This window comes from Dasypus novemcinctus, chromosome 20, assembly GCF_030445035.2.
Source record: "Dasypus novemcinctus isolate mDasNov1 chromosome 20, mDasNov1.1.hap2, whole genome shotgun sequence".
Lineage (NCBI taxonomy): Eukaryota > Metazoa > Chordata > Mammalia > Cingulata > Dasypodidae > Dasypus > Dasypus novemcinctus.
Window position 1 is genome coordinate 24,293,622 of NC_080692.1, and position 140,564 is coordinate 24,434,185.

The 140,564-nt window shown below is 49.8% G+C and overlaps 4 protein-coding genes and 1 long non-coding RNA gene across 12 annotated transcripts; 3 read left to right on the top strand and 2 right to left on the bottom strand.

Annotated features, from left to right (window-relative positions):
* Nucleotides 1-42,927: 42,927 nt before the first annotated feature.
* Nucleotides 42,928-58,654, top strand: PLEKHG6 (pleckstrin homology and RhoGEF domain containing G6). Of its 3 annotated transcripts, XM_071210135.1 has the most exons (17): nt 42,928-43,029; nt 44,428-44,633; nt 45,762-45,917; nt 46,691-46,855; nt 47,220-47,315; nt 47,563-47,613; nt 47,993-48,142; nt 49,034-49,144; nt 49,283-49,432; nt 49,656-49,793; nt 50,068-50,187; nt 50,514-50,646; nt 50,771-50,886; nt 53,371-53,427; nt 56,711-56,856; nt 57,594-58,292; nt 58,423-58,654. In XM_071210135.1, the coding sequence occupies exons 2-17, from the start codon at nt 44,496-44,498 to the stop codon at nt 58,430-58,432; spliced, it is 2,436 nt and encodes an 811-aa protein (XP_071066236.1). In that variant the 5' UTR covers nt 42,928-43,029; nt 44,428-44,495; the 3' UTR covers nt 58,433-58,654. The 3 variants fall into 3 exon arrangements, with proteins under 3 accessions (XP_071066236.1, XP_023447732.2, XP_071066237.1); XM_023591964.3 differs by lacking the exon at nt 53,371-53,427; XM_071210136.1 differs by lacking the exon at nt 50,068-50,187.
* Nucleotides 58,655-58,850: 196 nt separating this feature from the next.
* TNFRSF1A (TNF receptor superfamily member 1A) lies at nt 58,851-71,954 on the bottom strand. Of its 2 annotated transcripts, XM_004448570.5 has the most exons (10): nt 71,640-71,954; nt 63,300-63,453; nt 62,928-63,056; nt 62,484-62,633; nt 62,173-62,251; nt 60,808-60,884; nt 60,591-60,704; nt 60,265-60,293; nt 59,798-60,068; nt 58,851-59,709 (listed from the first exon to the last, which is right to left on the bottom strand). In XM_004448570.5, the coding sequence occupies exons 1-10, from the start codon at nt 71,676-71,678 to the stop codon at nt 59,402-59,404; spliced, it is 1,350 nt and encodes a 449-aa protein (XP_004448627.1). In that variant the 5' UTR covers nt 71,679-71,954; the 3' UTR covers nt 58,851-59,401. The 2 variants fall into 2 exon arrangements, with proteins under 2 accessions (XP_004448627.1, XP_058138608.1); XM_058282625.2 differs by lacking the exon at nt 71,640-71,954 and having other exon boundaries at nt 62,928-63,087; nt 63,300-63,423.
* A 7,506-nt stretch (nt 71,955-79,460) lies between these two features.
* Nucleotides 79,461-111,548, bottom strand: SCNN1A (sodium channel epithelial 1 subunit alpha). Of its 5 annotated transcripts, XM_071210137.1 has the most exons (14): nt 110,054-110,133; nt 109,620-109,643; nt 108,602-108,962; nt 93,301-93,568; nt 91,816-92,006; nt 85,498-85,601; nt 85,054-85,217; nt 84,556-84,654; nt 84,285-84,402; nt 81,840-81,918; nt 81,679-81,736; nt 81,442-81,497; nt 81,207-81,282; nt 79,461-80,820 (listed from the first exon to the last, which is right to left on the bottom strand). In XM_071210137.1, the coding sequence occupies exons 3-14, from the start codon at nt 108,955-108,957 to the stop codon at nt 80,440-80,442; spliced, it is 1,950 nt and encodes a 649-aa protein (XP_071066238.1). In that variant the 5' UTR covers nt 108,958-108,962; nt 109,620-109,643; nt 110,054-110,133; the 3' UTR covers nt 79,461-80,439. The 5 variants fall into 5 exon arrangements, with proteins under 5 accessions (XP_071066238.1, XP_058138610.1, XP_071066239.1 ...); XM_058282627.2 differs by lacking the exons at nt 109,620-109,643; nt 110,054-110,133 and adding an exon at nt 111,079-111,548; XM_071210138.1 differs by lacking the exons at nt 109,620-109,643; nt 110,054-110,133 and adding an exon at nt 110,206-110,230.
* LOC111766753 (uncharacterized) lies at nt 93,535-97,868 on the top strand. Its single transcript, XR_009182066.2, has 3 exons — nt 93,535-94,007; nt 94,117-94,192; nt 97,726-97,868. It is a non-coding gene; the product is annotated as an uncharacterized lncRNA (long non-coding RNA).
* Nucleotides 111,549-117,719: 6,171 nt separating the features above from the next.
* LTBR (lymphotoxin beta receptor) lies at nt 117,720-123,896 on the top strand. Its single transcript, XM_004448566.5, has 10 exons — nt 117,720-117,992; nt 118,137-118,233; nt 118,506-118,631; nt 118,711-118,863; nt 119,252-119,345; nt 119,502-119,599; nt 121,500-121,607; nt 121,869-121,894; nt 122,486-122,711; nt 122,998-123,896. The coding sequence occupies exons 1-10, from the start codon at nt 117,897-117,899 to the stop codon at nt 123,237-123,239; spliced, it is 1,266 nt and encodes a 421-aa protein (XP_004448623.2). The 5' UTR covers nt 117,720-117,896; the 3' UTR covers nt 123,240-123,896.
* Nucleotides 123,897-140,564: the final 16,668 nt, after the last annotated feature.

Sequence of the window (140,564 nt, forward strand, 5' to 3'; positions counted from 1 at the left end):
TGTGCCAACCAGCAAGAGAAAGTTCCTCTTTCACCCAATTCAATAAAGACAGATAACACTGGGATCACGATTTGCAGTCACGAAAGCTCATCTTTGCAGACAAACTTATTTGGACCACACAGCAGCCTTGTGAGGTGGCAGCATACATTAGTCCATTTAACAGATGAGGAAACGGAGGATCAAAGAAGTGAAGTGGCAAGACCAAGGGTACAAAGTTCAGAACAAGGGCGGTGGAGTTCTAGCCAACCCCTAGCCCCCACAATCATCCAAAGACAAAGAAAGGCCATCAACAGAAGGGCAAATGCAAATTAAAAAGAAGTAGCTCGGTTCTCCCATTGAAAACAAGGGAGCACCGTCCATTTCTTTCATTATTTACTTTAAGAAAACGTTGTAAGTTCTTTCTCTGTCCTTTTGAAACGTATGTAAAATTAAATCATTAAGGAAAAAAAAAAGCCTCTTGCAAATTTCACAACTGAGGAGTGTTCCCCAAAGATATTAGCCATTTCTTTGAAATGAAGATGGTGCCCGTAGCTCCCAGTTTCCTTTTGGAGGGCTCCTAGCTCCAAATTGTAAACTTACCTCCTACCCTAAAAAATAGGAGAAATATCTCGAGAAACTGTGTATAATGAGCTGTATCCAGGAGGCTACATAAAAAGGGTAAGCTTTCTGCCTGTCTTTGCCGTCTCTTTTTTTCCCCCAGCTGGTACCAGGGATTGAACCTTGGACCTCGTACGGGCAGAGCAGGTGCCCAACCACAGAGCTACACCTGCTCCCCTTTGCCATCTCGTTAGCGGATTGCCTTGATGCATCCCATTCTGGTTTAATGCTTCTTCGCTAATAAAGTTGCTTTTCTACCCTAGTGGAGAGGTTTTCTGGGCTCAGGGAAGATTTTGTTGTGAATCCTATTTCCATCCCAAGCTGGGAGATGACAGTTCTACCTTCACTCCGGGGCTGGCTCAATGGCTTCTGTGAGAGGAGGAAGAGGAGTGAGCCTGCTGCCCCCGGGGAGGGAGGAAGCCAGGCTCAGTGCTGCTCTCCTGTTAAGACACAGGAGAGTCCACAGAGCGCCGAGGAGGAAGGCGGGCGAGTTGGTGAAGGTTGCCAGAATGGCTGGTCTGAGCCCTCAGAGCTCAAGGGTCCAGCACCAGGGGAAGACTTCAGAGCCAGGGCTGCCCTGCTGGCACCTGTGAGCAACGAACCCACCGCGGGCGGAGCGGGGCGAGCACGCTGGTGCCCAGTGAGGAAAGACTCCCTTAACCAGGGGTCCGTGGGACGATTTCAGGGGGTCCATGAGCTCGAAGTGTGAAAATTCAAAAAGCCATTATTCTTGTGGGAACAAGTTGGTGCAGGGGTGATATATTTATTCAATAAAGCACAGTACAGTGTGGAATTAGTATGATTTTTATTTTGGTGTAGCGACTGGAAAAGGAGATCGTGGGAGAAAAAGGCTAAGATCCCCTGCTGTACACTAGGCTGCGGCCAGGAGAGGCTAAGAAGGGACAAGTCTCCTTCAGAAGCAGCTCCCACGCATGGACTGTGCTCCCACTGCAAGAAATTCCTGACATCTTCAAAGCAATTGTAGTACTAGAAAAACCCAGTAGAGCTGAAATATGAAGGCATTGAACTCTTTAGAAAAAGTCAACGTACCTCAGAGCAGCAGATTTAACATTAACTTGATTTAGCTCCACCAAAAATGTGTAACTAAGCATTTCCCCACTTGTTACCTGTACTCCCACCCTGCGTTATCTGTATCCTCACATCGTTACCACCCTCATCCTTATCACCCCAAGTTGCCCAACCCCAGATACCACGCACATTTGAAGATTAACTACAAAAGCAAAAAAAACACTAATTTTCCTGGCCCCTTCTTAGAAATGTCACCCTAATGATTAACTTTCTTCCTTTCAACCGGTAGAAAAGCTGTAAGAAAAACTTAAAAGGGAGGCTGATTTGAGACTGTGTCTGCAGTACATCCTCTTTTCCTTCCTAGCCTAGTTGGGTGTGTCTATTCGGCCACACCAAGCCAATGAACCCAGCTGAGGTCTCCCCTGGCCCCTCTTCACAACTGGAAGAAAGAGAGTTCCAGACTAGGGGTTTGCAAAAATGACTACACATGGAAATCACACGAGCAGTTTCGTAAAAGGACAGGTTCCTAGGACCACCTCCACGCAACCGACTCAGTCTTCAGAGATGGATCTCAACTTCAGCCATACATCCGAATCACCTGTGTTGTAGGTTGACTTGTGGACCCCAGTGTGGACACGTTACAGGTCTTGGTCTGCTTTGTGTTTGGGTGTGGACCCACTGCAAAACAGGATCCCTAAGATGTTACTTCAGTTAAGGTGTGGCCCACCGGAATCAGGGTGGCCTTTACTCCAGATTCCTGGGTGGGTAGAATGAAGTTCACACAAGAGGAAGCCCCAGGAAAGCAGCTGGAAGTCAGCAGAACCCAGAAGACAAAGGAGAAGACACTGCCACGTGCGTGGCCATGTGACAGAGAAGCCAAGGATCGCCAGCAGCCAGCCCCAGAGCCCTGCAGCAGTCGCCTTGGCAATGCCTGAATTTTGGACTTCTCCTAGCCTCAAAATCCCGAGCCAATAAATTGCTATTGTTAAACCAACCACTGTGCTGTATTTGTTTTAGCAACCAGGAAACTAAGACAACCTGGGAAGCTTGTGAAGACCTTGATGCCAGAGCTAGTAAATCAGAATCCCCGGGGAATGGGCCCCAGGCATCAGCATTTCCTTCAAGTCTACCAGGTATCAATGTGCAACCAAAGTTGAGAAACACTATTCCGGAATGGGCTGGGATCTCTGAGTTGAACCAGCTCCCCAAGCGATTTTCAAGCAGCCAGTCTGCTCCACTCTTTTGACAGGAATTTGGGCAACCCTGATTATAAAGTCAACTCTCCCCAAAGCAGGCAGTGTGGTCTCCAAAGCCTGCAGGGGAGAAGGGTGGAAGCCAGAGGCCAGGTCCTGGGGTGATGGAGACAGACAGCGGATGACAAGAGTGACACTCAGCATTTCTCTTCTGGTCCTGTGGCACCTGGGGAGAAGGGTGCTGAACTGCACCTGGTGGACCTCTGGTGGGAGGGGCAGAGCTAACAGGGCACAGGACTTCCGTGAGGGAGGCAGTTCCTCCTCCCGGGGGCTAAATTTAACACTGTGCTCCCAGACACCCTAAAGGGGCAAGGCTCCACCAAGACAGGAAGGTAGTCTGAGCCGTGGGGAAGCACCCAGCCTCCAGAGTCGGGAGATCTGAGCTTAAATCCACCGTACACTTCCTAGCTGTGTGGCCTTGGGCAAGTTACTTAATCTCTCTGAGCTGGTTTCTTCAGCTGCCAAGTGGGAATAATATCATATACGGTATCTACTAAATGCTGAGTATGTGCCAGGCGCTACTTTAGGCACCTTGCGAGTGGGAGGCCTAAACCCAAGAGCTCCGGGGACCTTTGCACAAGTCACCTCCCGTGCCTGGCTGTGCCAGGTGTCTCAGGGCTTTAACCCCCCCTAAGGTTCTGAGCCAGGCCCTCTTCAGGGAACATACTCAACGGGCAGAAAGGCTCGGGGAGTCCCTGCTGCTTCTGACATCCTGTGGAGTGGCGGCCGCGCTCTCCCGGGGCGGCCCAGCCGTGGAGGACGCCGGTGATGGCCAGCGCGGGGCGAAACCCGCTCTGGAGGAAGGGAGTGCGGGGCAATTCCCAGACCTGGGAAAAGGGAGGCAGGGGGGTGGGGGCGTCCAGCCCGGCAGGAAACGCCACCCCGGGCCCTCCCCGCTGTCGGGCAGCGCCTCGGGTTCCCAGCGGGCAAGCACGCGCCGCCCCTGGACGGCGCTCAAAGGACGCCTGTTTCCTAGAAGAAAGGGAGCGGGGGCCGGGCCGGAGCGGCGCCCTGGAGTCCCCGGGGGGCGCCGGGGTGGGGGGCGGGGAGCAGTCGGCACCAGGCCTCAGGAAAGACGCCAAGTGCAGGCGGTGGGCCGAGCGCCACCAGGCGGAGGCCGCAGGCCGCGGGGCCTGGGGTCCCCGAGAGCGCGGGGCGGCGGGCGGCGGCGGGCGGCGGCCCCTCCTCCGGCGTAGCGCGCCGGGCGCGGGCGGGCGGCGGGAGCGGAGCGCCGAGGCGCGCGGGAAGCCCGCGGGGGGCTGACTCACGCTCGCACCCCCGCCGGGAGTCACCCGCAGCCAGCGCGGCGCCCCCGCGCGGCCCCACCCGGACGCGCAGCCAGGGCCCTGCCGGCCCCCGCCCCCTGGCCCGCTGCCCCCTGGCCCCCGCCCCCCCGGTCCCTGCCCCCGTGACCCCCTTCTCCCGCCTCCGCCACCCTTCCGCAGACCCCTCTCCTGCTGTCTTCCAGCGTCCGAGCTCTGACGAAATACTGATAATTAGGGATTCCAAATAAAGAATAAATGGCGTTCACTGTAGTGGCTCTTCTTTCCTTTTTCCTGTAGATAGGAACATTTCCAGAATAAAAAGTTGGCGGGGGCAGCTCGCCCTCTCCTCACAGTACGCGTCTGCTTTCTAAAGATGAGCTTCGGAGTCTCCGGTGAGTCCAAGCCAAGGCCAAGTCCGCTTTGGAGCCGGAAGCTGGGCCAGCCTCCCTATCTGCCTCGCCAGAGGAGAAAAGACACCACCCCGGAGCTTCGCTCCGGCCAGCGCCCGCCACCCCGGCCCCCTCCGCCCTCGTGGGAGCGGCGCCCTGAGGGCAGGCTGGCCTGTCTCCCCCGCTCTGTGCCCTCTGCTGGCACAGAGCAGTCACAGCAGGTCCTCGGGGAAAATGTACCAAGTGGAAGGAGGATCAGGGACTTTGGGGTGCAGGGGAGGGGCAGGCGAAAAGAATACAGAGGCCCCCCCACAGCCTCCTCTGGCTACACTCACACCTGGAAATCTCACGGGACTCCCTCCTGCGCTCTGACTCCCAGGCGCAGGCTCCGCCTCACCCCCCACCCTCAGCCTCTTCAGGGTGAGCTTGGCCTTGACACAGCAGAGGAATTCACTGGAGAGGAACCGGGGACCGGGCTACTGATAGTGGCCAGCGTCTCTCTGGGACCACGTGGCAGACACCTTGGGAAGCATTTTATACCAATTATTGTATTTAATACACCCGGGGGAGCTAGGACCCATACCCAGAGAAGGAAATGGAGAGTTAAGTGATGGTGCCATGGTCATTTGCAACAGCACTTCATTATTTAAGCAACACATTCACTTAATTCCACAGCAATTCCGAGTCAGGGTTTCGTCCCCAGCTTTACGGAAGAGCTAACAGTCTCAGGAAAAATCAGTGATTTGTTCGAGGTTGCACAGCAGCTCCACCCCTCCCCTTCAGACCTGAGCCCAGCATTCTTCCGTTCCCCTCCACTGCCACCCCACGCCCCTAGCCACAAAATTGACTCACTCTTAAGTCACCGCACATCCAGGTTTCAGTCCCTCTGAGTAATGCTCTCTTCTGATAGCTTTTTTTTTAAGATTTATTTTTTTTATTCATCTCTCTCCCGTCCGTCCTTCCCACCCTCCTCCTCCAGTTGTCTGCTCTCTGTGTCCATTCACTGTGTGTTTTTCTGTGACCACTTCTATCCTTATCAAGGGCACTGGGAATCTGTGCTGCTTCTTGTTGTGTCAGCTCTCCATGTGGGCGGCACCATTCCTGGGCAGGCTGCACTTTCTTTCATGCTGGGCGGCTCTCCTTACGGGCCCACTCCTTGCACGTGGGGCTCCCCTACGCGGGGGACACCCCTGCGAGGCAGGGCACTCCTGCGCGCATCAGCACTGCGCATGGGCCAGCTCCACACGGGTCAAGGAGGCCCGGGGTTTGAACTGCGGACCTCCCGTGTGGTAGGCGGACGCCCTAGCCACTGGGCCAAGTCCACTTCCCCTGATAGCTTTTGGCATCGAGATCAAACCTGAACAAATGCCCCTGCTAGGATGGGAGTCCCTCGGCGACAGGGGTTTCTTTTACTCTATTCTGTGCACTACTGTGCACTAATACCTAGAACAGTGGGTTTCCGCGTGTCGTGGGGCTCTGTAGTTTGTGTTGGATGAGGGAAGCCTCTACACCAGGCAAGGCCGGACAGCCCCTGCCAGGTCTCACAGACTGGGAGCAAGGGAAACGAGACGGCCACCCGGACCTCGGGCGGAAAGAAAGGCGAGCTCCTGGGCCCCCTCCTCCTCTCATGAATCTCGGCGTTTTCCCCTTCCACGTGGGTGACCGTCCATCACCGTGGCCGCTCTGCCCCTTCCTCTCTGGTGACCAGTTCCTCACCTCAGTCTTTCACCCTCAGGCCACCACCCCCAGGATATTGTCATCCACCTGAAACTGTTCTGCCCCCTGTACCCCCGCAGGCCGGGGTCCCCCCCCCCTACTGCTGGAAGACCACCCCTGAGCCCACTTCGCGCTGTCACGGAGACCTCCAGCCTGGCGCCTCTCTCCTGGCTTCTCTTCTCTCTTCTCCCAGCAGAGAATCAGCGGATCCGCTTAGAGCCCCTCGGTGGCAGAAGTCCCCAGCTCCCTCCCCTTCCTTGTCTCCCTCCCATCCTGTCCTCCTAGCCACGCCTCAGCCCTGGGTGAACCCCTTCTCCTGGCGGCGCTGAAAGCCACGCATTGCTGGAGAAGATAAACCCACCCGGGCAGGCTGGAGGAAGCAAACCCAGCCAGGCGCGCCCACCCGCCCCCGGGGGGCCCAGTGGCAGCCAACACTGCCAGCGTCCCCTCCCCACCATGGCGCCTTCACACGGTCTCCTTGCTCTTCTGAACGGCTCCCAATCCGGCCCCTGCCCCACATTTCACGGGTCGACTTTCTTCTCACCTCACTGGGAATGCGGAGCCATGAGACAAGCTCTACGTCCTATGACCAATTTTACCTAAATACCACCCACATCAGAGCCTGTCCCCTTTCCTCTCCTGCTCCCACAGAGCCCCAGTGCCCCCTGGGCCCCGCCCCCGCACTCTCTCTCGGATCTTCTCTCCTCTCCGGCCTGGTCATTCCCTTCCGCATAAAACACGGCCTTATAACCAGTTACACCTAAAAAAACAAACCCAACAACCAGTGCCCGACACATGCCCCGTGCGTGTTTGTTGAGGAGTGACTGAGTCTCGCTCGCTTTCTTCTCAGTGTAGCAACAGCACAGACAGGAGTCGGGCATTCCGGGCACTGGCTCCCAGCACCACCACTAAGCCACAGTGTGACCTAAGGTAAAGTACTAGAACCTCTTTGAACGTCAGGTTCTTTTTTTTTTTTCAAAGATTTATTTTTTATTTATTTCTCTCCCCTTCCCTACCCCCCCCCCCCCCAGTTGTCTGCTCTCTGTGTCCATTCGCTGTGTGTCCTTCTGTATCTGCTTATATTCTTGTCAGCGGCACCGGGAATCCGTGTCTCTTTGTTGCGTCATCTTGCTGCATCAGCTCTCCATGTGTGTTGCACCACTCCTGGGCAGGATGCACTTTTTTGGCGCGGAGCAGCTCTCCTTACAGGGCACATTCCTTGTGTGTGGAGCTCCCCTACACAGGGCCACCCCTGCGTGGCACGGCACTCCTTGCGCGCATCAGCACTGCGCGTGGGCCAGCTTGTCACATGGGTCGGGAGGCCCTGGGTTTGAATCCTGGACCTCCCAGGTGGTAGGCGGACGCCCTATCCGTTGAGCCAAATCTGCTTCCCATTCACTTCAGGTTCTTTATCTATAAAGCAGGGCTATCCTGCATGGCAGTTTGAGGACTATATTAAATAACATAGGTAAAGTGCTTGCCATTTGGTAGAATGTCAACAAAATTAGTACCGAGCATCATTGCATTCTACACCTTCAAGACGATACAGGGTGCTTGGGCAATAGGTCTTGAATTTGTGGGAGGGAGGGGATACAAATCCCTCTGAGGGTTTGATTAAAACTATAAAACCTCCCTCTCAATAGAAAAATGGACATAATCAAAGGCATGCAGATTTTACTAATTTTAGATGTTTACAGATATACTAATTCTAGATGTTTGCAACCATCAGAAGCCCGAACAGAGTGACCAGGTTAAGAACCCTAAATATAAAGGAGAAAACCAAAATTGACATGGTTAAAGAGCTTAGGGGTAGGTAGCGTTCAAATAAGCCCTGAGGAGATTAAGACCCACCTGGTCCAAGGCTAGAGTCCCTGGCTCCACAGTGTCCTCTAGTGGTGGACTGTGGCCATCGCAAGGGCTCCCAGGGTCCCCTCCATCTCCAACACTTCTAAGTGGCCTCTGTCCACCTATTTGTCCTTCAGCTACCTTCCTTGCAGCCCATCTCTTAGGAATTTAAAATCTCTTCGAGCAACGAAAAGTTTCTTAGGTGGATGGGTAGTGACAGGGGGAAAGGGGATAAACAATTTTACTCCCCCACCTTCTATAAGTTTGAAATGTTGCAGTGATTATGGTTGTCACATAAATCCCGTTCCATTCTTATAATTACCACAATCTTAAAGGTTATACACGGATTCCAGGACTGCTTTAATTTACAGGGGTACTTTACCTTGGCTAATCTTATTTTCCTGTCCTTCCCATGTTTTTGCTTAATGTGTTCATAGCGTTGTGCTTTGTCATATCCCCGAATGGCAAAGAGCTATTAATTGCTCAAAAGTGTTTTCACATGTGTCTCACTCGGCAGCATGCCCACAATCATGCCTTGGACCATGTACTTTTCTCTTTTTCTTGTTTCTTAATAAACTCTTTACTCCCTTGCTTACCCTAAGAAAAAATAAAGTTTTCATTGTCTCATAACAGGAGCAATGAATTTAGTGCTATAGATCTGACAACTCAGAACAAGGTCATCGTAAACAGTGAACCAGACTTCTCTTGAAACAGAAATCTCTCACTGTGTGTGCTGGGAAGAGAGGGAAATGCAAGAGTGAATATTTTGCAAGAGCTCCCCCCCCCCAAAAAAAAAAAAACAAAGAAACTGCAGATAGGAACTACCACAATGTTGGTCTGGGAACGGGGTGTTACTGACTTTCCGCTCTTTGTCCCCAGTGTACTCTCTGCTGTGAAATGTGGCCAAATCATGGCTCAAAATTGTCAAATCACTTGTATCTGTCACAGTCAGAGCCTATTGATTTTTTCCCAAAAGAAACACAAAATAACATTTCCCCCAAATACATTTAATTCCGTACTAAAGATGGAAAAAGGCACTAAGAATACGACACATCATTCACTTCTCAGAGCAAATATAGATACAAGTAACACTGCGGCAGGAAAGCCAATAAACTAGCTGTGAAGTTAATGACATAAATATTTAGATAGAAAGTCGTTGTGTCACAAAGCAACAGCAAACAACTTGGAAGAGCACTCACCATCATTGCGCAAGCATATGATTCTCTCTGTAGTCAGCTGAAATTACTGACGTATGAACTGTGGAATCGTTTTTTTGTTTTTGTTTATTTAAAGATTTATGTATTCATTCATTCATTCATTTAACTCTCCCCCTTCACTCCATTGTCTGCTCTCTGTGTCCATTCACTGTGTGTACTTCTGTGTCTGCTTATATTCTCATTGGGTGGCTCCAGGAACTGATCCTGGTACCTTCCAGAGTGGGAGAGAGGTGATCATTCTCTTGCATCACCTCAGCTCCCCGATCTGCTGTGTCTCTTATTATCTCTCCTCTGTTTCTCTTTTGTTGTTTTGTCTTGCTGTGCCAGCTCTCTCTGTGAGCCAGCACTCCATGTGGGCCAGCACTCCGTGTGGGGCAGCACTCTGCACAGGGCAGCACTCCGCATGGGCCAGCTCGCCACACAGGCCAGCTTGCCTTCACCAGGAGGCCCTGGTATTGAACCCTGAGCCTCCTTTATGGCAGACGGGAACTCAATTGCTTGAGCCACATCCACTTCCCTGGAATTGTTTTTAAAATGGGGAAAAATGTAAGTGATGGCAAAGCACTTGAATTTTCGTTTTGTTTATTGCTAATCCTCCCGACTACAGGGGGAAATATTTTGTTTTCTTAGTTATTATTTTGTGAGCAAAAAGGGCCCTCTGGAGTCCTCATGGATGGAATATTAGCTTTGGGAGTAATAAGGGAGGGAGCTGAAATTCTAATAAAATAGGTTGTACCTCTCTGTGCTTCAGTCTCTCCCACTGATGACTAGCGGTGACAATGATAAGCGTAGCAACAATGTGTATTTCATAGAGTTTTGAAAGATTAAATGAAGAAATACGTGTTAAGTGCTTAGGACAATGTCTAGCATATAGAAAGTACTCGATATATGTTAGCTATTAGGATTATTATCATCACACAAATGCCAGTTTTTAACACTGCTTAATTCAGAGAACCTCTGACAGTCAACAATACGCCCTGAACCCAACTCAGTGTTGAAGGAAAGAGAAAACATTTCCATTATGATTCCAGTGGCAGTCACAGAGGGAAGATTCTTTACAATGTGTACATGTAGCAGCATGCAGCGAGTGCAAAAAACTGTTTCCTCCCACCTCCCCCTCCCTCAGGGTACTGTTGCTCTAGTTTGCTAGGCTGCTGAAAGCAATAGACCAGAAACGCGTTGGTTTTTACAATGGGAATTTATTAGCTTACAAGCTTACAATTCTGAGCCGTGAAATATCCAAATCAAGGCATCGTCGAGGCAATATCGTCCTCCTGAAGACTGGTTGCTGGTGATCCTGGTCTCTGCTGGTCTCTCCCTTCTCTTCTGGGTTTTGTTGCTTCCAGCTTCTTGCTTCTGAGGCTTTCTCTCTCTTCGTCTGAATTTCATTCTCTTATAAAGGATTCCAGTAAGAGGATTAAGACCCACCCTAAATGAGGTGGTTTCCATCTTAACTTAAGATCCTATTCACCAAAGATCCTATTTACCATGGGTCTACACCCCCCAGGAATGGACTAAACTTTAAGAACATAACTTTTTCTGGGATACATACAGCTTCAAACAATCACAGGTATGCACACAAGTTTTGTTTTGTCTTATTTTTTTAATTGAGATATAACTCACATAACATGAAAGTCAGTATTTTAAAGTGTACACTTCAGTGGTTTTCAGTATAGTCAGTGTGTTGTGCAACGATCACTACTAATGGATTCCAGAACATTTCCATCACCCCAAAAGAACCCACCCACCATATCTACTAACAGTTAATTTCAGTTCTCCACAGCCCACCCCATTCCTGGCAACCACTATGGTTTTGCCTGTTTTGGACATGTCATATAAATGGAGTCACACCATGTGTAGCCTTTTATGTCTGTCTTCTCTCACTGAGCAAAATGTTTCAAGTTTCATCCATGTTGTAGCATGCCTTTTCCCTACCCCCAAGATGGCTCCCTTGTCTGTCTGCTCATTGCCTCTGCTCATTATCTCTGCTCATCTTCTTTAGCAGACACTGGGAACCAAACCCAGGACCTCTCATGTGGGAGGTGGGTACCCAACCGCTTGAGCCACATCCACTCCCTATCATGCCTTTTTATGACTGAATAATGTTCTATTGTTCAAAAAGGACACATCGTGTTTTTCCATTCCTCAAGTGATGGACATCTGTGTTGTTTCCACTTTTTGGCTACTATAAATAATGCTGTTATGAACATTAGTGTACAAGTTTTTGTGTGCACATATGTTTTTAATGCTCTTGGGTATATACCTAGGAGAGGAATTGCTGGATCATAAGGTAGCTTTATGTTTACCTTTTTGAGGAACTAACAAATAGTTTGTTTTCCACAATAGCTGAATCATTTTACATTCTCACCAGCAAAGCACAAGTGTTCCAGTTTCTCCACATCCTTACCTATGCTTGTTATTTTCTGTTCGTTTCTTTGTTAATTATAGACATCCTAGTGGGTGTGAGTGGTTTCTCACTGTGGTTTTGATTTTATTTCCCTAATGACTAATGATGTTGTGCATCTTTTTGTGTTATTGTCCATTTGTATATCTTCTTTGGAGAAATGTCTATTCAAGTCCTTTATCCATTTTTTATTGAGTTATAAGTGTTCCTTTTATATTCTGAATACTAGACTCCTATTAGATATATAATTTCCATATCTTTTATCCCAATATGTTAGTTGTCTTTGCACTTCTTAATAGTGCTCTTGGACCTAATATAGTTTTTAATTCTGATGAAGTCCATTTATCTATTTTCTCTCCTATTGTTTATGCTTTTGTTGTCATAGCTAAGAGCCTGTTGCCTAATCCAAGATCACACAGATTTTCTGATGTAATAATTCTAAGAGTAGTTTTAGCTCTCACATTGAGGTCTTTGATTTCTTTTTTTTTTTTCCCCAAGGCAGTGCCAAGGATTAAACCCAGGACCTAGTAATGGGAAGCAGGTGCTCAATCACTGAGATACAGTCACTCCCCTTTTGAGTTAATTCTTATATAGTGTGAGATAGGAGTTCATCTTCACTATATTGTAGGTGTATATCTAGTTGTCCCTGCACTATTAGATGCTATTAGTATACTCATATACTAATAAGAAGCTATTCTGTCCCCTATTGAATGGTCTTGGCATCATTGTTGAAAATCAATTGGCCATAAATGAATGGGTTTCTGGGACTCTCAATTCTATTTCATTAGTCTGTGTGTCTATCCTTACACAAGAATCATAATGTCTTGATTACTGTAGCACTGTGGTAAGCTTTGAAATCATGAAATGTGAGTCATCCAACTTTGTTCTTTTATTGCAAGTTTATTTTGGCTATTCAGAGTCCTTTGCAATTCCATGAGTTTTTTTTTTTTAATAAAGTTTATTTATTTATTTTCCCTCCTCCCCCTCACGCCCTGCTGTTTTTGCTGTCTGTATTGTCCTCTCATTTTCTCTCCTCTAGGATTAACTGTGATTTGATCCTGGAGACCTCTGATGGGGAGAGAGGTTCCCTGTCAATTGCGCCACCGCAGTTCCAGGTTTCTGCTGCGCTTCACCTTGACTCTCCCCTTGTCTCTCTTTTGATGCATCATTATCTTGCTGTATGACTCACTTGTGCAGGCACTCATGCGAGCACTGGATCGCCACGGGGGCACTCAGCGGGCACTGGCTTGCTGCGTGGGCACGCTTTCTCTTCTTCTTTTTCACCTGGAGGTCCCAGAGAGTGAACCCAGGTCCTCCCACATGGTAGGCAGAAGCTCTATCACTTGAGCCACATCTGTTTCCCTCCACATAGCTTTATGAACAGTTTGTCCATTTCTGAAAAAAACAAAAACAAGAGTAGTTGGAATTTCGATAGGGATGACATTGAAGCTATAAATTGATTTGAATAGCATTGGCATCTTAACAATATTAAGTCTTCCAATCCATGAATACAGGACGTCTTCCCATTTATTTAGATCTTTAATTTCTTCAACTATGTTTTATAGTGTTCATTTACAAGTCTTGCACTTTTTTGGTTAAATTTATTGCTAAGTTTATTTATTCCTATTCTCTTTGATGCTATTATAAATGGAGTTGTTTTCTTAACTTCATTTTCAGATTGGTCATTGCTAGTGTATAGAAAACAACTAAGAGAGCAGGTGTAGCTCAGTGGTTGACTGTCTGCTTCCCATGTACAAGGTCCCGGGTTCAATCCCCAGGACTGCCTTTTTAAAAAAATGAAACACAACTGATTTTTGTAAATTATATCTTATATCTTACAACTTTGCTGAGCTGGTTTATTAGTTCTAATTCTTTTTTGTAGGTTCTTTAGGGTTCTCTCTATATAAGATCATATCACCTGCAAATAGAGAGTTTTATTTCTTCCTTTCCATCACATGAGTTGTTGAAATGCAAAGTGATACATCACCGTCTTGATAATGTTGATAAAGAACACTTCTCTGAATTTAAGGTCCCTGTGAAACCTCTTGAGGATGATATCTAATGCTATTTGGGCTGTATAGATCTAGAACACAGGAGATTTAAGAAGTGGAAGACACAAATGTTATCTGTCTTCACATACATGGTACTTGAAGCTGTAATTGCACACGTGTGATTACTCAGAAGCATCGTGCAGAGAAAAGAGGTGGAGGAAAGACAGTCCCTGCAAAACTCCAAAATAAGGCAGAAGAGCCTCTGTTCCTTTGAAGTAGAGGAATCAAAATATGATGCTAGGAGAAAAACCAATTGGTAGGAGAGCTTAAAAAATATTTTCTAATGCTCAGTAAGAGAGGATTAGAAAACAACTAGGATCAAACTTTATTCAGGTTCCTAGATTTCTTCAGTAGTTCCTGTCCCCAACTTGGATAGAATTAGGTTCTCAGTGAATTGTTGGAAAATAGAATGTGTACTTATAAGTAATGTGAATCATATGCCTAAAATTCACAAAATTATTTATATAACAGATTTAGTTCTGCTATAATCATTTTGACTATTGATTTATTTTATAAATTTATACGATATAACCCATATTGATCAGTTTTAGAATGTGTATTTAAATTTAATCTGTTTACTAGAATTAAACTTTGGTCCTTTACAGGTAGTAAAATATTTTACCTTTTGTTGGGAGAAAAAAAAAACCTGCACACTCTACTTGAACATTCTACATCAGAACATGAAGAAATGTTTTCCAAAGCTGAATGAAGCCAAATGCTGGCTAAGGAAACCATTTGCAATAACCGTCTGGGTTAAAGCAGTTCATTTTCAAGGTTTAGGGCATGGTGTCTTTGCAGACTTCGGTCCTAGTGGCTCAGAAACACCATTTTCACTGAGAATGCCCTCTCCACAATTCTGAGTTCAGCTTTCATCTGCTTATCCATCACTGTCTGGCTGAGCCACCAAGCCCTTGATACCACTCCCAGAGTCCTGTAACTATGAGTTAAGTTTTCCTTATTCAGTAGAAATAGGGAAGAAGAAAAAAAAAAGGGATCTGGAACCTGAGCTCTAGCTCAAACTATCCTATATCAAGCTGAATATTAATGCCTTAGTGAAGATTGCAAATAATATCCTTCTCCCTGATTTTTAAAAAGCCATTGCTTTTTAAATGTTTTATTGCATTATTTTTAAATTTGTGGCTTTTTTTTTTAATTTACCAAAAATTTGGTGTTTTCTGTGCATACCTGACACTCATTAAAATGATTCATGGGACTTCCAGGAAGATGGTAGATTAGAAAAACACAGGACTCTCTTCTCTCCCAGAAAAATAGCTAGAGGACAGGCAGAAACAGCCTAGAAAAAAATGTTCTAGGGTTTAGGACAACAGGGGAAGGCTGGACACTGCCCAGAAGAGGGAGGGGCACAAGAAAAGAATCGCAACAGCTAAACCGTGAGTTAAAAGTGGCAGCTACAACTGCCGCATCCTCCCGCACCCTATAGACACTTTTGAATTCTCAGTTTTCAGGCCAGCAGCTATAGACACAGGGGGTCCCAGGTATCCACCTTCCCAGAAAAGGGGAGAAAGAGGGGCACAGCCTAAGGCTGAGTTTTTGACCCATAAATGTGGGCCAGGTGAGGCTGTGCCATTGTTTGACTTGGGAGCAGGCAAGGGACTAAAGAGACCCCACCCTCTCAATCTCCCTCTCTACTGACCAGGACTGGCTGTTGAGGATGCAGAGGGGAGTGGAATTAGTTCCTACCCAGGAAGAGGGAAGGGGCTGCCAGCAAAGGTTGGAGAACTGCCTCTGAGAAAGTTTGAACTACGAGGCTCTTAGCCTCCAGGCAGGAACCTCTATCCCACTGATCCAGTCCAGGTTGCAGCTAACACACTCCGATGAGGCTTTGAACTGAAAAGGCTGCCAAAGAGCTCTAACTGCTGGCAGAACATAGAAATGCAAGTGAGTATATTAAAAGTAAGTAAGTGGGAAGCGGACTTGGCCCAGTGGTTAGGGCGTCTGCCTACCACATGGGAGGTCCGCGGTTCAAATGCCAGGCCTCCTTGACCCATGTGGAACTGGCCCATGTGCAGTGCTGATGCGCGCAAGGAGTGTCCTGCCACGCAGGGGTGTCCCCCGCGTAGGGGAGCCCCACACGCAAGGAGTGCACCCCATAAGGAGAGCTGCCCAGTGCGAAAGAAAGTGCAGCCTGCCCAAGAATGGTGCCACACACACAGAGAGCTGACACAAGATGACGCAACAAAAAGAAACACAGATTCCTGTGCCGCTGACAACAACAGAAGTGGACAAAGAAGAAGACACAGCAAATAGACACAGAGAACAGACAACCAGTGGTGGGGGGGAGAGGGGAGATAAATAAATAAATAAATAAATAAATAAATAAATAAATAAATCTTTTTTTTTAAAAAGTAAGTGAGGCTTTTTCTGGCCTTTACAGCCTCCCTCCCCAAGGCCCTTGGAAGTGGGTCTGCAACCCATTACTGGGTCCAGGGCCCAGATTTGAGTAACTAACAGGGAAATTCCTAAAGACCCAGTATATTAGTCACCAAAGAGGTGCAGATGTAAAGTACCAGAAATTGGTTGGCTTTTATAAAGGGTATTTAATTGGGGTGAAAACTTACAGTTACAAGGCCCAAAAGAGTTCAACTCAAGGTTGCTTTCTCACCAAAGTCAGTTGCCACATGTTGAAGCAAGATGGAGGGCAAGCTCTGCGAGTGTTCAGCCTTCTTCTCTTTCAGCTATAAGCTGGCATAGGGCTGCCTTCTTTCTGGTCTCAGCTGCAGACTATCAGGCAAATGACTCATCTCTCTTCCTAGGGTCACAGGATCGAAGTTCTCTCCTCTGCCATGTCTATGGAGCTCTCTCTCTCTTCCTGTGCAGTTTCTTGAGTGAGAGCCCATTTATATCAGCCCACCAAGGGGACAAGGACTCAAACTCAACCCTGAGCCATGCCCTACTGACATGATCAAATCAAAACCCTAATCTTAACGGGCAATTTAATCAAAGACCTCTCAGATGAATCTAATACATTCAAAGGGGATCACACCCAGAGGAACAGATCAGTTTACAAACATAATCTCTCTTTTGGGGATTCATAAATAATCTCAAACCACCCAAAACTGGTTGAACCAAGAATCAAAGAAAGCAGTAACATATAACCTCCTGCCAATAAATCCCTACAAAAAAAGAGAGAAATTGAGCATCTGAGTAAACTTAACATCTTAATCACATGCCCAGACATCAGCAAAAATTTACAAATCATCCTAAGAAAATAGAATAAATGGTCCAAGCACAGGAATCTATCAAAACCCCCAGAGACACAGGATTTGAGACAACTAAACAATGAGATTCACACAAATTTCCAAAATCAAATTAATGAGTTGAAAGACAACTTGGCTAAAGAGATAAAGGACATCAAGAAGATGTGTGAGTGAGCACAAAGAATAATTTGAAAACTTGAGTATAAAAGTAGCAGAGCCCATGGGAATGAAAGACAAATAGGTGAAATAAAAAATACATTAGAGGCATACAACCGCAGTCTCAAAATAATGGAAGAAAGAATTAGTGATGCAGAAGACAGAACAGCTGAAATAGAAGATATAATAGAAAACACCAGAGAGAAAAGAATGGAAAAAAAATTGAGCAGGGGCTCGGGGAGTTTAAAGGTAACATGAAATGCAACAATGTATGTGTTATGGGAGTTCCAGAAGGAGAAGAGAAGGGAAAAGTGGCAGAAAGAGTATTTTCTGAAATAATAGCTGAAAATTTTCCAACTCTCGTGAAAGAAATGTACTTACATGTCCAAGAAGCTCAGCATACCCCAATCAGAATAAATGCAGATAAACCTACTCCAAGATACATACTACTCAGAATGACAAGTGCCAAAGATAAAGAGAAAATTCTGAGAGCAGCAAGGGAGAACCATACCATCACATACAAGGGACACCCAGTAAGACTTAGTGTAGATTTCTCATCAGAAACTATGGAGATGAGAAGACAGTGGTATGATAAAATTAGGACACTGAAAGAGAAAAACTTCCAATTGAGAATGTCTTATCCAGCAAAATTGTCCTCCAAATATGAAGGTGAGTTTAAAATATTCACAAACAGATGACAAAATGTCTGTAGAAAGAATCCACCTTTGCAGGAAATATCAAAGGAAACTTTAGAGTCTGAAAGGAAAAGAAGTGGAGAGAGGCTTGGAGGAGAGTACAGAATAAAGAATAGCAGAAAGGATAACCAAAGAGTAAAAAGACAGATGAAAATAAGATAAGATATTTAAAAGCCAAAGAATAAAATGGTGGAAGTAAATAATGCTTTTATAGTACTATCATTGAATGTGAGTGGAATAATTCCCCAATCAAAAGATACAGATGGACAGAATGAATAAAAAAGAAAAAAATGAGGCATTCATATGCTGCCTACAAGAGACTCTCCTTAAACTCAGGGATACAAACCAGCAAAAAGTGAAAGGTTGGAAAAAGATACTCCATGCAAACAGTAACCAAAAAAGAGCAGTGGTAGCTATACTAATATTGGACAAGACAGACTTTAAATGCAAAAAAGTTACAAGAGATACAGAAGGCTGTTTTATATTAATAAAAGGGACAATCACCAGGAAGATATAACAGTCATAAATAGCTGTGCAATTAACCAGGGTGCCCCAAAATACATGAGACAAACACTGGCAAAACCAAAAAGAGAAATAGACATCTCTACAATAATCTTGTAGACTTCAACACACCATTCACACCATTAGATAGAACAACTAGACAGAAGGTCAACAAGGAAACAGAAAACTTAAACAATATGGTAAACGAACTAGACCTAACAGACATATACAGAATGTTGCACCCAAACTCAGTGGGTTATACACTCTTCTCAAGTGCGCATGGATCCTTCTCAAGGATAGACCACATGTTAGATCACAAGGCAGATCTCAATAAATATAAAAAGTTTGAAATTATACAAAGCACCTTCTCAGATCCTAATGGAATGAAACTGGAAATCAATAATAAACAGGAAAGAGGTAAATTTGCAAATGTGTGGCGGCTGAACAACACAATCCTAAATAATCAGTGGGTCAAAGAAGAAATTTAAGTGAAATTAGTAAATATTTTGAGACGAATGAAAATGAGAACACAACTTATCAAAACTTATGGGTTACAGTGAAGGCAGTCCTGAGAAGAAAATTTATAGCCCTAAACACCACATATTAAACAAGAAAAAAGAACTAAAATCAAAGAGCTAACTGAACAACAGGAGAAACTAGAAAAAGAGCAGCAAACCATACTCAAAGCAAGCAGGGGGAAAGAAATAATAAAAATTAGAGCAGTTAATGAAATTGAGAACAAAAACCAATAGAGAAAATCAACAGAACCAAAAACTGGTTCTTTGAGAAGAGCAATAAAATAGACAAATCCTTAGCTAGACTAACAAAGAAAAAAGAGAGAGAAAGAACCCACAAACAAAATCAGAAATGAAAGGGAGGATGCTATAACTGACACCATAGAAATAAAATGGATCATAAGGAGAGCAGATATGGCCCAAACAAGTGAGCACACGCTTCCCACATGGGGGACGTTCCCAGTGCCTCCTAGAGAAAACAAAAATAAACAACAAGCAAAACAAGCGAAGAAACCAACTCAGGGGGCCCAATGTCCCTCAGTGGTTGAGTGCCAGCTTCCCACATATGAAGTCCCGGATTCAATCCCTAGCCCCCAGTATCTAAAAAAGGGGGGGAGGGATCATAAGAAGATACTATGAGAAACTGTATGCCAACAAACTAGACAACCTAGATGAAATGGACAAAGTCCTAGAAATGCACAAACAACATGCACTTATGCTACAAGAAATACAGAAATTCAACAAACCAATCACATTTAAAGAGATTGAATAAGTCATCAAAAATCTCCCAACAGGGAAGCAGACTTGGCCCAATGGATAGGGTGTCCACCTACCACATGGGAGGCCCAAAATTTAAACCCCGGACCTCCTTGACCCGCGTGGAGCTGGCCCACGCGCAATGCTGATGCACGCAAGGAGTGCCGTGCCACGCAGGGGTGTCCCCCCCGCGTAGGGAAGCCCCACGTGCAAGGAGTGCACCCCGTAAGGAGAGCCGCCCAGTGCCAAAGAAAGTGCAGCCTGCCCAGGAATGGCGCCGCCCACATGGAGAGCTGACACAGCAAGATGATACAACAAATAAAAGAAACACGGATTCCCGGTGCCGCTGATAAGGATAGAAGCAGTCACAGAAGAACACACAGCGAATGGACACAGAGAGCAGACAACTGGGGGGGGGGGGGGATAAATAAATAAATAAATATATCTTTTTTAAAAATCTCCCAACAAAGAAAAGTCCAGCATCAGAGGCCTTCACAGGTGAAGTCCATCAATTTCAAGAAGAATTAACACCAATCCTGCTTAAACTCTTCCAGAAAATTGAAGAAGAGGGAAAACTACCCAGCATGTTTTATGAAGCCAACATCACCATAATACTGAAGCCAGAAAAAAAAACACTAAAAGAATATTACAGACCAATTGTCTAATGAACATAGATGCAAACATTTTAAAAAGATACTTGCAAATAGAATCCAACAGCCTATCAAAAGACTTACACATCACAACCAAATGGGATTTATTCCTGGTATGCAAGAGTGTTTTAACATAAGAAAATCGATTAGTATAATACACCACATTAACAAACTGAAGAGAAAAAAACAAATGACCCTTTCAATCAATGCAGAAAAGGCATTCAACAAAATCCAGTATCCTTTCTTGATAAAAACACTTCGAAATATAGGAGTAGAAGGAATATTCCTCAATACAATAATGGGCATATATGAAAATCCCACAGCCAACATCATACTCAATGGGAAAAGGTTGAAAGCTTTCCCTCTAAGACTGGGAACGGACAAGGATGCCCACTGTCACCATTGTTATTCAACATTGTGCTAGAAGTTCTAGCTAGAACAATTTGACAAGAAAACACATACATACCTACACACATATATACATAAATAATAAATAAATGGCATCCAAATAAGAAAAGAGGAAGTAAAACTGTTACTATTTGTGACTGACATGATCCTATATTTAGAAAATTGTGAAATTTCTATGACAAAGCTACTTGAGCTAATAAACAAGTACATCAAAGTGGTAGAATAAAAGATTAACATGCAAAAGTCAGTAATGTTTCTGTACACTAGTATTGAACAATTTGAGGAGGAAATTAGGGGGAAAATATCATTTGCTATAGCAACAAAAAGACTCAAATACCTAGGAACCAATTTAACCAAAGCAGTACAGAACCTATATTAAGACAACTACTAAACAATGCTAAAAGAAATTGGTGAAGACCTAAACACATGGAAAAGACATTCTGTATTCATGGACTGGAAGAAAAAAGAACTAAAATCAAAGATCTAACTGAACAACAGGATAGATCTTTGATGTCAATCCTACCCAAACTGATTTATGGATTCAATGCAATACCAATCAAAATTCTAACAGCCTACTTTACAGAAATAGAAAAGGCAGTTACCAAATTCATTTGGAAGGGAAAGTGCACCTGAATAGCCAAAAGTATTCTAAAAAAAAAAATAATGTGGGGGGAATTTCACTGCCTGACCTTGAAATATATTACAAAGCTACAGTGGTCAAAACAGCATGGTATTGGCATAAAGATAGACATGTCATGTCAATAGAACTGAAATTCCAAAAATAAGCCCTCACCTCTATGGCCAACTGGTTTTCAACAAACCTACCAAAGCCATGTTAATGGGACAAAACAGACTCTTCAACAAATGGTGCCAGAAAAACTGTATATCCACAACCAAAAGAATGAAAGAGGTCCCCTATCTCACTTCCAATACAAGAATCAACTCAAAATGGATTAAAGACCTAAATACAAAAGCTAGGACAATAAAACCACTAGAAGAAAACGTAGAGGCAGTAGATATGGCTCAAGAAGTTGAGCACCAGCTTCCCACATACGAGGTCCCAAGTTCCATCTCTGGCCCTGATACCTAAAAAAAAAAAAAAGTAAGGAAACATCTTAAAGACTTTGTGGTAGTTGGTGGTTTCTTGGGCCTTATACCCAAAGCATGAGCAACAAAAGAAGAAAAAAAAATAGATAAATGGGATCTCTTAAAAATTAAACACTTTTGTACCTCACAGGACTTTGTCAAAAGGGTGAAAAGGCAACCAACTCAATGGAGAAAATATTTGGAAATCACATATCTGATAAGTGTTTAATATCCATGATATATAAAGAGATGCTACAATTCAACAATAAAAAGACAAATGACCCAATTAAAAACTGGGCCTTAGACTTGAGTAGACATTTGTGCAAAGAGCAAATACAAATGGCAAAAAAATAAAATAAAACACATGAAAAAAATGTTCAGCATTACTAGCAACTAGGGAAATGTAAATCAAAGCTACAATGAGATATCATTTCATATCTACCAGAAAGGCCACTATTAAAAAGTCAGAGAACTACAAGTGTTAAGAGGATATAGAGAGCAAAGAACACTTTTTCACTGTTGGTGGGAATGCAGAATGGTGCAGCCACTGTGGAGGGCTGTCTGGCAGTTCCTAAAGAAGTTGAATATAGATTTTCCATGTGACCGGGCAACACCACTGCTGGGTGAACTGAGAGCAGTGGCAAACAGACATCTGCACACCAATGTTCATAGCGGCATTATTCACGATTGCCAAAATTTGGAATTAACCCAGGTGTCCATAAACTGATGAATGGATAAACAAACTATGGTGTATTTCACATGATGGAATATTATGCAGCTATAAAAAGAAATGAAGTCATACAGCATATGACCACATGGATGAACCTGGAGGGTATTATGTTGAGTGAGACAAGCCAAATACAAAAGGACAAATACTATATGATTGTGCTACTATGAAGTAAATGTATTGTGTAATCTCATGGAGCTAATAACTTGAATATGGGTCACCAGAAAATAGAATGAGGTTAGAAAATGGAAAGCTGAGGGTTAACTTGTACAGAATTGATAAAAAGTTGTAAAAATTTTAAAAATTAAAAAAAAATGTTTAAAAAAACGTTGAGTGCTAATCTTTGGAAATGAATAGAAAAGGTGAAAGCCCAGCATAATGTTTGTAACTAGCAGTGCTATTATGTGGTTATGGCAGTGGTTGAAAGGGAAAGTCTCAGGTCTTGTATATTACTAAAAGGAAAGCTAAAAAATGTTACTGGGACTGTACAGCACAGTGAAACTGCATCTGAATTATGAATATGGGTAAAATTGCATATATAAGACCATTTTGCTTTGTGACTGAATAAACGTATGTTAATACTACAAGATGTTAATATCAGACAAAAAAATTATGCTAAGTGAAAGAAACCAGACACAAAGTATTAAGATGTAAATATAAATCAATTTATAAAGATGAAATTAGATTAGCGGTTATTTAGGGCTGGGGAAGGACTGCTAAGGGGTATGGAGTTTTCCTCTTCGGAGTAATGAAATTGTTTCAAAAATTTTAATGGTGATGAATGCACAGCATTGTGACTTCACTAAAAGCCATTGATTATATACTTTGGATACATGGTATGGTATGTGAATATATCTCAGTAAAACTCCTTAATAAAGAAATGAATAATTGTGCAACAATAACCAGAAATAGCAGCTACGTACAGCAGGGGAAACAGAGAGAGATTGAGAGGTGAAGAATTTTCTTGCTTGTTTGTCTGTTTTTTGTTTATTATTATTATTGAAATAATGAAAATACTCTAATAACGATTGAAGTGATGAATGCACAACTATGTGCTTATACCAAATACCATTGATTGTACACTTTGGATGAACTGTATGCTTCATTAATAAGTGTTAACAAAATTTATTTGTTTTTTAAAAAATGATCCATGGATGACAATGTTGGATAAACGCTGATTTAGTAGGAGGAGCGCGGGACTGTGAGCCAGGTTCCGGGCCTTGTCGTTTTGGTCCTTGGCTATGTGCATTGACTCCTGCAAGCCTGTGTTTCCCCACTTTAGAAGAGGAAGCAATTTCCTAGCTGGCTCCCTCACAGGGCCTGTGTGAAAAGCACAGAGGAAAAAACGCAATCCAAGAGCTTTGCAGCCCGAAGACTGTACAAATGTACAAGACGATATTGTAAAAATCCACCCGCCCCTCTGGCTTTCCTTTCTTTCCGTGCTTTGTGTGTGTGGTCCTGCCAGGTGCAAAACCACCTGTCTCCCCGTAGCTCTGCGTTTGTAATTCGGGCCATCTGCCCCCACCCCCACCCTGGCGAACAAGTCCTGCTTGTTCAAAGAAAGTGGCCAGGTTCTCAAGCTGGCTTTAACCCTTCTGCTCCCCGAGATCCTCTCTCTCTCCCCCCTTCTCCCGGGGCTCCTCCCGTAGTGATTTGGAGAGCGTAGGACTCCCGATCAGCTCGGAAGAGCAGTTGTCTCTCGCCTCCCCACCGCCCCAGCCTGTCCCTTAACCCCACCCATCCCGTCCCCAGCCTCCCCAGGACCCCTTGCTGAGGACACCCGAGCCTGAAATTCCCCTAGACAAGGGCACTTTCCCTCCCCAGTTGTCCCTGCTGTGGGTTGGGAAGTTCTACTGGATTCTGAGCCAGAAAAGGGAGAGGACGGCCGCACCCTGCAGGCCCCACCCTCCAGAGAGGGATTTACGCTTCCTTGTTAGTGGGAACCACGGCAACCACAGAGGAAAGTGAGTCAGCGGGGAGTCAACAGGGCTCTTTCCTGACAGGGATGGCCAGGGGCCACCCCGGGAGGGCAGTGCCCTGGACTTCTTGGTCTGGCCTCGGAGAACTTCCTAGATCCCGGAGCTCCCGGACTGTGACACCAGGTTCTGCCACTGGGCCCCGTTCCCGGCGCTGCTTCCTAAAGCTCCCGGCTGAACCCCCAGCCACTGCTCGGACTCACCCGCTCTCTCGGCTCCTGACGGTCCGTGTACTCACGGAAAGTCTCCTCCTTCTTCTTTTTATTCGGATAACATCGACTTCTCCCTCAGAACTCAGCTGAAATGTCAGGACCTGCCCTGACCCCTGGAAGTGTCAGAAGCCCCATAAAAGATGAAATCTTATTTCTTTCTCATAATAGTAAAGGCTGGGTAAGGAACACAGGGTGCTGGGCTCTTCCGCTCGGCCCTCCCTACCCTGCGGCCTCAGCCTTGAGGGCCAGGTGGTGGCATCTGCAGTCCTGAGAGCAGGTGGGAGAGAAAAGGGGAGAGGTGGGGCCACGGGCCAAGGGGCCCTGGCATAGAGAGTTTCAGGCAATTTTCCCACCAACTCAAATTCCCTTATCACCTCCTTCCTAAAATATTCTTGCCTGCAGGCAGGATCTGCAGGCTCTCCTGTCCCACCTTCCTTCTGACCTGAGTCTCTCTTCTGCCACTGTTTAAAAAGTAAGAAAGACCTCGTCCCAGTGGTGCAGGGAGAGAGGGGCGGTGGGGACCACACCCTCCCCACCAGGGCAGGCGAGGAGGACCTTGGGCATTGTCCATACAGATTTTTTTTCATGAGATTTATTTATTTACTTTATTTATCCACCTGCTCCCCCATGGTTCTTTCGTCTGTCTGCTCACCTTCTCCAGGAGGCACTGGGAAGTAAACCCAGGACCTTCCACGTGGGAGGCCAGTGCCCAACAGCGGGAGCTGCATCCTCTCCCCCAGGGCTGCAGTGTCCACTGGCTTGTGACATCTGCTAGTTTCGGCGGGGGGCGGTGTCTAGCTCATTGTGGTGGGGTCGGCATCTGCTCGCCTTCTTTTAGGAGACACTGGACCCAAACTCAGGACCTCCCATGTGGTAGGCGGGCACCCAACTGGTTGAGCCACATCCACTTTCCAAGATTTTTTTTTTGTAGTAAAATATATAGACCATAAAATTGTCATTTTAAGTATATAATTCGGTGGCATTAATTACATTCACAATGTTGTACAACCATCACCACTATCTGTTTCCAAAATGTTTCACCTCTCCTGCAGTGTCCATAGAGAACTTTAAAACAATAATAAATCACAATTCTAAACAAGGTCAGCGATAACATGTTCCTCCCTGAAAAACTCTTTTGTTGGTCTAAGTCCTAAATCTAAACAATTTCTGTACTTACTGAAGAGTTTTAATAATATAGAAGTTTCAACTTAGCATATTTATATTACTTATTCTTTAATAAATGAACATTGTAGTCTACATAGAAATTACTTTGGAGAACTCTGGGTATATAGGGGGTCCCTGACACCTGCAGACTCAGCTACACACTTCCCTTTCCAGGAATTTATAATGTTTTGTAATGGTTTATAATGGTTCGTAATGGTCCGTAATGGTTTATAATGGTTTGTAATGGTTTATAATGGTCTGTAATGGTTTGTAATGGTTTGTAATGGTTTATAATGGTTTATAATGGTTTGTAATGGTTCCAAATCATATGAGCTCCCTTTGGGCTCAGTCCTCCCCTCTCCTGGTGGAGATATCCCTGCATCCTGCATTTAAACAGTAAATTCAAAAGAAACAATGGTAAATAGCACAGTGATTGTAAAGATGAAGAAATAGGGAAAACGGACTTTGGCCCAGTGGTTAGGGCGTCCGTCTACCACATGGGAGGTCCGCGGTTCAAGCCCCGGGCCTCCTTGACCCGTGTGGAGCTGGCCCATGCGCAGTGCTGATGCGCGCAAGGAGTGCCGCGCCACGCAGGGTGTCCCCCGCGTAGGGGAGCCCCACGCGCAAGGAGTGCACCCATAAGGAGAGCCGCCCAGCGCGAAGGAGGGAGCAGCCTGCCCAGGAATGGCGCCGCCCACACTTCCCGTGCCGCTGACGACAACAGAAGCGGACAAAGAAACAAGACGCAGCAAATAGACACAGAAAACAGACAACAGGGGGAGGGGAGGGGAATTAAATAAATAAAAATAAATCTTTAAAAAAAAAAAAAAGAAATAATGAGTTTTACTTCTGTCTTTTGGAGCTTTGTTTAATAGATTATTTTTTAGAGCAGTGGTAAGTTTACAGAAAAAATGTTGAAACAGTGAAATAGGGCACATTACAAATTGTAATATTTCTGTTTGGCAAAGGCAAGTTTTAGCCCCTGCATGAAATGTAATCATTAATAATTTCATCTCAAGATTATTGCCGAAAATGATTGTATCTAATATAAGAGGGGGTGTTAAAAAACATAGTCCATACCAAGCGTCAAATACTTTAATTTAAAAAAAATTTTTCCCTTTACTTTTTTTTCTCTCTCTCCCCTCCCTCCCCCACCCCAGTTGTCTGCTCTCAGTGTTCATTCGCTGTGTGTTCTTCTGTGAAAACACAGTGGCACCGGGAATCTGTGTTTCTTTTCATTGCGTCATCTTGTTGTGTCAGCTCTCCGTGTGTGCAGCGCCATTCCTGGGCAGACCGCACTTTCTTTCGTGCTGGGTGGCTCTCCTTATGGGGCGCACTCCTTGCGCGTGGGGCTCCCCTATGCGGGGGACACCCCTGCGTGGCAGGGCACTCCTTGCGTGCATCAGCACTGCGCATGGGTCAGCTCCACACGGGTCAAGGAGGCCCAGGATTTGCACCACGGACCTCCCATGTGGTAGGCGGACACCCTATCCACTGGGCCAAGGCCGCTTCCCAGGTGTCAAATACTCTAGGGACACCACAACCTCTCACCCTTCCTGAATTTTTTTAAGATGTAATGCTTGGACTACAAAAGTTCTGTGACCCCAAACAAAAAGGCACTTCAAAACATCAGTTTCAGTGAAGCTTATTTTTATTAACTGAGGTGAAATTCACTATTAAGTTAACTAATTTTTAATTTATTTTAGAGTAGTTGTAGGTTCACAGAAAAATCATACAGAAATTAGAGTTCCCATATTAGGCACACAAACACACACATACACAGAGTTTTCCCTATTATTAAAATTTTGCATTTAAATGCAAAATTGTGGTGCATTGGTTACAACTCATGAACCAAAGTTATAATATTATTAATATAAAGTCCATAGTTTATGTTAAGGTTCACTCTTCGTGCTGTACAATTTTAAGGGTTTTTGTTATTGTTGTTGTTTTGCAGTAACAAATATGCAACATAAAATTTCTGCTTTCAGGTTTTCAATTATGTGGTGTTAATTACATTCGCAATGTTGTGCTACAATCATCACCATCCACTACCAAAATTTTTCTATCACCCCAAACAGAAACTGTGTACCAATTAAGCCGTAACCATTTTAAAGTGAGGACTTCCGTGTCATTCAGTATATTCACAATGTTGTGCAAACATCACCTCTAGCTAGTACCAAAACATTTTCATCACTTCCAAAGGAGGCCCCATATCCATTAAGTTGTCACCCCCACCCTACCAACCCCCTGCTCGTGAGAAACACTCCTCTGCTTTCTATCTCTATAGCTTTACCTATTTTGGATATTTCAAATACATGGAATTATCCAATATATAACCTTTTGTGTCTGACTTATTTCACTTAACAGTGTTTTCAAGATTTGTCCATGTTGTAAACTGAAACAGAACTTCATTCCTTTTTATGGCTGAATAATATTCCATCCTATAGATTAACCACATTTTATTTATCCTTTCACCAGTTGATGGACATTTGGGTTGTTTCCAACTTTGGGCTATTATGAATACTGCCGCTATGAACATTGGTGTACAAGTCTCTGTTTGTGTCCCTGTTTTCAGTTCTTTTGGATATATTTTAGGAGTAGAGTTGCTGGGTGACATGATAATTCTGTTTTTACTTATTGAGGAACCACTAAACCCTTTTCCAGAGCAGCTATATCATTTTTACATTCCCACCAACAATGTAGGAGGGTTCCAATTTCTCCACATTTTTCCAACTCTTGCTATTTTCCAGGTTTTGGGTGTGTGTGTTTAATAGCCATCTAGTGAAGCCTCTTTTAATCAAATCACCCCAGAACTCATGGTAGGTCTTCATGTTTCTCTGTCATATACATAGTTTTGTTAAGAGCAAAATGTGAAATTAAAAACAGGACATTTTGACCCATGTTGGGATGTCCTGGATTCGGATATATGGTGGGACAGAAGGAATGATGACAGAATTAATTTCCATACCCCCAAAACTGTCCAAAAGAGCCTGACTCCTGAGGGAGAGTCCCTTGAGCACAAAGGAAAGAGGGTAATGAAAGGAAATGTGGAAGGTGATGGCACCTTCTAGCGTGCAGAGCTCCATGCCTTATCGACCTATCTAAAAAACAGAATACTCATGATTCTTCAAAAGCATCCGGGCAAGGCTGATCTGCTTTGATGCCCTGGGACAGCTCTCAGTGGTAACGAAGAGCTTGGCGAGGCCCCAGCCGTCCTGTCTGACTCTGTTCTCCTTTGCATAGATTGCATGATTTCAAGGGGGAGGAAGTGACAAGTTCACATTCACTTTCAGCAGTAAGGTTACATCTTCAAATAAAGGGAACAGCTCAGACCACTATTGGACTTTATATTTTCATAAACTTTTTGGGGGGCTTGCAGAAGAGACAGCTTCATTAACATTTGTCCCCAAATTATTGGATAATGGAATTTTTTTTGCATTAACATTTGTCCCCAAATTATTGAATAGTGGAATATTTTGGTTTTTTTTTTTTTTTTTTTGCATTTTTAAGAAGTTTGGATGCATGTCTCCTATTTGCTGACATTTATCAATCACTTCTCTGCTCACTATTAATATCTGCCATGTTTGGAGTAGATAGTTTAACAACACTGCAATGTGATTCTACTGTAAATAATGCATTTAACAGCAATCACTAGTAGATGTTTTGCAAACTTTGCACTTGCTAATGACCCAATAGTTTCTCTTCTTGTTAATTTTCTCTGATTCCTAATTTATTCTAGCTATAAATATTTTTCATCTATTAATGCATTTTATTTATATCATAAATACAAGCAGTGCTTACAATGTACCAGGCACTGTTTTTAGAACCTTAAAAATATTAACTCATTTGGTTCTCACCAACTAGGAGGTAGATGCTATTATTACAAAGATTTTGAAACACAGAGAGATTAAATAATTGGTCCAAGGTCACACAGCTCATAAGTGGCAGAACCAGAATTCAAATCAAGCTATCTATTAATAACTCCATTTATAAGCTACACCACAGCACTATGTTGCCCCTCTGTGAACTTTTTTTTTATTTTCCCCCCTTCCCCTCCTCCCAGCCTGCTGTTTTTGCTATCTGTTGATGCATCATCATCTTGCTGCATGACTCACTTGCACGGGCCCTAGTTCACCACGCACGGGCTCGCACAGGCACTGGCTTGCCCACAGGCACGCTTTTTCTTCTTCTTTTTCACCACATCTACTTTCCTCTGTAAATATTTTTGAGGGAGGAATGGAAGAAGTTCTGTCCATCTCACTAGGCAGAACAATCCCAATATAATTTTTCTTTTTAAGATTTAAGATGTATTTGAAATATAGTTCTGTTGTTTTGAAATGACATGTAGAAAGTATGAAAGAGAAAAAGAACAAATGGGTCAAAACTAGATAAAGCGTATACAGGAAATCATTATATTATTCTTGCAACATTTTTATAATTTAAATTTTTAAATAAAATTTAAAATTTAAGTTAATAGTATTATTTTTAAATGTTAATATGGATAGTATGCTAAAATTACATTTAAGTCTATGAAAATTTTAGACACCCAAAATTCTCAAGGATGTATGTGGTTCTCCAAATTTTTTGTAGCAGAAACAAGTACAAGTCTGAAGATGACCATCTTATAGAACATTCCAGAAAATTGCCATGAGGCATTTGCTTCCATCCCACTGGCCAGAACTTGCCCCAAGGTCATTTGTACCTCTCTCACAGGTTAGTTCCAAGAAAACAGACTCTAAGATGAAGATATGAATGTAGGGAAGCGGACTTGGCCCAGTGGTTAGGGCGTCCGTCTACCACATGGGAAGTCCACGCTTCAAACCCCGGGCCTCCTTGATCCATGTGGAGCTGGCCCACACACAGTGCTGATGTGCACAAGGAGTGCCATGCCATGCAGAGGTGTCCCCTGCGTAGGGGAGCCCCATGCAGAAGTAGTGCCCTCCGTAAAGAGAGCCGCCCGGCGCGAAGGAAAGTGCAGTCTGCCCAGGAATGGCACCGCACACATGGAGAGCTGACACAAAAGATGATGCAACAAAAAGAAACACAGATTCCCATGCCACTGACAACAGAAGTGGACAAAGAAGAACACGCAGCAAATGGACACAGAGAGCAGACAATGGGGGGTTGGGGAGGAAGGGGAGAGAAATAAATAAATAAATAAATAAATAAATAAATAAATAAATAAATAAATAAATAAATAAATAAAATCTTTAAAAAAAAAGATATGAATGTAAGAAGTTTATCAGAAAGTGCTTTGGGATTCAACCCTTTGTGAAGGAGAAAAGGAAGCAGGACTAGGCAGAGGGAGAAGTAAGGCTACCATGCCATCACAATGAAGATGTTTGCTGATCTTCCAGGCATCACTGGAGCTGGGATTGCACTGCAAAGTTGCCCAAATTGGACTTTTATATTTCCACATCAGTCAGCCATTGGATACAGGCTGCCCCCAAGAAGGGGGCAGAACTTTGGGTGAGAAAAGTCTTCAGCTAAGGCAATGGCTGAGAAGGGAAGCTCAGTTGCTAATATTCACTACATCCCCATTGACAGGAAAGGAAGCTAAGGCACATCAAGGTAAAAAGCTGGCCCAAGATCACTGAGCTAATAAATGCTTGTATCCGTTATCTATTGCCACACTAAGGCCACATATTGGAAAGGATGCAGATAAATTGGAACTTGAGTGCATTGTTGGTGGGAATGTAAAAGGGTACAGCCACTGTGGAAAGCAACATGGCAGTTCCTTAAAAAGTTAAATATAGAATTACCATTTGACCCCGCAATCCCACTTCTAGGTATATATTCAAAGAGAGTGAAAAGATGGTTCCAAACCGACACTTGTACACCAATGTTTATAGTAGCATTATTCACCATAGCCAAAAGCTAGAAACAACCCATCTATCCATCAGCCAATGAAAGGATAAATCAAAATGTGAGACATGCACACGATAGAATCTTATTTGACCATAAGAATAAGCAAGTTATGAGGCATGCTGCAACATGGAAAACACGCCTTCCTCAGGAAAATAAGGAAGACACCTGGGACAAAAATCGTGTTACTGTTTTTGGCTTCAGCTTGCAGGAAGCCAAGGTGCAACTTTCTTTTGACCCCAGCCACCTCTGCCATGCCGCCCAAGTTCAACCCCAGTGAGAACAAAGAGGCCTTGTGCACTTTCATTCCCTCACCTGGACCCTTCCCATCACCAGGAGAACAAGCCCAGCATATCCTTCTGGAGTGAGAGGCCACGTGGGGTCCAGCTAAGCTGTCCCAGCTGAGTTCATCCCAGACCAGCCAGGGCACAGCTGGCCCATGCCACAGCACATAAAGTCAGCACACCCCAGCCCAGCCATCAAGCTGACTTAGAGACTCATCAGAAACAGTGTTTCGTGTTATTAGCCATGGTGGTTTTGTGGATATTAGTTGTGTGGCATTATTTTTTTTAATCCACATAATAATATTCTGATATCTGAATCCTTTGCTGGTCTGAACCTGCATTTGCATGTTCTGCTGACTATCTTGGTGCCTTGTTTATGCTTGTGTTTTGTGATTTTTGATTATGCACTCTTATTTTTTTATTTACGTATTTCAATTTTTTTTTACAATGTTTTCCTTTTCCTTCTTCCCCCTCCCTTCTGCCCGAGTGACCTCCCATCAGCTTTTTAGCTCTGCAAATTTTCTATTTCTAGTCATCTCTTAAAAATGACATAATACAAAGTAGTTTTTGGCCAATGATCCTTTATTGAAGCATTTTCTTTTGTAGTTATTACCTTGCTGGGCATTGCACTGTGATGCCATGCGGGTGGCGGCCACCAGCATGGCAGGCTGGGCAGTGCCCAGGATTGCTTTAACAGCTCCAGAGAGTGTTCCGGCTAAAGATCGGTGCCACATCTTTTGGGCAATGTCAGTGTGGGAGGATCCTTCCCAATGATATAGACACAGGGGGCATGAAAAAGTGGGGAGCCTATCACAGAGATGGACCCAGGAGGCAGACTCCAGAAACCTCACTCTTAACCATTTTTCCACGGCTGTGGAATCTTTTATGAGCATCTCTTTCAAGTTCCATCAACTCATGTGTGCAGAACCTCAGTGGGCACCGTAGAGGGATGAGGTCCTACTTTTAAGGAGTTCACAGCCGAGTCAAGGAGACCAGATGCCCTCCACGGGCAAGCCAAGCGGCCAGGTGGCCAATGCAATAGGAATCAGGGGTAGGAGAAGGTGCCATGGACCTGAGTGGCCTGGGAGGGTCTGATGGGACTGGCTGGGTCTTGAAGAAGTTCCAGAACTGAGTCAGATGTTGAGTAAAGGGAGGACAAATGATTTGCTTCCTCCTCCTCTCCCAGGTACTGAAGGGATGGTGGGGGAATGGAAAGGGAGGGGACTGGGGGACCCATGAGGAACGTAGTTTTCTAAATGCCCCTCTTAGGGTTTCCTTTCACCTGCCCCTGATGTGCATGCCGTGCCCAGCAAGCCCAGGACAAGAACAGTCCCTTGTTAGATGAGCTTACTGTCGCCCTTTGGAGGATGGTGGGTTCCCAGACAAAATCTTTGGCTTTACTGAGCCAAAGGGTAGACAAGGGTAGATGGTTGTGGAAAGGCAAGGGATGGAACTTGGGAGGGAAAAGATGAGGGAGAGGGTTGGAAGCAGACAGAAGAGAGATAGGACGCAATGTGAACAATGCTGCAAGGAGAGTCTTTCTGGCAAGCGGGAGAGGCAAGTGAAGACGCCTTTTAGGAAAGGCTGCTGAGGGGTTAGGGCGGGAGACTCCAGAGGGCCAGCAGCCTTTAGCAAAGAGCAAGGTGACTTCTCAAGGCTTTGGGAGTTTGATTTCTGCTTCTTTGAATGCTGAGATGGCCTTGGTGGATGGGAACAAAGCAGTCGGCCTTATTTGGTGTTCTTGCCACACAGTAGGCTTGCACACAGCAATCCATCTATCTTCCTATAAGACAGTGGTTAAAGGAGCAGGCTTCGGAGTCAGCTCAATCTGAGTTCAAATCCTAGCTTTTCTTCATGCTAACTTTGTCATCTTGAATGGCTTGTGTAACTTCTCTGAGCCTGTATCCTCATCCGCTGTAAGAGGATTAAATAATATCCCCCTTATAGGATTTAGGTGAGGATTAAATAAAAGCATTAGATAAAGCACTTGATCAAGCGCTTAGTTACACCTTGCACATAGTAATTTTTTTTTTTAGAAAGTTAGCTGTTATTATTATAACAATTCCCAAATTATCCTCATTCTACACATGAGGAAATGGAGACAGCCAGTGAGAAACTCGCCTTGGGCCTCACAGCTATAAACTGGTGGGCGTGGAGCGGGAATCCCAGGCCTGCCCCAAAGTTATGTGAGGCACTTCCCTGTGTACAAAAACACTGGCACAGAACAAAGAGAGGAGGCCGGCCTTCTAGGGCTGCACCTGTGGACCTTGCACACCACATCCGAGATCTAGAAACAACAAACCAAGGCATGCGTGAGTAGTCAAGGGCACATAAGACCATGACTGAAGGTCGCTTAGGCACGCTGATGGGAATCATGCACAGTTAGGGCGGAGACCAGCACAAATGGGAGAAGGTCGAAGCAAGACATTGGTCCTACATGGTCTCAGGGGCCTCCTGTTGAAGGCTGGAGCTGGGAGCAAATGCCTGCTTCAAAGCCTTTCTAGATAAAGGGATTGAATCCCAGCTCTTCCACATACTGGCTTAGTCAAGTTACTTTATCTCTGAGACTCAGTCTGGTCACCTGCCAGGTTGGGCTGTTGGAAGAGGAAAATTGAATGGCCCATGCTGGGCACCCAGCTCAGTGCCTGGCACAGAAGAGGGTCCCTCAGACCTGGACCTGCCCATATGAACCCAAAGCAACAGCTTGAGTCTCCAAAGGAAGGTGAAAGGAGCCGGGTCTTCTGAATCTGCTAAAATGACCTGAATCAGGCGGCGGACTTGGCCCAGTGGTTAGGGCGTCCGTCTACCACATGGGAGGTCTGCGGTTCAAACCCCGGGCCTCCTTGACCCATGTGGAGCTGGCCTACGCGCAGAGCTGACGTGCGCAAGGAGTGCCGTGCCACGCAGGGGTGTCCCCTGCGTAGGAGAGACCCACAGGCAAGGAGTGTGCCCCATAAGGAGAGCTGCCCAGCGCGAAAGAAAGTGCAGCCTGCCCAGGAATGGTACCGCACACACGGAGAGCTGACACAGCAAGATGACGTAACAAAAAGAAACACAGATTCCTGTGCCGCTGACAACAACAGAAGCGGACAAAGAAGACACAGCAAATAGACACAGAGAACAGACAACCAGGGTAGGGAGGGGGAAAGGGAGATAGATAGATAGATAGATAGATAGATAGATAGATAGATAGATAGATAGATAGATAGATAGATAGATAGATAGATAGATAGACATCTAGATAGATAGATAAATGGCCTGAATCATAGTTCAGTTATTCAAAGAGGGATTCCTAATACAGAGAAGGGTATTCCCCAGAGCATGAGGCAATTGCTTCAAGCTCGGGTTGGGGGTAGTATTTGGGTCAGAGATGAGAAAGACCTTCCTGAAAGCCAACACCATCAAACCAAACTAGAATTAATAATTAGGACTGTTGTGCTAAGGTTTACTCCAAGAGGAAAACGGACAATATCTGCCCCTCTCTCTGCGCTGGGCAAGGTGTGTCATAATGAGATGGGCTGAAACGGTCACCTAGCCTGGCCAAGTGAGCCTCGAAATACATGTGCCACGCACGAGGGCGGGCTGGGACCCTGCACTAAGCGGCAAGGGCCACAGATCCAGTACAAGTTGGCCATGATGGGGGAAGGAGAGGGGGCTGTTCTAGCTTTGAAAGCACTTGCAAGGACTGACCCAGACCCTTAAGCTGCCTAATTGCATTAATCACATGCACATTTGAGTGGTCTCCAGGCTGAGCAGGTAGAACCCAGGGTCACTATAGACCTGAGGGAGGAAACCAAATGACTGCTTGGAGGAAGGGGCCTTGAAGGAAGCGAGCAAATTTTCACTGATCAGAGCCACTTGAAAAAAAGGTGTAGACTCTGGGAGAAGCATTGCTGGAGGTTTGGGGGCAGAGGTGGGAGACTATCTGCCAAGAGCATTAGCCCAGTGTTACTGCCTGGGAAGGACCACATGAGCCTCATTCAACTCAGAAAGGCCAGGGTTTAGGGGCCTGTCCTCTCATGGCTCCAAACACCAAGTCAAATCTAGTTGCACTTCCAGAAGAGGCCACTAAGGAAGATCATAGTGCCCAGGAGCAATGGGGCAAAGGTCGAAAGACAGGAAACCAGAAGTCTCTAGAGATCATTCACTTTTGATGTATTCTTGTAATTCTTGAAGGCCTGATCTGCCTGGGAGTAGAGATGGGTGGGGAACATTCCAGCAGGTAGGGGGCAGTTATAATCACTGTAGCCTCACACCACCACCCTGCTGGGGTCCTGAGACAGCAAGGCGCTATTGGTCTGGGGAAGATTCCACAGCCCACCCATACAGCTATGGCCAGTTGATCTAAGAGGGTGCCAAGTCCACTCAATGGTGAAAGAATAGTCTCTTCAACAAATGATGCTGGGAAAACTGGATGTCCATATGCAAACGAGTGAATGCAGATTCCTACTTATGCAAAAATTAACTCAAAATGAATCAAAGACTTCATCAAAATTAAAAACTTTTTACAAAGTCAATAAAAAATAAAAAAATTTAAAAAAAAAAAAAAAAAAAAAACTTTTGTGCATAAAAGGACATAATTGTGAAAGTGAAAAAAGACCACCTACACAACGGGAAAAAATATTTGGAGACCACATACCTGATAAAGTTTAATATCCAGAATATATAAAGAACTGCTACAACTCAACAACAAAAATATAAACAGCCCAATTTTAAAATGGGCAAAAATTTGATTAAACTTTTCTCCAAAGATATACAAATGGCCAAGAAACACATGCAAAGATGCTCAATATCATTAGTCATTAGGGAAATGCAAATCAAAATCACAATGAGATGCCACTTCATACCCCCTAGGATGGCTATTTGAAAGAAAGAAAGAGAAAGAAAAGAAAGAGGAAGGAAGGAAGGAAGGAGGGAGGGAGGGAGGGATGGAAAATAACAAGTATTGGTGAGGATGTGGAGAAACTGGAACCCTCATGCCTTGCTGGTGGGTATGGAAAATGGTGCAGCCACTGTGGAAAACTGTTTGGCATTCCTCAAAACCTAAATATAGAATTACCATATTACCCAGCATTTCTACTCCTAGATATATACCCAAAAAAAAAACTGAAAACAGGAACTCAAACAGATCCTCATATACCAATGTTCATTTATTTCACTCACAATAGCCAAAAGGTGCAAGCAGCCCAAGTGTGTCCATCAATGGATGGATGATTAAACAAAATGCAGTGTATCCATACAAGGGAATATTATCCAGCCGTAAAAAGGGAGTAAAGTTCTGTTACATACTACAACATGCATGAAACTTGAAGACATCACGTTGAGTGAAATAAGTCAGACACAAATTATGTATTTCACTTATTGAAATGCATAAAATAAGCAACTAAACGGAAACAGAAAAGAGATTACAGGTTACAGGAGCTGGGGAGTATGAGAATGAGTAGTTATTGATTAACAGGTATGAGTTTCTGCTTGGGTTAATGAAAAAGCAATGAATGGTGGTGATTGTTGTACAACATTGTACATAAAATTATGCCACTCCATGGGAGTTGCTGAAGGCAGGGAGAGGGAAAAGGAGGTGTGATACGGGGGCATTTTCAGGACTTGGAGTTGTCCTGAATGTATTATAGGGAGAGATGCAGGACATTATATATCCTGTCATAACCCACTGAATGGACTGGGGGAGAGTGTAAACTACAATCCATGCTGTGTAGCAGTGCGCCAAAATGTATTTTGTACCACACTAATGAAAGAAGTTGATGTGGGAAGAGTGGGGAGTATGGGGAGTGGGGTTATGGGAACCTATATTTTTTAATGTAATACATAGTGTGATTTATGTATCTTTTAAAAAGAAATAAAAAATATATTTTAGAAAACATCAAAAATAAAAATAAGATCTATATACTTTTTAAAAAAATTATGCCATTGAACATTTGAAAATGACTAAAATGGGAAAAATTGCATTGTATCCATTAAAACACCTACCCCAAGGTCTGCCCCAAGAAGGTCAATCTGCCTTTGCAGATCCCCACTCCCCTTCTGCTCATTTATTTATCCCCATCAGCTTTCACCAGAGGCAAGGGCCCCACGATTTCACAGTGCCCCAGTCTTGGCTCCATGCGAGAAAAATTGTCTGGTAAACTAACCTCTTCCCACTGCACAGAGAGAGAACTCCCGCCCCCAAAGGAGACCTTGCAAAGCCATCTTAGCGGGCTTTATGCTGTGCCCACAGCGTCCCAGAGTCCTTCCAAACACCTGACTTTAGGAAGCCTCTACCCAGCCATCAGAATGGCCTGCCCAGCAAAACTCACATGGCCTATTTTCCTGAGGGGTCAGGAACCTTCAGAAGGAGCGCAGAGGAAATGCTGAAGCTGCAGTAATGAATCAGGAATGCCACGCTGAAGTTACGCAAGAATTCCAGGTATCTGTAAAACAAAGGTGGGTCCCTCACACGAGGTAGATGGAGCACGGTGTAGGCGAGTCTACCTCGGAATCGGTTCTGCCTGGGTCCTCCCTGAAGTCGATTCCATTCAATCCCACGGGCACTGGATGCCAATCCTGTGCCAAGCAGGAGGCGGAGGGCTGGCCCCTGCCCTCGGGGAGTCCCGTGCCTGGTGAGGGACAGGGGGGTGTGTGCACGCAGCACCAGTTTAGGCAGAAGAAGAGTGGAAGAGCGGTGCCCTTGAGAAAGCACATTGGCCAGGGCAGTTGAAAGCAGGGAGGGGAGCCGTCACCGTGCTTGGAGGAGTATGAGGATGTTTCGTGAAGGGGCAGCACTGGGGGAGGTCTTCGGAGGAGACGTAAGAGCAAACGAGAGGACAGGACGAGAAGGTTATGCCAGCCGAGGGGACCGCTTGGGCAAAGGCATGGGATCAGGAGAGTCGAAGCAGAATCAGGGCGCAGGGAGCCATCCAGGCGCGGAGGAGAGGAGTAGCCAATGAAAGGTGGCACGAATCACTGGGGTCACACTGTGGGGGACCTGGGAGGCCCAGAAGAGTTTGTCCGCCTGAGCCAGCACCTGAGGATCAGGCAGATTCTCCGAGGCTTTGGGAAAGCCTGTCCTTCCCCACTTTCTTCCTGGATGAGCTCCTCCGTTCCGCATCTCCGTGCCTTTGCTCTCGTGGGTCCTCTTCTAGGAACGCCCTTCCCCCTCCCTGCCTGGCAAGCTCCTACTCAGCCTTAAGTCCCAGCACAAAGCTCACCCCCTCCATGAAGCCTTCCCTGGCTCCCCTGAGTCAATGCTAGTCCCTCTCAAGTGCTCCATGGCTATGGTTTGCTTCCTTTTTTTTTTTTTAGGAGGTACCAGGGATTGAACCCAGGACCTCGTACATGGGCAGCAGGCGCTCAACCACTGAGCCACACCTGCTCCCTCATTCTTTTTATTTTTTTAAGATTTATTTTTTGGAAAATGGACTTTGGCCCAGTGGTTAGGGCGTCCGTCTACCATATGGGAGGTCCGCGGTTCAAACCCCGGGCCTCCTTGACCCGTGTGGAGCTGGCCATGTGCAGCGCTGATGCGCGCAAGGAGTGCCGTGCCACGCGAGGGTGTCCCCCGCGTGGGGGAGCCCCACGCGCAAGGAGTGCGCCCGTGAGGAAAGCCGCCCAGCGTGAAAAGAAAGAGCAGCCTGCCCAGGAATGGCGCCGCCCACACTTCCCGTGCCGCTGACGACAACAGAAGCGGACAAAGAAACAAGACGCAGCAAATAGACACCAAGAACAGACAACCAGGGGAGGGGGGGGGGAAATTAAGTAAATAAATAAATCTTAAAAAAAAAAAAAGATTTATTTTTTATTTATTTCTCTCCCCTTCCCTACCCTACCCACCCGCCGAGTTGTCTGCTCTCTGTGTCCATTCGCTGTGTGTTCTTCTGTGTCTGCTTGCATTCTTGTCAGCAGCACCGGGAACCTATGACTCTTTTTGTTGCATCATCTTGCTCTATCAGCTCTCCGTGTGTGCAACGTCACTCCTGGGCGGGCTGCACTTTTTTCATGCTGGGCGGCTCTCCTCACAGGGCGCAGTCCTTGCACATGGGGCTCCCCTACGTGGGGGACACCCCTGCATGGCACGGCACTCCTTGCGCGCATCAGCACTGCACGTGGGCCAGCTCCACACGGGTCAGGAGGCCCGGGGTTTGAACCCTGGCCCTCCCATGTGGTAGGCAGACGCTCTATCCATTGAGCCAAATCCACTTCCCACCCCTCATTCCTTTTCAATGTACTTATTTGTCAGGGGCCTGTCCACCAGTCTGTCTCCCCACCAGACTGTAAGCTCCTTGAGGACAGGGACTGTCTCTGACTCATCTCCATGTTCCTAGCACCTTGCAGAGATGAACACTGCCGATCAGTGTGGAAGGAAGGAGGAGGCGAGAGTGGAGAGGGGAAAGGAGGGCACCAGTTCTGGCCTCAGGAGCAGGGGACCGCACCCAGGAGCCTGGCCTCTTGGCGTTCACCTGCCTCGCGTGCCCTGGCGCCTCCCAGCCCAATCCCTCGGTTTCCCCCTCCTCTCCCCCACCCTGAGGCAAGGAGGACACAGGCTCCCATTAGCTGCTTCGACTGCTGGTGCCTGCTGGTGCCTCACTGACCCAGATGGCCCCACCCCTGCCCTGAGACGCACGGGCTGGACGGAGCTCAGGTTGGCTCGGTGGCTCCCACCACTCACCCTTCCTGCCCGGCGGGGGTGGAGAGAAGCGACCTGGAGCCCCTGATGGCAGCCCCGGAAAGTTACCCTCACACTGCCATTGGGTAGAGGCTTTTCATCCTCAGACCTTCAATCCTGGACAGACGGACGCCCTCTCAACAGCTGTGGAGACAAGCCAATGAGGGATATCTGCACAGGGAGAGAAACTGAGGCATGGAGAGGGCATATGAGGAAATCCCAGGGCATGGCCAGAAACAAGTACCCAGGTACCCCACTCTGCTCCAAAGGCCAGGAGCCCCCAGCCCCACTCGGTAGAGGGCAACCGTCCCCCAGCTCTTTAGCTCATTCTGTTCCCTGAGCCGCATTCCCTTCCCAGCCCATGAGGGAGTCTTCTCTCCACAGCACAGAAGGCAGCAGGGAAATTCAAGGTCGAGAGCACAAATAGGGACAGCAAGTCCAGAATAGAGCCAGGATGGCCTGCCTCCCAGCCCACACACCTGTAGCCGACCACACCTCCAGCTTCCAGGCTCCAGCTTTCCCTGGGAACCTCTCCTTCCAGGGAGGCTGAAGCCAAGCCCTGGGGCTGTGGTGGGTGGAGATTGGACCTCAGCCTGGAGGGCAATGGAAGGGTTAACTCTCGCTTCGTCCCCTGGGCGCAGGTAGCCAGCTCAGCCCAGAGCACCTTAAGTCCAGCTTGACTCCAGTGCCCTCTCAAGTCGAATTTCCCTCGTATTCCTCCTTCTGGGAGACACTGGGAGGGGAAAGGGCTCTTGGCACCGGCACTCTCTAGGGTGTCATTTAAGACTGCCAGTAATCACTGCCTCCTGGTTTATTAATTCTAGTTCCCTCATGGCTCCTCTTGCTCTGTCCCAGATCATCATGTCTGCCTGTCTGCCTCTATCACACACACATACAAGGGAAAGGACAAGGAAAGAGACACGCAGGTTTCTCACCCCTGCAGTTCCCGCCCCACTCCACTTCTCTCCCTAAAGCTGATTCCACGGGTCAAGTGGGAGGCAGGAGGCAGGAGGTGGGAAGCAGAGAGCTGGGGCTACAGAGAACTCTTCTGAGCTGCCACCTAACAGCAAGGCCAGAAAAAGAGAACACTGGAGGGCAGATATGAGGATGGGGACGGGGGGACGAGAGAAAGCAGCGGGGGAGGCCGGGGAATGACACGACAAAATTAGAACCATGGGATGGAACAGCTCCTCTTCCAAACAAAACCATCAGGTCCAGCCCGGTGGGATCCCTTCCGCATTTGATGTGCTGACCCTTCTCCCTAGTAATCAAAGGAGATTATGCCTTTGAAGTGTTTCATAAAATTCCAAGCTCTCTCCGAACGAAGGAATTGCCTCACTACTTCACAGCCAAGTTGCAGAAGGTAGGCTAAGAGATGGGAGACCCGCTCCCACCCGCACACAGCCGTGGCTTTGTGATAAGATTATAACGACCACATATCCATGGGGCACTTCTGATTTCAAATATCTAGCCCTTCTTTCAGATGTGTGTCCGAGGTGGTTTGTTTTAGCAGCCACTGGAGGTGGAGCCAGGTGGGAAGGCTAGAGTCAAGTCCCTTCTCCAGGACAGATGTGAGGGCCCCCCACCTGAGGTCCCTCTCCTCTCCACCCCCAGTCCTAGATAGCAGAGGTGTGGGGTCAGGCCTGGCCTGGCACAGGGCCCCATCCCGGGAGCAAAGAGCAAGTCCAGCATGGCCTTCTACCTGATTGCCAGGGCGGGCAAGCCGGGACTACTGAGATAAGGGCCACGTTTAGACTTGTTGCCAGGGAGCAGGGAGAGCAGGGCCGGGGTCCCTGGGCCCCCATGTCCCTCCCGCCGGGAGTCTGGTCCCCAGTCTGCTAAGGGAGGAAGTCCACTCACTGCCCTCTAGAAAGAGTGCGGGCACCTGCCCCAAATCACACGGGGCCGGCGCTGCCCACCGCTGCCGCCGCCACCTGCCTTCCACCGCTCATAACCCCGCGCCTCGTGGAGCGCAGAGAGGAAGGGGGGCGCGGGGTCCCAGCGCGGGGTCCCAGCCCTTCCCCTAGGGCCCGTGGGTGGTTAGTTCAGGGGCGAAGGACAAAAGGGGAAGGGGGCGCTGCGAAGGGCGCTCTCCTTGCCGGGGAGGGTGGTGGCTGCGTCCAGGACAAGGGCCCCCCGGCACCCGGGGCCCCAGGGGCGCCGCCGGCACCGCGGCCAGGTGGGAGCGGGCGCGGGGGGGCGGGGCCAGCCCGCGCCCCGCCCCTCTCCCGCCACCTTCGCGGCCCGGCCCTGCGCAGCCCCGGGTCCCGCGGGCCGCTCGGTCCCAGTCCCCAGCGGGGCAGTGGGGTTGACAGCGCCGGGGGAGCCGTCGGCGACGGGGAGCGCCGCGGGCGGGGGCCGGCAGCCCGGGCGCCGGGACACCTGCGGGCCCAGGTGAGCGGCGGGGGAGGGGGCGGGGAGCCGGCTGCGCGGGGCGAAGGCCTGGCCTCCCTCCCGAGCCGGGGAAGAAGAGAAGCGGCTCGAGCTGAAAAAGGACCGTGGGCAGGGAGACTGAGCCTCGGAGGGGAGGATTATGGGGAAGGGGGGCGGGGAGAGGCGGCGCGTGCGTTTCTCCCCTGCTGGGAATCAGAGGGAAGGTAAGGGCAAGGCTGAGGAGGGGTCAGGCCCACCTGCTGGGGGAACCGGCACCTGCTCAGCCCCCGGCCCCCTTAGGAAGCCTCTGCTCTCCAGGTCCCTCCCTCTCAGAGAATGAAGCCCCTATCCAGGCTAGGGGAAAGGTTCTGGCTCCCCGCTCCACTGAGGCCTCCCTAGAGATGGGGGAAAACCAGAGGTATTCCACGACCAGAGACGCCGTGCTCCCAACTGGCCTGGGGCCTGGGAGCTGCTCCTACCCCTGTCTTCTTTTCTGTGGCCAGGAGGGTCCAGGTAGGGGGTCAGAAAGTTTTCTGAAAAGAGCCATATCATAAATCTTAGATTTTGTGGGTCTGATATACGGTCTCTGTCACAACGAGCAGGGAAGCAGCCGTAGACAGCGTGTAAATGAATGTGTGGCTGTATTCCAATAACACTTTATTTATGGACACTGAACTTTGGATTTCACGTTATTAGTATTATTGTTTTAGGAGGTACCGGGCATTCAACCCAGGACCTCGTACATGGGAAGTAGGCACTCAACCACTGAGCTACATCCGCTCCCCTTCACATTACTTTTTACCTGTCACAAAATATTACCTTTATTTGGATTCTTTTCGATCATTAAAAAATGTAAAAACCATTCTTAGCTTGGGGGCTGTACAAAAAAGGCAGAGGGCCTGACAGTTGCCAGCCACTGCCCTCAGCCTCCCTGCAGTGTTTCCCCAGGGGGCATGTGTGTGTGTGTATGTGTGTGTGTGTGTGTGTGTGTGTGTGTGTGTGTGTGTGTAGGGGTGGGGATGGCGGGGAGCTGGGTAGATGGAGATCTAGGTGCAAGGAGAATGCTGCCACCCAGGAGCATCCAGGGAGCCAGGTGTGCTTATGACTCTGGCTCCCAGCTACTCGTTGGGTTTCAGTGTCCCCTGAAGCCACTGCAGGAGCTTGTCCCCTAAGTGTGTGCACGTATGAGCAAGGAGACGTGTCTCCAAGGGGCTTTCTACCCAGTATGTGCCTGAGCAAACCCCACCCCTGCCAAGCCCTAGATGAGACAGTAATGCCCCCATTCACCGGTGGCCAAGCCCTGGCCTGCCCCCTCCTGACTCGGTCCCCCTCCCACCTGCCGTGCCTTGGTCCCCAGCCTGGTGCCACCCACTGACTATCTAGACTGGCCCTTCCATGCCTTCCTTCTTTCTCTTGCAGCTTTGGGGGACCCTCTTCTCCTGGACCTTGGCGCGATGGCCCCTTGGAGGTGACCCACGAGAGAAGGGATGCAGGCCTTTGGTCGCCCAAATGAGGGCAGCATCCAGGGACTCGTGGCCTCCCGCATCGAGACCTATGGGGGCCGGCACAGGGCCTCTGCGCAGAGCGCTGCTGGCAGCCTCTACCCTCGGGGACGCCCGGGGCTGGTGAGTCGGGCTGTGCCCAGAAGATGACCTGGGTGGGGCAGGAGGGAGCATTCCTGGGCTTTCGGGGCTCTGTCCCCTGGCAGGTTCACAGGCTGTTCTCTTCCTGCCCCGCCCTCACCGCCACTCTTCTGTCCTGGGTTGCGGGGTGGGGGGAGGACAGTGCGTGGACCAGGCTTCCCGGCCTCCATACACCAGTCCTGGCCAGCGGGGCAGTTGAGGCAGAGAACCCGGGGAGCCAGGCCGCAGAGGAGGCCCTGTTAGACAGGTCTGAGACGTACAGCTGCGGGGTAAGGTCGCAGGGCAGGTTGGCTCCCTCCCCCTCTACCTGGGAGGAGCCTGTGGGCTCCCTGAGACCTGCCTCCCTCTGAGTCAGGGCTGGAAGAAGAGCAAAGGTTCAGGGTGTCCCCAGTATAGAAGTGGCGGGGCGGGGGGGGAACGTTAGGGGCCTGCCCTGCCTCCCTCCCACTCCACCCTCCTGGCCCACCTCCAACCCTAACGGAGGCAAAAGGTGTGGAAGGCAGAGTTCTCCCTTCCCCTTAGCCTCGGGACCCCTTGAAGATGGCACTACTTCTGACCGGTGTACCCCTGCCTCGCAGGAGAAGCAGTTGCCCTGGGAGAATCCCCCAGGGCTGAGGGCGGGAAGGAAGTATGTGGGGTAATTTTAGGCCACAGGCAAATGTAGGAATGTGACCAGGCCTGACCGGGAGGGGACTCATGGCCGTGGCCCTGGCCACTCCCAACTGGGTGGGATGCGGGCTGCCCGCCCCTGGGGAGGAGGCCACACGTGCCAGCCACAGTCGAGGGAAGGAGCCAGGGACCCAGAAGGCTGTGGGTGCTGGGTGTTGTGGTGCCCGCCCCGGGGGAGAGCCCATGTGCGAACAGGTGGGCCCTGTGGGCACAGACCCAGAGCGCAGGCATGGCGAGCTCCTGGCTCTGAGGGGCCTCTGGGGGCCAGCTCGACATGCCTCTGCCCAGCTCAGCTTGGCTGTCCTGGCACAGCTGCCCACACCAAACTGGTTTGCAGGGAGAGGGGAGCCAGCCCACCCTGGGAGGGGGCGATTCTGCAGCCAAGCCTGGCCTCCCACTATCTCCCGGGACCCCCCAGAACCACCCCTGCTGCTCCCCCAGGACCCCAGTCGCCGACGCCTCCAGGACTACAACCCCTTTGCCAGGAGTGCCGGCCAGGCCCGAGGCCTGCCTGCCGTGAGTCTGCGAGACCCAGAACCCGAGAAGAGGTCCGGGGGCCCTTTGGGGGCTGGCCCACCCTACTCCCCCAAACTCAAGGTAAGGGGTCCTTCTCCCATTCCCACGCTCACGGCCAGAGCTGGGAGGGCCTCCACAGCGAGCCCCGGGGGTGAGAGCACGGGTGAGGAGGCTGTCTCGCCAGGCAACTCCTCCAGGAAGTGGCTGAGGCTCTGCCGAGACCCTGGGGTGTCTCTCCACATGCCATGCCATGGGGCCCAGCGACTTGGACTCAGGACATTCTGTCGTGATTTAAAGGATAAGCTTTTATATTCAGCTTCAAGCTCTTGACAATTACCAAGTAACGTGAGACGGGCTCACTCCATCTCCCCGCCTTCCTTCACCCCTTACCCCAACTGGGGACCCCCCGCCTCTCCTCCAAGCACACTGGGCCTGGAGTCAGTATCAGGAATACGTGCTGTCCACATTACCTGGTACCAAAAATGAGTGATTTGTAAAATGCCAGCCACACTGCCACATGGAAATGTCCATATCAAATGTTGCCCAAAGGCTCCTGGGAAAATCCGATCCTGCCCACAGGGGATGCTCCGGGGAGGAATGCTGCTAGCTGGGGAGCCTGGGTCAGCCTGTGTCCTGCTCTGAGGGACCGTGCTGCAGGCCAGGGTGCCTGCCCACCCCCATGCCAACAACACCATCTGCCCTTTGCCATGCGATTCCAGGCGGGGTCGATCCCTGTCCCCAGGCCACCCTGTCCCCACCCGGTGCTGCGTGCCACCACCCATTCCCAGATAGACACCAGGCAGGCCGGGTACCGAGGGCCTGGCCAGGCCCAACCCCCTTCTCGGCTCCCCCAGGAAGTCACCAAGGCCCACGAGCTGGAGGTGAGGCTGCACACGTTCAGCATGTTTGGGATGCCCCGCCTGCCCCCGGAGGAACGGCGGCACTGGGAGATAGGGGAGAGCCGCGACAGCAGCCTGGCCATCGAGAAGTCCTGGAGAGAGCTGGTGCCCGGGCACAAGGTGGGTCTGACCCCCCGGTGTGACAGACACAAACGCACACCCTGGGAGGAGGGCAAGGAAGAGGGAAGTGAGGGCACGTGGGAAAGCATGTGGAGACAGCGAGACTGGCCTACGGGTTCCACCACTTGCTAGCCAGACCTCGGCAGGAAACCTCCTGGGCCTCAGTCACTTCCTCTGTAGAATGGGGTGACACCACCTGCACCCTGGCGCACTGGGCTGCGGATCAAAAGGCCCTGCTCAGTACAGAGAGCGAATAGCCAAGGGCGCAGGTCCTATTAAGCAGGCCTAGTAGCCTTTGGGAGATGGTAGTTGCCAATGCCTTTGGCATCGTTCCCCAGCACATCCACCACTGTCCCCACCCCAGGAAATGAGCCGGGAGTGTTGCCACCAACAGGAAGCCCTGTGGGAGCTTCTGACCACTGAGCTGAACTACGTGTGGAAGCTCAAGATCATGACCGACGTGAGCCTCCCCGGGCCCCTCTTCAGCCACTTCCCCGTCTCCTTTCGTTGTTCCCCGTTGCCGCAGACCAGGAGGGACAGAGCCGCTGGGGGTGGGGGACAGGATACCAAGAGAGCCCTCGAATCTCGGACCTGCCCAGAGCCTGGGGAGACAAGGCGGCAGTCCTGCAGGGGGTGGGAGAAGGGCTAGCTGGGGCCCAGAGGAGGAGGTCAGGTGCTGAGCCCCCCGCCTCTCTCCCTGTGTCTAGCTCCTGGCCGCCGGTTTGCTGAACTTGCAGCGAGTGGGACTGCTGACAGAAGTGAGTGGGAGCTCGGGGGGAGTTGGCACGTCCCGAGCTCTGAGCCCAGGGAGGGAGGGTCACAGAAGGCCCCCCCGGCTGCCCAGTTTGAATCCCCAGCACCCCATTTTCTGGGACAGCCCTGGCCTCTTGCTCAAGACCCCAATCCAGGCCCCAGGTCCTGCAGCCTCCGCCCAGTACTCAGCTCAGTGAGGCCAGAGTGCCACGGAAGGGAAAGCTGGAGCGCCTCGGACCTCAGGCCCACTGCATCAGGCCCTTCGCCGCCTCTCCCTCTTCCTCCCTCTTCCTGATGGAATCTTAGGGATTCCCGCCTGCCCACCACCACAGCTGCCTGGCGGTGACTTGCCGAAGACATGGCGCTGAGTTCTCCCTCCTGCAGGTGTCGGCCGAGATCCTGTTTGGAAATGTCCCCAGCCTGATTCGAGCCCACCGGAGCTTTTGGGAGGAGGTGCTGAGCCCCACCCTGCAAGAGGCCCGAGCCTTGGGCCAACCTCTGGACCCTGTTGGCCTGCAAAACGGCTTCCTGACGGTGAGGCACGGAGACGGGCCAACGGGGATGGGGCAGGCCTGGGAGCCCCCAGAGGGCCCAGTCTGTCGGGCATGCCCGGGCAACCCGCATCTCTCCACAGCTGGGGGGCCCGTAGGGCACTGCCCCTACACCAATCTACCACCTTCCTTCCACCAGTGTGACCTCTGTCTCAAAGATTCTTTGGCCTTCTGGAGACCCTTATGACATAAAAATGCCACTGTCCCTTTTAAGCCCTTATCAACTGACAAAGCTTAATTCTTAGACAGACAGCTGAGAGCAAGAATGGAGCCTCAGTGAGGCGCCCTGTAGGATGGCAGGGGGAGAAGAGGGAGGCTCAGGATCGAAGTCTGCTCTGCAGTTTTACCAAGTGAGGAACATGTGAATCCTGCAGAGCTGGGATGTAATAGAGAGTGGGGGGCGGCTGGCAAGGGTGGGGGCGGGGTGTCTCCTGGATGCCTTAGGCTCCCCCTTCCACAGGAGCAGGACTTCTGGGCAACCTTTGGGTCATGGCTTCTCCCTCCACCCACCCACCCCCACCCCATGGTTGTAATGGGATCTGCAAGAGCCTGAAAATGTTCCGGCTGAATTATTGATGGTAGGAGAGCAGGCAGTTCAGTCCAGACCAGCAGGGCACAGCAGGGGCTCGGAGGGAAGGCTTCAGAAAGCAGCAATGGGTGGGCCTCCCAGGACCTCAGTCTCTTCCTTGGAATCTGGTGCGAGGGACCTGGCCATGAGAGCAACCTGAGGAGGGAGAGCCGGGCAGGTGCCAGGCTAAGTGTCTGCACAAGGACGTCTCCCCACGCGCCCGTCATTCTGCAGCTGGAACCTGTATCTCATGACTTTCTTCCCTCTGCCTGCTCCCCACCCCCTCCCCCCATACCTTCCCTCCAGTTTGGCCAGCGGTTCCAGCCGTATGTCCAGTACTGCATGCGAGTGAAGCGGACCATGGCTTACGCCCGGGAGCAGCAGGACAATAACCCTCTCTTCCAGACTTTCGTGCAGGTGGGAGAGGGGGTACCTAGGGAGGCGGGTGGGGGGTCACCCCTGTTTACCTCTAGACCCAAGGCTGAGCCGGTCACTATGGTCGGTGAGGCAGGAAGGAGCTGATGGGCTCCTGACAACCCCCGCCCACCCCGGCAGTGGTGTGAGAAGCACAAGCGCTCGGGGAGGCAGATGCTGGGCGACCTGCTCATCAAGCCCCACCAGCGTGTCACCAAGTACCCGCTGCTGCTCCAGGCTGTGCTCAAGAGGAGCCCTGAGGCTCGAGCCCGAGAGGCCCTGACTGCCATGGTAGGCGCCCTGGCTGCTGTCCTCGGGGCTTGGGGGCTGGTGGGTGGGGGCTGATCCCCAGGGGCTCCTGAGAGCGTCTCCCTCCTCACATGCGTGTGACCATGTGGTACCTGCCAGGTCAGCCCACCTCTGAATGTGACGATGGCCATTGCTTGGGCGGGATGTGCAGGGCACAGAGCTGAGCCAAGCCTCCTCCCATGCACCCCCCCGCCCCACCTCCTAGATCGCAGCCGTGGACTCATTCCTGCGACACATCAACAGACAGGTGCGCCAGGGCGAAGAGCAAGAGAGCCTGCTGGCCACTGCCCAGCGCATTGGGCCCTACGAGGTGCTGGAACCGCCCAGCGAGGAGGTGGAGAAGGTGAGAGAGGGCAGGGGGCGGGGGGGGCTTGGGGAGATAGACGGCGTAGAAGCAGGAGGGGCCCAGGGCAGCACTCCCTGTACCCGGCTGCCACCCAGGGGGCCCGTGGCTCCCTCCTGGTGAGGGTGAGGGTCCAAGGGACAGAGCTCAGAAGAATCACAAGGAGGTGCTGGGGTGCATCCTCTCCACCAAGTGGAGAAGGAAGGGAAGAGAAGGCGCTGGTGGAGGAACAAGGGATGCTCTCGTTCCTGACCCTCTGTCCTGTGGCCCTCAGAACCTGCGTCCCTTCTCCACCCTGGACCTGATGTCCCCCATGTCGGGCGTTGCTCCTGAGCACATCAGGCAGCTGCTGCTGGAGGGGCCCGTGCGAGTGAAGGAGGGGCGAGAAGGGAAGGTGAGGGGCCCCAAGGAGGAACGGAGGGGATGGAAGGTGAAACGGAGAGGAAGAAGGGAGAGGTGGTGGGCAGCAGGCCGAGCAGGGGCAGGGGACCGGAAGGAAGAGGCATGCATGTGTGCACATGTGTGTCTAAGAGGACGCAGGTTCCAGCGGAGGCTTGTAGGACCTTGACACTGACGTGAAAGGTCAGGCCACACTGGTGCCCCTTCCGGCTCTAGTGCGCCGTGGTTCTGCGCTGGTCCCTGTGCAGGCAGGCACACCCGCTTGCAAGCCCCCTCCCAGCTCCGGCTGACCCCTCTGTCAACCCCTGCCCCCGCCTCCAGCTGGACGTGTACCTGTTCCTCTTCTCCGACGTGCTGCTGGTGACCAAGCCCCAACGCAAGACTGACAGAGCCAAGGTCATCCGGCCCCCGCTGATGCTGGACAAGCTCGTGTGCCAACCACTCCGAGACCCGAGTATGTACCCCCCGGCCAGGACCTGGGGGCGTTGCCCTCCTCTCTTCCTCTCAGCAAGGGGAAGGAGGGTCGAGATGGGCTCACAGAAGGCCTGACCTTGAAGCAGACCTTCTCCTCCACCCAGACAGCTTCCTGCTGCTGCACCTCACGGAATTCCAGTGTGTCTCCAGCGCCCTCATCGTGCACTGCCCCAGCTCCACAGATCGTGCCCGGTGGCTAGAGAAGACCCAGCAGGCTCAGGTAGGAGAGAGCAGGGCAAGGGCAGGGACAAACAGGATCCTGGGCCTCAAAAATGGAGCCCAAGGAGGGAGGAGGAGGCAAGAGAGGCCCGGGTGGACGCAGATTCAGAACGGATGGTCAGCCCTGAGGAGGTACTGCAAGAGGGAGACAGCTGCGGCCAGCCACACGAGGATGGAGGACGGAAGCCTTTGGCCAACTCTGGGAGAACACAAGACGGACCAGGCAGTCCTTCAGGGTTTCCACACTGTGAAACAATTCACTTCTAAACTTCGCTTCCTTTCCCCAGACATTTATGGGGCGCTTGCTGTGTGCAGGCACTGTGCTAGGTGCTAGGGAATCAGAAAAGAATGGAACACGAGGAATATCTGCTGCAGGCTAGCTGGACAAGTTAGTACACAATAATGGAGACGTGCGCAGATGGGACTGGCACAGCCACGGCGAAGGGAGGCATTTGCTCTGTCTCGAGAAGCCGTCACAGAGGAGCTGATGTTTCAGCACCATGTCGAGGGGTGTCTGGGAGATGTCGGGGGCACAGGAGTAGCAAGGGTGGGCATTCCAAATGGAGAAGCAGAATGTTCAAAGGCCGGAAATATGAAACAGGTGTGTGTGCTGCAAGAACCACTGACACTGTAGTTCAGCATTCCTGAGGCATAAAGTACAAAGGTAGGTAGAACAGGAGGGAAGCTGGCATGGCAGGTTAATGCCCATCTCTGGGTGCCATGCCAAGGAACTTGAACTTTGCCCTCTAAATGACATGGAGCTAGCAGAGGTGTAAAGCAGGGAAGTGACGTGTTTTATGTGATGCTAGCTAGAGGAATGCAAAAGGAGGGAGACCCAATAGGGCCATCTTGGTTTTGTGTGGCTGCTATAACAACTACCACAATCTCGGGGGCTTCACCTGACAGAAATTTATCCTCGCACGGTTCTGGGGCCAGAAGCCCGGAATCCAGGTGTCACCAGGGTGTTCTCCCTCTGGAGGCTCCAGGGGAGAATCCATCCTGCCTCTTCCAGGTTCTGGTGGCTCCTGGTGTTCCCTGGCTGGTGGCTGCATCCCTCCCAGCTCTGCGTCTGTCTGTCCAGCCTTCTTCTCTCAGTGTCGCTGAATCTCAAATCTCCCTCTGCCTTTCTCTTCTGAGGACAATGTCATAGGACTTAGGGCCCATCCTAAGTCTAGGGCCATCTCATCCAGGTTCCTTAACTCAATTGCATCTGCAAAGTCCCTTTTTCCAAGTTCCCTCTTTTCCGAATTCCACATTCACAGGTTCCAGAGGTTATTTGGGGTGGGAGAGGGGCACCATGCAGCTCCTACAAGAGCAGAACAGCCAGGGGAGGCTGATGAGGGTTGGACTTTGAAGGCTGGGAAAAACCATGAGCAGAAAACTCAGGGAAGCAGTTGGGCAGGATTATTTTGGGGACCATGTCTGTCTGCATTCTGGAACAAAGGGTTTGGGTGAACGGACAGTGAGAGTTTAGATGCTACAGGGTTCTGGACAAGGTTGATGGGGCTGGATTGACAAGAGAGAGCCAGAGAAAGACATAGTGTGTTTTGTGTTGAATCTTATTTCTTTATTAGAAAGTCAGTTAGCAGCATGGCAAATGGACTTCAGGAGTGACTGGTGACAGGAGATTTAGTGTACTAGTTTGGGTTGAAACATTGACGGTTTAGTGCCACGACCTTTGAGAGACATTGCAAATAATAATAATAATCAGAAAAGAGCTAAAGGAGAGGAAAGAGACACGTGAATCTTAGGGAGACAATTAGTGAAAGGCTGGACTGAATTCAGAGAATTCTAGGTTTAGAAACTACCTCAGTAGCTATGTGACCTTGGGCAAGTTATGTGGCCTCCCCGAGCTTCAATTTCTTCAGCTGCCAAAATGGATATAAATGATAACAGTACCTGCCTCATAGGAAAAATTCAAAAAAGTCATTCCAGTTAAGCATGCAGCACCGCCGGCTTGCCGTGAGTAACTCAAGGTACAAGCAATAACTCAAGGACACAAGATGACTCACCTCCTGGATTGGCAGTGGTACCCCTGACAGAAATGAAGTCAGTGGAAAGGGAAACCTGTTGGTTTAGCTGTTGATTCCTGGGAGGGGTAAGGCTAGGGTAGTAGAATTTAGTTTTAAATAGAAGCACTTTGAAATTGAGGTAGTAGGAGATAGCCAAGTGAGATATTTTAGCTTTGAGAAATAAGAAAACATGGGCCTGGCATTCAGCTGAGAAATAAGGAGGGAAAATGGAACCTCAAGCTCTTGTGTCCTCCAACCCTGTGGGGCTACCACTTCCTCGAACGCCTAAACAAAATGGCAGCAGTCCCTGGGAACCCCAAGATGGGCGACCCAAGTGAGGGGTTTAGGGTGAGGGTGGTCTCCCATCCATCCTGACCCCTACTCCAGGCTTAGCCATAATCCCTCTCTGCTTGGCCTTCTCTCCACACCACTTAACCCTCGAACCTAAAACAGTCCTTCCCTTCACCCACAAGGTTGGACTAACAGCTGACACCATTCCAGGAGCTAATCGAGTTTTACTCAAGGCTGAGGTAAGAGGGGAGCTAGGGGCCAGAACCGGAAACCAACATCGGTGTTCTAGAGCCCGTCTGCCCGGGCCAGCAGGTGGCGGTGGCTGCTACTTGGCAGGCAGCCTCTTTTCTCTACCACCCACCACCAGGACTTTCTTCTCTTCCATCTGCTCCCAGTACTGTGACACGCCCCTTCTCCATTTAGAACCCAATATTTTATTATACAAAATAATATGGCTCTGATAGTCTCATCTCTCCGTTCCAGAGGCAAAGAGGCCATTTCTGAGGCATAAGCAAAGCATCCAGGGCCTCCACCCTCAGTGACACAAAGAACCTTGACACCTTGGAATTAGTTTTCCTTAAATGACTTCACTACTTGTCTCCTACCAAATTCTTAGATAATCCCCCCCTTGGCACCATCAGTCTTTGTAAACCGAAGAGGGTGATGGGATATCTATGGTTCCTCTTTCCAGAGCAATCCTCAGGACTCAGACCATTTCCCTCCCCCCTACTGAGATGGAGATGGAGATTTCTTCTTGGTGGGTCCAGTAGTGGTGCCTTAAGCCTTTAGGGAAAGTGAGCCTCTCCAGGAGAGAGAGATTGAATCTTGGGGATGGCCCCATATTTAAGGGCTGGGGAGAGGAAATCAGGAACCAGTGAAGGGAACAGAGAGGGACCTGTCAGAGATGGAGGTCAAGAACTCAAAGGAGAGCCTGGAGCGGTCAGAGCAAGGGGCTGGCGGGGAGCGCAGGGCCCAGCTCTCGTGTGCTCCCGCTCGTTACTTCACTCCTCTAAGCCTAGGGCCCTGTCGGAGGAATCGCAGGGCAGATGGGAGAGTTACATTTGTAAAATGGTCGGCCAAGGCCCAGCACTTTCTGGGCGCTTGATAAATGTTAGTTATTGTCATCATTAGAAGAAAGGGGTGATAGGTGGGGGCTAAGCCGGATGCTGACTGGGAAATGCCTCCGGAAGTCAGAGGGGATCTTTAAGAGACCAGTTTTAGTCCAATATTGGGGGACTTTGGGAGGAGAGTGGGTGAGGCTGGGAGTCACTCCGGAGGCAGCAGGGAAAAGAGGCGTTTCCTCCCTGGCTTCAGCAGGGGCACCAGGACCAAAGGAAGAAGGGTCCTGCCCAGGGAGCCCTCCCTTCCTTTTCCCGGCTTTGTGGGGTGCCACATTCTTGCTCAGGCACCAATTTCCTCTTCCTTCTCAGCTCTGTCCCCTTGAGAGCTCCTCTTACCCCAGCTGCAAGAACAGCCTAGAAAACCCTGCTAGGGTTGCTGGAGAGGTTGGGGGGGGGGTAGCTGAGGGGCAAGTTGGGGCAAATGGGGGACTTGTATACGCTGGCATTGAATGGTCCTCACCGATTACACTGTGCCAACCCCATTCCCTCCAGTTCTTTTCTTGCACACACCACCCCTACCCTCAACCTCCCAGACACAAAACTGAACTTGGATCACGTGGGCCAAAGGGCGTGGCTTCTCAGCAGGACCAGTAGGCTGCCCCAGGCCTGGCCCCTCCACCTGCCCAGTTCCCTCCTGATCTTCCCACTGAGGTGGGAGATGAGCCTTGGGGGAGAGAGGAGGACTCGGGCCCTGACCCGGCTCTGCTGGTTTCCTGCCCCCAGCTACCACCCCCCCCAGCCAAGCCTTGCTGGGACTGCAGAGGCTCCTTGCACTGCTTTGTCACTCATGGGACCAAGTGACTGGGCAGCAGAAGAAAGAAGAATTAAGATGTAGGGAGGGAGTCTGGGAAAGCCCTGACGCCAGAGAGTTTCTGGCTCATATACTTCAAGCCTGGAGATATTCAAAATATTCACCCAGTGCGCACAGGTACCAACTAACCAGAGTGAAGTCCTAGAGGCCCCAGATGCCAGCTCCTGGAGGGCATTTGTCCTGCAGAAGGCAGGTGGGAGGTTCAGGTCAGTCCATGATCGTACCAGGATGGAAGCATTTCAATATTTTAATAATGATATGGCCTTATCAGCGAGGACTGGTATCAGCAGTGCCTGCCAGCAGCCACCACACCACCGCTTCACCGAGCCTCCGCTTTCAACCTTGCCTCCTGCTCTGCTGCCTTCCCTCCCCCACCTAGGCTGTCCTTTGGGAACTCTTTGCCCTGTAAGCTGCACTTGAGAAGCAGTGCAATCATTGAACTAGGACTCACCCTGCAAGGTCCAGCCCCAGCTCTGCCTCTCCCCAGCTGTGTGACCTGCAGCAGGTCACTTAGCATCTAAGTTTAGTCTTCTCATCTGTAACATGGGCTGACATCCATGCTTCCCACCCTGCAGAGTGATGGCGTGTATCAATGTACCACATGCCCGGGAAGATGCCTTGTGAACCGCTTCTCAGGTGTGGCTATTGCAGTCTGATGGCACCTGTATGAAAATGTTGAGAGGACGGCAGAGAAAATGGGATGTCCTCTCCTCAATGTCCCCTCTAGGGGACAGAACTAAGGACCACATGGTGGGAGTGGAACCGTCTAGAAGGAGCCACCTGAGAACCCAGCCCCATTCACAGCATTCACACCATCACCAAAAGTCAGGGAGGGGTCCTGAAGGAGGGGGCAGACCCTATAGAGGGCTGGCCAGGGGGGTGAGAGAGAACTGTGCAGATGGGCGAAGGGCCACTCGGTTCACCCAGCACCAGCTCTGCAGTTCAAATGCTCCATCCCACTTTCTAACTGGGTGATCTTGGGCAAGTTCTTGAACCTTTGAGTCTCTGTTTCTCAATAGTAAAGTAGGGGTGAAAAACAATACCCGCCTCAGAGGGTCACCATGAAAATTAAGAGAATGGATGTCAGGCCCTGGGCAGGGTATCTGGCACACACAGCTAGCACTTGGTCAATGGCAGCTTTTTCTTTTTCTTTTTCCCCCAAAGATTGATTTATTCCCCCTCCCCCTGTTGTTTTTGCACTCGCTGTCTGCTTTCTATGTCCATTCACGGTGTGTTCTCCTGTGTCTGCTTATCTTCTCTTTAGGCGGTACCGGGAACTGATCCTGGGACCTTACAGAGTGGGAGAGAGGCGCTCAATCTCTTATGCCACCTCAGCTTCCTGATCTGCTGCATCTCTTATTGTCTCCCCTCTATGTCTCTTTTTTGTTGCGTCATCTTGCTGCGCCAGCTCCCCACTCGGGCCAGCTTGCCATGTGGGCCAACACTCCCACGCGGGCCAGCTTGCCTTCACCAGGAGGCCCCGGGAATTGAACCCTGGACTTCCCATATGGTAGGCAGGAGCTCAGTTGCTTGAGCCGCATCCGCTTCCCCAACAACAGCTCTTAATAATGATAGCACCCCCCCCCCCAGGCCACCCTGCAGAAGCTGAAGGCAGAGGAGTATGTCCAGCAGAAGAGGGAGCTCCTGGCCCTCTATCGGGACCAGGACCCAGAGGCCCTGGGCACCAGGCCCTCCACACCTTCCCAGGACGGCTGTCAGAACAGCACGGAGGGGAGGTAAGCACCTCCGGGACCACAGGCTCTCCCAAAGGTGGGGGGCTGCAGGCAGGGAGGAGAGGAGACACCTACAAAGCCAGGGATCGGTGTTACAGCTTGGGGGGAGGGGATTGGGAATAGATGGAGGGACGCAGGCTGCAGGTTGGTGTAGAGCAAGTTGACACAATGGGGTAGTCCCTGGGGTCAGCCAGCCTCGGGCTGGCACAGAGTGAAGGAAACAGAAACCAGAGCCGTGAGGAAGGGTCTCTGGAGAGAAGCAGGCTCCCCAGGCCAGGGCTGGAGAGAGAAGGTAAGTATGGACTTCCAGGTGTCAGAGCTACAGGGATCCTGCCCATCCAGATTCCCAGACTCAGAGAGGGTGAGAGGTTCTTCCAGGATCACACAGCTGCTTAGCAGCACGGTTGATAAAGAAAAAAGAAGCTATCACTGGGGCATAACCTTAGGTGAGCTCAGTAATCAGGGGGGAAAAGACAGAACAAAACACCTGTGTACCCATGTGATCTATAAGGCCCTGACCAGGGTGCTGTGGATAAAGTGGCGGGGGTAGGGGGGGACATACCTTTAAGAATGTACAGTCAAGCCAGGGAGGTGAGAGAAGAATCACACAATGCAGTGTAAAGGTGATACCGAAATAAGTCCAGAGAGGCCATTTGGAGATGGAGCAATCCAAGGAGACTTCCTGGACTTCAGCTTGACCCCGAAGTTCACTGCCCCTGACCAGTGGCTATTAACCTTAGGACTCCTGAGTTCTCATCCACCATCCCCCACCTGGTGGTGACTGAAGACACCGACGAAGACACGCCCTCAGTACCAGATGACACTTCAGATTCCGGCTACGGCACTTGGATCCCAGGATCCCCCAAAGGGTCCCACTCTCCGCTGAGCCGTCATCGCCAGCGGGCACTCCGGCGGGATCCTCGCCTCACCTTCTCCACCCTGGACCTCCGAGAAGTTCCTTTGCGCCCCCAGCCTCCTGACCCCCAAGCTCCCCAACGCCGAAGTGCCCCGGAGCTGCCAGGGGGCGGTATCCAAAGAGGAGGCAGTCTTCCCAGAGGGGACCCACCTACCTGGTCCGAGGAGGAGGACGGGACCTCGGGGGGTGGGAACGTGGTGGTGGAGACACTGCACAGGGCCCGAATTCGGGGGCAGGTCTCCCCCTCCCCGACCCATGTCGACTCTGCCGGGGAAAGCCCCTGGGACTCCTCAGGGGATGATGAAGAAGAGGGGTCCCTCTTCCTGGGACCCGGCCATGTCCTCTCCCCACACCCTCTCCGGGCTGAGGACATGCTTAAGGAGATCCGGGAAGAACTGGCCACCCAGAGGATCGAGGGTGCTCCAGAGCCCCGGGGCACCTGGCCTCGGAAGCTGACTCGGGCCCAGCTGCAGAGGATGCGCCAGTCCCACTTCATAGAGCTGGACACGCCCCTGTCCACCTCGTGAGTGCTGAAGGGAAGCTGGTGGGAGGCGCTGGGAGGCGCGGCCAGGGGAGGGGGCGGGATCAGTGTAGACCCCGCCCCCCAGGTCACCAGGCTGTCCTTGCTCAGCACCTACCACCTTCCTTTTCAGAGAGGCGTGAGGAACCCTGAGGACCTCTGGCATTTCTCCCAGAGGAAATTTCATCCCAAGAGTGCTGGTCGCCACCCCACCCCTGGACTCTACCTCAAGGACCGCACCTGCCACCGAGAGGCCCGGCCCCTGCACCCTGCCCTCCCTGCTCTGTGGGCTCTGGGGAGCAAGAACTGTAAACCCATGTATCATAGTATCCCTATGCCCCACATAAAGTGGCGTGTAAAAATGACTGCCCAGTGCTACATGAGGGTGGACAGGGGACCCCAGGGGGTCAGAGTGGGCGCCGTCCACTCCTGTCAATTGGCGTGAGAAGTGGTGGGGGGTCTGGCCCCGGCTCGCTGCTTTTCCCACCCAGCAGGTCTGGGGTCTCGGCCCCAGCCTCCCATACCAACCAGGCAGACAAGACCACTCCCTCCAGGAGAACAGTAATTCCAAAGTTTTAGTGTATTTACAAGTCCACAGCTCCAAATGGCGGCCCCATTGTTCTGGGCTTGCCCAGCGTTGGGACAGTTCCGATTACTCTGTGCTCGTCCAGGCAAGGTCAAGTTTCAATTAGTGTGGCATAATTGATACAAAGATTGCTTATGCACTGTGAATGGGACTCAGCGGCCACCCAGATTTCCAAGATGGGCGTCCGGCGTGGCACCCCTTATCCCAGCAACCACCACGTGGACTCCTGGCACACTTACTCTCTCAGGAGCTCACAAGTACCGCACCTCGCACAACTGATTAGTAGTGCCCTCCCCCCCCACGCAGGGTCTCAGTGGTGCTCAGGCAGCTGAGAAAAACTATATACACTGAGGGGGTAGCACCAAGTAAGTGCCAGCTCAGGCCTGCCCTTCCAAGACCCTTCCTCTCCAGGAAAAAAAACGAGGGTCCAGAGGGCATCTCTCAGGACCGCCCTCCCAGGTGGCGGGGGGCCAGGAAGCATCATCTTCAGAGCAGGCGCCTCGCGAGGGTGGCGGCGGGCGTGGCCTCACCGGGGGAGGCGGGGCGTGGGCGGCAGGTGGGCGGGGCCTCCCAGCGCCTCCTCGATGTCCTCCAGGCAGCCGCGCAGGTCCATGTCGCAGAGCACGCGGCCCAGCAGCTCGAGCGTGGCCTCGTGCCGCGGCGCGCGCTGCCGCCAGGCCACCAGCATGCTGTACTGCGCCTCGCGCAGGCAGCGCCCGTTCTGCAGCTCCAGCCGCTCGATGTCGTGCTCGGCCAGCCCCAGCCGCCGCATGAACTCCTTCCAGCGCGTGGGCGGCACGCCGTCCACCACCGCGTACAGCGTGGCCGGGTCGGCTGCGGGCAAGCGCGCGGTGAGGCCGGGGCCTGCGCCCTGGAGGAGCCCCCCCCCACCCCGCCGCCCGGCTTCCCGCTGTGAACTCACTGTCCAGCCGCGGCGGTGTGTGGGCGCTGTCGCCCCTCTTCTGGGGAGGCGCGAGGTTAGGGATGGAGAAGAGACGGGCTACGGGGAGGATGGGGTCAGCCTTCGGGTAGGGCGAGGCCACCTCTCTAGGGGGCGATGTGTCCCTGAAGTTGGGTGGGTAGCTGGGGCAGGGGGAGCTGTCGGGGAAGGGGGAGGCGGGGATGTGGCTGAAGCCCGGGGTGGGGCCGACGCCCGTGTTTCCAGCTAGAGGCGTAACTCCTTCAGCGTCCCCCTGAAAGACAGAAGGCACCTCGTTAGTCAAGGAGAGGGAAGACAGCCCAGCCCTCTTTACTCTGGATGGAGGGTGGAGCTAGAGGGAATTAGGGGAGCCCCAGGGCGCGTGAAAGGTGATTCCAGGTGGTTTGGGTATTACAAGGTTAAAATGGACGATTAGGAGAGTTTGAAGTAGGTTCCAGGTTTCATCTCACCTCTTTTACAGGTGTTGATGTCCCACAAACTAGGAAGAAAAAAGAAAGAAAGTGTCATAAGTTTCACTTCTCCGCCTGGGCCGTGGCACCCCTCCAGGACCTGGCCAGGGAATTGTGGTGACATGCTTCGGGCCCCCAGTGGCCCCAGAAGGACAGAACTGCTGATGCAGCTTGCCTTCTCACCAGCCATCCAGTGCTGCCCCTGCTACGGGAGGAGTCTCGGCAGCAAATTAAGGGGACCTTCCTCATGTCCCTCCATGCTTGTCCGTCTGACCCCTTCCCACATCCTCACCAGCACCCGCTCCCCACCCAAAGGCACCACTCACCAATGGAGTAGAGCTTGGGCTTCCACCGTGGGTAGCGGCACATCAGAACAATGAAGGAGAAGGATAAAAGGCAGAGACCAAAGACGATGACCAGTGGCAACAGCACCGTGGTGCCTGGGGGGCAAAGCAGAGGTGGTCAGGGGGGATGGATGGATGGGGGCGAGGCAAGGATTGGGGCAGGGCAGGCCAGCATGGGCACCCGCTGATTTCTGCTCACCTGGGTCCTGAGAGCCCTTCAGGTTTTCAGGTGGGGGTGGGCACAACTTGGTGCACTCCGGGTTACTATGTTTACAGCTGGAAGAAGAGATGACATTGGTGAATGGGGGCTCCACCCCGGGAGGACCACAGGGGGAAAAGATTGTGGGAAATTCTTTGCTTTGTGCGCAATTTAACTATCTCTTGATGCCATAGAATCTAACCTATATTGGGAATTGATGCGGAGGAATAAAACATAGTTAATCCCAGAGTCATTTAATTTTAGAGCTGGAAGGGATCTTGAAGAGACTGTGAAGAAAAAGATTTGAAAGCAGTCAGGTGAGGATATCCATTCATTCGCTAGCAATCTGATCCCAGGTCATTTAGCCTGTGAGCCTCAGTTTCCTCGTCAGTAAAATAAGGAGTGCACCCACCTCTCAGGATTGAGGATTAAACAAGTTGATTATAAGTGCTCCATAAAGATAGCTGTTACCATTTTGTTGTGACTGTTTTACCAGTAAGAATCCTGGGGCAAAGAGTGGATAGAGGTCTTTTGCTCAAGATGACACTGCTAGTTGTGAAACCTGACTTTGGGGAGAAGGGCTAACTGTTCGTGTGAAAATTTTAAAAATACATATCACTAGAGGCAGCAAGAGAGCACTCGGTAGAACAAGCACAAGTTCCCGTGTCGGGAGCGGCCCCTGGGCAGTGCGGCGTGATGGAAAAGCCGCGGCAGGTGGACCTGGAAGGAACCTGAGAAGAAGTCCTCAGGAATCTAAAAGCAGGAAGAGGTACTTTCCTGCCCGCCTCACATGGTCATGGTGAGAGCTCCAGGGAATGGGTGTAAAAGCTCTTCAAGGAGAAGAGACAAACTTTAGTGGGGGGGAAAAAAAAACCTTAGGAGGCACTTTATAGGTATCTTGCCATTCTGACAACTTCACAGAGTAGGTGTCATTATCTTTACTTTAAAGGTACTCAGACCCGGATCAGCTCAACTCCAGAGCCCTCCGACTTTCTTCTTGGCCCCACCATGAAAAGCCCTTCCACAAGGAAAATAATTCGGTAGCACCTCAGAGGGGCGGGGAGGAAGCATTTACATCTGCTCAAAGTAGGCACAAGATCAGCCTCCTGGAAAGGTCTTTTTATTTTTATTTCTTTATTTTAAGTCTTTTTAAAATAATAGCCAGAAATGCTATAAATAGAGCACCCTTCTAACTAAAAGGTGGACGGGGGAGACGTAGTGTCTCCCACTTGAGAGAGCCAGTAGGAACCCAAGCACCTTGGGGTGTCCCCCGCCCCTCATGACTCTCACCCACCGCCACCCCAGCCCCATCCTCTCCCCCCATGCACCCTGACCCAGTGCCCAACAGCTGGAAGGGATACTCACTTACTACAGGAGACACATTCGTTTCCCCTCAGGAAGAACCCTGCGTGGCAGCTGCACACGGTGTTCTGTTTATCCTGGCCTGGAAGGGAAAGGGCAGCCCAGCTAGATGATAGCCCTGCCCCCCCACACAGGACGGGGAGGGGGCGGGGGGGAGGGCAGGAGGGGTGTCATCAGACCCAGGGACTATAGGAGTGAGAGGGAAAGGCAGTGCTTCCTCATGGGAGAGGGGGTATTGAAAGGTGCAGACCTTCCTCCCAGGACACAGGCTGACCCCGGGGTGGGAGAGGGCTTGGGGTCGGGGCCATGCTCACAGGAGAGAATCACTGTGCCGTTGAGACACAGGCTGCAGTTAAAGCACTGGAAAAGGGTGTCGCTCCAATAATTGCGGTACTGGTTCTCCCTGCAGCCACACACGGTGTTCTGGTCCACTCTGCAGGGGGAAATCTCCACCTGCTGCATTGCTAGTGCCGGGAGGAGATGGGTGGGAGTTCTATTGCCGTATCAGCACCGCTGGCTACTTGGCCCTCCCCTGCATTCCCTTCTGGACCCTCGCTCTAGCTCTCGCTCACACCCATGCACGCTCACTCACATATGCACACGCCTCCCTGCCCACACACGCCTGCACAGATATCCGCACACGCCTCCCTGCCCATACACACCTGCACAGACCCGCCTACCCTCCCACGTGGGCATGTACCCACACACCTGCTAATGCCCACCTGCCTCTCCCAATGGTACCTTTGCCTAAGACTCACTTTTGTGGCATTTGGAGCAGATTTGGCACTTGGTGGCGTAGTTCTCCTGAGCATTAAAGGTGCCGTTCCCGCACTCCCTGCAGTCCGTGTCCATGCCGGGGCCAGGGCAGTCATTGTGCAGGTAGGTCCCTGTGATTGGGGTCTCAGGATTAGGCTGCAGCTGAGTGTTAAGGAAAGAGCCCCGTGCTAGGGAGACCAAGCCTGGCCCACTTCCCTGAAGTCTCTAGGAGAGGAAAGAAGGGAGAAAATCCAGCCCAAGGAGGCAGCAAAGCTAGGAGACTTGGAGGAGGGACCCCGGGTTCTAGAACCTCTGGGAAAACCAAAGGAAGAAGCAGGGCCCCCTAAGTCAGGGAGGAACTGTTAGCACCTCACCTTTGTGGCACTTGGTACAGCAGACAGAACTGTTTTGACGGTGCTTGTATTTTCCCTGGGGACACGGGTTGTCTCTCTCCTCTTGGTCCTCAAGGTGAGTGACCAGTCCGAAAACCCCCGAGGGGGATGTTCCCACCAACAGAGCCAGGAGCACCTGGGGGAAAATCCCGTAGTCCGTCAGGAAAGGTAAGGAGGGTGGGGCTTAAACCAGGCGAGTCGGAAACACCCCCAGCTCTGTCCTTTTCTGCGAGCTGTTCTCCCCAGGATGCCCCCACTCTTCCTCTAAGCCTTGGCACCGGCGGTGTGCAATCTAGCACTTAATTTCTCCCTAGCTGTCTTGGGTGCAAATTTTTTGTCCTCCAACTTCAGGCGAGGAGGCCCCCGGCCTGAGCAGTGTTTTATCCTTTGAGCTCCCCACAGCAGCTGGCGGGTGCTTAACACAGGACAGATGCCCAAGAAGAGTCTTTGTTTCGTTTGTTTTCACATTTTAATTGGGAACTCACAGGTGGCCTCAATGATGGCTCTTCCTTCCAACCAGCAGCCCCAAAGACTGGGACGGTGTCTCCCCTCGGGAGTGCTGGCTTCGCAGCGCCTTCACTTTGCAAAGATTCATCAAGGTGGGCAATTAGGATGGGGGTACTTTCTCATATTACATTATTACCAGTAAAAAGTTCTTTAAGACCGTGAATGTAATTAACAGCACTGAAATATATATCTGCATCTGGTTAAAAGGGAAAATATTAGGTTGTCTCTATGGTAACAGAATAAAAATTTTAAAAGTTTAAAAATCCCTGGAACTGCACTTCACAGTGAACCCTAAGTTAGAAACCACGGGCTCTGGTTAATAGTACAGTTATAAAAATGTGCTGTCCAGTGTAACAGGTTTTACACCAAGGCAAGCTATTCATCATAGGGTGGCATGTGGGAATCCTGCCTTTTACGCATGATTGTTCTGTAAACCCACAACTTCTCTAATAAAGAAGAAGGAAAAAAACCACTTCAGTCTGAGGTGAGACGAGTGACGTTCCTTTAGGCACCGTTCCTGGGGAGGGGCCGAAGCAAAAGGAAGAATGTCTTTACAAATTTGTATCCAAACTGTTAGAAGTTTGCAATAATTAACAAGCTGTACCTCAGTTTCCCCTGATATGCATTGGGAAAAAGGTAAACGCCCTCCCCCGTGTCTGAAGACACAGGCACTTTCCCACAGGTTAAACAAAGGAACCAGGTAGAGACAGGAGTAAAGGGAGATAGAGATCTTCACCATCTGCATTTCAGAGGCAGATGGGAATCTTTACTACCTCTACCTGCACATCAGAGGGAGACAGAGACAGAAACCTTCACTATTTACAAACCCTTTAAAACCCTACAGATCAAAAGAAACATCTGCTCCTGCAGCATTCCAAGAAGCCACAGACTCTCTCAACCCCCTCCCACTACCTCACTGGACCCTCAACCCCCTCCCACTATCATTTCCCCACCTAGGAAAGTTCTGTATAAATTCAAGTCCCGCCCTTCCAGTTGTGGGCTGAAGTCTCTCTTCAGACCCCACCATGCTGGTGGGGAGAATGCAGTCCGTTCTTCAGACCCCCTCCATGGGGAGAGCTGCTCAATAAATAAATTGTTTGCTTACAGTCAATCAGTCTCCGTGTCCCAGTAAGAACCCTATTTTCTCTAATACAAACTTTGCTCAGGACCTCTCCAATCTCCATCCCCGCTGCACCACTAAATTTACAAAAACACCCAGGTTGACGGGAAAGGGAGTAAAAGGAAAGTTCAGCAGTCAGGGGTGGGGCACAGGTTACGTGGGGGCAGAAGCAGAAGAAGGCGAGTCGGTGGGTGGCACATAGCTAGAGCTGTTGGAGGCTGAAGACCCAGGTCAGATGTCCGTCAGCGAGGCGCCGAGGGTGTGCTGGTGAACTCCCAAGCCCTTTGAACCGCAGGGAACTTCTAGACAGCTTGTCTTACACCTTTAGGTCAAGCCCGGAATCACTCATCCCATTCCAGCGTCCGCAGGCCAGGAATCACGTGACCTATTCCTGCTTCAATGACACCCACAGGGAAAGCAGAGCCAGGAGCCAGCTTAGAGCTCCAGCTTGGACTTTGCTCTTTGATTGCCACCCAGCTTCTAGCTTTCTCGGACCTTGATTTTTTTTTTTTTCTCCTATACTGTAAGAGCCACCTTATGACAAGATAAGAGGATGACCTCAAAATACATTTGACGTTGGAGAGCCACAGACTAATCAGGTCGCAGAAACTCCAGCCCAGGAAAGGAGGCCCTGGGTGCCCCAGCCCTGCACCCTGAAGAGCTTCACGTTTAGGCGCTGGTCACACCTGAGTCACCAGCCGCCAGGAGATGCTGCGGTGGCGCTCGCCAGGAAACGGAGCCTCAGCCCAAACAGGGGAAGCCACATTCACAAACACAGCAGCAGTCCCTGCAGGGCGTGCTCCCCTGCTCAGAGGGCAGCAGCCCTCCCCGGCACCTTCCACACCGTGCCAGCAACCCTGAGGGCGGGCCTGGGGCTCCCAGGGCAAAAGGAAGAGTTTTGGGGTGCTTATGGGAAGAACTTCCCAATCCTGCAAGTTGTGGATCCTTTCCCGGAAGAAGAGCTCAGAGTACCTGAAGTGGCCCTTGGGGGCCTTGAAGCAAAGCCAAATGGCAGAGGCAGAGTTAGGAAAAAACAGAAGCTCCAGTCCCACGGCAGACTTGCATGGGCTTTTGGGGTGCCCCCGGCCCGTGAGTAATGGGCCTCCCTGGAGGGAGGTGGAGAGAGAGCCCCTCTCAGGCCACATGTTACTCTGTCTCCAGCATCTTTGGGGTTAAGTGAGATCCGGGAAAGGGAAACCTTTTCCCAGCAGCTCCACCCCTGTGACTCAGGCCAGGGGGAGGGAGAGGATAGAGGGGAGAAGAGAAGGAACCAGCAGCTTCCCCAACTCCTCAAGGGTCATGAGTCAGCAAAAAGATTGAGACCAGCCAGCAGTTGGAACCCCATCTGATCCCTTCCTCCTGGCGACTAGTCTCTGCCCCCCAACTCCACTCAGAGACCCCTCCCCACAAAAAAAAAAAAGTCTGGCAATGATCGCTTGTCCCCCATGGCCCACTTAGTTCGGGAAATGACTCCCTCTCCCCCATTCCTTCCCAAAGGGAAGTCTCCCTCGACCCCTGGCTTCCTCCCATCAGGTCATACCCAGCCCCCTGAGGTCCCCTGGGCTCTCTCCCACCCTCAGCATCCTTCCTTTAGACTTGGCCCCGCCCCCGGTTCCAACAAGTCTCCTTCAGATAAGTCCATTCCCTGGGCTCTGACCCCAGCCCCCTGACACTCCCCAGTTGGAGCAGGAAGCGACGCCAGGCTGCCCTCCCACCCTGAGTTCACGGCATTCCCACAGCCTGCCTGGTTCTGGCCGGTTGTGTGGAGTTGGGGGGCCTCCCTGGGGTCCCCCAGACAATCCTTAGGAAATAAGGCCAGTTCTGATCTTCACAGCCCCTCCCCCAAGCACCCACTTCCAGGCACAAGGGAGCAAGCGGGAAGCCATGCAGGACCAGTACTATTTCCCAGGTTCTCAGGGCCCACAGCGGTGCCCCTCCGTGCCGGGGCTCTGGGCTCCCCACCGGTGGCCACCCTTCATTGGCACCAGCTGGCTGCAATGAGCCCAGCCCTGTGCGCCTGCGTAGGGGGCAGCATCTAGAAGCAAAACAGCAGACACCAGAGGGTAGCTCTGAGCACCCAGGCCTGGCCAGGTGCCTGTTGCCAGGAGCTGAGAAAGGACAGGAAGCAGGGAGGTGCCTGTGGAGACTGTTGAGGGGGTGGCCCAGCAGTCTCCAACGCCCCCACAACTTCCGCCTGGGGAGACTTAAAAGAGCGACTTCCGTGCTAGGGCTGCGTGGGACTAAGGCTGTGTGGGAAGACAGAGAAGCTCAGCAAGACCCTGTGGTCTAGCCCCGAGCCAGCCACCTCCCACCGACCTGCTGGGCTGTGCCCTCTCCCCCTATCAATTTATTCGTTAACTTAATATGCATGTGCTCATTGGCGAGAATGGAAAACAGAAAGTAGATTAGTATTGTATAGACGTTGAATGTCCTGAATTTAATAACGCTCCTGTAATAGAATATGCTGGTCCTCAGGAAATCAGCTGAATTATGAAGGGGTAAAGAGTCATGATGTATGCAACCTATGCTCCGAGAGAGAGAAATGGATGGAGAGAGAAAAAAAGAGGTAATAATAACTAACAATAAAGCAAATGTGGCAAATTGGTATTTAAAATGTTTGAGATTTGGGTAAGGAAATATGCTCTGGTCTTGGGACTACTTTGTAAGTTTGAAATTATTTCAAAATAAAAAGTGTGTTTTTAAAAACCAAGTGTTCATTTAAGGTCAAAACCTTTGGGGAGCTCATGACGTTCCTCACGCCCACAGGCTCAGTTCAGATCCCACCTCCCTCCCACAAAGCCTCCCCCTTCTGCACCCCAGCTCATTCAGACACTCAGCTCTTACAAACTTCGAGAATCTGAATTAACTCCGTCTGCTTTTGGCTCTTATCGTAATATGGTTATATCAGTGAGTAGATAGGATCTCCCCAAACCGACCAGAAACCCTAGGAGATGAGAGATCAGAAAGCGTCTTGGTCAGAGAAAGTGTCCTGGTTCCTTGGTATCTCTCTGAGCATCCAGAAGCAGTGCTCCTGAGCTGGCAGGACAAAATCAACACGGATTGGCTGATCTCAGGATTGAGCTGTCCTCTACTCCAGCTAGCTAGAGACTCCCAAAGAGGGAGGAGAGGAGACAGTGCTCATCTGTAGGATATATTCATCTCTAGCGGGGAGTTTTCAAACAATCCCTCCCAACTCCCCACTGACTCCCCACACACAGACACCCTTACTAGACCTTCTGCCGCATTCCCTTTGAGAATGACCCATGAGTGAAGGCAGCACAGATGGACAATATAAAAGCAGAAAAAAGCTTAAGAACTTCAGCTCTAGTCTGTTCGATTCACACTTCCACTTGGCTATTTCCCTACCTTGAACCTGACCGGAACTGAATTGATCCAAGACCAAATGTCACCCCTCTCTTCCTGAGGGCCTCCACCCCCCACCCCCCGCCCCCCACCGCTGCCATCCAGTCTGTCCTGTTCACCTGGTCATCCTCCCTGTCTTTCTCTCCGTCCTCTCCGCGTCTATGGGTTGCCTCCCACCCGGACTGTGGCAAGTGTCTTCCAGAGATGGCCCAGCCTCCAGGCTCTTCCCTGCTCCAATCCATCCCACATACTTTCTTATCTGCTTTCAGGCTTCAACTTGCACCCACACGTATGTGAATCTTCCTCTCCAGGACCTGACCTCAACCATGGTTTCCATTGGGTCACCCTTGCCTGCTTGAGTACTTGCAGTGACTTCTCACTTCTATTCTGAACACAGTCCCTGCTCTGGATGGTATTCAGAATATGGGGACATATTCAAGAGTCTTTCTCCATCCCTTCCCTACTCACTCCTCTTTTTCCATTCTCATTTCTCATTGCTCCTCAGTCCTTCCGCTCCAGCCAAGTTGTTCAGCCTCCTGTCTCCATCATGCCCCCGTCACAAAACCCCATTTGTTCATTCCTTTCTGCTCCCTCAAACCAGTCTCCCTACTCCTCTGCCTCCCTTCTTTCTAACCACCTGCCAGTCAGAGACTTCAAATATCAGTCTCAAATCCACTTTTTTCTACGAGGATTTCCACCCTCCCCCACCAAAACCCCTTGTTTCTTAATTCATTCAGCAAATATTTAAAAGGCACAGTCCATGTGCCAAGCTCTGCCCTGGGTTCCAGGGATGCTGAGAAGGACCATGCACAGCTCAGGCTCCCAAGAGCTCTCCGCTGACTCAGACACAATGGACTGTAGGCCTGTGATCTCTGCTCCTGGGGGGCATGGCCAAGGGCACCGAACCTGCCAGGGGACGCTCAGGGATTTCCCAGAGCTGAGCACTGGAGCCGAGATCTGCCAAAAGAGAAAAGGCAGCTGGACAGAAGCTCCTTCTGCTTCCCTTCAATGATCCAGGGCACCCCATCACAATGCTTTTGTGGATATTTGCCTTTTCCTCCAGATGGTTCTGAAACCTTCCTGTTTGTTTGGGTTTGTTGTTCTTGTTTGGCTGCAAGCTGCCTTGTCTTCTAGGCTGTCTGCTCTATGAGAGTCGGGATCAGCCTGCTGCTTGCTTGGTCAGACTCTCCCCAGAAACCTTCTCACTCCCCTGCCCTCCCTGGCTGCTGTGTATCCCAGTGAATGGGGAGAAATCAAGAAGCTCCGGGACAGCCTGTCCAGACCTTTCTTAGCTCCAGGCTTGGCTCCTTTCTTGACTCCCATCTGGGCTGGACCAGCCCCAGCCCCTAGGCACTTTCCTTTACCTGTTCAGGCTAAACTTTACCCTCTATTTTCCAAACACAGGTGGCCACTGGGTAATTACTACTTCTAATAATGACAGTATGAAAAGTTAACGTTTGGGAGCAGATGTGGCTCAAACGTTGAGCTCCTGCCTCCCACAGGAGGTTCTGGGTTTGGTCCCCAGTGCCTCCTGAAAAAACAAAAACAAGCAAACAAATGGTGAAACCAACTCAGGGAAGCTGATATGGCTCAGTGGTTGACGGCCGGCTTCCCCCATACAAGGTCCCAGGTTCAATCCCAGGCCCCTGGTACCTACAAAAACTGAATTTTAAAAAAGCTCACTTTTAGTGAGCACTTTCTATTAGTTATACCCCATTCTTCCTTTAGGAGGGCAGAGATTTCATTCACTGCTGCAACCCCAGCGCCTAGCACAGAGTAGGGACTTAATAAATTGAATAAGTACTTATGTATGGATCTATTTAATCGTCAAAACAACACTATGATGGTGACGGTAGCACAGCATTGTAGACGCAATTAACACCACTGAATCGTGCATTGGAAAATGGTTAAAATGGCAAATTTTAAGGGACCACAGTAAAATTTTAAAATCAAAAGAAAACACCACAAGGTAATAATTATTATGTCCATTTTACAGATCATGACATCAAGGCAAGGAGAGTTTTAGGAACTCGCTCAAGTTCACACAGCTCTTACACCAGCGAGTCACAGGTGGAACCCAGATAAGAAGAGAGAAGATGACAGGGCAGCGGCTGGGGGAGTCTCGGAGCAGCAGGAGATGGGAGACTGGGAAGAGGGATTTGGCCAAGAGAGGTGCTGTCGGGGAGCTAGGATTTAGACAGGTAGAGTCAGAGCAGGGAAGAAGGGCAGTGAGATGGAAGGAGAGAGAAAAGGATTTCCAAAAGAAGACTCTGAGAAGGGGAGACTGACAGAAGAGGAAGGCATGGCCGGGAGGGACTGAGGAGCGGGGAGGTGGGAAGCAGAAGTGGACCAGGGAAGGGCAGGAACCCGGGAGAAAGAGAAGAACTGGCTCCTAGGTAGGGAAGACCCACCCTCCTGGCCGGGAAAGCGGCGGGGTGGAGGAGCTGGGATAGACGACACGCTGAAATAAGGCGGAGGAAAGAGAAAGGGACATTTTCCAGTGACGAAAACAACTCTCTACCAACTTCCCCAAACTGAGCTGTAGAATGAGAAGCCAAAGGATTGTAGTTTAGGTCTGTGGGGAGCGGGGTGGAGGGGCAGGGGCAGGGACACTGACCAGTAGGGGCGAGTCTGGGTCGGAGGCGTGGGGCAGGCAGGGCTCCCGCTGCTTCTCCACCCCGGGGGTCCTGCTCCCATCGTTTGCCCCCTCCACTCCCAAATGACACTCATTAGGAGCATCCCAAGCCCACCCCACTAACCCGTCACCTCCCTTGGACTCGGTTTCCCCACTTCATGAGCCGTCCACATCCAGTCCCCCAGCGCTGGCTCAGCCAAGGTCCACGGCAGCCTCGCCTCCCCAGGGCCCATCCCACTCCCCGGCCAGCCCGGCCACCAGAGGGGCGAATCCTGAATCACCTGCGCGCTTGGAAGCACTGACCTTCCTTCTCCCACTCTTCCTTTCCACCCCACGTCTGCCCCACCCTTGGCCTAGCACCTGCTCTACCTTGCCCCTGGGCCCAGCCTTGAGAGCCTTGACCGTCAGTGACCAGGGCTCGCTTTCAAACTGCTCCTCCATTTCCCTGAAATGGACCCGCCTCCAGCCGGCCCCCTCTTCCCAGGGGAGGCTCCAGTGGGGAAACCTGAACTTCTGGCAGCGCCTGGAGATGGGGCCAGGCAGGCCTGAGGTCAGGGCCAGGTCCGAAAAATCTCAGCCCCCGGGACCCACTGGCCCGGCAGCACCCCCACCCCCATCCTACCACCCCCCCACTCCCCCACCCCCACCCCCACCCCCACCCCGGCCAGTCTGCTCCGCCCTCCGTCCTTGGGCTCACCAGTGGCAGCAGCAGGCCAGGCACGGTGGGGAGGCCCATGTCCGGCCAGCCGTGGCCTCTCACTCCCCCATCAGGGCTCAGGGTGGTGGCGGTGGCAGCGGTGGCGGCGGCGGCGGCGGCGGCAGCGTCCCGGGGTCCTGGAGACCCACGAGGTCCCCAGGGGAGCCCGGGGCCTCGGGTGGGAGAGGGGGCTTGAGGGCTGAGGCTCCGGCGGGGGGGGAGATCACCACCTGGCCCCAGGGACCTGAACTGGAGCCTGAGTCCCGAGAGAACTCGGACCCAGCAGAAGCAGGAGGGGCGGAGAGGAGGTGGGCGGGGAAGGGAGGCAGGCCCCGGGCGCGCGCGGTGTCGCAACAGGGACAGGAAGAGCCGGGGAGGAGGCGGGAGGGGCTGGGTGAAGGTTCTTTAACCCCTTGTAGCCCAGCCAGACACCCAGGAGTCCCGGGTCCCGCTGCCTTGTGCCCCCGGCCCACCAATCTGACCACTCCCAGGGGACACCCAAGGCTAGAAGCTGTCTCCCTCCCCATCCCCACCCAGCATTTCCCTAATGGAAGAGCAGGAGGGCAAGACCCAGGCTTAGAGGCAGAGCCCCTGGGCTCCAGGACAGAGTTCTCCACTTAGCCGGGTGGGCTTGGGCACGTAGCCTAACCTCTCTATGCCTATCTCCCAGTTTGCAAAACGAGAAGGATCTAGCTCACGGGGTTGCTAGTAGGATTTATTGATAAGAGTACAGAAAAAGTATCTGACTGTTAAGTCCTCGGTGTTGCTTAGTAATCCTTCCTTTCCACTTAGAGTTCCCCCCAGGCACCCTCATCTCTCACTTTCTTGGGAATTAACCCTCCAACGCAAACCTTGGAGTAAATCCAAACCCTAATTTTATGCCCCGCCTAGGGCCCTGACACCTCACTCCGACTCTCATCCAGTCGCTGCCCGGCCTGGTGCCCCAGCTGCTGCTCCCAGCCCATTGGGACCTCAGGAAAGACCTCCGCTGAGCCCCGTTCCTCATCTACTAAGTGGGGGGTGCAACGTCTGGCCCACCTACCTGGGGAAAGTGATGTCATGGGCAGGAGTGAGACCATGGTCATGAAAGGGCTTTGGAAATTACAGATATCACAATCAGGTATTGCTAGGTATTCCCAGTGCCCTTCCCTGAATATTCCGATACTCTATAATCAAAACTGACCTTAGAGACTACTGAACCCCATTTCCCACCCCATCCCCCAAGATGGCTCTGTCCTCTGTTTGCTTATTGGTTTTTTTTGCTCGTTGAATTTTGTTTTTTTGTTTTATTTTGTTTTTTGCCCACTGTCTGCTTGTTTCTCCTTTCAGAAGCACTGGGAACTGAACCCAGAACCTCCCATGTGGAAGGCAGGTGCCCAACTGCCCAAGCCATATCCACTCCCCAAGACCCCCCCCCTTTTTTTTTTTAACAATGCAATTTATTATCTTAGAGTTCTGGAGGTCAGAAGTCAGAAATGAGTCTCATGGGGTAAAGTCAAGGTGTCAGCAAGGCTGAGTTCCTTCTGGAGGCTCTAGGGGAGAAAGCTTTCCTTGCCTTTTCCAACTTCTAGAAGCCACCTGTGTTCCTGGGCTCGTGGCTGCATCACCCTGACCTCTGTTTCCGAAGAACCCCATTTTTATAGATGAGAAAACTGAGGCCTGGAGACACATAGTGTTCCCTAACCCTAGACTCCCAACTTCCAGTCCCAAGGTTCCCTTGGCTATGATAGGTGCTGTGACAGTTTGAGATTAGTTTATGAATCCCCAAAAGAAAGATTGTGTTTGTAAACTAACCTATTCCCTGGGTGTGATACCTTTTGATTGTATTAAATTCAGCAAGGGGCCTCTGATCATTTACTTGGTAAAATCAATTTAGGGCTTCTGATTGGGCTATGTCAGTAAGGCATGACTCAGGTGAGGCCCTGCCCTCTTGGTGGCCTAATATAAATGGACACTTGCTCAAGAAGATACTCAGGGAGAGAGAGAGCTCTGTCATTTTCCATCCCAAGGCCCCGGAGAGAGATGAACCATTTGCCGGACAGTTTGCAGCTGACCTTGAGAAGAGAAGTTCTGGAAGACTTGGAAAGAAACTAGCCCTTTGCCAGGAAAGAGAGGAAGCCATATGCCAGACTGCAGCTGACAGACCCGAGGGGAAGACTGAACCCTCGCAGAGATCAGCGACCATCTCTCTTCAACACAGGGCAGCTGACCTTAGGTGAGAAAGTACCTTTTATGGTGCCTTGAGTTGGAATCTTTAGGGCCTTGTAACTGTTAGCTTTTACCCCCAATAAATTCCCTTTATAAAAGCCAACAGATTTCTGGTACTTTGTATCAGCACCCCTTTGGCTGACTAAAACAGATACACTGCCCCTTTTCTCTCTGTCCCTTTGTGGTCAGACCCCACGCCTGACTCTTGGGGTATTGTAGGCCACCCCCCATTTGTGCAAGACAGCTCCCAAGTGAATCCCACAACAAGGGTACAACATTCATCCAAATACCCTCTGGACGCAATGGCGTTCCCTATACCCGGCTGCCCAGGTCACTAGACATTTCAGAAGAGCAAAGAAGAGTGGGGTCCGAGGACTCTTGCTTGGAATTGCCCCTTCTCCCTTCCATCTACTGGCTGAGCCAGAGTCTCCCTTCCCTGGGGCTTCCCTGCCTCCCCTCTGGAGCATGTATGGATGAGAACGGTGCATGGGGAAGGCGTTTCACTCCCCCTCACCCTCCCACTTTTAGAGTACTGGAGCATTGAAGCTGGACTCATGGGGGTTGGGGTTCCCCTCCATAACACACAGGGAGGCCCAAAGTAAGGTATGAGGGACCCAGAGCAGGGCTCTTGAAGAAGCAAAGTTATTGGAATAATGTGCTGGAGTCAACTGCCCAGTTTCTAATGTGAGGCAGAGAGGACAGTCTCAGGTGCTTCATCTAAAGATCTAAAAAGTGAGTCTGCGGGAGCAGAGGTTGAACACCTGCTTCCCACATGGGAGGCCCTGGGTTCAGTTCCCAGTGCCTCCTAAAAACAAACACAAACAACAAGCAAACAAAGGAGAAAACCAACTTAGGAGAGTCGATGTGGCTCAGTGGTTGAACACCAACTTCCCACATGCAAGGTACTGGGTTCAGTTCCCTCCCTAGTCCCTCAAAGGAAAAAGTGAGTCTGATAGAGAAATGCAGGTACAGCCTTTAGTAAGTGTTTGTGATATATTAAACATTCAGGAAGCTTTGTGTGAATAATAACAACTTCAATGTACCTATTTTTAAGGTGACAAAGGATTTCTAATAGTTTGTGCCAACTACCCAAACATTTACACATAGCCCAAAACAAATGGAGAATTTCTTTCCTTGCTTAGAAGAAATGCCTATTTACTCAGAAAGTTTAAAGTTTTAAGAAATTTGGCATTAATTTACTCAGTAAATTCTGTTTAAAAAATAAAAAGGATGGTGAGAGGTGGGTGAATTTAGAACTATGAAAAGACAACCCACCTCATGGAAGGGGAGAGAATAAGACCAGAATCCCTCTGGGGGGGGGGGGCAGGGGAATAATGGAGATGAGAGATGAAAAGAGGTGGAGAAATAGGAGAGGGACAGATAAGAGGATGCCTAAATTGGCTGTTAGGGTTTGCAGGGACAAGGGATGAAGACAAAAAGAGCTTAAGAAAACAGAGTCTCCCATTCTTTTCTTTCTCTGTTCTTCCCTCTCTTCAATTTCAACTCTTCTGTCTTCTGCATCACTTATTCTTTCTTTTATCATTTCAAGTCTGCCCTTGTATGCCTCTGATTGTGTTTTCAATCTCACCTATTATGTCTTTTTTTTCTCAGTGAGAATGGGATTTTTTAAATCTTTTTTTTATATAATATTTTATTGTCTTTTTTAAAAATATTGTCTCTTTCATTCCCATAAACACTGTTGCACCACATTTTTTAAGATTTATTTATTTATTTAATTCCCCCCCCTCCCCTGGTTGTCTGTTCTCTGTGTCTATTTGCTGCGTCTTGTTTCTTTGTCCGCTTCTGTTGTCATCAGCGGCATGGGAAGTGTGGGCGGCGCCATTCCTGGGCAGGCTGCACTTTCTTTCGCGCCGGGCGGCTCTCCTTATGGGGCACACTCCTTGCGCGTGGGGCTCCCCTACGCGGGGGATACCCCTGCATGGCAGGGCACTCCTTGCGCGCATCAGCACTGTGAATGGGCCAGCTCCACACGGGTCAAGGAGGCCCAGGGTTTGAACTGTGGACCTCCCATGTGGTAGACAGACGCCCTAACCACTGGGCCAAGTCCGTTTCCCTCCCATAAACACTGTTGTTTTCACCTTCAGATTTTCAAGTTCTTCTTTTTGCTGGCCCAATGTTTTCTTTTTTTTTTTTTTTTTTTTTTTTAAGATTTATTTATTTATTTAACTCCCCTCCCTCCCCTGGTTGTCTGTTCTTGGTGTCTATTTGCTGCGTCTTGTTTCTTTGTCCGCTTCTGTTGTCGTCAGCGGCACGGGAAGTGTGGGCGGCGCCATTCCTGGGCAGGCTGCTCTTTCTTTTCACGCTGGGCGGCTTTCCTCATGGGCGCACTCCTTGCGCGTGGGGCTCCCCCACGCGGGGGACACCCTTGCGTGGCACGGCACTCCTTGCGCGCATCAGCACTGCGCATGGCCAGCTCCACACGGGTCAAGGAGGCCCGGGGTTTGAACCGCGGACCTCCCATGTGGTAGACGGACGCCCTAACCACTGGGCCAAAGTCCGTTTCCCCAATGTTTTCTTAATGTCCTTTATCTCTTTAGCCTTATTGTCTTTCAACTTGATTTGATTAGGAGATTTGTGTGAACCTCATTGATTAGCTGACTCAAATCCTGTGTCTCATCTAGGCTTTTGATATAGTCCTTTGCTTGGGACATATCTTCCATTTTCTTAGTATGGCTTGTAATTTTTGGCTAATTCTAGGCATCTGATTATGATGATGTATCTACTATGATGCTCAATTTCTCTCTCTTGGGCAGAGATTTTGTGTCAGGGGGCTGTGTGATACTGTCTTTCTTTGATTCTTGGTTCAGCCTGTTTTAGCTCTTTAGGATAATCCCTGTTTAATTGCTCAAATCCAGACCATGGACCCAGTAATGGGTTGCAGACCCACTTCCAAGGGCCTTCCAAGAGGCTGTAATGGCCCGAAAAAGCCTCTCTTACTTCTTTACTTTTAATTTACTCGCATGCTCGTCCTTGGATTGCCAGTGGCTGGCACTCTTCGCCAGCCTTTTCAGCTCAAACCCTGGTCAGCATGTGTTCGCTGCAACACCAACTGCAACAACGTGGCAGAGGATCCTTCCTGGAGGCTATTCAGAGCCTTGCAAATCAAACTTTCTCAGAAACTTTTCTCCAACCTTTGCCAGCAGCCCCCTCCCTTTTCTCGGGTAGGAAATTTTTCCAGTCCCCTCTGCATCAACAACCAGTCCTGGTCAGTAGGGAGGGTTGTGAGAGTTGGATCTCCTTTGTCTCCTGCTGGCTCCAGGGAAAACAATAGCTCAGCCCCATACAGCCTGGAATGGCTCACAGGATGCAGCAGACCAAATTTGTTGACCAAGAGAATCAGCCTTAAGCTGCATCCCTCTGTCTCCCCTTTTCTGGGGAGGCAGACCCCTGTGACCCTTCTGTCCATAGCTACCAACCAGAGGCCAGAGAATTCAAAGCTGTCTGCTCGGGGGTGGGGGTGGGGGAGGGCATTGGCAGCTGCAGCTTTTAACTTTTACTCACTGAGTTTTCGTGTTGAGATTCTTTTCCTTTACTCCTCTCTTTTCAGTTACATCCAGCCTTCCCCTAGTACCTTAAACCCTAACACTTTTTTTCTCAGGCCATTTCAGCCTGTCCTCTACCTATATTTCTGTGAGAGAAGTGAGTCATGAGTCTCTCCAATCCTCCATTTTCCCAACAGAGTCTCTCCTTCCCCAACACGTCTCTCTCTCTCACACACACACAGTATACACAAACATGTGCACACACGCACACAAAAACTTCACCCACAGCAGCACAGAGTGATCAAAAGGGTATTGGGGGAAGCAGATGTGGCTCAGGTGACTGGGCTCCCGTCTACCACATGGGAGGTCCCTGGTTCGATTCCCGATGCCTCCTAAAGAAGACAGTGAGCTGGCATGACAGGCAGACAAGGCAAGCTGACACAACAAGATGATGCAACAAGAAACACAAGAAGAAAAACATAATGAGAGACACAACAAAGCAGGGAGCAGAGGTTCCTGGTACCTCCTAAAGAAAAAACAAGCAAGACAGCTAGCTGACATGATGGGCAGGCACAGCAAGCTGATGCAACAGGAGACACAAGAAGAAAAAACATAATGAGAGACACAACAAAGCAGGGAACCAAGGTGGCTCAAGGGATTAGGTGCCTCCTTCCCACATCGGAGCTCCTGGGTTCAGTTCCCACTGCCTCCTAAAGAAAACAGCAGACACAGCAAGTGTGAACAACAAGGGGGTGGGGAGAAATAAATAAATAGGTAAATAAATAAATATTTTTAATCTTAAAAAAAAGCGGGGGGAGCACTGGACTCCAAGTCCAGGTGACATGGATTCTAACTCCAACCCTGCCATTCACATTCAATGTCACAGGGAGTCAGCCTGGGTCCTAGAAGGAAACCTGGGCTCCAGGCTAGTCCTGTAAGAGTCAGCTGTGTGTCCTTGGGCAAGTCACTTCACCCAGAAGGTTGACTTGAGCCAACTTAAACCCTTTCTTCTCTAATGCTCTAATTCTACCCCTAGAGCCCAGGGGTAGCCCACAGGTAAGAGATGGAGAAAAGGAAGCAGGGTGGCAATGAAGGCAGGCAAGGAAGGAGAAACGGAAGCTATTTTCAGATGTCCATACTAGGCTCAGCTTTGTCCAGCGCGGCCTGCCCACCTGAGCCAGGGGAGAGAAACTGGAGATGAGGGTATAGGGTAGGTGAGGCAAGTCTGAGACCAAGCCCGTGGTTAAGGCAGGGGCCGAACCTGAGGGCTCTACCAGGGAAGACTGTTGTGACGCCACCACTTCCCTTCATCAGCTTGATGCTGGGAAAGGGAAGTCAGAACTCACGACATCAGTTCCTCACATCACCTTCTCTACCTTTCCCAATCCCTCTCCCCCTTCCCCAAGATTCAGTTTCTCTTGCAGCTTCCTGGGCAAGGAGACTGGGGTCAAGGGGATAAGGCCAAAGCAGAGCAGCAGGTATCTCCAAAGATGAGGAGGAAGGTGATTTCTGAGTTCCAGGACCAATGAACTGGGGATCCAAAAACCTGAGTTTCCACACAGACATCCGTCGGCCTTGTCCTGCACCTCAACTTCTCCTTTAATGAGGCGGAGAGAATTCCCTCTGCTCCTCCCTCTGTGATAACGTGAGAATGAGAATATACAAGGCTTTGGGGTTCCAAAAAAAACTCTCGTGAGTTTCATCTTCTCCGTCAGTTGATGGGGAAGTGGGCAGGTGAGGATGTTAGACTGAAGCTGGGTGGTGAGGGCAAAGGGAGGCAGAAGATTAAGATGGTAACTAAAGTTGGGAAGGAAAAGAAAGTTCAGACATTGGACGAGGGCGAGTCTCCCCAGCCACTGCCTGGTGTGGTAGGTCTTCTGAAGGGAGGCACTTGAACATGGGGATGGGGACATAGATGCTCAGCCTCACGCATAGAGGAACAGCCCTCTGGAATTAGCAAGCGAGCCCAGCTCTTCCATGGTAGAGCCAAGGAGCATGGGAGTCTGTCCCTTCCCTCCCGAGGACCTTCCAGGAGCATGGGCAGTGGCCCAGGGACTTGCATCCATACCCTCCTCCTTCCTTGTGCCCCCATCCAGTCACCAGCCACTCCTTTAAGCAACAAACATTTATTGAGTACCACCTACTTGCCCCAAGTGGGGCACTGGGCTAGCCCTGACCAAACATAAATGAACAAGACTCAGTCCAGACACAAGGATCTCCCTCCCACTCCAGCTGGGGAGGCAGACACAAATGAACAAGAGAGTATAACACAACATTGGCACGCCAATAAACAGTACCGTGTGCCACGGGAGCCAGGGGAGAGGAGCGCTCGATGCTGGGGAAGACCGGCTAGGGCAGAAGCCTTCAAGAAGTGCTGGCATCTCAGCAGTGTTCTAAGGGATGTGTAAGCGTTCACCAGCAGACGGCGGGGGAAGCTTCCAGGCGGAGGAGCCACTTCGAGCATACACGACAAGGTGTGTGGAATACAGGCCAGATGCGCTGGGGTACAGCTCCGTGGGGCATGGGCTGGGAAGAGCCCTTGGCCAATTGCGCATGGCCAAGGCTTGACTACATTGGTCTGTTCCAGGTTCTGCCCTAGGAAGTCAGGGAAGGGGAATTGCCCAAGAACTAACAAAGGGGGCTTTTGGGTGGGGTTCCCCACCCAAGTTCAAGAAGAAGAGCAGACGTCTTTGTCACTGGAAGCAGTGCGCCAGGCCAACGTAGGGCCGGCTGCGGTCATCTGTAGGAAACCTGTGCACGCCTTTGTGTGCCCTCGTCTGTGTTTTGTTCTGGTCTTCAGTTGTTTCCTAGGAAAATTCTTTGTCAAAGTTCCAAGTTTGGCTTGGCTGATCCAAGGGGAGAGGAGACTTGTCTTTACTTGGGTAGGGAAAACAGAGTATTCTAGAAGTAGGGCTGGGGGGGTCAGGGCGGAAGCTGGGACAATTCTGGGCTGCTTGTTTGGCCCCTGTTCTCTGAGTAACTTCCTGAGGCCCTGTCACAGACCCCGCTGCTGTCTCCCACACCAACACAGCTGGGCAGCTCCGGGAGGAGGCCCCCAACGTCCTTCAAGTGCCTGCGTTGTGGGGGGCTCAGGGCTCCCCCAGAGTATGGGCAGAGGAGCTGGCCCCTGCCAAGCCCGGTGGAGATGTGGGGGGGTCTAGGGTGGCATAGGCAGGTGGAGGGGCTGTGGGGGCTGGGGAGGTGGCAGGACCAGGCTGGGACGAGGAGGGGGGCATGGGGTGGGGGCAGAAGTAGGAGGGGAGTGGGGAAGCCGGCATGGAGGCCACCTCCCGGGCACCCCTGCCCCCTCGGCCCGGGGACCAGTATCGGCTCCGGAACCTCCGGAGCAGCATGAGGAAGGTGATGGCCAGCAGGTCAAAGATGAACTCGGCCATCTCCACCACCGACAGCACCGAGGAGCCGAACCACAGGCTCCACAGGCTGCCCAGGTTGGACAGGAGGGTCACCATCTGGGAGGGAGACAGGCACGTGACCCCTGGGCCGAGCCCCCTGCGGACCCCTCCCACCCCACCCCCAAGGCCCCCTGCTCAGCTTCCCCCTCGTGGGCCCACACAGCTCCGGGGCCACAGCCGGGCCAGCCGAAGCGGAGGCATATCCCAAGGGCCTTCTCCCCGCCACCCAGTACCCCCTCCCTCCCAGCACCCCAGAGACCCCGCCCCCTCAGCCCAAGCTCCGCTTCCTCCAGCCCTCTTGCCCTTGACCTCTCCCCTTTCCCTTGGCCCCTACCTTCGAGGGCCAGGCCCTCCTGGCCCCAGGGAGGAACCCCTTGTTCTCCCCAACAGCCACCCTGCTAAGACCCCCAGGAGAACCGCAGGCTCGTTGAGCCAGAACCTACCGTGACGGAGGGAGACTCGGAATTGGTTTTGTAGTTCAACTCTTTGAAGAAGATGTTGAGTTTGGCAACTCCATTTCTTTGGGGTGGGGTTGAGGGTGGGAAGAAGCGGAAGAGAACTGACTCCTCGGACCCTCCCAAACACCCCCCTCGGATCAGCCCTAGCAGCTCCTCGTCCCCAACCTGTCTTCCCTGCCAAGGATTCCTTTCCCAGGGCTGGGGCCAGGGCGGCACTGACCTTTTGTTGTGGACGGTGTAATTGTTCTGTCGGGACAGCATCTGGAAGGCCCAGTCCTGGGAAAGAGCGGGGGTTTCGCTGGGCTCCCGCCATGCTCTTCGTGCGTACGGGATTGGGGGTTGGAGCCAACTCACCCCACACCCCCCTCGGCCCCCCGAGAGAACCACAGCGTTACCCTGGCCCACACTCCCCCAGGCAGGCACAGGCCTTCCCATGCGCCTCCCTTCCCCACTGCACCTGGGAGGTCACTGAGGGCCATCGAGAGTAGCCGGCAGAGAGCTGGTAGCTGGTCACACTGGGGGTGGAAAGAGGTGCTCAGGGTCGGGGTGGGGGTACCCCATATCTACCCAGCCGGGCAGCCAGCCGCCCGACCTGTGCTCTGGCAGAGGGACCCTCACCTGCACGGCTTCCGGCACTTGGTGAAACAGCGCAGGCGGTCCGAGGAGAAAGCAACCTGGAGCTTATAATAGCAGTAGCCTGTGGGGCAGAGACAGGTGCCCGTTTCCCTCGGGCACCACCACCTCTCCCCACACACTCTAGAGTTCTCCTCTTAGCTCGCAGATCCCTGGACACCCACTGCCCAAGAGCATTATGTTTGTACATGACAGGGTCATTTTGAGTACTAAGCGGCAGCACTGAAAAATGCTAAAGAAATTAAGCCAAATTGAGAATAAAAGAACCCACAGGATATACCTGTGTAAAAATGTGTAGGATGTGGACAAAATTTAAAGGCAAAAGGAAAAATGGGAACAATTGTTGTATAAGAGAAATGGGATTAAACCACAATGAGATACCACTTCACACCCACTAGAATGGCTAGCGTCATAGAGGCAGAGAATAAGTGTTGGCAGGGGTGTGGGCAAATCGGAACCCTCCTACATTGCTGGCAGGGATGTAAAATGGTGCGGCTACTTTGGAAAACAGTCTGGCAATCTCTAAAAAGGTTAAACATAGAGTTACCATGTGACCTAACAATTCCATTCCTAGGCATATACCTGAGAGAAATGAAAATGTGAACACACAAAAACTTGTACATAAATGTCACAGCAGCATTATTCAGGATAGCCAAAAAGTAGAAACCCAAATGGATAAATAAAATGAGGTATACCTATACAATGGAATACTATTCAGCCAGAAAAAAGGAATGGGGTACTGATCCATGCTACAACATGGATGACCCTCAAAAGTATTACGTTAAGTGAAAGAAGCGAGACACAAAAGGAGGAATATTATATGCCTCCCTGTACGTGAAACGTCCAGAATAGGGAGAGCTATAGAAACAGAAAGTAGCTTAGTCATTGGTTGTTGGGGGCTGGGGGCAGGGGGAGGTTGGGGGGTGCCTGCTAATGGCTGCAGGTTTCCTTCTGGGGGTGGTGCAATGTTCTAAAACTGACTGTGGTGATAGATACATAAGTCCCCCACTATACTCAAAACCCTGAACTGTACATTTTAAATGGGTGAATTGTATGCTACAAGAATTGTATCTCAATAAACCTCTTGAAAAGAAGAAGAATGGGATTCTAGACCCTTCCCCTATTTCCCAACTCTAAGTAGGGTTATTTTGTCTTTCTTGCTACTTTTAGTCATTTGAACCTCCTCCTTACATCTCCCCAGTCCAATAGTCCTTCCTTATTTCTGACCCAATCCCTCCATCCACCAATGTTGGGGACCTAAAGTTAGGAAGAACAGCAAGCAGCAAGCCCTTTGCTCCGGAGATACATCCTCAGGAAATCCTTGTTTTCAGCCTCAGATTCCTCGCCCTAGTTGTCACTGCTTCCGGGCAGTCAATGTTTTTTTCCCTGCCTCGGGGCTTCAGTGTGCTCCTCGGAGAAAGGAGAAGGCCAGGTGGACAGCCTCTGACTTCCTCCGCTGCTTCTGAAGTGCTCTGATCCTCCAAGACAAAGAGAGACAGGAAGCCGGAGGCGGCAGCAGAAAGTACAGGCCGGGGGAGCCGGCCCAGCGGAGAGAGTATCGCCAGACAGGACAGTCACCGAGCCCTGGGCCTTCGGGAGGGAGGGAGCGGGGACTCCTCGGGACCTGGAGGGCCCTCCGCACGTCTCCAGCTCCCCCACCGACTCCCTCCACCCCGCCTGGGGGAGGGCCAGGCCTCGGGGAGGCCCGAGGGGCTGCGGGAGGACCGGCCAGCGCAGCGGCCCAGGCCCCGCGGGCTGCGCGCCAGGAACGCAAAGCCCCGAGGAGCTCCGGTCTGCTCTCCCGGGTTTTCCTTTTCTCTCGGCTTCCCAGTACAGGGTTTCCCTGCTGAATAACTCGGCGGAAGGAGAAAGGAAAAGGGATTCATCTGCTCTAGACCAGGACGAGATTCCAGCGCTCTCCCAACCTGATTAATTGTGCCCTCCTATAGAATAAAAAAACACACAGGCGCCTCCGCGTATTTGCTTTATAAATCACCTAACTGTACTACTGAGTGCACACGTCGTAATAAATCATACCTAAAATGGTCGAGAATCAGATGAATGCATAACCTTCTTACTGCACCCCAGGGAGTTGTCTTGGCCTCCCCGGCACCCCGTTTTGCGGACCACCCCCCAAAAGCTGGGTAGGACGGTGGCAATGCGTCCCTGCTCCGCACCCGACGCCTCAGCAGGCGGCGCAGCCCCGGGAATCGCAGGCCCCTTCCGGTGAAGGTTCCCTCACCTGCGCTTCCTTCCTCGTGCTACAAGTTATTTTTAAATGGGGCAATTCCTTTACAAACACACAGAAGCCAGAGCAGATCAAGAGGGAGAGGGAGCGTTAGTGAGGGCCCGTGGGGGGCCGCGGTCTTCCCAGGGGTGCAGGGAAAGCCCGGGGGGCCGGCAGGGAAGTGGGCGCCCCTGGCCGCTCACCCCAGGCGCTGTGCTTCCTGTAGTCACAGTACTCCACCCCTGGGGGCCGCGGGTAGAAGATGTAGGCGCAGCCACACTCCCTGATCATGCTCTCCTGGAAGCAGGAGCGGATGCACACCTGGAGGGGGGAGAGGGGGCTCAGACCCCACCCGCACCGCCTCCCCGGGGAAGGGCAGGGACGGGCTAGCCGCCTCCGCCCTGCGCACTGGCACACGCAGGCACCCTCCATCCTCCACGGGCCCACGAAGGCGGCCTGGGCGATGAGCCTCACCTGCTGCGTGTACTTGGAAGGGTAAAGGTTCTTGACAGGGATGTCACTGCCATTTTGGGTGCAGTCGCCATAGTTGCCCCCGAGTCTGTTCAGGGCTTCCTATGAACCCCCACACCCCAAGAGGTCAGAGGGGAGAGCAAGCGGCCCGGGCCCCTGCCTGGATGCCCCTACCAGGATTCCCTGCCTTCCCTCTGTCCCAGGGCCCAGCTCACACCCTGCCAGCCTCTCCCACCTGCCCCACCATCTCAACCCCGCCCAGCATCCCCCAACACCCATGCCAGGGCTCCCTTCAAGGACACTGGGCCCAAAGCATCCTAAACATCCCCCGACCCCCTTTGCATCCCCCTCCCACCCAAAGCCCACTCCCAGGGCCTCGGTTCCCAAGGCCCGCTCTGCCAGCCCGGCACCCCTGATTTCCGCTCCCCAAGACTTCCAAGTGCTCAGAGCCCGACCGACACCCGCCTCTCGCCAGCCAGGGCTCCCCGTCGGCCTGCTTGCCTTCCTCATGCTGATGGACGTCTCCACCCCGGGCCGCAGATTAAAGCCGCCGTCGTCCATGAAGGCCGGCTCGCTCTGCCCGTGCACCATGACCCTGGCGCCGGGCACGGTGGACAGCAGCGGGATGAAGTCTTTCTGCTCTGTGCGCAGCAACAGGGACAGACCTGGAGTGCCAGGGGAGAAGAATCAGAGGACAGAACCCACCCACCCACCCTGCCCAGGCCAGGAAGATCCGCACGTGGACTTGGCAACCCCTGAGCCGGGTTCCCGGCAGGATGGGCGGAGGCAAGACTTCCGTCGTGTCTGGACTGTTCTATGGGGCGCCCATGGGGAGAAAGCACAGGGAAGAACCCTTCCAGGATGGAGATGGGCAGATTATGGGGATACACTCCAGGTGAGGGAAACTGGGGAGATGAAGGGCGGCAGGAAGGGGGAGTCTCTCACCATTGTTGATACCAGGCAGGGACGACATCCAGAGGTTGGAGTTGTTCTTGTCATTGAAAGTGTAGCAGTTCCCATACATGGGGTGGTGGAAGTGAGAGTAATTCCTGGTATGGAGAGAGAGAGCAGGGTCAGAGAGGAAAGCCCAAGGGATCAGAGGAAGCAAGGAGATGAGGCAGAGGAAAATACCCACTCCCTTGAACTCCCATAGTAGAGGTGCCTTCCAGGGCCATTGTTTCCTGATCACCTACTATGTGCCAGCACAACGCTGGGAGCCTGTTAAGGCATCATCCCCACATCACAGAAGAGGAAGCTAAGGACCAGGAAGGTCAAATGGCTGACCGAACGTCACACAATCAGTGGTGATGAGTCAGGGACTTAAACCCTCCTCCTACCAGGCCACCTGCCCTCGCTAGCCTTGCTTTACATGCTGCCTTATGAACTCTCTTGGGCACATTATGGAACCTCTTGCAGTGTCTTGGTTCCCCAGTTGAACCGTGAGCCCTCTGAGGACAGGAGCCACATCCTGTGCACCTCTGTATCCTCTCAGTCCCCTCTCAGCTAATTGCACAGTTCTCGACCTATAGGAGATCATTAATTTGTCCAATGAGTGAATGAATGAATGAGATGGAGAGATGGAGAGGAACAGGGTCACAGGAGAGAGGGAGGCCAGTGGAGAGCATGGAGCTATGGGGAGGAAGCTCAGATCCCAGGGCAAGAATTAGACAAAGCATCTTCCCGTGGCCTCTTGCATCAGCATGTCTCAAACTGCTGCAGCCAAAGCTGGACTTTGAGAGTTGGAGAATAGAGAGAAAGGGATCATAGAGGCAATATTGCTGCAGTAGGAAGATTCGTCAGCAGATCACAAATTCCGAACCAGGGAAGCTGTGTGGGGTTGTAGTAGGCCGGAACCCACATGGAACAGAAGGATCTGTGTTCAAAGAGGGACCTGCCATCTTGGAGCTGGCGATGGGAGCAGGGAGAAGGAGACAGGGCTGTGGTCAGTGACCACCAGGGGAGGAATGAAGAGGCTATAGGAGGGAGGAGACTGGCCAGAGACAAGGAGTGGGGAAACTTGGTTCAGCTGTAGAGGCTTGAGCAAGCCATATTTTTCTAAGCCCATTTTACTTATCTGCACAATGAGGAGGGACATGGCCGTTTATAGATGATCTAGAGTATCCCATTGCCTGTGAGGTGTGAAATCCCATGGCACATCCTAGGAAGTGCTAAGAAGACAGCATTATTGGGTTCAGAGAGTGACCAAAGAAGAAGATACAGAAGACCAGAGGCCAGACTTGAAGGGTCCAAGAGCTCTGCTGAAGGGGACATCAGACAAGTAAATGTTGTGCACACACCATGGACAGTAGGCAGCAATTGGGAGCAACAGATTACATGGATCTTAAAAATAGAGAGTTGGGAAGCAGATGTGACTCAAGAGATTGAGCTCCTGCCTACCACATGGGAGGTCCTTGGTTCAATTCCCAGTGCCTCCTAAAGAAGACAGGGAGCTGGCACAACAGGCAGGTGTGGCAAGCTGATGCAACAAGGTAACACAACAAGAGACACAAGAAGAAAAAATGTAATGAGAGACACAGCAAAGGGAGTAGAAGTTCCCAGAGCCTCCTAAAGAAGACAAGCAAGACAGCAAGCTGACGCAACGGGCAGGCACAGCAAGCTGACGTAACATGATGATGTAACAAGAGGCACAAGAAAAAAAAACATAAGAGACACAACAAAGCAGGGAACAGAAGTGGCTCAACCGATTAGGTGTCTCCCTCCCACATTGGAGGTCCCAGGTTTGGTTGCCGGTGCCTCCTAAAAAGAAACAAGGAAGACGAAGGGACACAGCAAATGCAAACAGCAAGGGGGTGGGAAGAAATAAATAAAATCTTAAAATACATGCGGTCACCCCTCAGGCTGAAGTGTAGTTTGCTGGCCTGGCGAGGGGAGCGGCCGCGGTAGGCCTAATTCCGCTGCCCCCATAAAAGGGTGGTTGGTCGGGCCCACCGCCACCCCTGAAGGAAGCTCGGCATAGGCACAGAGCGCCCTCAGGTCTCCCCTTCTCGGCAGCCATGCTTCCGCAGCCGCCCCTCCTCCCAGATGGCGCCACCCAATGCCTTGTGGGGCGGCACCCTTCTTCTTTCTCCCTGCACAGGCGCAGGGCAGAAAATTCCAGTCTGCCCTTTTCCCCTCCCCCGACAGCAGCAACAGCCAGGTGTGGGCGGAAAAATCCAGTCTGCCCTTCCCCCCCCCCACAGCAGCAACAGCCAGGCGTGGGCAGGAAACTCAAGTCTGCCCTCCACCCCAGCAACAGCAGCCACCAATCCCTAAACCCTGCCCCTTCCCCCAGCAACAGCGACAGCCAATCCCTAACCACCACCCCTCCCCCATCCGGTACCGCCCACTGACCTTTCGCCGGCAACCAATCAGAACAGGGCGTGGCTTCGACCAATCAGCCTTCCCCAGCCCCTATAAAACTGTTGCCTCTCCCTCAGTAAAGAGGACTTGCGTGTTTACGTTGTCTCCGCGGTAGTTTTTCTGCCGTTCGCCCTCCAGTCCTGAGAGCCCCCGACAAGGGCCTGGCCTCCCTTGTCCCCAGTTCGTCGCCGGCTTCTCTGGGCGACCCCTTCGTCACCTGCTTCTCCGGGCGACCCCTTCGTCACCGGCTTCGCCGGGCGACCCCGTCAGCCGAACCGTGCAACCCCTGTGAGACCGATCCCTCATCTGCTGCCAGACCGACCCCTTGTCCCAAGCGGGACCGACCCCTCGTCCGCAGCCAGACCCCACCTCTACTGACCGAGCAAGCCGCCGCAAATACATATTTAGAGAGAGAGTTTAGTGAAAAAAGTAAGTGGCACAATGATATGTTACACCATGCCATTTAGGTAAATTAAAACACATTTTGCAAAAACACATATAAGGAGATACATATTAAGTACATTAATATAGTTGCTGTGAGCGAATAACGTGATGGCTAAGGACACAGACTCCAGAACTAAACTACAGTATTTGACAAGTATTAGCTATGGAACCAAGCAAGTTACTTAAGCTCTTCATCTCAATTTCCTCATCTGTAAAACAGGGATAATAAGAGTACCTATATTGTGAGGATTAAATTACACTTGGAACAGTGCCTAGGGCATAGTGAGAGCTATAGAAATTGATTATTAAGTTTATAGGGAGATGCTAGGATGGCTAAAATAAAAAAGAGGGACGTGGACTTGGCCCAATGGATAGGGCGTCCGCCTACCACATGGGAGGTCCACAGTTCAAACCCTGTGTTTCCTTGACCCATGTGGAGCTGGTCCATGTGCAGTGCTGATGTGTGCAAGGAGTGCCGAGCCACGCAGGGATGTCCCCTGTGTAGGGGAGCCCCACGCGCAAGGAGTGCGCCCCATAAGGAGAGCTGCCCAGTACGAAAGAAAGTGCAGCCTGCCCAGGAATGGTGCTGCACACACGGAGAGCTGACACAGCAAGATGATGCAACAAAAAGAAACACAGATTCCCTGTGCCGCTGATAAGGATAGAAGCGGTCACAGAAGAACACACAGCGAATGGGGGGGGGCACCGATAAATCTTAAAAAATAAAATAAAAGAATAAAATAAAATAAAATAAAAAAGACCTGCAATAGCAAGCGGTGGCGAGGCTATGAAGAAATTGAGCACTCCTATACTGCTGGTGGGAATGTACAATGACGCAGCAGTCACTTCAGAAAACAGTTTGGCAGTTCCTCAAAATGTTAAACGTAAAATTACCATATGACTCAGACATTCCATTCCCAGGTAGAACTCAAGAAAATAAAGGCTTATGTCTACACAAAAACTTATACATGAATGTTCATAACAGAATTATTCAAAAAAGCCAAGAAGGGAAAACAACCCAAATTCCTATCAGTTAAGGACTGGATTCTCAAAGTGTGCTATATCCGTACAATGGCATATTTCTTCAGCTATACAAAAGCAGTGAGGCCCTGAGCCGTGCTCAGCAGGCAGGACCCCTGAAAACCTGCCAAGTGGAGGAAGCCAGGGACAGAAGGCCCCACGGTGTGGGACCCCGACCCCTACAAGTGAAATGTCCCGAACAGGCACATCCATAAAGACAGAAAGTAAGCCGGGGGCTTCCAGGGCTGGGAGGGGGGTGAAAATGGGGAGTAGGGGTTCTTTTAGGGATGATGAAAATGTTCTAAAATCAGCCGGCGGTGATGGTTGCACAACTCAGTGAATATTTACCAAAACTGCCTTAAACTTCCCTTGAGCCTGACTAAACTCTAGCTAGCTTTTCCCAAACACCAATTAAAATGATCTCCCTCTCACCCCGGTCTTTACAATATACAAGCCCCTGAAAGGCTCCTAAATGGGGGGTTCCTTATCTCCTTCCTTCCTCCAGGCTCTTCAGACCCCAGGTGGCCTAATTACTTGCAAAGGAAAACATTCCAAACCCAGCGTCCTAACTGCAACCTCAGCGAATCCCTACCCACCGAGTGATCACCAGCCACCAGCCTCCAGGCCACTCCCAGCTCTTAAAAAGCTGGCTGTCCTTGGTTTGGAAGGAGTGGTGTTCTGGTCTCTCCCCCCACCGTGGTAGCTGTGAATAAAAGCATCCTCGCCTGTTTCATATTGTCCCCTGCAGTTTTTTCTTTGGCAATATACTAGAGACCACGAAATCGCACACATTAAAAGGGTACATGTTGTGGTATGTGAATCATATCTCAATAAAGCTGTTGTTTAAAAAAAAGATTACAGGGAGGGGGGAAAGGCATAGAGATGGAGGGGAGGGGGAGATGATGAGAAGGCCACGCTTAAGAGCTTTGACTTGCTTCTGAAGAACGTGGAAGGATTTTAAACAGGACAAAATGGATCAGAACAGTGCACTATAAAGCTTCCTGTGGTTGCAGAAAAATGGAAGGATTTAGAGAAAGAAAGACAAATGGGGTGGGTGGGTGAGTTAGAATAATGGCCCTGAGTTAGGGAAGCGACCTGAGTTAGGGAAATGTCAAAGATGAACCACGGACTTCCCGTTGATGGGGAGGACGTGAGCAAAGGAAAGGCAGAACGGAGGATGGAGGTGAAAACAGATGAGTTCCGTGGGTGGGAAGGTGAGAATTAGACTCCAATGGCGGAAGTGGGCTGAGCCAGGCTCAGGTGCGGCTGCTGTGCCACTCCCCAGCTGGCAGCTTCTGTCCTCAAACAAACGCAAAGACGAGAGACAGGAACAAAAGCCGTGTCCTGGGCAGAGTGTGTGCAGAAGTAAGTGATGCCTGTCCCTGCTGCCATGGCCCAGCGACATGGGAGGGCAGGACAGGCAGAGGCAGGGAGCTGGTCCCGGAAAGTGAGGCACAGAAGTCAGGAGAGGAATGGGGGTGGGAGGGGACCAGGGCTGCGGCAGGGGGCCTCCCTCAGCCCCAGGGTCTCGAGCTTGGAGCTGCCGTGACCTCTGCGAAGGCGTCAGGAGAGGAGCCTTGACAGAAAGCGCAGGGCGGGCAGCGTGCTGAGCCCGGCAGACCCCGTGTCCTGGGCAAGCCACCCCACCCCTGAGGACGCTGTGATGACACCCAGCATTTGGAAAAGGCTTCCTGTCTTACAAAGTGCCCTCACGTTTATCTCCTGGAGTTGGTATAAATTCTGAGCTGGGTGTGGCCATCGGTTTCTTTATCACCTGAGTAAAATAGTGCCAAGAGGGCAATGGTTATTTCTTTTTCTTTTTTCTGATGTATCCCAAGGTCCTAGAATAGCAAATAGCCCAGACGTTCAACACTATTTGTTGACTAAACAGTGAATGAGCCTCCTTTTTTGTTTCCCCCATTTTTTTAAATAAAGGAACTGAGGCTCTGAGAAGTGAGGTGACATGCCCCAAGTCACCTAGTCAGGAAGTGACAGAGCCAGAGCTGCAATGGAGTGTTGGTCCCTCCACCCAGGGCTACTCCCGCCACACCTCTACTGCCAGCTCCTCTGAGAACGGGGAGTTATGGGACCAGATTACCTCCCAGGTCCTTTCCAGCTTTGATGCTGGGAAAAAGTCGCAGACAGAGACTGGCAATAGCGCTTCCAGCCCTTGGGGCTAAAATCAGAACCAAGCCCCAACTTTCCCAGTGCACCCACACGAGGCTGCCTCACCCAACCCCAGCCCTGAAAGGAGGGCAAAGGGCTGCAGGATGACATCACCAAGCACAGGTGTGAACCCGAGGTCAGTGCTTCCTCCCTCTTGGTCACAGGCATTTATTTAATCAACAAGCATTTCCGGGTTCCCGCCCATGCCCAGCCCCAGGCTGACCCCCGCAGAGACACCCCAGGGGGAGCCCAAGCCAGGCCCGGAGGACTCACGCCTGGGTGCAGGAGGCCTGGTTGAAGCGACAGGCGAAGATGAAGTTGCCCAGCGTGTCCTTCTCCAGGGCCGGGGAGGTGTCCGGCAGTCGGGCCAGGATGTTGATGTAGTGGAAGCGGTACCACTCCCGCACCGCGTCCACCCCCGATGAGTATGTCTGGTAGAAGCAGTCGGATTTGTTCTGGTTGCACTGGACACACAGACCAGAGGCTCAGAGCCAAGGTCAAGGAGTGAGAGGTCTGGGGTCCCCAGGACTGACAGAGAGGGGTGGGGTGGGGGCAGGAGTGGGGAAAAAAGAGGAAACACCCGAGAAGGGAGGAAGGCGGGAGAGTGGCAGGCAGGCAGCTGTGCACAGACGCGCTCGCCATCCCCCTGCCTCTGCAGGGCGCAGGGCAAGGCTTGTCCCCACTCCACTGATGGCAGGTCAGTGCCAGCAGAAGGGCTGGCACTAGGACTTCGGTCCCCTGGCCCATCTCCCTGGGGCAGGGGGAAAGCCCCCTCTCGCCTTCTCTCTGCTCCTTTCCCATTTCCTCTCTTATTCTCCCTTTTACTTTTTTTCTTCATTTTTTTTTTTTTAAGATTTATTTTTATTTATTTAATTCCCCTCCCCTCCCCCGGTTGTCTGTTTTCTGTGTCTTTTTGTTGCGTCGTGTTTCTTTGTCTGTTTCTTTGTCCGCTTCTGTTGTAGTCAGTGGCTCGGGAAGTGTGGGCGGCGCCATTCCTGGACAGGCTGCTCCCTCCTTCGCGCTGGGCGGCTCTCCTTACGGGTGCACTCCTTGCGCGTGGGGCTCCCCTACGCGGGGGACACCCTTGCGTGGCAGGGCACTCCTTGCGCGCATCAGCACTGCGCATGGCCAGCTCCACACGGGTTAAGGAGGCCCGGGGCTTGAACCGCGGACCTCCCATGTGGTAGACGGATGCCCTAACCACTGGGCCAAAGTCCGTTTCCCTTTTTCTTCATTTTTTAAATCTTTTTTTTTTTTTTTAAAGATACATAGATCACACAAAAAACCTTTTACCTTTTATCTACTTTTTTTAATTCTTCCTTTGGACTGTCTCTTAGGCTGTCCAAACCCCAGTTCCCCATCATAGTGGGAGGCCCACAGGTTCCCACCCGTGGGGGCGGAATTCAGAAAGTGCATTTTCCACAGATTTCACTCCGCACAGCTTAAACGCTCTCACGTGGGCCCCCAGCGAGGAGACACCACCCCCCACAGCAGGCGCACAGGGAGATATTTTATTTATTATTGTTTTGGGTGTGGTTTGGTTTTGTTAGTTTTTGGGGTTTGTGGCTTTTTTGCCAGCAAGCCCACGAGGCCCCGCCTTACTAGCCAGTGGGGGCGGGGTCAGTAAAGGGGGCGGGGTTATGAAGAGCGATGTCTACGGAGTGGGTGGGGCCAGGCGGGCCACGGCGCGTGGGTGGGGCTTGGCCGTCTGGCTGGGGGCGGGGCTTCGGGGGCGGGGCTTCGGGGGCGGGGCCTCACCAGCTGGAAGCCGATCATCCAGTCTTTCCTGTTCACCTGCGGGTTGTTGTCCCGCATGCTGGAGGTCGCGCTGCGGGCTTTGCGGACCCCGTGGGGCGTCGGGGAGCCTGGCAGGCGCTGCAGGGGGTGTGGCAGGGTCCCGGCGAGGTCCCGTCGGCTGCGGCGGTGCTCCACGAGGGTTTTGGAGGAGTTGTATTTGTACAGATCGAAGAGCGTCTGCTCGGTGATGCGGTCCAGCTCCTCCAGCTCCTCTTTAATTTCGGTGTACCTGGAGGGGGCCATGAGAAAAGGGTCGGAGGAGGGGGCGGCCTCACGCGAATCTCCAGCCCCTCCGGGCCTCAGTTTCCTCCTCTGTAACCCGTGAGTTTCATTCACCCCGGAGAGTGAGAGAGGGCGCTGGAGCCTGCTGGGGCTCGCTCGGGGGTCTCCAGAGCTATCCCGGGGGAGTGAGGGCGAGATTGGCGAACAGGTGTGCCTGCAGGGGGACGTGGAAGCGACTGCGAACCCCCGAGGTGACGGAGTTTATTGAAGGAGAGGCGGAAGGCGCTGTCCGTGGGGCGCTCTCCTCCCACTCGCCCGCGCCTGAAAGACAACCTAGATCTTGCCTGCGCTTTCCCAAAGCAGGAGAGCCGGGGGGGCCCTGGCCCGGCCCAGACACTTCTACAGACCGCTGCGATGCTCTGATCTGCCCGCCCTGAACCCGTCAGGTGAGGGTGCGTGCCCACCCCACTCCACCCCGCAGGCATCCAGGTTTAATGAGCTGGGGGTGGGGACCAAACACCGTAAATTAAACACATCCTCTCTTTTTCAATATAGGCCCTATTACCATCTCCATCATGGAAGTTGAGACTGGCAGTGCCTTAGACATGGAATCTACCAAATTCCACAACTAGTAAGTGAATTAAGCGAGATCACAAGACGCAAGACCTATTTACAAAAACTAATTGTATTTCTATATACTAGCAACAAAAAATAGGAAAATGAAATCACAAAGGCAATTCCATTTAAAATAGTATAAACCCCAAATACCTAGGAATAAATCTAGCAAAAGATGCCCAAAAACATTATATATCCTACCGTAACCCACTGAATGTACTGGGGGAGAATGTGAACTACAGGGTAAACTATTATCCATGTGGTGCAGCAGTGTTCCAAAGTGTGTTCACCGAGTGCGATGAGTGTGCCACAATGATGGGGAAGGTTGTTGGTGTGGGAGGAGTGGGGTGGGGAGTATAGGAGAACCTCTTATATTTTTTAATGTAACTTTTTTTTGTGATGTATCTTCAAAAAAATACAATTTACAAAAATGATGTGGTGGGGGTGGGGAGTGGGTCATATGGAAACCTCTTATGTTTTTTTTAACATAACATTCTATGTGATCTGTTAACTTTAATTTAAAAAAGCGTTTAAAAAAAAATATGCCCAAGACCTCTACTGAAAACTGTAAAGCATGGCTGAAAGAAATAAAAAAGACCAGGATAAATAAATATACATGGTCACCGATCAGAAGACTAATAGTCAAGACGTCTCCCCAAATTGGTCTTTAGATGCAACACAATCCCTACCAAAATTTCAGCAGACATTTTTAAAGAAATCGACAAGCTGATTCTAAGATTTATTTGGAAATTCAAAGGATCTAGAATGGCCAATTTTTTTTTTTTTTAAGAAGAGCCAAGTTAGAGGATTTACTCCATCTGACTTACTATAAAGTCACAGTAACCAATGCAGTGTAGTACTTGCAAAAGAATAGACAATAGATGAATGGAACAGAATAGAATCCAGAAATAAACTCACACACATATAGTCAATTGATTTTTTACCAAATGCACCAATTAAATGAGAAAAAGAAAAAAAAATTTTACAGATAGTGCTGTAACAACCAGATACTGTATGGGGAAAAACTGAACCTGGACCTCTATCTGACTCCATGCACAAAAATTAATTTTAAGTGGATCATATACCTACCTAAATGTAAAACTCAGAACCATAAAGATCCTTGAAGAAAGCTTAGAAGTTATCTTCCTGACTTTGGGATAAACAAAGATATCTTGGACAGAGACAAAAAGCACAAACCATAAGAGAAAAAAAATTGATAAATTAAACTTCATCAAAATTAAAGATTTGTGCATTTAGAAAATGATTATTAGGCAAACCACTGAATAAGAAAAAAATATCTAACAAAGGACTGATCCTGAAATATAAAGAACTACAAATCAATAATAAAAAGGCAAACCATTTTAAAAATATGCAAAAAAAAGACATATGATTGGTTACTAAGCACTTTTCATGATACTCAGCAGCATAACTAGTCCTCAGGGAAATGCAAATTAAAACAATAATAAGGTACCATTTCACACCCATTAGAGTGCTAAAACCAGAAAGACTGACAATGGTCTTTTGTTGCCCAAAAATGTATGTGAAAATGTAAAGCAAATGGGTATCTCCTAAACTGCTGGTGAAAGTATAAAATGGTATAATTATTTTGGCGAACTATTTGGCAGTTTCTTATAAGGTTAAACACACACCTAACTCAGCAATAAAAAGACAACCCCATTAAAACATGGGCAAAAGACCTGAATAGACATTTCTCCAAAGAGAAAATACAAATGGCTGAAAAACATGAAAAGATGTTCAATATCATTAGCTATTAGGGAAATGCAAATAAAAAACACAATGAATAGCATTTCACACCCACTATAATGGCCTCTATTAAAAAACAACAACAGGAGAGAACCAGCAAGATGGTGGCAGAGTAAGGAGCTCCTAGAGTCAGCTCCTGCTACAAGGCAGTTAGTAAACACCCAGAGCTCTCTGGAGCTACCTGAGCACCTGTTTGGGCACTCCAGGAGGCCAGAAGGGCATCCTGCAACATCCTTGAGGGAGTGGAAGGAGAAGACTGCCCATCTGCAGAGAAGACTCGTAAGTAGAGCGCTCCACACCACAGAGGCCGGTGCCCATCCTCCACTGGAGGCACAAGCTGCCCCGGGAACTGTTCCACAGCTGGAATTGAAAGCTCCACTTCCCAAAAACAGGGCAGGAAGAGACGGTTGGGCACCAATTTCAGCTACTGATGAGTAAATTGAGTGGGCTAAAGTACAATCCTGAGAACAACTAAAGTTTGAACCTGTCCAAGACAGAAAGAAGCCAGTAGCCACCATCTTAACTCTGCACCTGGCACAAGGGGAGTGGGGCGGACTGAAAATCCCAGTGCTGGTGGGGACAGGCTTCTTTCCATCAAGATCAGATGGCAGCTCTAGCCTAGGCCCCAGTGCCACCTCCAGCAGGGAGGAAGCTGCGGGGACCTGCGCCAACCTCTCTGGGAAATTACCGGCCAAGCGGCGGAGGCTGGTGATTGTCCTACTCTGGTAGAACAAGCCACCCCAGGAGCTATTCTGTGGCTGGAATTGGAAGCTTCATTTCCCAAAAATGGGAGGAGTGGACAGTTGGCTTCCGATTTCAGCTACTGATTAGTAGACTCGGCTGGCTAAGATATAACCCTGGGAACAGCTGGGGTGTGAAACAGCCCAAGCAGGAAAGAGGCCAGGGCGCCATTTTGACTCTACCCCCAGCCTGAGGGGAAGCCAGGCTGACTGAAAATCACGGTGACAATAGGAACTGGTTTCTTTCACCCAGATAGGCCTGCAGCCCTAGACTAGGCTTCAGCCCCACCTCTGACAGGGAGAAGGCTGGCGGGCCCTGCACCACCCTATCCAGGTAACTGCAGGTAACTTTGGCTGGCACACAGTGAAAATTGGAAGTCTACCAGGGCAATTGCGGTCATCTTGGACTCACATGGCATAGACTGCTGCCCAGACCTGCAGTTCCATCCCCGCCCAAGGCAGGGGTGAAAGGGGCATGAAGCTTCATCAGTCTCTCTAGGCAACTTGAGTCTAGGCCTACATGACTTGGATTATTCCACACACCTGTGTCTGTCCTTACCCCTGGCAAAGGAGAAAGGTGGAAGAAGTTTTATTGGTCCCTGATGCAATGAGGGCAGCTTGAGCCTCCACAGCTTATAGGTCCAACAACATGCTTGGCTCCTACTGCACAACCAGCAAGGGAGAAAGGGCATGAAGCCCTAAACTAAAGAGAAAAACTGCACCCAGAATAAATACTTTAGTAAGTCAGATGCCAAGACACCAACAAAAAATTATAATCCACACCCAAGAAACAGGAAGCTATGGCACAGTTAAAGGAACAAGAGAAGCCTCCAGATGACGTAAAGGAGTTGAGACAAGTAATCACAGATATTCAAACAAATCTCCTTAATAAATTCAATGAGATGGCTAAAGTGATTAAGGGTATTAAGACAACACTGGATGAGCACAAAGAAAAATTTGAAAGCATACATAGAAAAATAGCAAATCTTATGAGAATGAAAAGTGCAATAAATGAAATTTTTAAAACATTGAAAATATTTAATAGCAGATTTGAGAAGGCAGAAGAAAGTCTTGGTGAGCTTGAAGAAATGGCCTCTGAAAGTGAACATACATCCTGGCCAGTGGTGCTCTGTTGTGGTCCCTAGGGGAGCAGCGACAGTCTCCCAGGTACAGTGGCGGGGACCGGGAGGTACAGGGGCTCAACAGTGAGCCCCTGATGCTAATGACTATGCTTGTGAGCTGATAAACCTAAAATAAGAACAAGGCCTAGAGCAACATTGTGCCTCGGAATTCCCTCATGTCAGCCTTCATGTTACTCAAATGTGGCCAGTCTCGAAGCCAAACTCAGCATGTAAATGCAATGCCTTCCCCCCAGCGTGGGACATGACACCCGGGGATGAGCCTCCCTGGCAACGAGGGACCACTATCAACTACCAACTGATGATGCAACTGGAAAATGACCTTATACGGAAGGTTCAATGCGGATCGGCAGAATATCCATGTCTACATAAAATACCATGACTTTAAAATGCTGTTTGACCTAAAGTAAGGGGGAAATGGAAAGAAGAAATGAGTTTATATGGCTACGAGTTTCTAAAAAAGAGTCTGAAGGCTGGCAGAAGGATTGCCCTCATGCACAACTGAGCAGAGTCAGAGAGACAGATAAAGCAGATACAACCCCCAGATATTGGTTCCTGTGAGGGCTAAAGAGACCCAAGGGAGTTATGGTCATGGCCAATGGGGTTAACTACCAGGGCAGATGGCCCCTCTTTGGAAATGGTGTTTATGTGTGATGAATCTGGACTCAGATGGGATCTCCCTTCATAAGACTTTCATGCTAATGTGCTGGAGGTGCAGTTAATGTTGGGGTTTAAGATATATTTAGGGGATTTGAATCTCTGGACTGACAATGTGATAGCCAGGTCCTGAGCCTCAACAGACTCCAGCACCTACAATCTGATCTATTGGACTTACCACACTCAGCTAAGATGGAGTTGAAGAAGGACAACCACCACACCATGGAGCCTAGAGTGATTACAACTGAAAATGGGAGGATTGCATCCAGCATCCATGTGGAATCTGAGCCTCCTCTTGACATAGAGGTGCAATGGACACAACCAATCCAATGTCCACATAGAAGAGGTGGCATTGGATTGGGAAAAGTGGACATGGTGGACGATGGGTATGGGGAAAGGCAGGAAGAGATGAGAGGTGGAGGCGTCTTTGGGACATGGAGCTGCCCTGGATGGTGCTTCAGAGGTAATCACCGGACATTGTAAATCCTCACAGGGCCCACTGGATGGAATGGAGGAGAGTATGGGCCATGATGTGGACCATTGACTATGAGGTGCAGAGGTACCCAAAGATGTACTTACCAAATCCAATGGATGTGTCATGATGATGGGAACGAGTGTTGTTGGGGGGGGGAGAGGGGGGGTGGGGGGTGGGGCTGAATGGGACCTCACATATATATTTTTAATGTAATATTATTACAAAGTCAATAAAAAGAAAAAAGAAAGTGAACATACAAAAGAACAGATGAAGAAAAGAATGGAAAAAATTGAACAAGTTCTCAGGGAACTAAATGACAGCAGAAGGCATGCAAACATACATGTCATGGGTATCCCAGAAGGAAAAGAGAAGAGAAAAGGAACAGAAAGAATATTTGAAGAAATAATGGTAGAAAATTTCCCAACCCTGTTGAAGGACATAGATATCCATGCCCAAGAAGCACAACGTACTCCTATCCGAAAAAATATGAATAGACCAACTCTGAAACATACTCATCAGAATGCCAAATGCCAAAGACAAAGAATTCTGAGAACAGCAAGAGAAAAGCAATGCATAACATATAATGGATATGCAATAAGATTAAGTACTAATTTCTCACCAGAAACCATGGAGGAAAGAAGACAGTGATCTGATATATTTAAGATACTACAAGAGAAAAACTTTCAGCCAAGAATCTTATATCCAGCAAGACTGTCTTTCAAAAATGAGGGTGAGATCAGAATATTTACAGATACACAGAAACTGAGAGAATTTCTAAGCAAGAGACCAGATTTTCAGGAAATACTAAAGCATGTGCTAGAGCCTGAAAAGAAAGACAGGAGAGAGACCTCCATGAGAGTCTAGAAATGAATATTATATCAACAAAAGTAACTGAAAGTGTCAAAAGAGTGATGAAAGTAAAATATGACAGATAAAACTCATATAGTCAGGAATAAACTTAACCAACAATGTAAAGCACTTGTATTCTGAAAACTGCAACTCAATGTTAAAAGAAATCAAAAAAGACCTAAATAACTGGAAGAACATTCCATGCTCATGGATTGGAAGACTTATTATCATTAAGACATCAATTCTACTCAAATTGATATACAGATTCAATACAATCCTGAAAAAATCCCACCAGCATTAAAAAAAAAAATTGAAAACACGATTATCAAATTTATTTGGAAGTGTGAGGGGTTCTAAATAGCCAGAAACATCATAAAAATGAAAAGCAAACACTCATCTCCAGACTTTAAATCGTATTATCTAGCTATAGTGGTAAAAACAGCATGGTACTGGCATAAAGACAGACACATAGACCAATGGAACCAAATTTATGGTTCGGAAACAGACTATCACATGTGTGGTCAAGTTATTTTTTACTAGCCTGTCAAACCCACACAGCCTGGGCAGATCATTCAACAACTGGTGCTGAAAGAAGAGATATCCATAGCCAAAAGAAGGAAAGAGAACCCTTGTCTCACACCTTATCCAAAAATTAACTCAAAATGGATCAAAAACCTAAAAATAAAAGCAAGAACCATAAAACTTCTAGAAAATTATAGGAAAATATCTTCAAGACCTGGTGGTAGGTGGTGAATTCTTAAAGGAGATAAGAGGAGGACTGAGATGGACTACTGATGTTTAATGTATCTAGAAGTTTTAATTAGCTTTACTGTAAACATGTGGAAATGTATAGCATGGATGGTAACACATAGTAACTAGTTTTTAAATGGGGATGCAGCTGAAAATGGTAGTCTAGGTATGTAAATGCCAACTGACAGAATGCTAGAAAATAATCTAGTTTTTAAATGGGGATGCAGCTGAAAATGGTAGTCTAGGTATGTAAATGCCAACTGACAGAATGCTAGAAAATAATCTAGGAAATGAATAGCTCAGTAAACCAAGAAGTGGCTGAGCATTGTGGTTGATGGTACAGATGCAAGAGTGTCCTCAGTGAGCTAGAGCAAATGTACATCACTACTGCAGGGTGTTGGGAATGTGGAGAAGCATGGGAAAAATACAGCTGGAATGCTCTATGGACTGTGGTTAGTAGTAATAATATAATATTCTTGCATCTATGCCAAAGACGTACTGTTTTGATAATGAGGCAGTATGGAAAATGTGAGCCAGATATACACTATGGACATGGTAACTATCAGATGATATTATCTTATCTGTAGCAAATGATCCACCGTGGTGTGGTATGTTGACGGAGGGGTGCTGTTTGTGAATTCTGCACATGTGCATGATTGTTTTATAAGTTTTCAACCTCTGTCATAAAAAAATATATACTTAAAAATATATATAATTTTTAAAAATAGAGTGGGTTGGGGGAAAAACATACCAAATGTAAGGTAAGAACTGATTTGTACTAAGATTTTGACAATATTCTTTCATAATTTGTAACAAACGTCTCACAACAATGCAAGGTGTTGGTGGGGGGTTGATGTATGGGCCTTTGTATGATGTTATACATGTTAGCTTTGTAAGTTCACAACTTTTACTATACACTTAATTGTTTATGTGTGTTCATATATAAATGATGTAAAGATAATAATAGGGTTGCTTGGGGGAAAATACTTCAGTCAGTAGTAATATTTTGACAATGCTCTTTAATCATTAAAAAGGTTTAACAACAATGCAAGTTTTTGGTGGTAGGGTGAGTTATGAGAGTCCTGAATGATGTTATATATGTTTGTTTTGTAAGTTCACAACTATTATTATACACTTATTGTTTATGTATGTTTATGTTTGAGTGATATACTTCAATAAATTAAACAACAACAACAAAAATAGAAAACTACAAGTGTTGGAGAGGATGTGGAGAAATAGGAAAACTCATTCATTGCAGTAGGAACATTAAATGTGAAAGACAGTTTGGCAGTTTCTTGGGAAGCTAAATATAGAATTACCATACAACCTGGCAATCTTGCTACTAGGTATATACCCAGAAGAACTGAAAGCAGGGACTCGAACAGATAGTTGCACACCTCTGTTCACGGTGGCATTTTTCACAATTGCCAAAAGATAGAAGCAGCCCAAGTGTCCATCAACCGATGAATGGATTAACAAAATGTGGAATACATACAATGGAATATTATTCAGCTGTAAAATGGAATGTAGTCCTGATGCATGCGACAACATGAATGAGCCTTGAGTGAAATAAGCCAAACACAAAAGGACAAATATTGTATGATTTCACTGCTATGAACTAATTCTGATAAGCAAACTCATAGAGTTAGAATCTAAAATAAAGGTTACTAGGAGATAGATTGGGGTTAGAGAATGGGATGATGATGCTTAACTTGTACAAAATTTCTATTTTGCTCATGGAAAAGGTTTGGAAATGGATGATGGTGATGGTAGTACATTATTATTAGTGTAATCAACAGCACTGAACTGTATAGGTTAATGTGGTTCAAAGAGGAAACTAATAATCTTTCATCAAAATTTGTAACAATGGTAACTACTGTTAAAAAAAAATAGTGCAGTTATTTTTAAAAGTGCTATTATCAGTACAAGCAAATGTTCCACACCAATGCAAGGTGTTGGTGGTGGGGGGGAAAAAAACCACACACATCTACCTTATGACCTAGCAATTTTAATTCTGTGTATTTATCCAATTCTACTCCATTATTTATCCTAGAGCAATGAAAATATAAAGACTTGTACACAAATGTTCTCAGAAGTTTTGTTCATAATAGCCAAATAGCTTGAAACAACTCAAATGTTCATCAGTACCACTCAGCAATAAAAAAGGAACTGATATAAGCAAAATCAAAAGAAAAAAACTTGGAAGAATTTCAGAAACATTAAATTGAGCAAACTAAGCTAGACACATGCAAAAAATATGTATTGTATGATTCCATTTATGGGAAGTCTATGAGCAGACTAAACTAATTTATGTTAACAGAAGTTGTAGAATGATAAAGGGGAGAAGAGAGGAATTTGCTGGAAAAGGGTGCAAGGAAACTTTCTAGAATAATAGAAATGTTAATATCTTAATTATCAAACCTCAGTCAACAGTTGGGACTCGTGCATGTTTTTATATGTAAATTATACCTCCATTAAAGAAAAGGTAAAATACCAATGCAGAGTCCCTCACCAGAGATTCAGGTTTAATAGATCTGGGGTGAGACCCAGACAAGGTTGTTTTGTTAAAGTACTCCAGGCAGTCCTCATGTGTAGCTTCATATATTAACCACTGTCTAGTCCAAATCCTTGCTGTCCTCCATTTGATTCTATTTCCATCTCCATCATAAAAGTCTAGCTGACTGAGCCTTAGCATCAGCTCCACCAGCCCCTCATCCCATGGGAGGAAATGTAGCTCAGATCTAAGGTGTATGCTTGGCATTCGAGACGCTTGCTACTTATTGGCAATTAAAAGAATGGCAACATGGGAAGCGGATTTGGCTCAACAGATAGAGTGTCTGCCTACCACATGGGAGATCCAGGGTTCAAACCCAAGGCCTCCTGACCCATGTGGTAAGCTGGCCCATGCGTGCAAGGAGTGCCATGCCACATAGGGGCATCCCCTGCATAGGGGTGCCCCACGCACAAGGAGTGCACCTCACAAGAAGAGCCACCACGTGAAAAAAAAAAAAAGTGCAGCCTGCCCAGGAGTGGCACTGCACACACGGAGAGCTGATACAGCAAGATGATGTAACAACAACAAAAAAGAAACCCAGATTCCCGGTGCCGCCAACAAGAATACAAACAGACACAGAAGAACACACAGCAAATGGACACAGAGAGATAACAACTGGGAGGGAGGGGAAGGGGAGAGAAATAAATAAATAAATAAATCTTAAAAAAAAATTAAGAATGGCAACAATAGTTGGTATTTATTAAGCACTTATGATGGCCAGGCACTATGGTATAAGAATGTAAATTGCTTAATTTAATGTTCAGTGTAAGTCTGCCAGGTACTGTTCTCCTCTTAGCTGCTATTGGCATTCTCTTTTACAGGTGAAAAACCTGAAGCCTGGTGTGACAGTCCGAATTTTGTGAGTCCCAGAAAAGATCATGTCCTTAAACATCCATTCCTATGGGCGTGGGGCCCTTTGATTGCATTAAATTCAGTTAAGGGGACTTGGTTAGATCACTTGATTAGATTGCTCAATTAGATCACTTTAGGGCTTTTGATTGGACTACATCAGTGACTTAGGTTGGGTCTCTGCTGTCTTACTAGGTCTTACATAAATTGAGAATACACACACACACAGAAGAGACACAGTGAAAGGGAGCTTTGCCATTTTGACCCTGCTATGTGAGAGAGAGGACTCTAGATTCACCTATAGCTGCAGAAAAAGAGAGAAGCCCTGAGAGGCTCAAGGAAAAGAGGCCCAGGGAGAGATGACTGATGGCCCACAACTGAGCTTGGGGAAAAGCAGAGCAACTAAGGCTGAGAGGGGAGGCCTAGAAAGAGACAAGCCATATGCCTGATTGCCCACAGCTGAGCTCTGAGAGACCAGTGAGCCTGAAGGTAAGGCAGAAACCTGGGCAAAGATTGGCCGCCATCTTGCCTTGCCATGGGGCAGGACACCAGGATCACCAGTAGCTGACTTTGATGAGAAAGCATCTCTGACGATGCCATAATTTGGACAGTTCATGGTCTCTGAACTGAAAGATTTTCCCCTAATAAATTCCCTTTATAAAGCCAACCTATTTCTGGTAATTTGGCATTGGTGGCCATGTAACAAACTAAGACACATGGTGACTTGCGCCAGGTCAGATGGCCAGGAAATAGGTCAGAAGGCACAATAACCATCACATTGCCCTCCACGCTGTCCCTGCCATCTCTGGCTAGTTTAGGAGGGCTATGTGGTGCCTCAGAAAGAACGCCGGGGCCAGAGTCATCCAGACGTGTTCCTGCCACATGGCCTTCTAGCTGTGTAATGGTGGATAAAGTAATCCACCCTTTCTGAATCACATCCTAAGTTTCCACTTCTGTAAACAGGTATAACAACACCAGATCCGCCTGCCACATGAGGTCCTTGAAGGGTGAAATGAGAAAATATTACGTGACAGTCCTTCACCAAGTAAAGAGGCCATTGAATATCAGGAAAACACAGTCAGGAACCCCGGAAATTGAAGTGTCTTGATCTCAAGGCCTTACAGGAAGAATCCAAGTCCCCCAGCTTGGCCAGAATTACTTCTGCGCCACAAGCCACCACGTCCCTGGCTGCACCTCCCTTCCCACCACATCCCCTCCAAGCCGGCTTAAGTCCTCCTGTGTCCCTCTTCCACCTGCATCCTGTGCCTTCCTTCTTTGGCCACATCATCTTTTCCCATGAAGGCCCATCCCATCATTTGCCAGGCCTCCCCCTCAGTGTCCCTCATCACATCCAGCTCCTCCTGCCTCATCCAGAGAGGCCTCTGATGAGTCCCCCATGCCTACCGCAACCCAGTCTTCCAGCCCACAATTCTTCCTACCTCCACCCCACCTCCCCCGCCCCCCCCCCCACACCTGTGACAAGGCCTCCAGATGAAGGGTCTTTGTTGCTCTAGATCCCCAGGTTCTTCCTTGGGTCCTTCCCAGGACTGGATAAAAAAATCTTCCCTTGGGCTCTGTTCTCAGCGGATGTAAAATTGACTGGCCCTCTCCTTGGGTGACCAGAAAGAAAGAGGCTGCCCTGGCAGACCCTTCACGTTGGGTTCTTAGCCCTTCCTTGCCCAGTCTGAAAGGTCTTCAGCCCTGTACCCCTTCTCTGGAAGGTCAAAGCAGCACAAAGCCCCACTCCTCCATCTCCCCCACCCCCTCTGCCATGCTCCCGGTTGCCTGCGCCGAGCTGCCAGCAAGTCCTGTGTCCTGGGCTGGTGCTGCGCCTCCCTCCCTTCCACTGATTTCCATGTCCCTGCTGATTCCCTGCAGAGGAATCGCTCATGCCCTCGGCCTCTGCCTCCTGCACCTACCACCAACAGCCGTGATTCAGAGTCAGGTCCCCATCCGGCTGCAGTAACCTCTTCACCCCATCCCTGCCTCTCTTCTTGAGGAGAGAGGTTCCTGGGGCACTCATTGGCCACCTCCAGCCTGAGGGTGGCTTTGCCCAGGCTTCCCCCCACTCCCCGCCCAAAGGTGCAAGGGGAGAAAAAGTGCTGAAATCAAACACACTTGGTTTGCTAGGCACTTGAGATCCCCAGTTCACTGCTGGCTCCCTGTCTGATCTTGGGCAGAATACTTAGCCTCTCCTAGCCTCAGTTTCCTCATCTATGAAATTGGAGTACTAGTGGTACCTCCTTTAAGAGCTCTGTCATAGAGACTATATCATTTACTTCTTCCTTTCCAATTTGGATGCCTTTTATATCTTTTTCTTGCTTCAGTGCTCGAGCAAGTACTTCTAACACAATGTTAAATAGGAGTGGTGACAGTGGGCATCCTTGTCTTGTTCACGATTTTAGAGGGAAAGCTTTTAGGATTTCACCAAGACTATATCATTTAATTAATATAATAATTTAACTTATATTTACATTAATTTGGAAAACTGCCTGGCACATACTTAGTCCTAGTATAAGTGTTAGCAGTTATCATTGTTGTTTTCACTATCAGTAGCTGTGGGACCTTGCTCACATTATTTCACCTTGAGGAGCCTCGATTTCCTCATCCACAAAATGGAAACAATAAGAACACCCACCTGCGTGGACTTGTCAGGATTAAATGAGCTCATGCTTATCAAGCATCCCCACAGGGTAAGCACCAGTCAGTACTCCATCTCATTCTCTAGGCTTGGGAGCCTCCCCTGCCTCCCTCCCTTCCTAGGTGTTCTCTCCTCCTCCTAGTTCTGCAGGAGTTCTTCGTGCAGGAGGAACTAAGTCCTTGCAGATGGGGTCTCCCCAGCTGCAGGGCCTTGGGGGCAGAGGCGCTGGCGTCTGCTCCCTGGAACGCTTTCCAGCTCCCTGCTCCCAGCAGAATGCTGTCCTCTCCATCTCTCACCACCATCTTTACAACCACAGCTATTTATGGAGCACCTGCTGGCTCCTGTCTTCCCTCCCGCCTGGCCTGCCCTCCATGCTGGCAGATCCAGGGCCCACCCCAACGCCCAAGGCCTGCAGGAATGAAAGGAAGGGGCAGGCATGGGGGATGGCAGGGGACTACAGAGGGTGGGCAAGAAGAGCTGGGGGCAGGGAGGAGGGAGAGAGACAAGGCTGAGGGGAGGAGTCAGGGGGAGACTGAAATGACATGTGAACATTTATTCCACGCCCCACGTGTCATTTACTCCAAGCCCCACGTCGTGGTTATCGAGAAGAGGCAGCGTTTGGGGATCAGGCAAAGACAGGGTAAGTTAGAGCTCCATCGCTGACTCTCTGTGACCTCGTGCCTTGTCTCTCTTGCCTCCTTCTCCTCAACTGTAAAATGAGGATAATAATAGTACCTTCCTCACAGGATTGTTGTGAGAATTAAATGAGATGCCTATAGAGTACTAAGTGTCTGATGCAAAAAGCAGCTTCTTAGTAAATGGCCCCTACCCTAGGCCTTGTATGGTGGTTAATCAATGAAATGGCCCAGAACTGTCTTCTCTCCAGGACAGAATGTCCCAACACTTATTACTCTATGACACATCTTGGACACACCAGGATATATGACAGGGCCTCCACTCCCAACATTTGACCAGACCCAATCATCCATAATTACATACAAATGCATTCCCAAGGTGTGTGTTCACATATACACACACTCACACATGCAAGTCCTCATAAAAAGATCTTACCCTCCTTGGATGTAGAGACTCTCACCGTTTTTATTATACAGATCTCAGTGTGCTGCAATTATTTGTCTAGGTGCCTGTCTCTTCCCATCTTATTTTGCTCTTCTCTCCCTAGTACCTGGCAGAGTACCTGGCCTTCCCTAAACGTGGCTGGATTCTTGTTGAATCCATTGGCCAGGTGCCTAGCCCTGTGCCTGACTTGAGGCAGGTGTTCCTAAGGTGTTGATGACTGAGTGAATACAAATAAAAGGCACAAAGACACCCAGCCCTGCCCTGCTCTCTTCTCCATGGTTACCACCCCTCCCCTGGTTTGTAGACCAAAAATTGGCATGGAGCAGTGAGGAAACCCAAAACCTCGGGACGCGCCCAAGCACTTCAAGGTTAGGCACCTGAGCAGGTGAACAGTGCTACCCAGCCGGGGTCGGCCCCACGACATTTTAGCATGGGTGTTTGGGGCACGAGTGTCGCAAGGGACTGCCTTCTATCCTGTCTCCTTCTCCTTCTGGCTCTGTGGCTCCCCCACTCCCAGCCTCGAGGTCCACGGCTGGCTTTGCAGCTCTAGCTCCCCGGCACCGCACCCCCCCAACTTCGTTTCCTCCAAGGCAAACATCCCTTCTAAAGACCGAAACCCCATGGCCCAGCCCCTGCCTCTTCCCACCTCCCACCACCCAGAGGCACCTGCTTATCTCTCCATCAGATTCTTCGGGTGAGGCTGAGAAGGACTCGTATGCTGCCCTCCTCTTGCTCCAGGGAACCGATGGGGCTGGTTTCTACCTGGCCCTTTGGGAAGCGATCAGGCTCCTACCTCATCACTCCCTCCTCCCCCCTGGCGGGAAGGAGGAGGGAAGGGAAGCGTGTGGTCCAGCACCCATGCCGTGGATGCGCAGAGAAGCCAGGACCCCCTCGGGGCACTGGCGAGGTGCCGAGGGCCCCACTGACCTGTAGGGATTGAGGGTGCAGACGGTGACGGCGGGGAAGACGAGCTTGTCGGAGTTGAGGTTGATGCTGAGGCTGACGGGGTAGCTGAAGTACTCTCCGAAGAGCAGCCCGAACTGCCAGTACATGAGGCCGAAGGTGCAGAGCCATAGCACGGCCCAGAGGGCGGTCTTCATGCGGTTGTGCTGGGAGCACACCAGCCGGATGGCCCCGTGGATCGTGGTGTTGCTGCAGAAGAACTGGAAGAGCTCCCGGTAGGAGCGGTGGAACTCGAGCAGCGCCTCCTCCTCCTCCGTGGGCTGCTGGGCGGCCGCAGGTGAGGGGCCCGGCCCCGGCTCCTCGGGCTTGGCCCCCTTCATGAGCTCTAGGTGGGGCCGGGGGGGGGGGGGGGGGGGAGGGGGGAGGGAAGGCTGAGCCCCTGGCTCCAGCTGCCCTCCCCCATCACCACCCCACCTAGGGTGAGGGGCTCCTGACCTCCCCGCTGAGCCGCCTCTCTCCCGCTCCTGCCTCCCTCCACCTTTCCAGAAGCCCGCTGACCTGCAAGAAGCCTGGAGCCAGAGAGCTGGAGCTGCGCTTCTGTCAAGTGGCCTCTACTTCCCCGAGAAGGCCACCTTTTTGGTCTCTGTCCTGGCACCCCGCTTTCTGATTCTACAACAGCCGGACCCTGCCCTGCTCGGTCCAGAGGCTCTTTGACCTCCTGCCCTCCAGGACCCCCGTGTCTTGGCTCTTGTCTGTGTCCTCTGGTTCTCTCGAGTCTCCTCCTCACGCTGTCTTCCTCCTTGCCTGTCTCCTCTCCGTGTGCCAGGCCCTCTGCCCCTGCCTCGCTTGCCCTCCCTCCCGCCGTCGCCGCTCTCAGTCTGGGCTCTCTCCTCCTGGCCTGCCTGGGGCTGAGTCCTGCCCCAGGGACCGCAGGGCGCCGGGGGTTCTGGGCTGCTCGCAGCAACCCACTCCCAGGCAGTGGCTGGACTGGGGCTGGTTCCTTTCCAGTTGAATCTGGCGAAGAGCCTCTCCTCCCCCTCACCTGACAGGTGCAGCAGCTGGCGGGCTTGGAAGCCACAGGAGCCTCATTAGCATCTCAATTACAGGTGGGCAGAGGGAGGGCAGAGGAGGAGTCTGAGCTGGGAGTTCCCCCTCCCCACGGAGGAGGGCCCCTGAGGGCAGGTGAAACCCGGAGCCCTGGACCCGAGAGAGCCTTGACAGGCCAGCAGGAGAGGGTCAGGGATCCTGAGCCATGACAAGGGTCCTGAGCACAAAGCTGGGGAGGGAGAAGGAGGGCAGGAGTGGGGAGACTGGGGGGGGGGGGAGAGCCGAAAAAGAGGGAGGGCAGAACAGGGAGAGATAGGAGAAGGGAGAGAAGGCTGAGGGGAGAGGGGTGGGGCTGGGGCGCATGGCGAGCAGAGGCAAAGGAGGGCGACGAGGAGGCAGCCAGCCTCGAGGGGGTCTAAGAGCACCCACCAGTAGCCGCACCTCCAGGTCCTGGAAAGGAAGGAGGGGGTTCACCTGCAATGCCCCGCCCTGCTCATTCGCCCGGGCACGCCTCCCACCCCTGAGGCTCAGGCCTGCCAGTCCCTCCTCTTCCTTCCTGACTCCTCACCGCCACCCCTCACCTTGCCCAGGCCAGGCGGGGCCCAGGTGAAGCTGGCGGCCGGACAGGGCTCCAGGACATTCTGTTCTTTTTTACACCATTGGCTGCCAAGCCAGGAATGTGCAGTGTCTCCTGTTGTGGTCACGGGGCTGCAGGAATGTAGGCACCGAGAGTGCAGGGCTGGGCAGGGCACTTAGGGCTCAGACGGGAGACCAGGGGGAGGCCAGGACAGCAGGCGCTGCAGGAACGGGGGCGGGGGGGGGGGGTGCCGGGGGGGGGGGACCTAAGCCTACACTGGCCTCCAAAAGAAGGCAAAGCTCATGGGTCAGGTCCCCGTTTTTCCCAAAATCTCTGTCCCAAACTTAAGCCAGCAGGAGGATGAAGAGTGAAGAGCCCGGCTGTGGGCAAAAAAGGGTCAGAGAAGCAGGCCCAGAGAGAGGGCCCCAGGAGAGTGGGAGAGACCAGCCACACGGAGGACCCTGCGGGAGGTCCGGCCCGCAGGAGTGTCTTCGCCGCCTTCTCCCACCTTTCTTGGACATGCTGCCGCAGGCCCAGCCCAAGCCCTGATCAAGCCCCGTGGAAGGAGACAGGCTTGTGGGTAGGTCGTCGCAATACAATAAGGATTCTGGGGGCAGAGATAAGAACGAAGCGCCCTGGGAGTCTGCGAAGGGTGAGGGAGGGGCTCACTGCAAGGAGACTCCGGAGGACTTCTGGAAGAAGGTGGCATCTCAGCTGGAACTTGAGGCACAAGGAGTTTACCAGGCAAAGAAGAAGGAAGAAGGGGAACCCAGGCTCACAAGCCGTTCCCGTGGCTTCCTCTCCGGGCCATCTCTTGTGGCTTCTTAAAGTGAGAGCTGGTGTCAACCAGGATCTCAAACCTGGCCCCATTGCTTACCTTGACACCTGCTCACGTTGCCTCCCGTAGGAACGACAGGCTGGCTTTTTCTTCAGTTTCCCGATGAAGAAACTGACCCTCAGCGAGGAAGTCAGATTTCCGAGGTCACAGAACAAAGGCGCAGCAGAGTTCAAAGCAGGCTTCAGAATTCTTCCTCTCCCTCTGGGATTGTCCACTTAATGCTTTGCCATTTCCTGCCCCGGACTGATGGCCACAGACTCATGAGCAAGGGCTCCCCTGCACCTCGCTGTGGACGCCAGAAGTACACACTTACACACTCGCACACAGAGCCCATGGACTGATCAGCTCTCTGAGTCCTGGGTTATCTCCCTGGCTCTTTGAAAGCTCTCTGGGTTGACCCCACTTCTCCATGGCTCCATGCACCCAAACCCACAGAAGCTCCAACCTCCCTTAAACCAGGTCCTACCGACAAACTCTATATGCCTCCCTGCCTGATCCCGAAGATCTAAGAAGCACCTCCCTGCCTTTCCTATTCGCTAGCTGGTGCTTGAAATCCAGCCACTGGCTTAAGGTGGCATGGCAAATAGTTTTCATCTCGAGGGCTCTCTGAGAAGAACTGTAAGGCCTGGTCTGGGCCCAGGGAAGAGCAGGTGGTGACCCTGGCACTGCCCACTGGCCACAGGAGTGGCAGCGCAGGCTTAGGGACCATGCGTGCTAAATCTGGAATGGGCCAGGGCCAGCTTGCTGTTGCGAGAAAAACGGGAGTCAGAGACCTGCACTTTTGTCCTGGCTCCATTTTAAATATTATCTTTGAAAGTACAGAGATAATACCCAAATATATTTTTGTTGTGATACAATTTTCCAACCAGGCTTTTAGATCCATAAAAGCCTCCCTTTGTCCCATCCCACTCCCACTTCCCTGCCCAAGGGCAGACGCTGTAATTTGTGTACCTATCAACATCTTTTTGTGTGTCTTTTTATGTACTTAAATCTTTTTTTTTTCATGTAGTTCTTTTTTTTTTTTTCCCCCTAAATGAAATCATGTTTATAAGTGTAATCCATGACCTTCATTTTTGCTTTTTCTATGTGACTTTGGAAAAGGCTGTTTACCGCTCGGGGCCTTGGGGCTGCCATCTGGAAAGCATAACAGCAGGAGTGGGTGAGGAGGGCAGCTTGGGCGGCCAAAAAGGCCCTTTTCAGCATTAAGGGGCTCAGACCTGCATCTAGCCCTTGGTTTGTTGGTTGGTTGATTTACTTTTTGAGGTACTGAGACAGGGGACTGAACCCGGGACCTTGCATGTGGGAAGCCAGTGCTCAACCACTGAGCCACATCGGCCCCCCTGAGTTGGTTTTTTTCATTTGTTTGCCTGTTGTTGGCTTGTTATTGTTTTCAGGAGGCACCAGGGACCGAACCAGGACCTCCCATGTGGGAAGCAGGCACTCAACTGTTTGAGTGACATCTGCTCCCCAGCCCTTGTTTTTTTTTTTTTAATTATTCTTATTTACATGTACAACTTTATTTTTTTGCAGTAAATAGCAGTTGGATTCAAGCAGGATTATTTGTTAATCAATGGATTTTTTTTTAAGATTTGTTTTTTATTTATTTCTCTCCCTTTCCCCTCCCCTCCCTCCCCACCCCACCCCAGTTGTCTGCTCTCTGTGTCCATTTGCTGTGTGTTCATCTGTGTCCACTTGTGTCAGCGGCACCCGGAATCTGTGTCTCTTTGTTGCGTCATCTTGCTGCCTCAGCTCTCCATGTGTGCAGTGCCACTCCTGGGCAGGCGGCACTTTTTTCGCTCTGGGCGGCTCTCCTTTTCGAGGCACATTTCTTGCACATGGGGCTTCCCTTGGCAGGGGACACCCCTGTGTGGCAGGGCACTCCTTGCGCGCATCAGCACTGTGCGTGGGCCAGCTCATCACATGGGTCAGGAGGCCCTGGGTTTGAACCCTGGACCTCCCACGTGGTAGGCGGATGCCCTATCCATTGAGCAAAATCCGCTTCCTGAGCCCTTGGTTTTAATGCATGAGGGAAATGAGGCCCAGAGAAGCAAAGGGACTTGCTCACAGGCACCCAGGCGGTAAGGGTGGGGCCAGACTAAGAACTGAGTCTCCCCTTTCCAAGTTCCGTGCTGCCTCCGTGACTTCCGGAGAAGTGGAGTCTTGTTCTGCGGAGCGCCAGGCCTCTCCTCACCATCCCACAGAACCCCAGCTCTTCCTGCCCATCCCCACCCCCAAGACTAGCCCTCCTCACACCCTGGGGCATGACTGTAAAATGTGGGAGGGCTACAGGGGGAGAAGTGAAAGCAAAGGGTCTGCAGCCCGGTGAGGGCTGAGTCGGAAGTGTCTGCCTAACCCCGCTCTCTGGGGAGCGGGAGATGACATAAAGAATCTCTTTCTCCTCTACTCAACCACATGTCGGTACTTCCTATTACCCTGTTGTTCATATGAAAGGACCGTATTATGAGTTCCCTGAGGACGGGGTCCAGGTTTGCTCATCTTGGTGACCCACTCTGCAGAAGACAGCAGAATCTGCATTGCGGGGGAGACCCAAGGTTTGCCTTTGACAGAGAGGCATGTGCTGTGAGAAAGCGTCTCCAAAACAAACATGCTAATTTCCTCTACTAACCCACTAATTTGTGACTCGTTATTTTATCTAAATTTCATTCAACCTTTTTCCTTTTCCGCTTCTATCTTGTCTAGGGTAAAAAGGAGTTACTTAAATGCACTTCTTTGTACTTATTGCCTAGGCACTCTGCACTGGGCTTCCCACTGAGGAAAACTGGTCCTTTTAACTGCACTTATGTAATATGAATTTCCTTTTAAACTAAAACGGTGTTCCCGACAATCTCTCCCTTCCATGCTTAGTCCAGACACCTGGCAAGATGCTAGAAGTTCACCTTTAGAAGTTCATTACTTCGAGTTAAGGCAGGCTTTCTCAGCCTGGGCACTGCTAATATTTTGGGCCAGATAACTGTTATGGGAGGCTGCCCTGTGCATTGTATGATATTCACAGCATCCTTGGCTTCCACCTACTAGATGCCAGTGGTGTGCCACATGCACATGCCCCAAGTCAAGACAATAACCAAGCATGTCTCCAGACATTGTCAAATGTTTTCTTGGGGGCAAAATCACCTCCATTTGAGAAGACGGATTAAGGCCTGGTCCCCAGTGAAATGCAAACACACCAGAGAAGGGCAACCCTCATCAGTTACACACTTCTTAGTGTTTGCCAGATCCGTTCCAAGGGCACCAGCAGGCTGAGAGCAGTGTGGGAAAAGGAGAGAAAGAAAGTGTATTTATAAGCCATTCCTACAACCATTCCCTTTTTTAGATTCTTCTTGGGCCTGTGAGAAGAAGGTTCTCTCAGCAACGCCCCGTGAAGAAGATCCCATAAGTTCTAGGAGTCTTTGGGAACTCTCAGTCTGCTGTGGCATTGCCCAGTGGAAATCAGTAAAGCTTCAAGCAAGCTGCTAAAGAACACAGAAAGGAAGAGGCAAAACAACGCCCTGCCCCACAAGAAACTATGGATTTCTCTTCCCTCAGAGGCTCCATTCATCCTTCTGAGGAAGGTTGGGTAGGCATTTTAAGAACCATTTATTAACAAGATTTCTCAATATGGTCCAGCCAGGAAGTAGGAAACACTCTAAGTCTCAAAGAGAAGATATTTAGTACAGAGAATTGGCACATGGGGAATGGAATTCCTGAGAAGCCAACAGTGGACAATGAGGCAACCCAGAGAATAGCAAAGCAGGAAGCAGCTGCCATCTCTAGGGCAGGAGCGACAAAAGAGTAAGACAGCATTTTAGACCCAGAAGCCTCCAGAGCTACTTGGCAGGAACTAAATAATGGAGGCTGCCTGGGATCATGGAGGCAGCAAAGGAGGAAACACAAGCACTCAGCGCTGGCCAAAGAGAAAAGAAAGAGGAGGAGAAATAGCCTGGCTTCTTTCCTCCTCCAAACCTACTAGGTGGCCAAAGGGAAAAGGAGTCTGGGAAATGTAGTTCCCGGTGGAACAGAAAGGAAGAGGATGGATCTGCTTGCAAACCAGCAGTTGACGGGCACAGAAAAAGAGACCCAGAGAGGTGAGGTGCTGGGGCCAGGATTAAAACCCAGGTCACAGGGCTCTTTCCTCAGGGTCTAGAGAGTCCTTGAAGCTTGAGTGACAGCATGAGTCCAGCAGCAGAAAGCAGGAAGTAGTCCAGCCAGCTGGGGTTAAAAAGGATCTGAAATAAAGGTTACTTAAAGGTTACTATAAAGTGGGGAGCTTTGACTGGGAAAGGCTTGAAGGAAACTTTGGAGGTCCTGGTAATGCTACTCTGACGGAGGGGCACCTGGATATACGCAAAAGTGAAAATTCATTGATCTGTACACATAAAATTATCATACTTGATGCACTTTACTGGGTATACATTATACCTCAATTTTTAAAAATGAGTCCCTAGCTTTTAAGGAAAGATCCTGCAATATTTTCAAATGAAAGTATATGATGTCTGGGACTTCAAAATAATGGAGGGGGCAGTCCAGGGTTCAATTCCTGGTACCTCCTAATAATAATAATTATTATTATTATTATTAATGGAGAGGGTAGGAAAGTGAGTGGGGGATATGGAGGAATTAAGATTGGTCATATAGAATAAAAATTTAAAAACAAAGAAACATGGAACTGCACAACACAGTGAACCCTGAGGTAAACAATGAACTATAGTTAATAGTACAATCATAAAAATGTGCTTTCATCAACTGTAGCAAACGCCCCACACCAATGTCAGGTGTTACTAATAGGGTGGTACATGGGATTGGTGACGTGTTAAAGCTGGGTGATGGGGACTGGGGACATAAGTGTTCCTAACACAATTTTCTCTTCTTCTGTATATGTATATATTGTGTGTGCAATTTCCATAATAAAAAGCAAAAAGGACCTAAGGCCTCGTCATGTGTTTAGGAGCTCCGTGGTAAATCCAGCCCCAGCCCTCAATTTCTTTGACCTGGAAAGAGGACCAGCCTAAGCAGCGTGCTCTTCTGATATCATTTCCCTTCCCAGGCAGCCTTGATCATCTGTATAAATAGCTGCCAGCAGAGGGCGGGTCCTGGGCGCGCACCAGGTGAGGAGAGATGGCTTCACAGAGGAACCTGAAATGCTCAGGCAGGTCCCTTCACCCCTCTGTGACCGCTCCCCGCCAAACTCACTTCTGCCCCAGGACTCCCTACCTCCTTCCCGCAGGGCCAGTCAGACCAGTCAGACCACAGGAGTGAGCATGAGCTCTGAACAGGGTCCTACCCCCGGAGGCTGTGCTCGCCACTCATCCAAGGAGACACCCCATAAGCCACAAGGAGGCAGAACGGTTGCTAGAATGAGCTGGGAACCGGAAATGAGGAGATTTGGACTTTAGGCTGGTTCTGCCCTGATAGATGGGCAAGGCGTTGTTCATTCATTCATCTATTCGGTAACTACATGTCGAGCACCTGGCATGTACCTGAGTCTGTGCTAAGCACAGGGAATCCAGGTTTAAACAATTCAGTCTGGGCCACTGCAGAGCTCGCAGCCTGGTGGGGAGGTTACAAATCCCTGCAGGAAGAGCCTGAGAGTGGTCTGCAAGGGGTCAAGGGCGTGGGGGGGGGTGCATCCCATCCACCCTCAAGGACAGGTGGGAGGAGGCTGGGGGTGCAACGCCATCAGAAACCAGACAAAGGCTGTTAACAGGGAGAAGGGAGATGGAGGGAAGCAAGGGGGCAGGGGCCAGTCTAAGCCACTCTGGAATCCTGGTCTCATCTACAGCCTGCCCATCCTGAGGGTGAGGGGGCTGGACTGGGTAGGCTCTCAGTTTCCTTCCAGTTCCGAGGGCGTCAAGCTCATTGGCGAGGAAGCTGGGCCTGAGGACTGTGGCTGCCCGGTGCCAGTCCAGCTGACCCCTTCTCCTGGGAAACTCCCCCGACGCATCCTCCCCAGGGTCTCCTGGACCGGATGTCCCCATGGACAGCGGAGCAGGGACCGGCTGCCCCTTCTTGTAGGTGACCTGGGCCCTCTCCTGTGTGCCTGGGGCTGGGTCAGGCAGGGTGCAGGGCTGGGGAATAAGGCGTGGCCTGGCTGGCTTGTTATTCCTTTGTCCCTTGTCTTTACCCGACCCTGCCAACTGACTTCTGGTTCCCAGATGAGGGATCTGTCTGTGGGCCTCCTCTGCTCAGTCCTCTCTGTTTGCCAGGCCCCGGTCCATCTGTTTGTGGTTTACTTTGTTTTGGTTCTAATTTAATTTTTAAATTTTTACATTTTTATTGTGGTAGCAATATATAGCATTTCTCCTTTTCACCACTTGCAAGCACACAATGCCATGGTGTGAATTGCTTCACAGCGCTGTGCGTCCATCCGTTCGTTTTCAGGTCTGGCACTTTGCACCCCGCTGTCCACCGCTCCGTCGGGAACGCCATCTGTCGCCCAGGCCCGGTGCCCTGTCCGCGCCGGCGCCGGGACTGTCCGGCCGCTCTGCCCCGCGGCGCCGCCCGCCGCTCTGCCCCCAGCTCCCGCCCGAGGCCCCAGTTCCGGCGGCGCTGCCCTCACGTGCTTTCCCGGCCGCCCCTCCCGCCCGCGTCGAGGCGGCCAAGCCTGTTCCTCTTCCCGATTGCGACAGACCAGCCTCGGCTCCCAGCACTCCCTGTCCCCGCCCCGCGGCCGGCTGCCCACTCCCACTTCCTGAGCCCTGCGGCTGGAGCCCTGGAGGCCAGGCCCGGCCGCTCCCGGCCCCCCGGGGGCACGTCGGCCCCGAGCCCCGTCCCGGCCCCTGGGTTCGGGAAGCCGCCAGCCCCGCGGCCCGGGCCGCCCCGGCCCCCCGCGCGCCTCCCGGGCCTCCGCCCCACGGGCCGCCATGCGCCTGCCTCGGGCCGCCGCTTCCCGCGGCCTGGCCTGCGGGCCCCTGGTGCTGGGCCTCTGCGGGCTTCTGGCCGCGACCCCGCGTCCCCTGGTGAGGGGGCGCGCAGGTGGGGCGGGGGCGCCAGAGGCTTGGGGACGGGGCGCCGGGTCTGGGCGGGCCGCCTCGGGTCCCTCTGCCTTCCCCGACTGGCCCCCGGGAAGCCAAGTGCCCCCCTCACCTCCGCGTCCCTTGAAGGAGCCCCCCTACCGCGCCGAGAACCAGACCTGCGGGGACCAGGAGAAGGAGTACTACGAGCCCAAGCATGGGGTCTGCTGCTCCCGCTGCCCGCCAGGTGAGAGGTGAGGGCGGGAGGAGCCGGGAGGGGCAGGGGCTTGGGGGCTCCCCCGCCTTGTGGGAAGGTGGACAGGTCTCCCAGGAGAAGGAGCTGGAGGAGAGGAGAGAAACCCTGGCACCCCTCCTGGGTAGGCTTGGAGAGCTGCCGGGGCCTCCTCTTCTCTCCCCCCACGAGGGGTAGCTGGAGGGCCATTCGGAGGAGGCCCCGAGAGGCCAGGGTCACACACTGGTGACGGTCCCCTGACACTCCTGCCGCCCCTCGCACCCAAGGTGCGTACGTGGCAGCCGAGTGCAGCCGCAGCCAGGACACCTTTTGCTCCGAGTGTGCCAAAAATTCCTACAATGAGCACTGGAACCACCTCCCCATCTGCCAGCTCTGCCGGCCCTGCGACGACGGTGAGCGAGGTGGGCCCCCCGCGGGAGGGTCTCCGGGCACGCAGCTCCCCCGCTGAGCTCTGGCCTGTCTCCCCACCAGTGATGGGCTTCGAGGAGACCGCCCCGTGCACGACGACAAGGAAAACCCAGTGCCACTGCCAGCCGGGGATGTTCTGTGCCCTCTGGGACCAGGAGTGTGTGCACTGCGAGCCGTTCTCAAGCTGCCCACCTGGCACCGAAGCGGATCCTGAAGGTCAGAGTTCACTGGAGGCAGATGGCCGAAAGGAGGCTGGGTGTCAGGGGTCTGGGAGAGGGGGAGCAGGGAGCCTGGTGCTGTGCCTGTAGGACTCCCCGGGGGTTCTCCCTGGCATAAAATGCCTCTCCTCGTCCCCTGCGGAAGGCTCCCAGGAGGGGTCTGCAGAAAAATGGCACCAGGATAGTGGAAAAAGGGCAGGAGCGGGGCTTGGGAAGGGCTCGCTCAGCCCTGGGGATGCTGGGGCAGCATGTGGGCAGCGGGGCTGGCACCAGAAAGGTGAGAGCGACAGAAGGGGTGGGTGGGAGGGCAGGAGGAGCCACCCAGCGGGCTTGAGGGATGCTCCCTTGGCTCACTCGCCCCGCTGGCCCTGCCTTTCTCTCGCCAGGTAGAGTTCGGGAGGCGGACAGCTTCTGTGTACCCTGCAAGGAAGGGTACTTCCGGAACATCTCCTCCAGTGCCCACTGCCAGCCCCACACGAGGTGAGCAGCCCGGCCCCCAGAGAAGCCTCCTTGTCCCTCGCCCTCTGGGGAGCCCCTCCCGCGGGCAGGCTCGCCTCGCCCCTCCCGGCCCAAGAGGCCCACCTGGCCAGGCACTGATGCGCAGGAGGAGGTCACGGGCCTGTCCTTCCTCCACAGGTGTGAGGACCAAGGCCTGGTGGAGGCGACTCCAGGCACCGCCCAGTCGGACACCAGCTGCAAAAGTCCACCCGAGCCCCTGCCACCCGAGATGCCAGGTGAGGGGCACAAGGGGCCACCTGGGGAGATACCTCTGCTTCTTGGTGGCAATGCCCCCCCATCTTAAAAAGTAGGGGGAAAGATGAATCCTTCCCTCCCAGAATTGGGATAAGAAGTTCCTTAAAGGGAAATTGTGAATGTCTAGGCTGGTTTACTTAACGCACATACACACATTTGGAAAGTGTGTGCACTTTATATATATAGGTACAATCTATATATTGTACGTACGGCTGGTAAATTATATATGATGTTATGCCAAGGGACGCTCCCACTCTGAGTTACAATTATAGCTGATGTTATTGTCATCATTTTGGATGTGATGCCATCTCCTAATCCTTTTACTAGACTAAATACCTTTTTATTAAGTTATACACTTTCCTTGTTATGGCGATAATTCCGCATTTGGTTATTTCTATGGACTAACTGGTTTTCTAGCCAAGTAGAGGATCAGAGGCTATTTCTAATGACTATAATTGGGGAAGCGTTTACCTTATGAACTTTCTAAAACTACCAAATGTTTATCATTGTAGCTTCCGTTTATCAGGAGTGCCTGCGCCAGGCACCGTAGGAAACGCTTTACATTCACTGACTCATTCAGTCCTCCTTATGATCCCGTGAAGTCGGTTCTGTTATTAATCTCACTGATGACATAAGGAAGCCGAGGGTCAGTGACTTGCCATGGGGCACTCAGCTGGTGCTCAGTGGTCCTGAAACCTGACTCGGGTCTTTTTCTGACTCCAAAGCCTGGGCTCTGATGCCTGCTCATGGTAGGAAATCAGAAAACCCAGAGAAGCAAAACTAAAACTCTCCCCCCTGTAAACATGTCCACTCTTAACATTTTACTGTCTCTCCTCCCAGACGTTTCTCTATGCATGTCTCTACATGTAATTCTGTTTCTAGAAATGGAATCATTTTCATGTCTTCTGATCTTATTTTTCATTCACCAGTATGTCCTAAGTATTTTTCCATGTCCTCTTCTTTTTGCTCTACTAGATACCAAAGAGCGTATGGAAGCTAACCCCTCATTTTATATATGAAAACAAAACAACAAAGAGAAGGGACTTAAAGTGTACACAGAGGGCCAGGAACCCAGGGGTCCAGACCCCTCTGCAGGCTCCCCCCTGCCCCACACTCTGGACTTCCTCAGGCCATGGATCTAGATGGCTCAGGAAGGGCAAAGATGCCAGCCGTCGGAAGCCCCAGTCCCCAGGGGCTGCTGATGGCATTGTTGACGCCCGCTACGGAAGGCAGCGCGGACGCCCGCAGAAGGGCCAACATATCCGCTGTTGCGTATCAGGGCCCGAGCACCCGAACCCCCAGCTCCCCTGCCCTCCCCTCCCGGAGCCTGCCCTGAGTAAGGGGGGCGGACCTTGCAACCCCTCCTCTCCCAGGCAGCCATGGGAGAGTTCAGAGGCGAGACTCTCCCACTTTCCACCCTGTAAACACCCCCGTGAGTGGAGAGGGGCAATCCCAGCTCCTTCTACAGTGACCCCTCGGAAGAGGCTCGAGTCTGATGGCCTGCGGCTCTCCCCTCTGGACCGCAAGCCCCTCCCTCCCTGTGCTGCCTCTCACCGCCACTGCCAACCCTTCAAAGCCAATGGCCCCAGCTCCCTCCTCTTGCCCACAAGACTGCCCCAGTCCCTGGTCTCCAGGCAGGGGGGCACGTGCATCGCCCCGACCTCTCCTTGAGAAGGCCCTCTCCAAGCTTAGGCCCCCTTCCCTGGCGTTCCAGGGAAGCGCCCCTAATTCTGCCTTAGGAACTTCAGGGGTCAAGGAGGAATCAAGCTGCTCCCCTTTCCTCTGTCTGGGTTGCCCAGAGAATGGGAAAGCTCCTCCTTCACTGCCTTGCCCTCTGCCCTCCCCCGGGTCATCATGCCCCTTCCATCGCTGTCCCTGCAGGAACGATGCTGGTGCTGGCCATCCTGCTGCCGCTGCTCTCCCTCCTGCTCCTCACCACCGTCCTCGCCTGCGCCTGGAAGAGCCACCCCTCTCTCTGCAGAAAGCTGGGTAGGCAGGGGCCGATGCTGGTTGGGTGCAAGGAGGGAATGCCCACCTTCTCCAGCGCCGACCCTTCTGCCCCCACCTCCCCAAGTTCTCCCGTGGCCTGTCCCCAACATAGACATCCTCTTCTTCATCCAGCCCCTCCTCTGGGGCTGGAGAGAAGGGCAGTGATGGCCTGTCCCCCTGGGGCTCCCCGGGGGGTAGCAATACAGTGCTGGGCAGCCAAGGCCGGTGAAGGCCTCTGACCCATTGCATCTTCCATTGCAGGATTCCTGCTCAAGAGGCGTCCAGAGGTAACGGGGGAGGCTGAGAAGGCGGCTTGGAGGGGCAGACGGTGTGAGGGGCAGGGTGGGGGCAGGCAGGAAAGGTGTCCCGGCTTCATTCGTTCAACATTCATGCATTCGTTTGATCACTCACTTAGCTAACAATGTATTGAGCACCCCAAGTACCAGGCACTGTTCTCGGCACTGGGGGTACAGCAGTGAGCAAAACAAAGCACTTACCCTCCTGGAGTTGACATTCTGGTGGAGCAAAAATATATATCAAGTGGTAATCATTGCCAAATAAAGTAGGGTTGCAGGTGGTTAAGTGACAGCGGCAGGGGGTGGGGAAGTTATTTTAGAGTGCCTAGGGAAGGCCTCTCTGATAAGCTGATATTTGAGCAGAGATCTGAAGAAGCAAGGGAGCCAGCCATAGGGCTGTCTGGGGGACAGTGCTCCAGGAATAGGGAACGGTCATGTGCAAAGGCCCTGAGGCATGATGGGGGCAGGGGAGAGAGATGAACTGCCCAAGCATTGGGAGTGGGGCAAGGTAGGAATTAAAGAAAGATGAGTTCTGGGGCCATGTCATTGCTTGGATTGGCTGACATTGCCTTCTGCCTGCAGGGACAGGATCTGAATACTGCTGCAAACTGGGAGGCTCCCAGGGCCAACCCACCTTTCCCTGACCTGGTAGAGCCACTTCTGCCCAGACCTGGGGACTCGGCCCCAGCCTCCGCCAGCATCTCAACAGGCCCGGCTTTGGAGGAAGAAGTTTTCCAACAGCAGAGCCCTGTGGGCCAGGCCAGGGAGCTGGAGGCCGAGCCCGGGGAGCAGGGCCAGGTGGCCCACGGTGAGCCTGGACGGGCCGGCTGAGAAAGGGGGTGTGGGGAAGGCTGGGTGGGGAGGAATGGGTAGGGGGAGATGGAATATGGACAAGGCAGAAAGGAAAAGATTAAAACATGCAAGACACAGACCCCGATGGCCAGCCAGTCGTGCCACTAGAAAACTTAGAAGCAGAGAAACCTGGAGTGCAAGAAACTCATTGCAAATGGGGGGGTGGGTGAGAGGGGAGAAGGCTGAAGAAGGGCCTGCCCTTGACGGTGTCCCCTCGGGCCTCTCTGTCCCTGTCCCCCCAGGTACCAGCGGCATTCACATCGCCGGCGGCTCTGTGACGGTCACTGGCAACATCTACATCTACAACGGGCCCGTGCTAGGGGGAGCACGGGGCCCTGGAGACCCCCCTGCTCCCCCGGAGCCTCCATACCCCATTCCCGAAGAGGGCGCGCCCGGCCCTCCCGGCCTCTCGACACCTCACCAGGAAGATGGCAAAGCTTGGCACCTGGCTGAGACAGAGACACAGGGGTGTCACGCCGTCTAACGGAGCCGAGCAGACAGCTGGTCACCCATGCTTGGTGACATCTAGGAAAAGCAAGGAGAAAGGGGCCACCGGGCACCTTCTCCCCTGGGGCTGCCCTAGGCACGCAGGACTCACGCGGGCCCGGGGAGGGGCCCCCAAGAGGCGGAGTCCTAAGGGGCCGGGCCTCAGACCCTCGCCGAGAGCCGCGCCAGGCACTGGCTGGACACAGTCCCCTCCGCAGGACTCTCACCGCGGCCTGAGCGGACCCAAGACCTCCTTGCAGCCTCACCTGCCCTCTGGGCTGCGCCACTCAGCTTCAGGCACTGACTGGGCACATGGTGCCAGCTGCTGCCCACCCTGGCACTCTGCGCCCTGCGCTTGGCCCGGAAGCAGCCACACGGCCGGGACATCACCGGGGCCGCAGGGGATTCGTGGTGCTCGTCCCCAAGCTTTGGAGACCCTGCAAGGGCCCGCACTTCACGTGGACGGAGGTGGAGCTCATTCGGACATGCGGGCGTATGGAGGACCCCCAACCCCACGCCACCCATGTCCGGGAGGAGAGGAAGGGGAGTCGGTGACGAACTGGGGGCTTGGGGACGAGGTTTGTAGGGGGAGGAAAATGTCAAGTGTATTTAAAATTGTAACCACATGCAAATAAAGAGGAGATTGCGACCCAGATCTTTTATTTTCTTAAGATTTATGTATACAGAAACTCTGTTCCAGTGGGGCATTGTCAAAGACAAAAGTCAAAACATTAAAACAACCCAACAAAGGTGTTTCTGTGAGTACTGGGGTGTATGGTTACGGTAATGATAATATCAGCTCGGGAGAGCTGACCGTGTGCCAGGCAAGGTTCTAAATGCTTGACAGCAGTTAACTTATTTAATCTTCACAACAACCCGGGGAGGCAGATACTGTTTTATTCCATTTTACAGATGAGGAAATTGAGGCACAGAAAGTAAGTAATTTGCCCCCATTCAGCTGCAAATGACTGAGATGGGATTTGCACCCAGTTAGGCTGGCTCCAGAGGTCTCTTGAGTTAAAAAAAAAAACAACTTCATATACCACGCCTTACAGAATTTCTGTGAATGGGTAGAATGGGTTGGCTTTCTCGAATATTCAGGTCCTTTGTGTGGGACACAGGCATTGAGCATTGGGTCAGTCCCCAACCCTCCAGCCATCGTGTTAATGGAACACATTTCTGCAGGGTTCGTTGAAGGGAAAGATAACACAATTTAGACATACAATGCTAGAGGTCAAAGTTCCCATTCTCTTGGTGAAGCTTAAAACCTGGACCTGCCTCCTTCAGCTCTGAAAGAGCTGGTGATTTTCACGTTTTTTGTTTTCCTTTTGTTTTCTTTATTCCCCCACCCCCACCCCCACCCAGAACTGGCAACCTCTTCAGGCCCTCCCATCTGCAAATGTCTGGGCCGCCAATTTATCTACCACGCTGCCCAATAGACACCGTCTTAGCTTGAAGGATTGTTCGGGGAGCCGTTGCCAGCTGACTGCTTCCATAAAAGGCCACTGTCGTGGGTCTAATTTCAAGAACTCTGTTGCTGGGGCCGGTCAGGGTGATATGGCTACAAAACACAAACTCCAGGAGGTGTCTGATCTAAGCGAGTGGATGGGTCATTTAAGGCTGGCCCTGAAAGTATTAGATCCCACTTCCTTCTGAGAGTAAACAATGGTGAGCTGTATCTTTAGAGAGAGTTAAATCCCCCTGCTCCTGTGGAATGCTAGAGCCAAACATGAATCCTTAATCATTGTTCCAACGTGTTTAGATTTTTAAAAAAAATTGTGTATATTTTTCAACATAGTAAGAGGAGGAAAAATTCTTTAAAGAAATGGCGCTAAGGTGCAGCCCCAGATGACACCATTTCAGGGTAGGATTCCAGCTGCGCATGCTTCGTTGCCCAGGGCCGAATTAACACCGGCTCTAAGGCACATTAATGAGCACACGAAATGGCAGGGAGCTCCTGTCCGATAAAAAATAAAAGACGACTGCCAACAGCACCTAGATTGTTGTCTTTAAAAGAAGGAGCAGGATACCATAGTGGTGGATAAGGGGATAATTTAGTCGGAATCCCCCTAGACCCTCATATGTTAGGTTTGAGACCTCCGTCCTGCCCCACTGGGAGGAGAAAGCCAACCTTGGGTCCAAGCCACGTCGGTGGGTCAGGGAGACCGTGGGGGAGGCTAAGGCCGCAGCGGGGTGAGAGCCCCTGGCGGTGTGGGAGAAGAGGGGAGCGCAGTCCTGGGGTGATCGCCGATTTCCCTTTTCCAAAGTTGAGGTGGTACATGGGACAGCTGGGGGACCCCTTCTGCTGCTGACCGACAGACTTCCCGCCATCCCTAGGACCTAAGGCAGCGATCCCATGACATCAGGAGGGGAGGTGACACCGTCCACCCCAGGAGTCATTGCCAGGAACAGATCTAGGATTTCCACAGGTTCAGTTCCTGGCACCTCCTGAAAAAACAAAAACAACAAGCAGCGAGCAAAATAAACGATAAGGGAAGAGAATGTGACTCAAACGTTTGATCTCCCACCTACCACATGGGAGGTCCAGGTTCACTTCCTAGTGCCTCCTAAAGAAGACGAGCAGTACGGCAAGCTGATGCGACAAGATGATGCAAGAAGAGACACACGGAGGAAAAACAAAATGAGAGGCACAGCAAAGCAGGGAGCAGAAGTGGCCCAAGTAATTAGATACATGTCTCCCATATGGGAGGTCCCAGGTTTGGTTCCTGGTGCCTCCTAGAAAAAAGAAGACGAACACACAACAAACACACACTGCAATGCAAAACGACAAGGGGATGGGGAGAAATAGATGAATAAAATAAATCTTAAAAAACAACAACAGCAAAATGATAAACCAACTCAGAGAAGCCAGCAGTCAACCACTGAGCTACATGGGTTCAACCCCTGGCCCCTGGTACATTAAAAAATAGATATATATTTATTTATATAAATATAAATATATCCATCAGCCATGTGGTGCCTAAGCCCTCTCTCAATTTAGAAGTGGAGTGGACATCGCCATCCCAGGGTCCTCAGGATGGAGGAATAAAATATGGATTAGAGTGGACTTACTGGTATTCTACTATAGAATTATTGTGACTCTAGTAATGGAAGAAATTGTATCATTGATGTGGAGACAGTGGCCACTGGAGTTGCTGGGGGCAGGGAGAGGGAGAAAGAGGAGTGATTTTGGGGCATTTTCTCCAAGACTTGGAGTTGTCCTCAGTGATACTGCAGGGACAGAAGCAGGACATTAAACATCCTGCCATAACCCACTGAACGGACTGGGGGAGAGTGTAAACTACAGCGTAAACTATAATCCATGCTGTGCAGCAGTGCTCCAAAGTGTGTTCATCAAATGCAATGAATGTGCCACACTAATGAAAGATGTCGTCCATATGGGAGGAATAGAGAGTGTGGGGAGTGGGGGATATGGAAACCTCTTATATTTTTTAATGTAACATTTTGTGTGCTCTATGTAACCTTAAAAAAAAAATTGGAAAAAAAAAAAAACCAACTCAGGGAAGCTGGCACTCAACCCCTGAGCCACATGGGTTCAATCCCTGGCCCCCGGTACGTAAAAAATATATATATTTATATAAAAATATACTTATATTTACATAGAATTTTTTTTTAATGTTAATGTTATGAATTACTTAGTTAACACAGGATAATAACTACAATAACAATAAATCTGCTTTGGTCAGTGATTACAGTCCCCTCCTTAGTTTTGTTTACTCCTCGATCTTGAGGGATTTGGGACAATGTCCACTCTGACTACTTCAGGGACAGAGGAAAGAAATTGTTTTGCTTGCAATTGAAGACACTCCTAGCTTTTGGGGTGGGGCTAGTCAATCGTCATTGTTTTGTTAGTTGTCCAGGGCAAGCCCGAAGAACTGGGAAGTAGGAGTTGGCTGTGCATCTGCTAGGTTTTAGGACTTGACTGGCCTAGGAACAGTCCGAGGGCCTTAAGTCTCTGAGAAAGATACTTTGAAAATATGTTGAAAATTACAGGTTCAAATAAAGGAAGTAGAAGAATCATGATTAGGGGATTTATAAATGAGTACAACTATGTTATATTGGAAAAATAGCTTTTCATATATTTCCAGATAGAGTCCATCAGGGGGGTCTTAGTAACTTTTCTATCTGTATATATGGCGCCTTTTAAAGATTTTTAATTCATTCCTAATCCTTACTATTTCAAACAGTTCTATAATAAACTATATTTGGAACATGTGGGAATATTGCATAGAAAAATTTGCTGGAAATAAAATTGCTGAATCAAAGGATACATGCATTTATGTTTTGATAAATATTGCCAAATTGCTCTCCATAGAGATTGAACAGCAGCAGTTTTGGGTTTGTTTTTGTTTTTATTTTGAGGTACCGGAGCCAGGGTTGAACCCAAGATCTCGTATGTGAGAAGCTGGTGCTCAACCACTGAAACACATCGGCTCCCTTGAGTTAGTTTTTTTTGTTTGTTTGCTTGTTGGTTTTTGTTTTTCTTTTCATTTTTAGAAGGCACCCAGGGATCAAACCTAGGCTCTCCCATGTGAGAAGCAGGCGCTCAACTGCTTGAGCTACATCCGCTCCCTGCAGCCTTTTTTAAGCATGTCTGCTTCTGTGTATAAACACCAACTTTGGTGTATTATCAAACATTTCATATCTGCCAATCTGAAAGATGAAAAATGTTATCTCAGTGTAATTTGTACTTTCATTTCTTATTGTTAGTGAAGTTATGTCTACTGCCTGTTCAAATCTCTTCCTATTTTTCTACTGAACAGTTTCTAAATGTTATTTCTTATCCCCAAACCATTTTTTAAAATTTATTTGTCTTGATAGACTTTATTTTTTAGACCAGTTGTACATTACAGAAAAATTATGCAGAAAATAGAGTTCCTGTATACTACCACCTCGAATCATTTATTGAGCAATAATTTCTTTTTCTTCACTAATTCAAAACACTACCATTACCATAAACCAAAACTGTATATGAATTTGAATTTATTTCTGGACTTTATATTCTCTTTCACTGATCTGTATTTTTAACTTGCCAGAACCACATTTCTTTGGTCATTTAGGCTTTTGTGGCAGTTTGAGATTATTCATGAACTCCAAAAAAGAGAAGGATTGTGTTTGTTAACTGGTCTGTTCCTCTGGGTGAGATCCCCTTTGACTGTATTAGATTCCGCTGACATGTCGTGATTAAATTACCTATTAAGATTAGGGCTTTGATTCCACTGCATCAGTAAAGCATGACTCAGAGTTGAATCCCTGTGTCCTCGGTGGGCTGTTATAAATGGGCGCTCACTCAAGAAGACACAGAAGAAGATATGCAGGAAGAGAGGGCGCGCTCCATAGATACAGCAGAGGAGAGAACTTTGATCCTGTGGCCCCAGGAAGAAAGATGAGCCATTCACCTGATAGTTTGCAGCTGAGCCCAGAAAGAAACAAGCTCTATGTCAGCCTGTAGCTGAGAGAGGAAGGCTGAGCCCTTGCAGAGATCACCTGCCAGAATGCTTCAACACGTGGCAACTGACTAGGGTAGGAAATTACCTCTTATGGTACCTTGAGTTGGACTCTTCAGGGCCTTGTAATTGTAAGGTTTTACCCCAAATAAAATACCCTTTATAAAAGCCAACATATTTCTGGTACTTTGCATAAGCACCCCTTTGGCTGACTAATGCAGCTTTATAATATTTTTGAGGGCCAGTACCTCCTTTTATGCCTCTTAAAATTTTTCTAGCTACATTTTCTTGTTTCTTTTTGCACATGAACTTTATTTTTTTTTTTAAGATTTTATTTATTTCTGTGCTGCCCTCCCTCCTGCCCCGCCCCTTTCCCCCTGTTGTCTGCTCTCTATGTTCATTCATTGTATGTTCTTCTGTGTCTGCCTGTATTCTCATTAGGCAGCTCACGGAACCTATCCAAGGACCTTCTGGAGTGGGAGAGAGGCGATTACTCTCTTGTGCCACCTCAACTCCCTGCTCTGCTGTGTCTTCTTATTTTCTCTCATCTGTGTCTCTTGTTGCATCATCTTGCTGCACCAGCTCTCCATGTCAGCTGGCACTCCTGCGCAGGGTGGCTTTCCCATGCGGGGTAACTTTGCCACACAAGGCGGCACTCCTGCACGGAGCAACATTCCCGTGTGGGGCCGGCACTCCGTGTGGGCCAGCTCGCTGTGTGGGCCAGCTTGCCCTCTCCAGGAGGCTCTGGGCATCGAACCCTGGACCTCCTATATGGTAGATAGGAGCCCAACTGGCTTAGCCACATTCATTTCCCTGCACTTGAACTTCAGAATCAGCTTGTCTGGTCTCCAAAAAAATTCCTATTAATATTTGTATTGAGATTGCTTTAAATTTATAGACAAGTTAGGGAGAATTGACATCTTCTTGGTCTTTCACGAATGTAGCACACCTTTCTTTTATTTTCTCTTTTTTAAATTAGAGAGCAATTGTAGGTTTACAGAACATCATGCACGAAGCACAGAGTTCCCATATTCCCCATCCCACTGTTAACATCCCCACACAGCCTTCTGCTAAGCAGAGTTGCTTGGTTCTATGATCTAGGCGGTCTACTTCTAGGCATTTACACACTTTTATCATGGAAAGAGTTACTTGTTCCCACGAGTATACCTCTGAGATCCTCAAATTTCGTAGTGACTCCCAAAACACCTGTTTGAGAAGGTGGCTTGTTCAGTCACCTGAGATGATTTGTGAGGAGCCATTCTGTACATTCTTGAGCAAAACAGTAAGACCCCAAAAGACACTTATTGTCATTCCCAAGAGCTGTGCCTAAAACTTCCCTTTGGGATCAGCCCTATTTGTAAAGACGCTGTCAGCACTGTCCAACAGAACTTTCTGGAATGATGGCAATGTTCTCTATCTGTGCTGTCCAATATGATAGCTACATCTGGCTATTGAGGACTTGAAATGCAGTTAGTGTAACTAAGAAACAGAAATTTAAATTTAATTTATAAGTTGAATTAAACTTATATTTAAATAGCTACATAGGGCTGGTGGCTACTATCCTGGGCAGCACAGTTCTTTGTGGTCTATGGAGAAACCTGATTCAACGAGCCTGTGCAACCGGGAAGGTAATGAAGGTGGTAGAAAGCTCAGGCTTTGATGTTGCATTCAGTCATTCAATCTGCCTGTGTGCTAAAACACTGTTCTAGGCACCGGGGATACAGAGCTGAATAAAATTCTTGCTCTCATGAGATGAGGTAGAGAATGAAAAGAAATAAATAAGCAATAATAAGTACAATGCTGAAAACTGAAATGGGAAAAGTGAGAGTAACTAAATAGCTACTTTAGACTGAGTTGTCATGGGAGACCTTGAGGAGGTGACATCTGAACTAAATTATGAGAAGGAACCAGTTACAGGAAGAGTGTTCCAGACAAGGGGAGCAGCTAGTGCAAATGTTCTAAGAGCCTGGAACTCTAGAGGAACTTGGAGCCCTACGAGCCTACGCTAGAATCTGGTCCGTGGTGGAGGGAGCAGTCCCAGAGGCCAGATGGACTCGTAAAGTCAGGTCACATTGGGCTTCATAAGCCAAGGTAAGGAGTATGGCTCTCTTCTTTTTTTTTTTTTTTTAAGATTTATTTTTTTCTCTCCCCTTTCCCTCCCTCCCCACCCCAGTTGTCTGCTCTCTGTGTCTATTTGCTGCATCTTTTTTGTCCACTTCTGTTGTTGTCAGCACGGGAATCTGTGTTTCTTTTTTTGTTGCGTCATCTTGTATCAGCTCTCCGTGTGTGCAGCACCATTCCTGGGCAGGCTGCACTTTCTTTCGCACTGGGCGGCTCTCCTTACAGGGCGCACTCCTTGTGCATGGGGCTCCCCTACGAGGAGGACACCCGTGCACTGCACGGCACTCCTTGCGTGCATCAGCACTGCGCATGGGCCAGCTCCACACGGATCAAGGAGGCCTGGGGTTTGAACCGTGGACCTCCCACGTGGTAGGCGGACACCCTAACCAATGGGCCAAGTCTGCTGCCCCTGGCTCTCTTCTAAGTGCCTGGGGCCACGAGGTTTTAAGCAAGGGAAAAGCACAGTCTCTTTTCATGTTAAAAAGGACCATCTGGCTGATTTATGGGCAATCAATATGGTGGGTTATTATCCATAAGAATCCAATGGATAATAAATAAAGAGTGGAAGCAGAGAGACCAGGTAGAAGGCTATTGCAATAAGGAGATGGAGAAAAGTGAGTGGTTTGGGGAGATACTATGAAGGTAGAATCAGCATGATTTATTGGTGGGTTTGAGTCCCAGCTCATGTTCTATGGCCTTGGACTACCAGTTTGTTAAACTAACAACATTCAATAAAAATTACTTGAGTATTTACTACATACCAGGTATCTGGGAATACAACAGCAAACAAGACCAAACTGACCTCTAATCTTCTGGAGCTTGTAAAATAATTACAGGAAGATAAATGTTACAAAGGTGAAATGCATTTTATAAAATGTATGTAATCAAGGATTTATTCTAGGCTTGGAGATCAGGGAATGCCTCCCTGAGGAAACTAAAGGTGAGACCTGGAGAATAATTAAGGGTTAGCTAAGTGAAGGGTGGGTGGGGAAAGCTTTCCTGGTGGAGCAAACAGCAAGTACAAAGGCCCTGTAATGGAAAGAAGGGTTTGGCTGGAGCTTGGAAATAAGGATGAAGCTGGACAAGGAGACAGAAGCCAAATCATTCAGGAATTTGGACTTTACTCTCAGAAACCACTAAAGTTGGTGGGTTTTTTTTTCTCCATTGGCATTGTATCTGAAAACTCATCATCAAAACCAAGATCACACAGACTTTCTTTTGTTTTCTTGCAGACGTTTTATAGTTTTACGTTTCCCATTTCGTTTTATGGGCCATTATTCTATACGTGTGGGGTGTGTGTTGAGGTTCACTTTTTTTTGCATATGAGTGTCCAATTGTTCCAGCACCATTTGTTGAAAAGACTATTCTTTCTTCATTGACTTGCCCTTGCACTTTTGTCAGATATCAGTTGGCAGTATTTGTGTGGGTTTATTTCTGAGCTCCTCATTGGTTCCGTTGACCTTAGTATCTATCCTTTTGCTACTGCCATACTGATGTGGGCTATGGGTGGAAGACTCTTTGTCTCTTCAGAGATAACTAAGTTGTTTGACTTGTGGGTGGAACAGTAAGAGGCTGCAGTCCTGCCCTTAGGGACTGGCAGCGGCTCCAGTCCCAGGAAATGTTTAACAATGCAAGGGCTATAAACTTTAAGTATTTAGGGGAAATGCAAAAACCAAATATGCTAAAGGCTTATCTAGAATGTCTGGAGTCCATGCTAAAAGCTTACCTAAGATGTGGAAGATATATGCTAATTGAAGCCTATTGAGAACTGAAACAAAGGGACCATTTGGCCTTTCCTCTCTGTATAAAAGACGTTTGAAAATCTTGTTCAGGGCTCGGGATTCAAACTGAAAGCTCCCGAGTCCGGCCGGCCGTCAATAAACCATTTTTCCTTCTCAAAATCATTCCTGAGTCCTGGCCTCTCTATACTCAAATAATTGAACTTCTCTTAAATTCCACAACAATACTATCTTGATTACTGTAGCATTACAGGCCTTGATATTGGGTACCCTGATTCCTCCAACTCTTTTTCAGAATTGTTTTGGCTATTCCAGTTCCTTTCCTTTTCCATATGAATTTCAGAATCAGCTACTTGATTTCTACAAAGAAAAAATTAAAATAAAGCCTGCTGTGATTTTGACTGAAAATGCATTGAATCTATAGGTCAAACTGGGGAGAATTGACATCTTAACAATACTGAATCTTGCAATCCATGAACACAGCACATCTGTCCATTTCTTTAGATATTTGATTTCTTTCATCAGTATTCTGAAGTTTTCAGCATGCAAATCATGTGCATATTTTATTAATTTATACCTAAATACTTCACTGGGGGCAGCAGATCCTACTATAAATAGTATTTTTAAAATTTCAAATCCCAATTGTTCATTTTTGATATATGGTAGTAAATTTGATATATATATTTTTTAAATACCAGGGATTGAACCCACAACCTTGTACATGGGAAGCAGCTGCTCAAACACCAAACTACATCCATTCCCAGTGAGAGTTGGGTTTTTTTTCCATTTGTTTTGATTTTAGGAGGTACCAGGGATCTAACCTGGGACCATGTACATGGGAAGCGGGCGCTCAAGCACTACATCTGTTCCCTACAATTGACTTTTTTTTTTAAGATTGATTGATTGATTGATTCCCCCCCTCCTCCACCTGTGTTGTCTGCTCTGTGTCGATTCGCAATGTGTTCTTCTGTATCTGCTTGTATTCTCATTAGGAAGCTCAGGGAACTGATCCCGGGACCTTCCAGAGTGGGAGAGAGGTGATTACTCTCTTGTGCCACCTCAGCTCCCTGGTTTGCTATCTTATTTTCTCTCCTCTGTGGTTTCTTTTTCTGTTGTGTCATCTTGCTGCGCCAGCTCTCTACATCAGCTGGCACACCTGCATGGGGTAGCTTTCCCACACTGGGCAACATTCGCATGCAGGGCAGCACTCCTGCATGGGGCCACATTCCCACGTGGGTTGGCACTCTGTATGGGCCAACTCACCACATGGACCAGCTTGCCCTCATCAGGAGTCCCTGGGCATCAAATCTTGGACCTCCTATATGGTAGACGGGAGCCCAATTGGTTGAGCCACATCTGTTTCCCTACAATTGACTTTTGTAAATTGACTTTGTAGCCTGCAACCTTGCTAAATTCATTTCTTATTTCCAGAAACATTTTTGTAGATTCTTTGGGATTTTTACATGGAGAAGCATGCCACTTTCAAACAAAGACAGTTTCATTTCTCCCTTTCCAATCTGTATGCCTTTAATTTCTTTTCTTGCTTTACTGCACTGACTAGGATTCGTAGATGATATTGAAAAGGTATAGTAAGAAAGGACATCTTTGCTTGTTCCCAATCTTTATTCAGTCTCTCACCATGATGAATGATGTTAACTGTAGGATTTTCTTAGATACTCTTTATTAACTTAAGGACATTCCCTCTATTTTTATTTTAAGAGAGAAATGGTAGGTTTACAGAAAAATCATGCAAAAAATACAGAGTTCCCATATACCCACCACCATTACAACAGTTTTCCCTATTATTAACACTTTGTATGAATGTGGTAGCTTTCTTACTATTGATGAAACAAAATTATTATAATTATACTATTAACTGTAGTTCATAGTTTACACTAGGGTTCACTGTTGGTGTTGTATAGTCCTACGGCTTTGTTGTTGTTTTGGTTTCTTTTTTTTAATTAATTTTTTAATTAGAGAAGTTTTGGGTTTACAGAAAAATCATGCATAAAACACAGAGTTCCCATATACCACCTTATTATAAACATCTTGCATTAGTGTGGCACTTTTGTTACAATTCATGAAAGGACATTTTTATAATTGTACTATTAACTATAGTTACATTAGGGTTCACCGTTTGTACTATACAGTCCTATGTTGCTATTTTAAAATTTTTATTCTAGTAGCATATATACATCCTAAAATTTCCCCTTTTAACCACATTCAAATATATAATTCCATGCTATTAATTATGTTCACTATGTTGTGCTACCATCGCCAGCATCCATTACCAAAACATTCTCATTAACCAAACTAGAAACTCTACAAATTAAGCATTAACTCCCCATTCCCTATCCCAACTCCAGCCCCTGATAACCAGTATTCTAGTTTCTAACTCCATGAATTTGCTTATTCTAATTATTTCATATAGTGAGATCATAAAATATTTGTCCTTTTGTATCTGGTTTATTTTACTCAACATGATGTCTTCAGAGTTTATCCATGTTGTAACATGTATCAGAACTTCACTCTTTTTTTACAACTGAATAATATTCCATCATATGTGTATACCACATTTTGTAACCACCAAACTGTCCTCCACAGCAGGTGTACTATTTTACATACACACCAACAGAGAATGGGTGTTCCTATTTCTTTTTTTTTTTTTAAGGTTTATTTTATTTTTATATATTCCTCCCCCCACTTGCCACTTGTGCTTGCTGTCTGCTGTCCATTTGCTGCACGTTCTGTCTGCTTGTCTTCTCTTCTCATCCTTAGGAGGCACTGAGAATTTGATCCTGCGACCTTCTGATGTGGGAGAGAGGCATTCAATCTCTTGAGCCTCTTCAGCTCCCTGGTTTTGTGTCTCTCATTGTCTTTCCTCTGTGCCTCTTTTCTTTTTTTTTTCTTTTTTTTTTTTAATTTTTTATTGATTTTGTAAAAATATTACATTAAAAAAAATTATATGAGGTCCCATTCAACCCCACCACCCCCACCCCACCACTCCCCCTCCCCAGCAACACTCACTCCCTTCATCATGACACATCCATTGCATTTGGTAAGTACATCTCTGGGCATCTCTGCACCTCATGGTCAATGGTCCACATCATGACCCATACTCTCCCACATTCCATCCAGTGGGCCCTGGGAGGATTTACAATGTCCGGTGATTGCCCCTGAAGCACCATCCAGGGCAACTCCAAGTCCCAAAGGCGCCTCCACATCTCATCTCTTCCTGCCATTCCCCATATCCATCAGCCACCATGTCCACTTTTCCCATTCCAATGCCACCTTTTCTCTGTGGGCCTTGGATTGGTTGTGTCTGTTGCACCTCTATGTCAGGAGGAGGCTCAGATTCCACATGGATACTGGATGCAATCCTCCTGCTTTCAGTTGTAGGCACTCTAGGCTCCATGGTGTGGTGGTTGTCCTTCTTCAACTCCATCTTAGCTGAGTGAGGTGAGTCCAATAAATCAGATTGTAGGAGCTGGAGTCTGTTGACGCTCAGGGCCTGGCTATCCTATTGTCAGTCCAGAGATTCAAATCCCCTAAATATATCTTAAACCCCAACACCAACTACAGTTCCAGTAAAGTAGGATGAAAGTCTTATGAAAAGAGATCCCATCTGAGTCCAGTTCCATCACGCAGAAATACCAGCTCCAAAGAAGGGCCATCTGACATGGCAGTGAACCCCGTCTGCCATGACCATAGAACCCGTGGGTCTCTTTAGCCCTCAAAGGAACCAACACCTGGGGATTGCATCTGTCTCCCAGACTCTGCTCAGCTGTGCACAGGGGCAATCCTTCTGACAGCCTCCAGACTCTTTTTTAGAGACTCGTAGCCATATAAACTCATTTCTGCTTTCCATTTCCCCCTTACATTAGGTCAAACAGCATTTTAAAGTCATGTTATTATATGTAGACAGGGATATTCTGCTGATCCACATTGAACCTTTAATTCAAGGTCATTTTCTAGTTCCATCTTCAGCTGGTATTTGGTAGTGATCCCTCGGTGCCAGGGAGGCTCATCCCCGGGTGTCATGTCCCACGCTGGGGGGAATGCACTGCATCTACATGCTGAGTTTGGCTTCGAGACTGGCCACATTCGAGTAACATGAAGGCTGTCAGGAGGAAATTCCCAGGCACAGTGCTGCTCTAGGCCTTGTTCTTATTTCAGGCATACAGGCTCACAAGCATAGTCATTAGTGTCATGCTCTCCCTGTTGGACCCTCATTCCTTCCTGGTCCTTACCTTTGCACCTGGGGGATTGCCGCTGTTTCCCCTAGGGACCACAACAGAGCACCTCCGGCCAGGAACTCAGTACCCCCCTAGCTGTGGTTTTTAATTGTTGCCACTATGAGTATATCCAAACATTACCATCCACCCTGGACATATGCCCTGTACAGCTCCCTGTCAGCCATCTATCACCTGTTGATAGTATCCTATACCAGTATTCCTCCGCTGTCATTGTTGAACCACTCTGTGATCCAAAACTTCCTGAAAATTGAAGCCCAATATAATGTCAGTTTCCCTTACTAGTAAAATGGCGTATAGCAATGGGTTTAAAGATTAGATATTGAATACGTGTTGACTTGGAAAAATTCTACATCCTATCTTTTTCTTTTTTTTTTCCCCCTAATTATTGAACTTCTCTTCACAAGAGCCCTAGTCCACAGTAATTCATATATACAATATACAGTACTCCCCCACATCTACCATTAAACCTTTTCCCTTCCACAGTGATATTCTTATAACTTATTCATATCATATTTACTTAAAGTGATGTACAGACTCTGAGACAATAGCTTTCAAACAAGGTGACATCCGTGCTTACATTGTGTTCCATACTTTAGGATATACAGTTTTCTAAATTTTTAGTTATCCTATGTTTTACATTGTGGTTTACTTTATTAGTCTGTCATTCCCTATATGTTTATGGTGTAATATCCCATGTTTTATATCCATCCTTGTGTTCTCTCGTGAAACTCCTCCCTTACCCCACATTTACTTTGGTTCCACACATTTAACATCCATTTTCCCATCCCCTTGGTGCCCACAGCAACAGCCAACCTCCATTTCCCGAGGAGCCCCGTCCAGAGATACTTGCAACAGTGTTCAGGGCCTGACTTGCTCAACTACCCCAATGCCCTGGGAGCCACCCTTTCTCTCGAGAGATACAGTTCCCTCTATCTGATGGCATTAGTCCTCCCCAGGATGTGGGTCCACCCCCACTCCCATTACTTGGGTCTCTACCCAATGGTACCACCCACTCTGGCAAAATGAGCATTCAGACATTCCCCAGGAGCCCGTCTCGCATCCGACCATCCCCTCCGAGCATCCTAAACAGGCAACCCTCTTAATTATATTTTGATACGATTTTCTCAGCATTTTACTCTCGACCAACACCTGACACTCTCCTATGTTCGTATGCTACCCCTCTCTCCCCACATTTTTGGGCAATATTTCCCATCCGCCCATCCCCAGCCCCCCTCAAACCCTCAAAGCCCCACCCAAAGGCAACCCCTTACCCCCATTTTATCTCTTCTTTGTGTTCATACTTACCGCCAGCTCATCATAAATTGCACCCCTGCAGACATCCTTCCTCCACCCCCCGATTTCCTGTAAGCCTATCGTTTAGTCTCTAGCTCTCTGAGGCAGTTTTCTTATTTCATATCATTGAGTTCATGTAGTATTTGTCCTTCAATGCCTGGGTTGCTTCACTCAACATAAGGTTCTCAAGATTCATCCATGTTATCACGTGTGTTTGTAGTGTATTTGTTCTTACAGCCGAGTAGTATTCCATTGTGTGTATATACCACATTTTATTGATCCACTCATCTGTTGATGGGCATTTGGGTTGATTCAAACTTTTGGCGATAGTGAACAATGCTGCTATGAACATTGGTGTGCATATATCGGTTTGTGTCCTTGTTTTCAGTTCTGCTGGGTATATACCCAGCAGTGGTATTGCTGGGTCATATGGCAAATCTATGGTTAGTTTTTTGAGAAACCGCCAAACTGTCCTCCAGAATGGTTGGATCCTTCTGCATTCCCACCAGCAGTGGATGAGTGTTCCCCTTTCTTCACATCCTCTCCAGCATTTGTATTATTCTGTTTTTTTCATAGCTGCCAATCTTATGGGAGTAAGATGGTATCTCATTGTAGTTTTGATTTGCATTTCCCTGATAGCTAGAGATTTGGAGCATTTTTTCATGTGCTTTTTAGCCATTTGTATTTCTTCTTTGGAGAAGTGTCTGTTTAAATCTTTTTCCCATTTTTTAAATGGGTTGTTTATCTTTTTATTTTCAAGATATAGGAGTTCTTTATATGTGCAAGTTATAAGTTTCTTATCAGATATGTGGTTGCCAAATATTTTCTCCCATTGTGTTGGCTCCCTTTTTACTTTCTTGATAAACTCCTTTGAGGTGCAGAAGGATTTAATTTTGAGGAAGTCCCATTTATCTATTAGTTCTTTTGCTGCTCGTGCTTTTGGTGTGATATTCATGAATCCATTTCCTATTACAAGGTCCTGTAGATGTTTCCCTACACTGCTTTCCAAGGTTTTTATGGTCTTGGCTCTTATATTTAGGACTTTGATCCATCTTGAGTTGATCTTTGTATAAGGTGTGAGATGGTAATCCTCTTTCATTCTTCTACATATGGCTATCCAGTTCTCCAGGCACCATTTGTTGAATAAGCCACTCTCTCCCAGTTGAGAGGGTTTGATGGCTTTATCGAATACTATATGGCTATATATGTGAGGTTCTATATCTGAGCTTTCAATTCGATTCCATTGGTCTGTGTGTCTCTCCTTACGCCAATACCATGCTGTTTTCACTACTGTAGCTTTGTAGTATGTTTTGAAGTCAGGTAGTGTGATTCCTCCAATTTCGTTTTTCTTTTTCAGTATGTCTTTGGCTATTTGGGGTCTCTTTCCTTTCCAAATAAATTTCATAGTTTTTCTAGTTCCTTAAAGAAGGCTGTGTTGATTTTTATTGGGATTGCATTGAATGTGTACATCAGTTTTGGTAGGATAGACATCTTAATGATATTCAGTCTTCCTATCCATGAACAAGGAATATTCTTCCATTTATTTAGGTCTTCTTTGATTTCCTTGAACAGTCTTGTATAGTTCTCGGTATATAAGTTTTTTACCTCTTTAGTTAAATTTATTCCTAAGTATTTGATTTTTTTATTTACTATTGTGAATGGTATTTGTTTCTTGATTTCCTCCTGATCTTGCTCATTATTGGTGTACAGAAATGCTACTGATTTTTGCGCATTGATCTTATAACCTGCGACTTTGCTAAACTCATTTATGAGTTCTAGGAGCTTTGTTGTAGATCTCTCAGGGTTTTCTATATATAGGATCATGTCATCTACAAATAATGAAATTTTGACTTCTTCCTTTCTGATTTGAATGCCTTTTGTATCTGGTTCTTGCCTCAGTGCCCGAGCAAGTACTTCTAAGACAATGTTAAATAGGAGCGGAGACAATGGGCATCCTTGTCTTGTTCCTGAGTTTAGAGGGAAGGATTTTAGGATTTCTCCATTGTAAACAATGTTGGCTGTAGGTTTTTCATATATACTCTTTATCATGTTCAAAAAATTTCCTTGTATTCCAATCTTTTGAAGTGTTTTTATCAAGAAAGGGTGCTGTATTTTGTCAAATGCTTTTTCTGCATCTATAGATATAATCATGTGATTTTTTTCCCTTCAATCTGTTTATATGGTGTATTACGTTGATTGGTTTTCTTATGTTGAACCATCCTTGCATAGTTGGAATAAATCCCACTTGGTCGTGGTGTATAATTCGTTTAATGTGTTGTTGGATATGATTAGCAAGTATTTTGTTAAGTAATTTTGCGTCTAGGTTCATTAGAGAAATTGGTATGTAATTTTCCTTTCTTGTGGTATCTTTGTTTGGCTTTGGTACTAGGGTAATGTTGGCATCATAGAAGGAGTTCGGCAATGTTCCTTCTGTTTCGATTTTTTG

What these genes read in the sequence shown, in the direction of transcription:
- PLEKHG6 (XM_071210135.1), top strand. Translation starts at nt 44,496, where the DNA reads ATGCAGGCCTTTGGTCGCCCAAATGAGGGCAGCATCCAGGGACTCGTG. An exon ending in AGGAGGGGCGAGAAGGGAAG is followed by an intron (nt 50,188 to 50,513) that starts GTGAGGGGCCCC and finishes CCCCGCCTCCAG; the next exon opens with CTGGACGTGTACCTGTTCCT. An exon ending in GAGTTTTACTCAAGGCTGAG is followed by an intron (nt 53,428 to 56,710) that starts GTAAGAGGGGAG and finishes CCCCCCCCCCAG; the next exon opens with GCCACCCTGCAGAAGCTGAA.
- TNFRSF1A (XM_004448570.5), bottom strand. Translation starts at nt 71,678, where the DNA reads ATGGGCCTCCCCACCGTGCCTGGCCTGCTGCTGCCACTG. An exon ending in CTGTACCAAGTGCCACAAAG is followed by an intron (nt 63,057 to 63,299) that starts GTGAGGTGCTAA and finishes CCCCAATCACAG; the next exon opens with GGACCTACCTGCACAATGAC. An exon ending in CATCAACACCTGTAAAAGAG is followed by an intron (nt 60,069 to 60,264) that starts GTGAGATGAAAC and finishes TCTGTCTTTCAG; the next exon opens with GGGGACGCTGAAGGAGTTAC.
- LTBR (XM_004448566.5), top strand. Translation starts at nt 117,897, where the DNA reads ATGCGCCTGCCTCGGGCCGCCGCTTCCCGCGGCCTGGCCTGCGGGCCC. An exon ending in CTGCTCCCGCTGCCCGCCAG is followed by an intron (nt 118,234 to 118,505) that starts GTGAGAGGTGAG and finishes CTCGCACCCAAG; the next exon opens with GTGCGTACGTGGCAGCCGAG. An exon ending in CACTGCCAGCCCCACACGAG is followed by an intron (nt 119,346 to 119,501) that starts GTGAGCAGCCCG and finishes CTTCCTCCACAG; the next exon opens with GTGTGAGGACCAAGGCCTGG.
- SCNN1A (XM_058282627.2), bottom strand. Translation starts at nt 108,957, where the DNA reads ATGAAGGGGGCCAAGCCCGAGGAGCCGGGGCCGGGCCCCTCACCTGCG. An exon ending in CGTCCATCAGCATGAGGAAG is followed by an intron (nt 84,655 to 85,053) that starts GCAAGCAGGCCG and finishes GGGGGTTCATAG; the next exon opens with GAAGCCCTGAACAGACTCGG. An exon ending in AAGTGCCGGAAGCCGTGCAG is followed by an intron (nt 81,737 to 81,839) that starts GTGAGGGTCCCT and finishes TTCCACCCCCAG; the next exon opens with TGTGACCAGCTACCAGCTCT.